This window comes from Abramis brama (genome assembly GCF_963993115.1).
Source record: "Abramis brama genome assembly, chromosome: 25".
NCBI lineage: Eukaryota > Metazoa > Chordata > Actinopteri > Cypriniformes > Leuciscidae > Abramis > Abramis brama.
The window spans coordinates 8,068,812-8,196,495 of NC_139987.1; the positions used below are offsets into that span (position 1 = coordinate 8,068,812).

A 127,684-nucleotide genomic window follows, 5' to 3' on the forward strand; every position below is an offset into this window, starting at 1 on the left:
GCAAAGTTTTGTTTAGTGTCACACTGCAACTCTGAGCGGTTTCTTGTTTCTTGGTTTTGGATTTCTTGCCTGTTACTTGGATTACTCTCTTGCCTCTGACCCCTGCCTGTCTTGTTTTGGTTTTGTTTGTTTGGACTGTCTACCTGTGTTTTGACCTATTGCATGTACTTTGGATTACACCTTTGGATTACCCCTTAAATAAAGGTTGCGTTTGGATCTAACTTTCATGTCTCTGAGCAGTTCATAACAGAAGATGTAGTCTGTGTGAACATGAGAGTCTGGTGTGGAGTGCCCTCTGGTGGCTCTCAAGGGCACTCCAGCTGGTGACCGTTACACCAAGCTTCTGCCCAAGCTATTTAACTGAACTACTGACCAAGATCCAGTTGCTAACCATGGCCTATGCTTCTGTATAGCTCCATATATTTTATGTAGCAGGGTGTTTTTTTTTTTGCTTTTTTTTTCTCTCCATTTATTTCTGCACACATAATATATAAAAAGGTAATTTACTTGTTTTGCCCTTCTGACATTCTAACCCTGCCCATTAGTTGATTTTCTCTTGATGTGTGTTTACATAAAAGTGCAATAATTCTGATGCTGATGCAATAATTCTGATGCTGCACATTGGTGGTGGTTGAGGGTATTCCTCCCTTTCATGTAAAGTGCTTTGAGTCCCTAGAAAAGCGCTATATAAATGTAACAAATTATAATTAATAATTATTCTGGATCACCGTTATACTACAGCAAGTAGAGCTTATCACGCTGAGCCACAAACTGCATTAGGACAGTCTGATCAGGTCATGGTCCATTTGATCCCTGCATACAGACAGAAATTAAAACTCCAAACTGCTTGTGAAGACATCAAAGCAGTGGACCAGAGAGGCTGTTGAGGAACTTCAGGCATGCTTGGACTGTACTGACTGGGATGTATTCAGAACTGCTACCAACAATCTGGATGAATACATAGAGGCTTTAATCACCCTGCTTTAGAGAAGATGAGTATCCTTAACTGAACAGAGCTGCTCACACTTACATGTTCAGTTAAACTAAAAAGAGAAAAAGATATGATTGTTAGGAAATCAGTTACAATTTTTAAAAAAGTAAAAAAATAATTTATAAACATTTTAAGAAAGAAATAATTTACCTGTTGAGAGTATGTTGACAATCTGTGTAGTTGTAGCTGAGCTCCAGAACATCAGTAATGAGGTGACTGACAGTTACATATTCGCGGTAGGCTACACGCATGCTACCTGCACGCAGGTCTTTGTTGAAATAAACAAGAAAACTGGAAAGTTTGTCCGAATAAGAAAAATACTTCCGAGCAGACTATTGATTTAACTTGTTGTTCGTATGCGCCCGGTGCGGTCTGCTTATGTCCAAAGAAAGCGGCAGAGCGCTGAGAAGCGGAGCTAAGAACACAGACTCAATTGCCACAGATATGGAAAACAAAGAACTTACACACGAACCTACGGCAGAGCACTGGGAGTGGTGAAAGCGGAGTTCAGATCTGTTCATGAGAAGGTTGCTATTCTACGGAGAAAGCAGCAACTACGAGAGCAACAGGAGTTCAGCAGAGTGTATATACGCTCGGCGAAGTCTCATACTGAGAGACTGATCGAAACAAACTTTAAGACGCTTCTCAAGGAAATCCCGGGGGGATCAGAGTTCTATGTCGCTGGAAATGGACGTTTACGGATGAATGAACAGCCGCGAGTAGACGGACATGGGAAACAACGCCACACGGATACCCCGTGAAATGCTGCTCATTCCTCTTCAGATTCTTTAACTCTGGCACATTGGAACATTAACGGTTGGACTGACCTGAACAGAGGTTTGCGATCTACAATTCTAACAGCACTTGCACCTGATCTGATTGCTCTAAATGAAACGCATTTAATGGGAGATTTAGTAATACATTTAGAGGGTTATGTATGGTTTGGGCAGAATAGGATGACACATATTAAAGCACCAAGAGGCTCGGGTGGAGTAGGCATATTTGTTAAATCATGTCTTTTTAGAGAATAGAAATAGTTGACAAAACAGTTGATGGGATTATAGGGATCTGTTTTACGCACAGATATTCAGATTATGGTTTTGCTGTGTACTCATGTTATTTACCCCCCGAGACATCTTTTTGGGGCAGGGATGCATCCACTTTTTTTTGCTCATTTATCAAGTCAGATGTATTTATTTTCAAATTTGGATGCAATTTATGTTGTTGGTGACTTCAATAGTCGAATTGGTGACAAGTTGGACTATGTGAAAGAGGTGGACAATATCCCTATGCGTATTGCAATTGACGACTATGTGAATCGTCATGGCGAGGCCTTTTTGGAATTTCTAGTAGACGCTAAAATGTGTGTTTTAAATGGCCGGGTAAGCCCCCTTAGTGACAACTTTACTTCTATTTCAACCAAAGGGAAGGCGGTTGTAGACTATATAGTTATACCCTTTGATTGTCTTGAAACCTGTCTTGATTTTAAAGTTATATCTCCATCCCAACTCATCTCAGACTGTCATTGTTACGACTTGATCAGTAGCTACGTTTACATGGACACAATCGGAATGAAATCAATCCGATTGATGAATCCGAACAAGGTGTTTACATGAATGATAAATAAAGTAATCGGGTTGATGTGCGCGTTTATATGTCACAAGTTTCAAATCGGATCTGATGTTTTGACATGCGCACACTGCACGAATATACAGACTTTCCCGCTTTCGCGCATACATATTCTCATCTATTGGTTCTTTATTTGTTTTAAACAGCAGACATAATATTAATTTGTCTCTGGTCATAATTTAGAGCATATTAACCGTTTTGCCGTGCTGCTTATTGATCACGCAGTAAAAATGCCCCTCCCCGCGGCCAAAACCAGTTGTCTGTGGATCCAAAACAAGCACTGTTGGGACGTTGTCCTGCTTCACTTCACAGACGCGCGAGTGAAATTAGGATTTTAGAATGATGGGAAACTTATTAATATGACACTTTATTCAACAGGAAGAACAGCTCGTTCCGCGCGTCATACGTCATTACGCTAGTTAACGTCATCGCACATGCGCAGTCCTTTCAGTTTCGGTTTTCAATCCGATCAAGTGTTTACATGTTCTCTCGATCGGATTACAAAAGGGATAAAGCACCCCTTTCAATCCGATCGAAATTTCATTCGGATCGAGCTCAATCGGATCGATTACGGTGTTTACATGAAGGTTTTTTAGTCCGATTGAGCTGTCAATCCGATTATAAGTGTCCATGTAAACGCAGCTACTGACAGGTGTCATGTTCCAGACCATTCATTATTATTACTTGAATTAAGTGTACGGCAACAAACTGGTTTTAACATAGAGGAGATCAATCAGAAGGCTTATAAAAGGTCTACCTGCAAGTTAGGTAGGCATGATCCAAAGCGACCCTCAGAGAAATTAATTAAAGGTATAATGGAACTAGTTGACAAATTGCAAGTAGCACAAAACAAACAAGATGTCATAGATAATTGGTATAGTAGGGTATGTAATTTGTTGTATGATGAATTAGGAGGAGTAGAAATAAGACCAAAGTCATCTCACAAAATTCACAGGTTAAATAAACCTTTCTGGAATGAAGAGCTTAAAAATTTGTGGAAGTTAATGCGTAAAGCAGAACATATTTATCTGAAATGTAAAGGTGGAAAAGAACTAAAACAACAATGCAGAGCTGAATTTAAATTAAGACAAAATCAGTTTGACAAAAGGTTAAGATATTTTAAAAGACAGTATAATAAGGGTTGTATTTTACAACTAGAGGATATGCATGCTTCCAACCCGCAACGATTTTGGGATCAGATTAGAAAACTCGGGCCCAAAAGATATAATAAAATACCATTTGAAATATATGACAATAAGGGTCAAATAGCTTCAGATGTCTCACAGGTATTGCAGGAATGGGAAAAGTGTTTTTCAGATTTGTTTTCGGGTAACCAAGAAATGAAGCCTAGCGCAAATTCTGCCAGGAAGACTCAATCATGCTCGTCACTTATTACCTTCTCATCTATCCAATCATATCTTAATAGCCCAGTATAAAAGGGTGGTACTCAGGGTTCGAATTATGATTTCATCTTTGTGGGGGTCTCTTTAAAAAAAAAAAAAAAAAAGTAGCCTATGAGCAGGCGCGGTAGCTTAATAATGTCATATAAAAATATAAAAATTTGTAAATATAATACAAATTTAATAAAAAAGTGTTGGTAACACAATTCAATTTAAATAGTACATTTGGTTTAATTTGTCGTGTAATGAGGTCTATGCTGTTAGTTGTGAGAATTTTCACGTGAGTAAATAGATAGATCCGACAGATTCGACCGTGTACTTAAGTGGTCCAGTGGTAGAACATTTGCTAAACGCGTCAGAGGTTCTGGGTTCGAATTCGCACTCATATAAGTTTTTTTTTTTTTTTTTCATCAAATCCGATTATGTTTATAAGTGGTTCTATATCAGGCAGAGACACGTTTGTGTGCATTTTGTTTTGTAATTTTACTGGAACGAATAGAGAGTCTCCACAACGGATTGAAGCGCGCCCGAGTGAAGACTGTGTGCGAGCCACAAACAAACACAGTTCGAAACCGCATACTTCCCTACTATTTAGTATGGGAAAAAGAGTAGGCGAGCGAAAAAGTATGTACGAATCCAAAAGAGTAGGCGAGAATTACCTGGGTGACGTACTAATTATCGCGAGATTCGGACTTAAGTGCATTCGAATATGCCTAATTTCCTACTATATAGTAGGCGAAAACAGTACGTGAAGGAAGCAGTAGGCTACGTTCGAAACGTCAGTATTCATAAAAGAGTAGGCGAGAAGTTCCCGGGTGGCTTACGGTGTGTTCACACTGGGCGTCAGCGTCAACGCTTCCCATTGACTTTGAATGGGTGACATCAAGCGTTGCCGAAAAGAATTGTGGATCCGTCGGCGGCGCTTCACTGGCGTTGCTCGCGGCAGAAGTTGAGAATTTTTCAACTTCTGCCGCGAGCAACGCCAGTGAAGCGCCGCAGACGGAAGCGTCAGCCAATCAGGATCGCTCTATGCAAATACAGTAGCCAGGCGGCAGCCAATCACGTTCATCCTGTTCAATGAAGCTTGTTGTTGAGTTCCTGTCTAATTTCATTGGCTGACGCTGCTATGACCATGGCGTCAGTGCCAAACTTCAGCCACGCCTTCCGTCAAGCGTTGACGCTGACGCCCCGTGTGAACACACCGTTACTGCTTTCGGCCAGATTTTCGAGTGCTCAACCGATGGATACTCTTCTATCCCAGGAGGCCACGCGAGAGGATACGTCATTATTAAACATCGCAGAGATCAGCGACGCGGGTGCTTTCAAATGTGAGTAAACACGGTTCCTTTTGTTAAAATTGCATGTGTTGAACTACTGTAGAGTAAACTGTTGAATTGTTGAAGGTGTAAAGACGTTACACAGTAAAGTATAGTTGTGATTTTGCTGTAAAAACACGTTTTATTATGTATAACGTTAGTTAACAGGGGAGCTCCAGTAAGGACACGTAAGTTACGTCTCTAAAGTGGATTTACATAAACCATACATCTTAAAGACGCTTATTTTAAATGTCTATTTACATCTGACAGGAAAATCTTGAAATATCACAACATGAAATAGACATCTGAGTGATGAATGTGTGCTATTATGTAGAACAAATCTATAAAGTAACTAAACATAAGTTATCTATCTTATTTGTCTATTAGTAGTTGATAAATTGAAGAACATTTATGTTGGATAAAAAGTTAAAACAACCTCAACATGTAAATGTAGTGTTTAGTTCATAAATCACAGAGGTAATGTGAATCTTGTCTGGATGTTACAGGGACAGATGAATGTGTGTTTATCCGGTGGAGAGTGGCTTATGAAGCTGAATTCTGCCATCAAAGGCTTTGAGTGACACTACAGAAATGAATAACAACAACTATTTAAATATTAAGTTTATTTTAATTATTGTAATTATTGTGATTTCAAACAGAGCTATTATATCACTTTTCTGATTCTTGATTTCTGTGCATTTGCTGCAGATTTTTTGTAGTGGAGCAGGACCTACAAGGAAAGATGATGGCGGCATTTGTGAAAAAAAGTGTTTTTGTCTTTAAATAATACTGAAATCAAATGACATTAAAGCTATAGGTGTATTTTTGTAGGATCTGAAATCGTGAGCTTAGAATGATAAGGTTCTATCTCCGTTTAGGGTAGTTCTGAGATATTGAGCATCAAAGTTTTTACATCCCAGCTGGCAAAACTGTTATGTAGTATAACCTACTATTATAGCTCAACAAGACCATCACCCTACAGGTACTTTGAGGATAGAATATCAAAATCCTGGCACATTTGGAAATGGGATTTTTTAAGATGGCCCAAATGGAGATAGAACCTTATAATTCTGAGAGCTCTGATTCTGTTTGGAATTATAAGGTTCTATTTCCACTTTTACAAATAAAACCCCACATTTCAAAGAATAAATGTATATAACCATTGATTTTAATCAATTTATATATTTATAATACAAGCACACAGCTTGTAGTATATAATTTAATATATAATAGTATAGTATACATCAAAGCCAAGCAAGTTTGTAAGAAAAAATTTTATTTTTATTTTCAAAGAACATGGACATGGATGCTAGCCTGGTTCTACCAGACTCTCGTACATTTCATTTGTACAGAGAGTCTGGCCTCTCTCCATTGAGAAACGTTTACTTCCTTGTAGGCGGGTTCTCTGTTAATTTTTGTATTTATTGTCAACACATTGCAGCAGCTAGCAGACCTAGAGGGTGCTGTCTATCGCGCTCATTGGCTGCCCTGCGGCAACTGCAGCAGCTTATCACTGAGCCCAGTGTGACGTCACGCCACGCCTTCATCGACTGAAGCGAAATCAGCTCGTGGCGCTAGCAAGGCAGGTTACGCAATACTCGTTCCCTCTTCTAGAGAGAACCGAGGTTACATTAGGTAACCGAGTACGTTCTCTTACGAGAGATTCTCTCGTATTGCGTAAGTTGCTTACGCTACGGGAACCCCTTGTCAACGTCGTGCGTGCCAAGCATCCACTACGTGAGTCCCAGGGGAAGCCCAGGGAACACAGATAAGTGGGAATCAGGCGTCCAGCAACGCGGGCCGGCGCATGTACATAAGCACACCGTAGGGGGATACAGAGCGGCGCTGCCGGTCTATATTAAAGAATATCAACCCTTATAGTGCAGCTCAACCAGGAGAGCTAAAGTCACGTGAGAGTAGCCTGCACACGAACAATCTGGGCAGAACATACACACCGCTTAGACTGACAAAAGTTTAGCCTGCAAGGCGGGAACTTCCAGGTTATAAAACCTAACAAATGTAGAGGGGGAGGCCCAGCCCGCGCCATACAAATGTCATGAATAGAAATCCCACTGGACCAAGCCCACGATGAGGCCATGCCTCTAGTGGAATGAGCCCTGATGCCCAGAGGGCACTGCAGGGGTTTAGACGCATAAGCTGCTGCAATAGCGTCCACTATCCATCTTGACAGGCTATGTTTCGAGGCGGTGAGACCCTTGGCCCCACCAAACGAAACAAAGAGCTGCTCCGAGCGCCTGAAGGCGGCAGAGCGAGTAATGTAAACTTTCAGCGCCCTGACAGGGCAGAGGAGGTTATTATAATACATAACCATGTCTCGGTTTGAGGATGACTTTAGAGTCATTTGGTCCAAACTCGAGACACACGGCGCTAACAGACAGCACGAGTAGATCCCCCACACGTTTGACTGATGACAGGGCTATCAGAAAAACGGTTTTGAGCGAAATGTATTTTAGATCCACGGAATCCATGGGATTCATCCTCCTGGCTCCTCTAAGGAAGCGGATGATGAGCTCGTCCCTTCCTATTGACTGGCCGTGCGTCGACTCTGTGAACGCTGCAATAGCCGCAAAATACACTTTGAGCGTGGAGGGGGACCTGCCCTCGTCCAACAGCTCTTGAAGGAAGCTTTGCTGAGACCCTACAAATTTGTGGGTCTAGATTTTTGTCAGCGCACCATGAGGAGAACACAGACCATTTAGACACGTATAGCCTTCTCGTAGAAGGTGCTCTGGACTGCATGATCGTGTTCACAACCCCTTCTGGCAAGGCAACGGGTATCCATTGATTATCAATGCATGCAGAGACCAGCGCTCTGGATGGGGATGCCAAATTGAGCTGCCGACTTGAGAGAGAAAATCTCTCCTCACCGGAATCGGCCATGGGGCCACGTGTGAGAGCCGCATCAGCCCTGGGAACCCGTTTTGGTTCTCCCATCGTGGGGCTATGAGGAGCACTGAGTGGCACGCTTCCCTGATTCTCTTGATTACCTGTGGTAACAGCGAGATCGGAGGGAAAGCATACAGTGGGAGGCTGGGCCAGGTTTGGGCCAGCGTGTCCTTGTTCTTTGAAAAGAACCTTGGGCAATGAGCGTTGTCTTTTGACGCAAAAAGGTCGACTTCCGCTTTGCCGAAAAGGCGCCACAGTAACTGGACTGTCTATGGATGCAGGGACCATTCTCCCGCGGGAACGTTGTCCCTGGACAGTCTGTCTGGATCGTCGTTCAGGTGGCCCGGCACATGCGTGGCTCTCAGCGAGCGTAACGAGTGCTGAGCCCAAACGAGGAGGCGTTTCTATTAGATCGCAGAGATTCCTGGATCTGACACCGCCCTGGCGGGTCGCGTAGGACACCACAGACATGTTGTCCGTACGGACTAGAACGTGGTGGCCCCGTATGTGTGGGAGGAAGCGCTTCAGCGTGTTCTTGACCGCTATCATCTCCAGACAGTTTATATGAAAGCGTTTCTCCTGGTCTGACCACAGGCTAAAGACCAATCTGCCCTCGAAAAGAGCGCCCCAACCTAAGTTGGAGGCATCCGTCGAGATAACCTTTTGGTACGAGACAGCTCCCATCGCCACTCCCCGCTGGTACCAGTTGGCCGCTAACCAGGGCTCCAGGGCTAAAACACAGCTCTGAGTCACTCTGATTCGCATTCCGCCAGAAGCCCAGGCTCAGTGAGGCACTCAAGCGTTCGGCCAGCGTTGCAGCGGGTGCAAACGCAGTAAGCCCAGCTGAAGCACTACTGCAATTGACGCCATACAGCCCAGCATTCTCTGAAATGTTTTCAGAGGAGCGATGCTGCCCTTCTGGAAAGACGCGGCCAGGTGTCGAACACAGCGCGCGTGCTGTGTCGACAAGCGGGCCGTCATAGCCCCAGAGTCCAGCTCTATTCCCAGAAAAGAGACTGGCTGACGGGGCAGTAGTGAGCTCTTGGTCTAGTTGACCGTAAGACCCAGGCTTTCCAGATGGCTGAGAAGCACTGTTCTGTGAGATATAAGTTCTATCTCTGACTGTGCCAGAATCAGCCAATCGTCCAGATAGTTCAAAATCCGCATACCCCGATTTCACAGGGGAGCGAGAGCCACGTCCATGCACTTTGTAAATGTACGGGGTGCTAAAGACAGGCTGAACGGAAGGACGGTGTATTGATATACCTGACCGTCGAAGGCGAATCTCAAGAATGGCCTGTGACGGGGTACTATTTGAATCTGAAAGTACGTGTCTTTCAGATTGAGAGAAATAAACCAGTCCCTCGGGCGAATTTGCGCGAGTATCTGTCTGGTTGTGAGCATTTTGAATGGTCTTCTCATGAGAGCTTTGTTCAAATATCTCAGATCTAAGATAGGTCTTAGAGCTCCGTCCTTCTTCGGCACGAGGAAGTAACGGCTGTAAAAGCCTAACTTGCTCAGAGAAGGAGATACCGGTTCTAAGGCCCCTTTGCACAGCAGTTTCGCTATTTCTGCGCAGCTTAGGTGTGCTACTTCCATATTCACTCTCGTCTCGGTCCATGCTCGAAAGCGCGGGGGACGGCGAGCAAACTGCAGCGAATAGCCCTGTTTTACTGTGCTCAGCACCCATTCTGACACTGGAATAGCTTCCCATGCTTCTGCATGTACAGCTAAGGGCAGAATGGCCTCCGGGTTTCGATCGCCGCACTTCGTGGGGTCGAGAACCTGAATCAGAGGCATGGGCGCGGAGCGCGCGCTCTCGGTGCTTGAATACAGCGGCTCGCTGACAGCGATGGCTGGTCGTTTTACACGCAATGTCCCGGTTGCTTTGGACGGGGAGCATTTTGTGGGAAAACCGGGGGTAAAGTGTTTGTCAGTAAGTGTGAGCGCTCGTGAGCGGGCACAGGACTTACATTCATAACATGACCGGTAAGAGGTAACTTTGGCCGTGTAACAGAGCGGGCAGTGAGTAGGTGTGGACACAGGTTCGTGGGCACATTTCCTACATTTAACACTCGAGCGGCATTTGCCAGCTTTATGAGAGTGTGCTCTGTGAGAGACATGGGGGTTATCGTGCTTGTGTGTAGGGGTGAACACTGAGACGTGGGCACATTTTCTACACTTAACCCTCTGGGGTCTGAGCTGTTTTCTGGCCCTGGAGGTGTTCTGACATGCTCTGACATTTGTGCTTATTTCTGTTACTTGTGACATTTTCATGGCTAAAGTATGATTACACTGTATTTAGCACAAACTCTGCTACAATAATACAGTATATCAGCAGCATGTATGTAAAAGTTTGTAGTTTTGAGATAATGACATTTATGCGTGGTTTGTGAAAATACAAAAAAAATTGTCACTGAAATAAGGCCATGAAACCCATACTGATTATTTCTTCACAAGACATTTTGAAAATTGTATTACGTAGCCTAGAATATTTGCTCCAAAACTATGTGAAAATCACCCTGACTGCTCATTCAGATAAGACAATATATTGATTTAAAATTTGTAAGATGTGTTTTCTGTAAGAAAGCTTTATGCGAAGAGGCGTGATCACATCATTAATATGTATGGCTTTCACACCTGAGAAAGACAAAGACCCTCCCCTAATGGCCCTATTAGGAGCTAGCAGGCCCTATCATTCTGAGCAACCTTGCAAAAAGAATGAGGAGAATTAAAAAAGAATGGCTTTTAGATTGTTTAGATTTATTTACAACACAACATAATCCAAAGATACGCAACAAATTACAAAAAAGCACATTATTCAAAACAATGATCCAAAGACAGAAACCTTTGTGCCATTTGAAACCAATTGTACATACCTTTCATTTCCAAGGTGTTTGATTTTCACTTTACCATGTTCATGTACAGAGACTCATGTGAATGTTGAAGTCAGCAGGGTCAGGCATCTGGTCCCTGTAAAAAAAACAAAAAAAAACAAAAAAAACCTGTGAACATACTGATATCAAGAGAAACTATAGCGCTGCACAATTTTGGGAATAGATTTTAGATTTTTCTGGTTAAAATTGATTTTTAAAATTCACAGAATACACACACAAATGTTTCCAACTATGTATAATGATGCTGCATAAAATAATAATAACAATAGCCTATAGCAGCCTATAAATCTTCCAAAAGATTTCAGTAACAACTACATTAGAGAAAAATATATTGATTATAATATGTTACTTCAAATGTTTCCATTCGTTGGGATGATATGAAAAGATTAGAGTAAAAACATGAAGCCTTTGTTTGGTGCGTTTTGCTTTTCAAACCCACAGCGCGCTCCAAAATATGATACATTCAAACGCAGAGCGTGCTCCAAAATATGATACATTCAAAAGGAGAGTGATGTCATCTTCAAAATCGATGGACTGCATAAGATAAGATATTATGGTAAACATAATGTTTCATATTTTGGAGCGTGCTCTCCGTTTGAATGTATCATATTTGAAACATTATGTTTACCATAATATCTTATCTTATGCAGTCCATCGATTTCGAAGATGACGTCACTTCTAGGATGCGTTGTTGGAGTGTTGAGTGCTGTCGGCGGTGCCATTGAAGGTGGCTATAAAGCCCAATCCGGGAGCCACATGTCCTGCCGCAGTCGGGGCATGTGAGTGCTGAATCTGAGGATGGGTATAGTTGTGGCTGGGCACGTTGGTGTCTGCGCTGACGTAGCACAGTTCTGTGTTGGGTACGCTGTGATTCGATCAGTTGGGCCCCCAGACCACATGCAGAGCTCCATGCCTGGCGGTCAGCAGCTGTTGTTTCCAGGACTCCAGGGTTGATGCTGCAGCTTTTCAGGGTCGAGGTGGTCCTTGTAGCAACGCTTCTGACCCCCAGGTCTCCTGTTGGCTGCGTATATCTGCCCATAGAGGACCTGCCGGGGTAGGCGGTGGGAGGGCATGCGGATAACGTGTCCAACCCATCGCAGTTGCCGCCTAGCAAGGGTTGCCTCCATGCTGCTGGAGTTGGTGCGCTGTAGGATGTCCGCGTGGGGGATTTTGCGGTAGGGAGTCCAAGCTTCTGCACTGAACAGCAGGGTGGAAACGCAGACTGCCTGGTAGACGGCCGCTTTGGTGAAGGTACGGAGATCTTTATTAACAAAGACTCGAGATCGAAGTCTACCAAAGGCAGAGGAGGCGAGGTTTATGCGTGCCTGGATCTCGTTGTCTATGAGGCAGGTGGGTGTTAGGATACTTCCAAGGTAACATAAGTGCTGAACAACCTTTACTGGTGTGCAATGGATGTAGAATTCAGGAGGTGTAGGGATGGGGGCCTTGGTCTGTGCAATGATCTCAGTCTTTTTGATGTTGACTTGTAGGCCACAAGCTTGGTAGGCTGCGCATACAACATCCAGTGTGTGCTGCAGTGCGGTAGGGCTATGGGCTAGGAGGGCACAGTCATCAGCGTATTGCAGTTCATGAATTGTGGTGGTGGTGGTCTTGGTGATGGCTTGCAGGCGGCGAAGGTTAAAGACCATAATATACATATCTACGTTTGAGCAGATATCCACAAACACAGTATTTAACAGTAAACACGGGTCTAAATATTATAATATTGACCTTATATCTAGCAACAGTTCAACTGCAATGTGAAGTTTATGCAACAATAACATAAACTAATTAAGAATTCTTACCTTACATCTTTCTTGTCTTCAAATCGCGTTCTTCTTCTTCTGAGTTAAATCCAATGTAAGCTCACGGTGTGTCTTCCCAACTCGACGAAAAGCAGAGGCTTGTGAAGTTTTTTGGTGCTTTGTTTTTGAGGTAACGAGCGCGTTTGCGTTCCATGTGGACGATTTGCATGTGAATCTCTTTTGCGCGCGTGGGCTTGGTCGAATTAAAAATAATGAGCAAGCGTTTGAGAAGCTGGACATCTTGTTGGTTTTATACAAATTACTTAAACAGAGAATATTTGTTTTCAGTTTGAATCCGATCATTTAAAAGTACACACTTAAATGTTTATAAAGATATATGGCTCATAAATGTGTGACAAGTATCCGCTGAGTTTTGTTTCAGTTTATAGACGTGCTCAAGAAAAAAAAGTTCACCGCGACGGAGAGGCAGAAAGCACACCCTGTTTATTTACTTTATTTTACAAAAGCACAATGTTTTGGTTTGATTGTAAGTGGACACATACAAAAGTAGAAATATCACAGATTCTTTTTTCATATTTCTTTTTTCTGTATGACCATAAATGATGGAGTAATTTAAGTTTATTGTGCTACTATGTGAAGAAAATCCAGCAAAACGCGGGGGCGCGTTTGCCGACCTCAGAGGGTTAAAACGCCAATGTCGTGAGGGTTAAAACGCCAATGTCCTCTTTCTTAAGAGGACTGACAAAGCGGGACATTTCGGCGGTGGTCCGGCCGCGGCGGGACTCAACCGTCACTTCGCATGCTCAGGCTTCAATGCGATCCCCGCGGGGGAGGCGGCCTGTGGCGGCTGGACGAGCGCGATCTAAGGCGGCCGCCCTGTTGTCGCTGTGTAGACGGAGGCTGGGCTGGACACTGGTTAGAGCTTTGCGCAGGAGGCTGATCTCGAGAGCGGCCTGCAGCTAAGCTAGAGCATCGAGGAAGGAAGAGGTTCATGGCCTGCGTGGTCTTTTGTACCTCCGAAAAACGGTCAACAATCCCGTTTACCGCTGGGCTGAAGAGACCAGTGGGGGAGAGCGGTGCATTGAGAAATGTGGCGCGCTCAGATTCCCTCATGTCGGCAAGCGTCAACCAGAGTTGCCTCTCTGTGATGGTGAGCGAAGACATGCACCTTCCAATAGCCTGAGCCGCGGATTTAATAGTGCGGAGGGAGAGATCCGTCGAGCTTCGTAAAGCTCCAGAGAGCTTCGGAGAGCTCCGGCAGGAAGGGTGCAGACCTGGATGGGGGCGCTTTGCGGTGGCGTTGCAGAAAGCAGCTGTTGAGTCTGTTAGGCGCGGGCTCCTTAGGCGGGGTCCACTCAAGGCCAAGCTGGTCGACGGCCTTAGAAAGGAGGCGCATTAGTTAAATAAGCAAATATTTAATTACTACAATAGTTTCTCATTAGAAATTACACCAAAAGTGGAAAACATTTGTCAAAAATGTACATTTACACACAAACTGACCACTGACCACTAACCACAACTTTCAGATGTCATCTTTATTTTTTTTAGCTAAACTGTCACAGTATGGAAAGTACAGGATTGTGGGATATCAGCGAAGGATATATCTATGCTCCCTTCAAAAATCAATCAGATAAAGGTATCTCAGGAGACGGGAAGTGAAGCTAATATTGGATTCAGACGTGTCTTGATGCCTTCCTACCTTAAATTGTCCTTAGTATGGGCATGTGAGAGACCATACACATATGGGCAAAAGTTTGACCTGGTAACGGACCATAAGCCACTTGAAACTATCAATGGGCTGTGGTCAAAACCATGTGCTCACATCGAAAGGTGGGTGTTAAGACTACAACCATATGATTTTTGTGAAGTCCACATCCCCGGCAAGCAAAACATAGCTCAGGGGAGGCTCCATTTACAGCTATTTAAAGTCCCTTTGAAGGTAGGAAAAACATTGTTAAAATAGTCCATGTGACTACAATGGTTCAGCCTTAATTTTATGAAGCGAGTTCACGAGAGCACCACGAGAGCATGCGAGTGGAAATCCGGGATCCTCTGTTGTACATCAAGATACATGTGTCGTTTCATCGTCTGAATTATCCAAACTTTCAAGATGTGGCATGACAATATCACAATCGATGCAGCACACTCTCTCCTGTTCAGTAGGCATCGCTTGGCACTGATGATCTGAGCGTGCCTCTGCTTGTAAACACAGCCCTGTGTTTCCGGGTCATATGTCAGAACGCCAGCTCCAGCGTCATCACCACACACGCATGTGTCGTGGTGCTCTCGTGAATGCGTGTCGGAGACTGATACGGAGACTTGATACTCAAGTCTACAACAGTTGATAAAATCATTGACTGTTTGAAGGAAATTTTCAGCTGCCATGGCCGTGCACCCTCAGATCAGTTTATGTCTACACTATTCCAACAATTCTGTTAGACAAATGGTATTCAGCATGTAAAGACTACACCAAGTGGGCACAGGCAAATGGCTAGGTGGAGAGGCAGAATGTGTCTATACTGAAATGCATTTGGGTTGTTAGGCGGAAGGCCTAGACTGGAAAAAGGAGCTCCGCATATATGTGGCCACCAATAGAGTTTTTGACCACAACACTACTGGGAAGAGTCCTGTGGAATTTACCCAGGGCCCAAGCTCAACTGCTGCTCTAGGCAAATCACAATCATGCCGCCCCCACCCCACACTCACCATTAGGTACAATCTTTAAGATGCGAACGAATGAAGATTTTGTTTATTTATAAAATTACACTAAAATAAAAATGTGCAAGCATGAAACATTAATTCAAATGTGCAAGCATGAAACATTAATTCAGTGCAAAGTGAAAGAAAAAAAAACGCAAGTAGCCTAGCTATAGTTGCAAATAGCCTACAAAGTCTGTATTTAAATAGATAGTGTAGGTCCTACAAAATATAAACTAAATGCACACGACTTAGCTTAAACAAACACATAGGCTACACACAACAAAAACATTCGGCCTATGTGAACGAGTCATGAGATAAAGGAGGATCTGCACGCTGCTCAATACAGCCAGAGGAATAATCAGAAAACCACAGATTTTATTTATCTTAGCCTATTGTTTTTGCTACAGCACATATTTATTAAGATTAATCTCCACTCTGTAGACAATATAATGGTGTCCAACTATTGGGCTCAAATCAGGACTCGTTTAAAATTATCATCAAAGCAGTGTTAATTTTGACTTCAATCCATTCCACAGCTGACGTTCTTGGTTTGCTTCTTATTTATTAAATCCAGGCAATTGGGTGATAACACATTGATTAAAATTAAGATATTTTATTTTTACAAAACTAAGTTCACTTTAAAGGAAGGCTTTGTACAGAATTTAATTAAGTCGCCGAAAATCATGTCTGACCCACACAAACTGCTCTGAGACACAAAGGTTGAGGATTCAAATGCAGTATTTATTGAACATGGCAATCCAAAAACATAATCCAAAGTACAGGCAAGGTCAAACACAGGCAGGCAGTCGATACAATCAAACACAACAAGGCAGGGAACACGGGCAAAAGAGTAATCCAGAAAACAGGCAAGGTCAAACACAGGCAGGCAGGCAGTCCATACAAACAGACACAACAAGGCAGGGAACACGGGCAAAAGACTAATCTGAGTAATTCTTGAGTAAACAGGCAAGAAATCCAAAACCAAGAGACATGAAACCAGGGAGAATGCTTGGAATTGCAGTGTAACACTAAACAAGACTTCGCAGGGAATGAATGTGAAAACCAGGCTATTATAGTGTGAGTTAAACAAGGTAATCAGACACAGGGGAATGTAATCATGGCTGATTAGTCTGGGTAAAGGATTATGGGGAATGGAGTCTGTGAGGGAATGACAATAGTCTGATGTGGAGTGCCCTCCTTGGTGGCTCTCAAGGGCACTCCAGCTGGTGACCGTTACATAGCCCCCCCCTCCTAAGGAGTGGCCCATCTTGTGGGAAGACTCTGGAAAGGCAGCCATGACGGGACGAGACTCTGGAACGGCGGCAGTCATCTTGGGACGAGACTCTGGAACGGCGGCGGCCATCTTGAGACGAGACCCTGGAATGGAGGCGGCCATCTTAGGACGAGACTCTGGAATGGAGGCGGCCATCTTAGGACGAGACTCTGGAATGGAGGCAGCCATCTTAGGACGAGACCCTGGAATGGAGGCAGCCATCTTAGGACGAGACTCTGGAATGAAGGCGGCCATATTTGCTGAACGGTCACAGGTTGGAGTTGATGTGTGTGCACACACACACAAAATAGCTGTGGCCATGATGATCAGCGCTGTATCATCCGGAGCTCGTGGGTGAAAACGTAAAAATATTTGATCAGATGTGCCTTTCGTTTAGACGGCGACGGCATTTTTGGGGCTTAAAAAAAAAAGGGCACAAAAAAGTGAAACCACCCTCCAGAGTGGAAATCTTAAAAACGCTCCACCGTCGTGTTCCCGTCTAAAGGGTAAAAACACAAAAGTCTGCTAGACAGTGAAGGTTGTACGCAGTCACCATATGCATGCAGATCCCCCCCCCCCATAATGCTCGTCTAAACGCAGAATAAAAAGTGATAACGCAACGCCACTTTTGCGTTTTCTCTTCAGATCGTTTCAGTGTAAACATATAGCCTCAGGCACGGCGGCCATCTTGTTCGAGAACTCTGTAAGGGCGGCCTCGACGGGAAAAAGCTCAGGCTCAGCAGACATGACGTGAAGAAGCTCGGGTTTGGCAGGCATGACGTGAATAAGCTCAGGCTCTGCAGGCATGACGTGACGAGGCTCTGGGCTGGCGGCAGGCATGACGTAAAGAAGCTCAGGCTCGGCAGACATGACGTGAAGAAGCTCAAGCTTTGCAGGCATGATGTAAAGAAGCTCAGGCTCGGCAGACATGACGTGAAGAAGCTCAAGCTTTGCAGGCATGACGTGAAGAAGCTCAGGCTCGGCAGGCATGACGTGAAGAAGCTCAGGCTCTGCAGGCATGACGTGAAGAAGCTCAAGCTCTGCAGGCATGAAGTGAAGAAGCTCAGGCTCGGCAGGCATGACGTGAAGAAGCTCAGGCTCTGCAGGCATGACGTGAAGAAGCTCAAGCTCTGCAGGCATGACGTGAAGAAGCTCAGGATCGACAGGCATGACGTGAAGAAGCTCAGGCTCGGCAGGCATGACGTGAAGAAGCTCAGGCTGGGCAGGCATGACGTGAAGAAGCTCAGGCTCGGCAGGCATGACGTGAAGAAGCTCAGGCTCTGCAGACATGACGTGAAGAAGCTCAGGCTCTGCAGGCATGAAGTGAAGAAGCTCAGGCTCGGCAGGCATGACGTGACGAGGCTCTGGGCTGGTGCATTCTCATCCTAGGGCGTCATTATACTGACGCTTTTGAGATTTCGTCTACACTCAACGCACATGGCACCTTTTAGCGTCAATATGAGACGCACAGAGATTTGTTCGGTTATGGGTAGGTTTAGGTCTGGGGTAGGATTAGGGTTAGACCGCTAGGAGGCGCCTTCTGGCCCATATCTATCTGCGTCTCATATTGACGCTAAAGGGTGCCATGTGCGTTGGATGTAGACGAAATGTCAAAAGCGTCAGTATATGACGCCTTGGGATGAGAACGGGCTGGGCAGGCATGACGTGAAGACTCAGACTTGGCAGGTATTTTCACTGGACATGGTCGTGAACTTGGTGGGCTAAGCTCCACAGCCACCGGAGCTTGGTGCATACTCCCCCTCCCAAAAAATGTCTAAGGTTAAGGTCCTCCTCAAACTCCCCGACAGTGAAGGACCGTTACACCATGTTTCCTGACATATTGAGCATCTTATGATCGGGCAAAATACTCAGATGGATGTGGGAGATCAGGTTCTGAGGAGACAAGAAAAGACAGACAAACTGACAACCACATTCAACCAAGTTCCATACACTGTTGGAATGCATAATAAAAGGAACACGACATTTGTGATTAAATTCTTCAGTGAGAATGTAAATGACAGTCCAGTTGAACGGCAATACAAAGCAGAGACAGAACCAGTTAAATAAGTAACAGAGAAAACTGGGCAAATAATTTCGGACAAAATACCTATCCAGAGTAAAACACTAGGTGGTTTGGTGGCTCCATAAATGAGACCACAGAGACAAATCAGACTGCCTGAGAGATTTAAAGACTTTATTATTGAGTGATCCTGTTAAGGAAATAGTATGCACTGAGATGTTTACATTTAAACTCTTTCAATATAGTCTAAAAAGCAGGAGGTTGTTTGAGAGAATGTCCATTGCTGAAATTGACTTTGAAGCAGATAAAATATAAGCTAGTTTTATTTTGTTTTGCATTTTTGTCACTGTATATAATTCCTATACTTCCAATGAATATTTCGGTTACACTTTATTTCGATAGTCCACTTCAGACATTCTGCTCACTTTAAGTTCTCATTAGAGTAAGTAAAGCTTTATTTATATAGCACCTTTTAAAAACGTGCTTAAAAATAAAATCACATAATATAAATAAGATGACAACAGTGAAATAAATCAAGGAAAGACCCTAGTGAAAAAAATGTGTTTTAAGATTTTACAGGCAGCCAGTGAAGGGCTCTGAGTTATGTGATTTCAAATTTTACAGTGAGTTAACATTCGTGCAGCTGCATTCTGAACTCTTTGTAAGTGTTTAATAGAGTTGTTTGGTAAACCTTGTGGGAAGACTCTGGAAAGGCAGCCATGACGGGACGAGACTCTGGAATGGAGGCGGCCATCTTAGGACGAGACTCTGGAATGGAGGCGGCCATCTTAGGACGAGACTCTGGAATGGAGGCGGCCATCTTAGGACGAGACTCTGGAATGGAGGCAGACATCTTAGGACGAGACTCTGGAATGGAGGCAGCCATCTTAGGACGAGACCCTGGAATGGAGGCAGCCATCTTAGGATGAGACTCTGGAATGAAGGCGGCCATATTTGCTGAACGGTCACAGGTTGGAGTTGATGTGTGTGCACACACACACAAAATAGCTGTGGCCATGATGATCAGCGCTGTATCATCCGGAGCTCGTGGGTGAAAACGTAAAAATATTTGATCAGATGTGCCTTTCGTTTAGACGGCGACGGCATTTTTGGGGCTTAAAAAAAAAAGGGCACAAAAAAGTGAAACCACCCTCCAGAGTGGAAATCTTAAAAACGCTCCACCGTCGTGTTCCCGTCTAAAGGGTAAAAACACAAAAGTCTGCTAGACAGTGAAGGTTGTACGCAGTCACCATATGCATGCAGATTCCCCCCCCCCCATAATGCTCGTCTAAACGCAGAATAAAAAGTGATAACGCAACGCCACTTTTGCGTTTTCTCTTCAGATCGTTTCAGTGTAAACATATAGCCTCAGGCACGGCGGCCATCTTGTTCGAGAACTCTGTAAGGGCGGCCTCGACGGGAAAAAGCTCAGGCTCAGCAGACATGACGTGAAGAAGCTCGGGTTTGGCAGGCATGACGTGAATAAGCTCAGGCTCTGCAGGCATGACGTGACGAGGCTCTGGGCTGGCGGCAGGCATGACGTAAAGAAGCTCAGGCTCGGCAGACATGACGTGAAGAAGCTCAAGCTTTGCAGGCATGATGTAAAGAAGCTCAGGCTCGGCAGACATGATGTGAAGAAGCTCAAGCTTTGCAGGCATGACGTGAAGAAGCTTAGGCTCGGCAGGCATGACGTGAAGAAGCTCAGGCTCGGCAGGCATGACGTGAAGAAGCTCAGGCTCTGCAGACATGACGTGAAGAAGCTCAGGTTCTGCAGGCATGAAGTGAAGAAGCTCAGGCTCGGCAGGCATGACGTGACGAGGCTCTGGGCTGGTGCATTCTCATCCTAGGGCGTCATTATACTGACGCTTTTGAGATTTCGTCTACACTCAACGCACATGGCACCTTTTAGCGTCAATATGAGACGCACAGAGATTTGTTCGGTTATGGGTAGGTTTAGGTCTGGGGTAGGATTAGGGTTAGACCGCTAGGAGGCGCCTTCTGGCCCATATCTATCTGCGTCTCATATTGACGCTAAAGGGTGCCATGTGCGTTGGATGTAGACGAAATGTCAAAAGCGTCAGTATATGACGCCTTGGGATGAGAACGGGCTGGGCAGGCATGACGTGAAGACTCAGACTTGGCAGGTATTTTCACTGGACATGGTCGTGAACTTGGTGGGCTAAGCTCCACAGCCACCGGAGCTTGGTGCATACTGCCCCTCCCAAAAAATGTCTAAATGTCTGTTACACCATGTTTCCTGACATATTGAGCATCTTATGATCGGGCAAAATACTCAGATGGATGTGGGAGATCAGGTTCTGAGGAGACAAGAAAAGACAGACAAACTGACAACCACATTCAACCAAGTTCCATACACTGTTGGAATGCATAATAAAAGGAACACGACATTTGTGATTAAATTCTTCAGTGAGAATGTAAATGACAGTCCAGTTGAACGGCAATACAAAGCAGAGACAGAACCAGTTAAATAAGTAACAGAGAAAACTGGGCAAATAATTTCAGACAAAATACATATCCAGAGTAAAACACTAGGTGGTGTGGTGGCTCCATAAATGAGACCACAGAGACAAATCAGACTGCCTGAGAGATTTAAAGACTTTATTATTGAGTGATCCTGTTGAGGAAATAGTATGCACTGAGATGTTTACATTTAAACTCTTTCAATATAGTCTAAAAAGCAGGAGGTTGTTTGAGAGAATGTCCATTGCTGAAATTGACTTTGAAGCAGATAAAATATAAGCTAGTTTTATTTTGTTTTGCATTTTTGTCACTGTATATAATTCCTATACTTCCAATGAATATTTCGGTTACACTTTATTTCGATAGTCCACTTCAGACATTCTGCTCACTTTAAGTTCTCATTAGAGTAAGTAAAGCTTTATTTATATAGCACCTTTTAAAAACGTGCTTAAAAATAAAATCACATAATATAAATAAGATGACAACAGTGAAATAAATCAAGGAAAGACCCTAGTGAAAAAAATGTGTTTTAAGATTTTACAGGCAGCCAGTGAAGGGCTCTGAGTTATGTGATTTCAAATTTTACAGTGAGTTAACATTCGTGCAGCTGCATTCTGAACTCTTTGTAAGTGTTTAATAGAGTTGTTTGGTAAACCAGCAAAAATACTATTGCAGTAGTCAAATCTAGACGTAACAAATGCATGATCAAGTTTTTCACTGTCTGAAGGGAAAGAATGTCACATACTTTGGAGATGTCTCTGAGGTGATAATATGCTGTTTTAGTAACATTGCTAATATGTTTTTTTTAAAACTGAGGTCACTGTCAAACATGATTCCTAAGTTCTTGGCCTGATTACTGGCTTTTAGTGATAGAGAGTCTATATGTGGAGCAATAGATGTTCTCTGTGCAACATTACCGATAACAAGTACCTCTGTCTTATCTTTGTTTAGATGTTGAAAGTTTTGTGATATCCACAATTATATGCTCTCTATACAGTACTGTAGGCTGGAAATTCAATTGTGGGCATCTTGAGCAAGTCAAAGATAGAGTTGAGTGTCTGAAATGAAATATTGTACTGATTTATTACACCAGCAAAAGGAAGCATGTATAGGTTAAATAATAGTGGACCCAAACTTGAGCCTTGAGGAAGAACACAAGAAATGATGTAATGCCTGGAGTTGGAGATGCCCATTGTGACAAAGTATTCCCTGTTGCTTAAGTAGGATCTGAACCAGTCTAACATAGCACCTGTGAGAGGATAGAGAAATGGCAGGGCTCGAAATTAACTTTTTTACTTGTTCTAATTTCAAAAAGTTAGGAGCACCCACCAAAAAGTTAAGGAGCACCACAACTGCTGATATATGTGTATATATATATATATATATATATATATATATATATATATATATATATATATATATATATATATATACACACAGATGGAGTAGGCGGTGTTAAATTTCACGATAAGCTCTGCCAATTGAGCGGAACAGCCTGCAGCATCCTGAAGATTAAAAGCTTCAAAACCTAATTTTCTTGTGCTTTTCAGCTCTCATGCTTAAAATGTGCGGATTCAGTTGCAAACACAGTGTTACCTGCAACCTCTGTGACAGACTTTACAGCTGCTCGATTACGGCAAAAATCATTAACACGTTTGTTTTGGTCAATTTTTAAATCACAATTATTTAACACGATTATTGGTGGGTGATATGATCAAAATCTTATTTCATGATTTCGAATGTCAGTGAAATTTTACAATTATCATGTTATTATACTTCAGCAAAAACTAATACTAGGTTAATTAATGCAAGTAAAAAGTCCTCAAAACAGTAAAGTAAACAGTCAGCAATAAAAAAAGAACAAAGAAACTAATTACAAACAAAACCGACAAAAATACAAAAATTAATTGAACAGTGCTTTAGGTTTTTCAGGAAGAACTTACAGTGGTATTCTACGGTGGCCGAGAGAGCTCAACGCGCTGCAACTGAAGAAAACACATGCAAATAGAAAAACACCTGCAAATTAAGAAAACATTTTCATCAGTTTCACAACACATGTGTGCTCCAAATACTCACAACACAACCAAATACAGAAACGCGCTGCAAAAGTTCACAACACAACCAAATACAGAAACGCGCTGCAAAAGTTCACAACACAAACAAATACAGAAACGCGCTGCAAATAGAACAGAACACAACAGAAATGTTTCTGGGGAACCCAATAAGTGACGGACCCGGCTAGGACGTGCTTACAGCTGTCTACTTTTATTATTATTATTATTATTTTTTTGCAAAACATACAGAGATGACACGTTTATGACATACAACTTTGTATACAATATACAAAATGTATTTACAATATGTTCAATGTCATAAGAATACTAAAAAGAACAATGAGCTGAAGACTAAAATAAATATAGAGAAAAAGAACATGAGGGAAAGACATTAATCTATACATCAGTTACATTGTACACATTTTGTCATGTTATGTTAAAATAAGTTTCATAAGAAATGTTAGAATGCAGCTATAGGTCCAAATATGAGACGGCAAGTTTTAAAGTTGAGACACTCACACACAGATATAACGCATATTTTAAAAACTTTGTTGTATAAAATGTATATTTATTTGCAACAGTTATGTTAACTATATTTCCGGTAAGAACAGCTATTCAGCTGATGGACACGCGCTGCGTTGTCACGGGAACATCCCAGGTGAAAATAATGAGGAAATTACGTTGTCTTTCGTTGCTCCCTTCATCAACATAATGGCACACAAGTGCCCCGCTCCCTCCAAAGTGCCCAGTTCAAGGGCTCTGCCGTCTGCCCTTTTAAGAGAGTAGGGCATAGGTAAAGCTCACGAGCAATAAGCACGTCCCAGCCGTCCGTCCGTCACTTATTGGGTTCCCCGGAAACATTTCCGTTGTGTTCTGTCCTATTTGCAGCGCGTTTCTGTATTTGTTTGTGTTGTGAACTTTTGCAGCGCGTTTCTGTATTTGGTTGTGTTGTGAGTATTTGGAGCACACATGTGTTGTGAAACTGATGAAGATGTTTTCTTAATTTGCGGGTGTTTTTTCTATTTGCATGTGTTTTCTTCAGTTGTAGCGCGTTGAGCTCTCTCGGCCACCGTAGTATTCAGATAAATAATAGCAACATTGAATAAAGTTTACAGTTGAATCAAATGTAAAATAACACTGCTGTATACATGGAATATAGACTAATCATTATTAAAACTTCAAAATGTACTCATTCAAGAGCAGTGAGTGAATTTTCTCAGTCTTTTGTTGTTTGATTAACAATCTAACAAATTTATTAGGCTGCTTTCATTTTAAGAGCTGCACGGATCCAATATACTGTTACACACGTATTTCACAACTGTTTACGAGGATACTTACCAAAACGGTATTTCGACATATTCTCTTTCATGGCTTGATGCACTTTTAATTACATTGTTTACTATCAAGCACGTTCCGCAGTTTAGCAACAGTAGACTGCATTTTACAACACTCACTTATTCGGCTGGATGTTAAGTTTGGCTTAGGGAGGAACGAAAGCGTACTGCTGTGAAGGAAAGGAAGGTGCGCTGGATGGAATATGGCAGCGGCACAATAATCGGTTTACGTTAATTTATCTTTTTTTCAGAATTGTTGGAATCATTCACAACATGATCACCATCACTAACTCTAGGAGTTACTTTATCTGTAACACTTGCCATCTTACAAAATAAATATCTGTGTTATTTTCATCTCGGTACAGCTCTTTACATTTTTTGCACTAGTTAGCTCCCTGTCACTTGAGGGAGCGCTGTGAAAGGGAGTGACGGCTAATATTAATCAATCTAAAATCTGCATTAAAGTTAAGAAAGTAAAGATGAAGTTTAATTGGTTGTGATAGAACGGTGGACCAGTCACTAGCTGTGTCCCAATTCAGGGGGTGCATCCTTCGAAGGCAGATTGCGTCTTCAAATGTGGCCTAATACATCCTTCTTACCCAGCAGGTCAAACAGGTCAAAACAGGTCGATCCTTCACAGCCTAGCCTACCCTAATTCATTGCACGCTTTTGACGAGTGTTTTTTTTATTCACTTAAATATGTAAGTGTTGTTTAATTTACTCAAATAGCTACTGAAACCAGTGTTAAAAGCCAGGGGTCTTTCTTTCCTAAAAATGTGAACTTAACCCTGTGTTACCACTGCGCAGCTTCATTCATTAGGTGGTCTGAGGCCAACATCGTTCTAATATTTCGTTTTGTGTTAGGGAGCAAGGAGCAGACAGCTGAATTTATTAAAGGGGAACTTAGCAACTCTAGCCATTTCTTTGCTGATATTCACTTTTGTTGTCAACAACCTATTTGTAATATTTCCACTAGGCTCTCTTGTATATTATAACAATTAGCCCTCATCCTATACAAAGCCCACAACAAGACAAGTAGATAAGGCAATAGTCTTTCCCTATCAGTCACATTTGACGAATTGGGATCTCGTCTGAGAAGTGTACAACGAACCATGAAAAAGCTCCTCAGAGAGTGTTGGTGTGACGGCGCGTCAGCGGTGGTTGCTACTAAAAGAGCTTTTCTCTGCATTAATGCAGTTCATCTAAAAGAACATTGTTCATGCTGCAGGCTTATCGAAACAGTCTTGCATGCTTTGCAAGTGTACGTTTCCCCCAGTGAGCCTAGTCACACAGACACTGTGCAAGGTCAGGGAGGCTGAGGTGCAGGTGCCTTGTGCTTTTTAGTTGTGCCATACCGGCCCTACCAGACCTGGTTCCCAGAACTGATACACCCTGTAGCACCCGCGTCCAGACCACTGGAATCTCTGGACGGGACGCAGAGGATTTGAGTGCTCTACCCCCAGCAGTGGTAGACACTATAACTTCATCGAGAGCGCGCTTGCGCTCTGAAGTGGAACCTGTTGGTTGAGTGGTATTGACAGGAAGTGCCTAATCGAATCGGTGCTCTCCTTCCTGCAAGAAGGGTTGGAGCGAAGGCTGTCTCCCTCCACCCTGAAAGTGTATGTTGTTGCTAGCGCCCCACATCATGGTGCAGTAGATGGCAAGTCTGTGGGAAAGCACAACCTGATCATCAGGTTTCTTGCACTTGTGTGTGGACCACACGCAGAGCTTCAGGACCTCAGACCAGCTCTTTGTCTGCTATATAGGCCAGCAGAAGGGAAAAGCTGTCTCTAAGGAGAGGTTGGCCCACTGGATAGTGAATGCCATAGTCTTGGCGTATCAGGCTCAGGACCAGCAAGGACAGAGCCTGTGTCCTCCCATGTACTGGCTATAAGTAACTAGTATGTTGGGGGACCCCCTCGGTGTTTCGCTTGCAGCGCCACTCCCCTCTTAGGATGGGATATGTTCGCTAATGGTGTCTGATGCTAGGTCTAGCACTCGTGTGTGTGACCAGAAGGTCAGCCCCTGTGCTAGACTAGGTGCCCATGTGTTGTGATTCCCCTACGGGTGATCCCACATGTGTATTCTTCCACAGTACGGCTTCCCTGTCAGCGAGCCTGTGTCTTTCCTTATTTACCGCTTTGTGGGGTGGGGGGTGGGGAATGCAAATTTTGCATGCTAATGTCCATTGGCTCATTTAGTTTACACTCGAAGGTGATTGGGTTCTCAGGCAAGATGCCAATTCGTCAGTTCAGTTCTGATGTAACGTCTCCATTCTCTCCTTCAGGGAACTGGGGTTACATTAGTAACCTAGATATTCACTTTCTTTTTGTTTTTTAGTGCTGTCATGCAATCTGTCAGTGAATGTTTTAACCAAATTTGAGTATCCAGAAAAGATTATTTCTGGAGTATTTTGTATCAATATCTTCTTATGATTGCACCCCTGTCTTAATATTTTTTTATTAGTGTTTCCTTTTTCTCTTGTTTTAGAACAATTCTATAAAAAATGGGCATGCTGGTGAACATGATGCTGGTCTTTGCAGGTAAAAAAAAATGGGGCAACTTAAAAAAAAACACAAAGTATGCAAATTAATAGACACATTTTGTAATAGTCTGAATATGAGTATTTTAAAACCTAATATAATCAAATAACAAGTACCGGTACGTTTTAATTTTTGGAATCAGATTACGTAATCCAGATTACATGCAATCAGTTACTACCCAGCTCTGAATACTTCTAATCTTTTAACATGCAAAACCATTCTATGACTGCAGAGTTAAACTCTCCAGCGGCCCTCGAGGACTGACATTGCCTATCCCTATCCCTGATCTACAAGACCATATTTTTAGTGTTTCTATTATATAGTGTTCATATTTTTTAAAACAATATCTAATATCTAAATCAAAATCTAATATCAACTTGCAAAAAGTAATATTTCATAAGTACAAATTTGTCTCTAATATGAAGTGAGCTTTTTACAGAGTAAATGTATTCGTTACATTTCACCACTGGTTATTTGGAAAATGAAACTAACAACATTTATTGTCAATATTAACAAATTGTTGCTAACTAGAGCTGCATCCCAGGAGTTGTTCAATGGGACAGTCTGTTCTTACCAACTGTGATAGCTGATGTTGATGAGCGGCAGTAATGTTTGAACTGGACTTTTTAAAGTTATATTCAGCTGCCTAAAATCAAAACAGGGTCGAAAACCTTTCTAAAAAATTTCACTTTTATGTGCATAATAAAGAGAAAACCTTCATTACATCGAATGGTAACATACTGGATAAGTCAACATTTGAATTTTTACTGTATTTTTTCATTTGTATCAGTAGAGACATAAGATTATTCAAGTTAATTGAAACTCAATGCTTACATTTAAAAGTGTAATCTTCCAGTTTCTCTAAAATAAAACTGTTGTCACCGGCGCAAAATGAAAGGCTACGAAGGTTCCATCTATCCTTCATTTCAGGGGAAACGAAGGCCACATTTGTAGGCTGCATTTGAAGGAGCCTTGGAATTTGGACAGCCTTCGTTGTGCTGTGAGGAGACAATCGGCTATACCGCTCCCTATTTAACAAATCTCAGTCTGTCCTTTGAAGGACGCGGCCTTCCAAGGATGCAGCCCCTGAATTAGGACACAACTACTGTATCAGCTTTAATTATAACGTTTTGTAGAAAAATGAAAACCACAACAATTATGTGTATTCGCACAAATGCTCCCAAATATATTTTGAGGTCTCACAGATTAAATTTCAGGAGCATATGCGACCAAAATGGGTCATATGTGACCAAAATGCGACCAAAACGTGACATGAGCTCCATGAAGGTTGTGGCAGAATCAACAATGAGATAACGCTTATTGACAGTTTTCTTATCACTCATAGTTTTGGAACATTCTGAAATCTCAAAAAAAGACGCAATAATGGTCAGATATGGCAACATCTACAATATCTGGGTGGCTGACAGTTAAGCCACATGATTAAGACATACGTATTCAAAGTCAGTTAAAATCATAGAAAGCAGTTCTCCAAGATCATCAACAAAGCCTTTTTTATAGGAGGATGATAGAGAACTAATAAAATAACAGAATGTTCACTCTTCAGATGCACTGCAAGGTATTGAAATGATTCAAAATCCACCAGAAAAATATGCTGACAGCATATAAGAACAGGCATATAAGAACAAGAACAGGTGTTTTTTAGGGGTATTTCTTTCTGCGTTACAAATATTATTGAATTATCAGAGAAATAAAAGGATAATAGTTTCCAGTTCGCATATAAATACTGTCTATGATGTCTACGATCAAAATAGGACAAACAGTTTACTTGACAAAAATGATTTTACCAATTACATTGTTTCGGTGACTATCATTCATTCAAGAGATTCGTTCAAAAATACTGATTCATCCAGTCATGAAACAAGAGTCACTGAATCATTCAAACATAGTTAATTCAAATCAGTTAAACACTTTTAAATAGACTGCAGCATTTAATATTTTGTCAGAACCTCCAATAAATTACAATTTTGTTTAGTTGGCATTCAGAATCGTGGGAGAATTGAATTTTACTGAGAGGGTTAGGAAGGTGAGATTTAAGATTAAAATTAAGTAAAAGTTAAGATTGTTATGGCTGTCTTTTTTGTCAATTCAGTTGTTTAATTTCTATAGGTTTTGTATCATTCTAAAAGCGCTTTATTCGACAGATAGTCATAAAGTTGCCAATTGTAAATATTGCATACAACAGTGCAACAATAATAAAACAGTGTGTTGGCATAATTTTTTGATACTAAAGTACTTTTAAAAGCAAGTACTTCTGTACTTTTACTAAAGTAAAAATCTGTCTTTATAACTTTCACTTGTAATGGAGTCATATTTGACCAGTGGTATCTGTACTTTCACTCAAGTAATAAAAGTTGTGTACTTTGTCTACCTCTGCTTTTTAGACCAAACATATTATACAAGGTCAACCCCACCCTTTCTCTAAGCTTTAGACTTCTCTCTGTTCCTTAGTAAAAGTTTGTCTCAAAAACTTTGTGAATAGGTTTTAAGATGAAACTATTACCTCAAAACTTTTACTGCTATTTAGGAGAACTCTTAGCTGTAAAATAAAGTATTTTGTGAATACAGCCCCTGTATGACTGTCTTTCTTCTGCTGAACACAAACGAAGATATTTTGAAGAACATTGGGAACCAAACAACATATGATCCTATTAAACTGCATTGGACAAAAAACACTGAGGCATCTGTCAAAATATCTTCTTTTATGTTCCACAGAAGAAAGGCATACAGGTTTGGAATGACATGAGGGTAAGTAAATAATGACAGAACTTCCCTTTTTAGGGTGAACTATCCCTCTAAATATTTTGTGTTAGTATTAAGAAGCTAAGTACAGAAATCTTTAACTTCCTGTAATGTAGAGCAATGAAGAGTAAATATGTCTCAGACTCAAATAAATATATAATAAATCAAACTCCACCTATGGTACATGCCCTTCAGTGAAAAAGGAAGAAGGAAGTAAACCAGTTGCCCCGCCTACGACTCCCTCACTGATGCTTAGCAGAGTGAGGATGAGGGACGGTATAAAGCACGGCTGCTCCATCCAGTCAGTCCAACACACTCTAAGCCTTGAGTCCGGAACCAGAGAGCCTGAGACCTGTAACCAGGTGAGAAATGCAAATATTCTCTTTAAATTACTTATCAGTTTAATTGGAATAATAATAATAAAAAAGTACTCTATGTAAAACAACACTATTATGCTGATTGCAAATGCAAAGAACACTTCTTATTCTAGACAGATTTTTTAAATGAATTGTTAGTATTATTATTTTTTTCTTAAAATGTAAAATACGTGAAATTTTAAAACAATACATTTTGTTTAAAAATAGCAAATGTCTACATAGTATAAAAATAGCATTTTTTATAGAAAAAATAGTTTAAAATAGTTTTTAATAAGTTATTCAAGTATTTTATGTTTATTTAAGTTAATTTATCATATATATTTCTCTTAAATGTAGAGGAATTTATCTTAAAAAATTGTTGAAATACACAAAACAGTGCAATTTTCATAAACATAATATCTATTTATGTTCACTCTCTAATTGTCGCAATTTGTGTTTCAGAGATGAATCTTCCCAATTTTCTTTTTGTGGTGGGGTGCTGTTGTGCCCTTTCAATGGGTGGTAAGTTTACCAATCATGCCATCAAAAATCAAACAGCTGATGACAAAACACATGTGTTAAAATGTTATTGGTGCATGAAATTCAGTCTTGTGCTCTTTAGTCATTTAAGCTATACCTGGTTTGACAACAGTCTTCTGGAATGTCAATTTCATATTGAAGTAAAACATATATATGAAGTAAGGGATATATAAAACATATATATATATATATATATACATTACAGGCCAAAAGTTTGGAAACATTACTATTTTTAATGTTTTTGAAAGAAGTTTCTTCAGCTCATCAAGCCTGCATTTATTTGATCAAAAATACAGAAAAAAAATGTAATATTGTGATATATTATTACAATTTAAAATAATTGGTTTTCAATTTATTATACTTTAAATTATCATTTATTTCTGTGATGCAAAGCTGAATTTTCAGGATCATTACTCCAGTCTTCAGTGTCACGTGACATCCAGTCTATCACATGATCCTTTAGAAATCATTCTAATATTCTGATTTATTATGAGTGTTGGAAACAGTTCTGCTGCCTAATATATTTGATGAATAAAATGTTAAATAGAACTGCATTTATTCAAAATAAAAATAAAAATAATATAATAATATATCTTCTTTACTATCACTTTTTATCAATTTAACACATCCTTGCTGAATAAAAGTATTGATTTATTTCAAAAAAAGAAAGACATTTTTCAAACATTTGCTTCTTTTTTATTATTATTATTATTATTATTATTATTCTACTTTTTATTCATCAAAGTATCCTAAAAAAGTATCACAGGTTATGAAAAAATATTAAGCAGCAGAACTGTTTCCAACTTTGATAATGAATCATCATATTAGAATGATTTCTAAAGGATCATGTGATAGACTGGAGTAATGATTCTGAAAATTCAGCTTTGCATCACAGAAATAAATGCTAATTTAAAGTATAATAAACTGAAAACCAATTATTTTAAATTGTAATAATATATTACAATATTACATTTTTTTTCTGTGTTTTTGATCAAATAAATGCAGGCTTGATGAGCAGAAGAAACTTCTTTTAAAAACATTAAAAATAGTAATGTTTCCAAACTTTTGGCCTGTACTGTATATATATATATATATATATATATATATATGTACTATATATCCCTTACTGCACGTTGCTGTCATGTTCATGATCTGTTTCTGTTCATTAAATTCCCTATTTATCAGCCTACTGGAGTTCTCATTAATCTCCTTGGTTTCTGAGTGAGGCCAGCAGGGGGTGCACACCCTGTGGTCTGCATGGGTCCTCCTAATGCCCCAGTATAGTGACAAGGACACTGTACTGTAACAAGCACCATCCTTCAGATGAGATGTTAAACCGAAGTATTGACTCTTATCAATCATGGCCTCCTAATAATCCCCATCAACTGAATTGTCTCTATAATGGTGCGTTCACACCAGACGCGAATAGCGAATGATTTAGATTTTATTAGTGCTTTTTGTGCATTTACGCGTTTGAATCGAATTCGCGTCTGCCGCCCGAGTTGAAAAATCTGAACTTCTGCATCAATTCGCACCGCGTTAACCAATCAGGAGCCTGCTTGCTGCTGTCACGTGGTGAAGTGACAGTTTATAATGTTATTTTATGTTTGGCCTCAATAAATTATTTTGTAATATGACTAAAATGCACAACAAAGCAAATCTTTCACATAAAAACTCGCTATTGCTCGTTATTGCATAAAAACTATGCTATTTATTCCATATCTATTCTAGATTATAAACATTATTAATCTAATGTAAAGACAACAATTAGTGTATAAAAACTAATAAAAAAAAAACACAGGACAGGTTTCACTTTTGGAGGCTGGCTCCATTTATTATCAAAACAAAAATAAATGACTGATTAGGTGGGTGCAGGCGAGGGTGAATCTCGCGCCAGGCTGCGCGGGCTCGTCAGGCAGCGACCACTCGAGGCCGAGGCCTTATACGGCCTACGCTGTCCTCGTTAGCATCCTCACCGTTAGGTCCACCAAACCTAGCTCCTGGAGCAAATTGTGAAACTCCTGAAACCCTCCAGAGGGTCTGGTGGACCTGAGTACAGCGACGATGTCCCCTATGCAGCTGTTTCTGCTCTCCAGAGCATATACGAGCGGTGACTCTCTCGATTAATGCTAATGCTAATGCTCGATAAACATCTAAAAAAGATGGCCGCCAATGGGTTTCGAAACTTTCGCCTCCGGATTTCGCCTCTGACGCGTGTAAATTTCGCTTCAAACTTTTTTTTTTTTTTTATTAACACAAAGTGATCAAGCATATAACTAGAAGCGGCAGGCGCGAATTTGACGCGCTATTTGCATCCGTTGTGAACACACAGTTACTCTCTCTCCTCTCCATCTATGGACAATGTGTGTTGAGCACACTGGCACCGTTGTTATGTGGCTGCTGTCCCATCATCCAAGTGGATGCTGCACACTGGTGGTGGTTGAGGAGAGACCCCTGACATGATTGTAAAGTGCTTTGGGTGTACAGTAGTACAAAGCGCTACATAAATGCCTCATTCACTCATTCATTCATTCATTGATAAGCTATTCTGTTCAGCTGTGAACCTGATCTCCTTTGTTTGCCTCACGAATTTACTCCTGTCATTGTGCGATTCATTTATCACAGCAACATTGTTACAGAAGAACGAACCAAAACAGTGTTTATTTTTGTGGCATTTTCTTTTGTTTGTTTTCTCTCCATCACCATGTACTTTCCCGCTGTCCAGTTATTGTGCCTGGAGCAGAAGGACCGCTCCCTGGGTCTCGACTGCTCACTTTGTGTGTTCTACTTCTCCAGTCTCAGAAAGCGGCCCCGGGCATGCCTCTCAGGGAGTGGTCCTCATGAGGATTTTGCCTTATTCGTGGAGTGGGTGCCAGTAAACAACACCTCACCACTCACCATCTGCCCTGCGGAGGATGACATCGCCACTGCCCCCACTCCAGTACTGCCAGAGACCAGCCATCCTTCATCTACAAGCGATTTGACAGAGTGCGGCTCAGTGTGAAGGTAGTGCTAGTGGAGCTTGAGGACTGGTAGGAAAACCCCGCCCACAACCCCACAGCTGTGGAGGAGATGTTTATGGCCTCTGCTACATTTTTAGAGGAACTTAAGGACGTTTTTGAGGACTTAATGGACCTTTTGGAGAACTTATTCCCAGTCCCCCAGTATCTCCAGTATTCAATGTCTTTCCAGCACCCCTGTCTCTCCAGAATACCTGCCCAGCCTCCCTCTCCCACCTCCTCAAACAGCCTGTTCCTCAGCCCTGCCTCCACTAGTGTCCTTCAGCCCTTCTGCTTCTCCCTCTTACAGTATCTGCCAAGTGTCACCAAGCCTAGAGGATCCCCTGGTTTTGGTTCCACCCTGACTCCTCCCTCCCTCGACTCCATCTGAAACCATCGGCCATACGGCTCCACCGGACTCCCTCATCCAGCAGGCTCCACCTTGGTTAGATATCGTCCTGCCTGCACCTTTGTCTGGTTTTGCCCCCTCCCACGGCTCTGCCATCGTCCTCGGTCCCACAGGCTCTGCCTCTGTTCTCTGGTTAGCCAGCTCCACCTCGGACGCTCAGTGACATGGCTCCACCTCGCCCTCTCCAGTGCCATTGGTCTTGCATAGGCTCATCCGCTCATTGGCTCCACCAGTGTCTCCATCTTCGGTGACTGCATCTTCGTCGGTCGTCCCCAGGTTGTCCCCAGATTCCATCAAGTCATCTCCACCATGCCTTCTCCTGTCTTCGACTCCACTCTGGGGTGTCCCCTCCATCCTGGCTGTTAGCTATTCTGTTCAGCTGTGAACCTGATTATACTCTTTTGTTTGCCTCATGCATTTATACACTGAGTTTATGTCTGTTCTTTTGTCTGTTCTCGTTCTACCAGTAGCTGTGTACCCTTATTCTTCTGAGTTTTCCTGCGTGTTATATTAAAGCTTGTTGTAATTGTATTGTCAAGGTGTGATTCATTTATTACATCAACATTGTTACAATTGCTCCATTTTGTAGAAAATAAACAAAGAATTGTTTTAATACCAGGTGTAAATATCTATAGACTAAGTGAAGTAAATCCATCTACCCTACAAAATAAATAAATAAATGACAGGTTTCACTAAAATTAGTCATTATTAGCCTTTCTAGGGCCATATCATCATGAAATACCCTTTTCTTTTTTAGCAGAACAAAAGAGTCCCGGGAGACGTTTCATTCTGGATTCAATTGAGGAAGCAAAGCAAATAGTAGATGCTGCTTACAAGTATTCTCGTGATGAGTGAGTAAAGTTTTAAGAATATTGCTCAATATTCCTGTGCCATCCTCAGTCATTGATCTATTTTATTTTTTATAAATCTCCCCTCTTCCAGGAGTTTAGCAAGGGTGCGTGGAGATGCCATCAAGCCTTCCGACAAGCTACGTCTGCTGAAACAGCCAGCTCGAAAGACACGAGAGGCTGTGAGAGCCGCAGACTACATGGGGCAAACGCTCAGACTGATCAGTGAGAAAGCCCATCATATACACAAGAGGGCCATCAATGATACAGGTATGAGAACAAAAAACTTTGCCAAACTAGCAAAGCTCAGAAAAGATCCATCACTGACTGATGTTTCTTGTTTTAAACTATCGTTATGTGTTTTCCCCTAGATCTGCTCACTCAAGACGAGCTTAACACGATTACACGTCTGACAGGCTGTACTGCACAAGCCCGGCCCCCTTCTTGTAGGACCACACCCCACATAAACAAGTATCGAACTATCAGCAATGTCTGCAACAACAGGTCTGTCTTGCCCTCCTTATTCAGAGTAGTCTAATTCAAAGACTCAGTGTTTGTCTTGCTAAGCAACTAAATTTATCATTCCCAGGAATAACCCACTTCTTGGTGCATCCAACACCCCTTTTGCCAGCTGGTTGCCGGCTGTCTATGAGGATGACATCTCCCAGGCCAAAGGGTGGGATCCCAACAAATTGTTTAATGGTGCAGCACTGCCCATGGTATGAGGGAGATGATTATGAATAGTTCATTGAAGTCTACTTGACAATCAACTAGGCCATCAATAAGTTAACAATGTCTGAATTCTGTCTACCTTATTGATTTCAGGCCAGACTGGTTTCTAATCGAATTGTAAGCACTGCAGATGCTGACGTAGAGAGTGATCTTAACTTTACCTCCATGCTTTCCGCTTTTGGGCAATGGATTGACCACGATCTGACTTTTGCGCCCACCTCACCAAGCATTAGGTCCTTTAGCAGTGGCCTCAACTGTGACGAGAGCTGTGAGCGCTCTGAACCCTGCTTCCCAATTCCAGTCAGTCAAAGATTGTCCTTCTGTCAAAGATTGTCCCAGTCTGGTTGTTGTATAATAGCTATAATTCATGCTATACTTATTGTCAAAACACAGGCTCCTCCAGGAGATCAACGCCTGCTTCCTGACTCCTGTCTCTCTTTCTTCCGTTCATCACCGGTCTGTGGTTCTGGGAAAACCGCCATGATCTTTGGTAGGGTCCCTAAAGTTCGGGAACAGATCAATGCTCGTACAGCTTTCCTAGATGCTGGACAGGTTTACGGGAATGAGGATGGGCTAGCAAAGGAACTGCGAGACCTGACTAATGATGGTGGTCTTCTACGTGTCAATGATCAATTCCAGGACAATGGACGAGAGCACCTGCCCTTCACCAGTTTTCAAAGTAATGTCTGTGCCAACCGTGGGAAAACCCTCAATGACACCACCCTAACAGAGGTGCCTTGCTTCATTGCAGGTCAGTAACTTTTACATTTTTAGAAAATCTTATGCCTTCATATCCAATTATCAGCCATAGTCGTTATTGGTAAATCCAGCATTTAAAATGTATGTCATTTGCACAACTGCTAATATGTTGCAAATGCTAATAAACTCTTGATGCGTGTAGGGGATGTTCGTATTGATGAGAACATTGATCTTACCTCATTACACGCACTTTTCTTGAGAGAGCACAATAGATTGGCTCGTGCCCTCCATGTGCTCAATCCTACCTGGAGTAGTGAAACCCTCTATCAAGAGGCAAGAAAAATTGTGGGTGCCTACAACCAGGTAAAGACACTCAATGAAAAGTGTGTTAATACAAGCACACGCAGTTAAATGCAGAGTACAACATATATTTATGATCAACCTCTCCTTTCTCTTTTAGATCTTGGTGATTAAGGAATATGTGCCGATAATTGTGGGCCCTAAGGCTAACAATAAACACCTTGGACAATATCCAGGTTACAATGAAAATGTGGACCCTACCATTTCAAATGTCTTTGCCACTGCAGCTTTCCGTTTTGGCCACCTGGCCATCCAACCCATCATATTTCGTCTTGATGAAAATTACCAGAACCATCCAGAATTTCCAGGCATTCCCCTCTTCGAGGCCTTCTTCTCGCCGTGGAGGGTGATATTCGAGGGTGTGTTTGTGAGGCTTGTTACAGCATACCTACAGAGACCTAAATCTGTCTTCTTTCCATCTTTATTTCTGCTTTGCTTTTTGCTTAGGGGGCATCGATCCTCTGCTGCGTGGATTGATTGGTCGGCCAGCAAAACTGAATACGCAGGGCCACATGATGGTGAATGCTCTTAGAGAGAGATTGTTTGCATTTACAGTCAACATTGCTTTTGACTTGGCTGCCCTTGATATCCAAAGAGGCCGTGACCATGGATTACCAGGTAAATATTCTGGACTCATACTCAACATGCACACCAAGTCTACGAACCCTTTAATCTGAACCATGTGAAGCCAACTCAGCTTCATGGTGCATTACCACTGCATGTGCTTTTGAGAGAAGACTTACCGGTAACCATCTGTTGTTCCTCATAAGGCTATAATGCATGGCGTCGGTTCTGTGGACTGTCGGCACCTCAGAATGAGCAAGAATTGGCTGTGGTGATGAACAACACTGAATTGGCTCGCAGGATGATTGAGCTTTATCACACCCCTGAGAACATTGACATTTGGTTGGGAGGTGTTGCTGAGCCTTTTGTTCCTGGTGGTCGTGTTGGTTCTCTTTTTGCCTGCCTTATCTCTAGACAGTTCCAGCACATTCGCGAGGGTGACAGGTAAAGATTTCAGTGTATTTAGTCTAGTGGTGTCCAATCCCTCTCCCAGAAGGCCACTATCCTCCTCCAACCCTTATTAAAAACACCTGAACCCACTAATCAAGGTCTTCAGAAAACTTCCAGGTAAATGCACTGTGGCAGGTTGGAGCTAAACTCTGCAGGACACTGGCCCTCCAGGAGCAAGATTGGACATCCCTGATTTAATCTATGAGACAAAAGTATGTGTTTGAGTGGTGTTAACGTCAGGTGTCACGGCTTGTTCAGGTTTTGGTGGGAGAACAAAGGAGTGTTTACCACCAAACAAAAAACATCACTGGCCTCTGTGTCGCTGGCCCGCATCATCTGTGACAACACAGGAATCAGCAGAGTTCCCAGAGATCCTTTCCGCTTCACCAGTTCAGCCAATTTCGTTAACTGTGAGGAAATCCCCGCCTTGGACCTCAACCCTTGGATTGAAACTGGTAAGGCACTTAGTGCTATGTGGTCATACATAAATTGTCTTCCTCTGACTGCATATTTCTGCCTAAGCTTCTTACTACCTTTTCTATGTGCTTGCAGAGTACCTAATTTATGGTAGTATAGTTTATGGTAGTATAGGAACATACCAGTTATTGTAGAAATTGTGTAATCTGTTTGCATTGTCACCACGGTTTGCTTCACCTGTGATTTGGTATTTGACCTTGCAGGTGACAGTTGCATCAACATTTCAGACATTGGAAATTAGGTTAGACAAGTGTTTGTTTTCTCTTAATTGCAAGAACAAAGAACGAATGTTGATGTTGTGCACATGGCAATTAATTCACTGCAAAACCTCTAGACTGGACACAGCTTGAGTAATTTCTTATTTGCTGTACACTGGACTGGTGCAGTGACATAAATTAATACATTTGGATGTCACAACTGTCAAGCAATGTTTTATGACTGCACATGTACTGCACCAAAACTTTGTAAGCTGTTTAATCCTTCTTTCTACCTTTTGTATGCTTTAAAGAATGTTGCTTGGGTTATGGTCCTCTTTTGCATTTTTAACAGATTTATTCTACTTTAGTGCAAACAGTTAGGCTTATAGTACCAGAGATGGGAAGTAACAAAACACAAATGCTTTGTTAGTGTACTTAAGTAGATTTTTCTGAAATCAGTACTTTTTCTTTCTTTCATTACATTACATTTTTTACACAAATATTTGTACTTTCTCCTTACATTGTCAAACCAGGCTTGTTACTTTAGTTTTAATCTCTATTTGGTGGCATCTCTAATAAATCATGAATTGGTTAGTCTTGACTGGCAAATGCTATGATTTGGCTCCACACCAACGGCAAAAGGTTTCTTTTGATCAGAGTAATCAATGCAAGAGACTCGGGAATTTAGAAGCAAAACTACTGATCTGTTCAAGACTTCAAGTGCAGTTCAGTTTCATCTGTTAATATGCTACTATGGTTTTGTCTTTCGTTTGCTTAGTTAAGCATTAAACTGCTAACAACTGTTAGCAGTAGCACACTATTACTATCATCATGCAAAAAAATAGTGGTTTCAGAATTTGTTATTGGTGTCTAGGATGGCCTGGATGAGTGTGATTTCCCAACCTGAAACTTCTTCTTGAGTGAAGGATGTGTGTACTTTTCTAATCTCTGTATAGTACAAACATATAACATCTATGCATTAACCCTCAGAAACAGAGACCTTGCAAGGATCTCCGGGACCCAGAGGACCTCCAGGAGAACCTGGTAAGCAGGTCATAGATCAAACTATCTAAATCAAAATATTTCTTCAACAAAGCCACCAACCTTGCTCATTGTTTTCATTTTTAAGCCAGATAACTGAACAAACCAACAGAGCCAAGATTTAAACTAACGCAAATAAAAAAGTTATTCAATATGTTATCAGTATCACTTAAATATTTTTTTATTGTTTTCTCTAATATTTAATTTTCCCAGGTGCACAAGGTGTAGCAGGCCCACCTGGACCTCCAGGACCCCCAGGACCCCCCATGAACACTACAGGACAAAATTCTGCCTTCTTTGCTTTTGTTGGCACCACCCTTCCTGCCTCTGCTAAAGTGCTTGTGTTCAGTCGGGTCCTTTACAATGGACAGAACCATTATAACAAAAAATCAGGGCTGTTCTTCAGCCAGATTCCTGGTGTATATGAATTCCAGTTCTCATGCATAGGATCTCAGACTTTGGGCACAGTGACCTTAAAGAGAAATAATGTTGTACAGTTAACTGCTGAAACAATCAACCTTAATATGCGAGCATTAGCTGAAGGGAAGGTGATACTGAACCTACAGATAGGAGACCGTGTGTGGATAGAGGCTTCTCGGGGTGCTAATGTTATAGGCAGTTCCAGCTATTTTTCTGGCCATATTCTCTTCCCTGTTTGAGACTATTACTTTTAATGCATTACTATTTTCCTTTTATGTAGTTGTTGTTTTTATTTATTATAAATGCAGTTGCGTACAAATGCACATATCCTACGGATAAGAATAACCCCCCAAAAAAAGCCTATAAAACGCAAACTGCTACTTTTCCATTGTCTTTTAAAACACTGATTTCTTTCTTACTGTGATTTCTAAAGTAGTTGTTTCTGTTGTTTTTTATTAATAAGATGACTATGACTATGTTAGCTATGCAAAATGAAGGGTTCAGTTATACTTAAATGTTGGAATTTTCAATTGTTTAAAAGCAAAACGATTCATAATTTAGGTACATTGATGTAACCGCTAATGCACCGCATGATGATAAATGTTATTTTTCTTGTCAGGTTGCAACAAAAATATGTAGTCCATTCTGTGACAGTTGTGCATGCTTTTAGCAAAGTGAAAAAAAAAAAAAAAAAAAAGTAATAAAAATCGTATTAATTAATTATTGGGCTCGTTCTACTTTCTAAATTGTGAGTGTGAATACACAACCAAAAGGGAAAATATTAGGCACGTGCACAGATAGACTTCAAGTGGTGCTCAAACACAGGCCCTTTTGGCCTCTGATTAGATAAGTGCGCTTTTTGCAAGACTTTTTTGTTTGTTTTTGTTTTAATTTGGCCCATGGCACCAATTCACATATAAGCATGTGCCCAACAACACAGCGAGGTAACCATCATGTTTGTCCTAAACTTCGGCATTGTCATCACTAAATTAAACCACTATCAAAACATCTCAATACAGCCAGCTTAACTTACGCAATAGCCATCTATTAAGCAATAACAAGCACGCTAGTCTGGTGTTGACAAAATAACATTGTGCAAGGTCGGAAATGCCACCAAAATTAATAAAATGCCCCCAAAATTGAGATATGAATTGCCCTTGAATGAGTTCTTGTATATAGTGTTTATAACATAATACAGTTAAGCAATTGGCTATTACATGAGCAAGAGTGCTATTTTCTCAAATATCAGCACAATTACAAATGTGATATTCATTTTATACAACAGTTATACAAAGTAATAAGTTGATTATATGAATTGACTGTTTTTAAACATGTAAGACTAGTCCCAGAAAGGGCTCTATGCTCACTGCGAAAACAAAGGACCTTTCTGGAAATAAACATGTTCAATCATAATCAATCACCTCAGTATTGTCTTAATTTACATTTCTTTCCCCTTCACCCCCTCTTCCCCCATCTCTTCTCTCCACATGCTGAAAGCATCTGAAATTTACCCAAAAATCTATATGGTTTAAAGGTGGGGTAAGCGATATTTCAAAAACGGACATTTTTGATATTTGAAATCTACTCAAACAAACACACCCCTCTCTTCATTGCTCTGCCTCCAAAACTCACACTCCAATCCTACCGCCCTCCTCCAATGCGGCCTCAAACCTCGATTCGCCCGCATGCGAGGCGAATGCACAAAGAATGAGCTAAACACAGTATTCACATGAATGAATGACAAGCACAAACAAAAGGGTAACACTTTATTTTAGTGTCCTTGTTACATGTACTTACCATAGTTATAACAGTAAATTATGCATAATTCCATGCAACTAACCCTCAACCAAATCCTTATCCTACCATAACCCTATAGTAAGTATAGTAAGTAACTATAGTACTTACTATAGTAAGTATGTATAGTAGTAAGTATAGTAAGTATAGTATAGTATAGTATAGTAACCCTATAGTAAGTTGTTTAATATTACTCAGTATAATTAAATATAAATATAATTACACTGTAACAATGACACCTTAAAATAGTGTAACCAAAAAAAATAATGTACAGTACACAATAGTTACAAACAAGAGTTAATTTGTTAGTTGCCAACAGCACAGCAGCTCCAGACAAATAATGACACTCAAACCCAGTGTTACTCACGTGTGGACATGAATCAAAGCAACCTCCGCATCTGTTTTACGGCCTTCCCGCTTAGGTCTCTCCAGCACCAAAGCTTTTCTAAGATTAACACGGGTCCTAAAGCTCTTGCCCAGTCATAACCATTAATTTTCCAGTGATTTCTTCTGAGTTGTTCTCTTACACAGTGTTTATGAGTAGTTAACTACAAGTAGCGATGCTACTAACTTAACCACATTTTTCAGTAGCTTGGCAGTAGCGCGAGCAAAAGCTACATTGCGTTTTGTCGAGTCTGCGATGCACTGAAGCAGCATAGCTTCTTCTTCAAGGGGGTAATGTTTCAGAAAAAACTGAAGCTTCCCCGGGGGCCGCCATTGATTAGCAGACCATCACCTGCTGTTAGCATTCCATTGACTCCCATTCATTTTGATGTCACTTTGACAGCGAATAACTTTACATCTGAGGCATTTAAAGACTCCATTTGTCCATTATTTATTTCTAAAGAAACACGAACATGTATAAAAGGCTCCATTACTTTGTATCTTACGTTATGGCCCCGTAGAAGCAGTTTTTGTAAAAATAGGCCAACGAATGCGTCATAACCACGCGACTCTCTGTCGCACAGTAGAGAGATTACCGTATGGACAGGAGGAGAAGCTCGCGGGCAATCGGGGGGATGTAAAGGCAAAATGACAAAATAATTAATCAGAATACTTAGCAAAAGTTTCTCCTGCTCCTAGCTCATGGACACGTCCTACTCACACTCTCCGTCTCTGCAAGTTTCAGAAGGGAATGATTCAGATTTCTCTTGGCACAGCTACTAGAAGACAGACGGGTTGCTCACGTCACATCTACGTCGTCAAGCTCAGTTTGAGTCTGCGCAGTACGCTCAGCCATCAGGAAGTGAGTGCTTCTAATTGACTTCACTTTTCTCCGTTGAATCCAATAGGGTCGCTGTGTCCATTTCTTTTACTGTCTATGTTCTTCTTACTAGATTACAAACTTAATTTGTGCATTACCGCCACCTGTTGTTTAATCACACATCTTGCGGCTTACCCCGGATTTCCACCAACTGCGGAACGGCTGCAGATCGGCTCCACTGCGTGCCGGCTCCGTGCTTCGCCATCCTTCAATACTCACCAGGTCCGGATTTGTTGTGGAACGGCTGCGGCCATGACTGACAGCTGAAGTCACGAGGACCCACGAGATCTCATGAATTCACGTATGATCGCGCGATATAAGTGCTGAATTGCTGCGGAGCTCTCCGGCATCTGGCAAAAATAGAAGCTCTGCGTATCTGCTCCAGAGGGCTGCGGATCGCCGGAGTCGGAACGCAGCCGTTCAGCAGTTAGTGAAAATACACACATTGACTTTAATGGAAACCAATTGACTCCGCTGCCGTTCCGCAGCCGATCCGCAGCCGTTCCGCAGTTGGTGGAACCCGTAAAGGGTTACGGTTCACTGTTGACACAAGTGGGTTGATAATTCAAGTTCGACACACCCATCCTATATTATCCATAATGGAGCAAGACATGGCGGCAGGATCGGAGGATGGAGAAACAACTAATTATCCATGGCCTTATTTGTCCAAGTTCATGTCTCTCAAGAAAACAACAAGTAAAGGTTACACTTGTATGCAATCTTTGCAAACCAAAGTTTAAAACGCTGTCTACGTCGAATACCTCAAGCACAAATTTAAGGAGGCACATACATGTGAGTAATAGCCATTTTAAGAGTATTAATTATTCTGCTTTTTTGCTCTCTACATCAAACTATTTCTGATTTAATTACAATGACCCGTTATGGTCTGTCCGCCAGTTTGGTAATAAACATAAAAGACCACTAACTTTTGCGCCATCGTTTTGTTTGTCAATTAGTCAGTCGAACAGAAAATTAGATTGCGATGTAGTTTAAGCTAATTAGTGCGTTTATCACACAACAAAGGCTTTGATCTAATTAAATTGGTGTATAGATTTGTTGCGACCGGTTTCAGAGCGAAACTGTGCTCACACAAGCTGTGATTCACGTCCTTCTTTCACATACTGCAAGCTCCATCACTGTATGTGCTGTGAGTTTAATGTATATTTTTCAAATGCCAGTAATGCTGTTTAACGTTCACATAACTTCCAACATTTGTGTGGGCAGCCAGATAATTACAGCATTTCACTCGATTTATAATATAAAAGCGTTTTTAATGTCATAGGCCTTGTCCACATTAATATGTTTTCGTTTGAAAACACATCTTTTTCTCTCCGTTTTGGTCTTCCGTCCACACTGAGACGCCGTTTTTATTAATAAAAAAAAAAACTTTTTGAAAACGCTCTCCAAAGTGGATAAATTTGAAAACGCTGTTTCCGCGTTGAAGTGTCGACTGTGAAACTGGAGATATTTAAAAACGATGACGTAACTTTAGTCATGTGATGCATATTATACCAATAGATGTTCATGTTTATACCGGTATTGTGCCTGTTATGTGCTGTTCACATTCACACAGTTGCTAAAACTCTGTTACTTTGCAAACTCTTCATATCACAGTCCTGCAAACATGACAGAATATTCACTCACATTTGCTGTCCTGCGGTAAAACATGAGCAGTTTTAGTGTTTTAGACCAAACGTATAATGGTGAGTGAGTGTGACCTGGACGATCAGTGAATGATGAGATATTTAGCTAAATAAAATTATCCTGTCATAAGAATTGCACGATAACTTTGTTTTGTTTTTTCGTCTGTATCATTGAGCTCAGCTCAGTGAGCTTTTGTGAGGTTTTACGCATGCGCAAAAGGTGAATTAAGCGTTTTCAGGCATTTTTCATGCCTGTTTCTCATCCACACTGAAAACGCTAGTGTGGACGTTTTAAAACAAAAACCCAGTTTTCAAATGTATCCGGATTAATGTAGACGAGGCCATAGAAACTAAAAGGTCTCGTCACAGTTTTCTGCCAAAACAAAAGCTCAAGTGTTTCCAATCCTTTCAAGTGAAGAAATTAAGAGAAGTATTGTCATTTAACAACCTTAGTGTAAAGTGAAAATGTATATACTCTGCAACATTCCATTATGTTGTAGCGCAGTTGTATTAGTAGGCTTAGCCTATATATTTCTATATTTTAGTTGGATGTAGGCTATTTTGTTCTTGCAATGTCATATGTTGCAATTTTGCGCTTTGACTGACAGTCTGAGATATTTGAGCAGGGCTGCCAACTCTCACGCATTGAGCGTGAGACTCACGCAATTGACACTTTTCACACGCTCTCACGCCACACATCCATTTTCTCACGCACAGAAAAATTGCGGAGCAAAGAGGTACTTTTGATATTAAACTAATTCTCAGCTCTTAGATTCCGTCAATTTTATTACGAAATTCAGACAAAAATACGTTTGGCGCTTGTAAATGTGACGTGACAGATCGCTGAGCGCCTCAGTTCAAGTGCACGTGAACCGATCATCTGTTACTTTTTTATTTAAAGATGCAGTACAACTTACCGAAAGTATACATAATATCGACCAATTAGTGTTTTTCAACCATGGAAAGAGGTCAGTATAACAGCAGGAGAACAATTATGTCACATAACGTTACATTTACCTCAGGAAAGCCATTTAATGACCATAATATGTTAATTGAATAGAAGAAAATAGCTAGAGAGGAGATTTTGCTGAGCATTATATTACATTTTTAGTATATTTTTACTTATGTCATTAAATAATTGTTATTATAACAAAAACTGCATTATATTTAATTTAATTTGTTATTTTTAACCTTTAAAAATACCAGCAGATTGGGCCCTCTATGTTTACAGCATTAGGTGAGATTATTTTTTTAAATAAAATTTAAAATAAACATGTATCCAAATTAGTCAATATTGAATCAAAATCGGAATCAAATCACAAGAATGGAATTGAAATCTTGAAATTTTTGTCAAGCAATAATAAAAACTGTATCCTACCAGTCATTGTACAATGTAAACATTGTAACATGTTGTCACTAAACTGCATAAAATTCTATTTAGTTACCAAATGTTTTGACAATCACAATTACACTTATTGTGATGCAATATTTGTTTTTACATTTAATTCCGCACCGCGAAGACTCGTTGTGCGAGGACCTTTACTCTGAAATGATTAACTCTAGTAGATTATGTTGTATATCCATTGTTACCGCAAATCTGCATGCAGGGTTAAGATCTCAGATTAAATGGAGCATGGGGCACATCAGGTGGAATTCTAGATTTCTGACTAGTTGACTTAAGTTAAGTTGTTATGCAGTCACATTCACTATAGGGGGCTAGATAAAAATACTATTAAAATCATATAAGCTTTGGGGCGGCATTATTTTATATTGGTCTGAGCTGTTGACACGACAGATCTCGTCACAGTTGTTGTTGTTGGTGCGTCCTACGATGTGAATAGAGGCCGATCCTTGATGCACATGGCCGACCACAGGCGTCGCACACAAACTGGCTAGATGTTGTTCTAGATGTTAAGGCATTGTGCATTCTGCGTCTTCGTTTGTCTACTGCAGTAACAATGCGGCTGAGCTCAAAGGAGTGTATGGCAGTGTGGCACTGTGCTCGCCATGATGTCCTGTCTGCAACCATCTCTTCAAGGTCATTTGGGTCCATATTGCACAGTTTCAAATTGGCTTTGAGGCCGTCCTTGTAGTGTTTTAGTTGCCCTCCTTGAGAGCGCATGCCACTCTGGAGCTGTCCATAAAAAAACCTGCTTCGGTAGGCGTGAATCTGCCATACGTACAACATGTCCAGACCAGCGAAACTGCGCAGCAAGCAGAAAGGCCTCAATACCAGTGATGCCACAGGTCTGAAGTACCTCAGTATTTGGGGCCTTGTCCTGCCATTTAACATGTGCAATACGACGGAGACAGCGCATATGGAACTGATCAAGTTTGGTAATCTGCCGGCGATAAATGGTCCAGGACTCAGATTCATACAACAGCACTGTGAGGATGACTGCCTTATATACTGCCACCTTTGTGTCCAGTCGAATGCCGTGCTCATCCCATACTCTCTTGGACAGTCGACCGAAGGCAAAACTAGCTTTTGCGATGCGGGCACTGATGTCGGAGTCCGCTGTTGTATCAGCTGCAAGAATGCTACCGAGGTAGCAGAATTTGTCAACGGCCGCCAGCACTGTCTCACCTGCAGTGATTACCGGAGGATTGGAGTTTGACTTGTTCACCGCTTGAAGCATGACTTCTGTCTTCTTTAGACTGACAGTAAGCCCAAACCTAGAAGCTGCAGTTCTAAAACGATCGAATAGTGACTGAGCTTCGGTAAGGGTGTGCGCCATCAGTGCACAATCATCTGCATATAGGAGGTCACGCAGAATTGCTGAATGTGTCTTTGTATGAGCATGAAGCCTGCGTAGATTGAAGACACAGCCATCTGTACGGAAATGAAAGCGTAAGCGAAAGTTCTACTAGAAAGACTCTACTGTCACGTCATTAATTCAATTACACGCTACCAATCACAGCCTGGCATCAAATATAAAAGACTGTTCTTACCGTCCCATTTTGTTGCCTGCAGGTGTCGTAGAAAAGTTTTCCCCCATCCTCCCCACCACCACCAGAATGGCTCCCGTCCACTCGTCAGGGGGTAGGCTCCGCCCCTGCCTCTATCATCAGGCAGGACCTACAAGCTATCTTTCAGACCCGGACGGAGGACGGGGCCTACGCCAAAGAACTGAGACGGAGCTTGTCGTGCATCTATTTTTATTTTGTCTGTAAAACCTTTCATAAAATAAATTCTATTTCATTCGAGAATCCTCCTGAGTCTTTTTGGTAGAACTGGATTGGAATGCCCATGTCGCAGTTCTTAAAAGCCACGGACAGCATCATGGAAAAGAAGATGCTGAATAACAGTGGGGCAAGCACACAGCCTTGTTTGGTGCCAGTGGAGATGCCAAATGGGTCAGACAGTTTGCCATCATCCAGAACCTGACCAAGCATGCCATCATGAAATGAACGGACGATATTAATGAATTTCTCTGGACATCCAACCTTATGAAGAATGAGCCAAAGCCCGGTGCGGGAAACTGAGTCGAAGGCTTTCGTGAGGTCAATAAAGATCATATAAAGGTCAAGGTGTTGTTCTCGGCACTTCTCCTGGATCTGCCTAGCAGTAAACACCATGTCCATAGTACCGCGGCCTACACGAAATCCACACTGACTTTCCGGGATGATGTCACTGTCATGAATGTGTTGTTGGAGGCAGTTCAGCAGAATTCGTGCCAAAACTTTGCCTGCAATGGAGAGCAACGAGATGCCACAATGATTGTCACAGCAGGCTCTGTCTCCCTTGCACTTGTAGATGTGAACAATCAATGCATCTTTAAAATCTTGAGGCACAGCTTCCTCGCTCCATATTTTACAGAATAATGCATTGAGTGCGGCAAGAAGAGATAGTCCGCCTTCCTTCAGCACCTCACTTGGAATGCCATCAGAACCCGGGGCTTTACCAGGGGGCATCTGCTTAATGGCACGACGATTTCTTCGAGGGACGGGGAGTCGTCCAGATCTGAGGCCGTTGGCCGCTGCGCTATGTCACCAAGCACGGAGTCATCAAAAGCAGCTGGCTGGTTCAATACCAATTGAAAGTGGTCGACCCAGCGTCTGAGGATCTCAGCCTTGTCAGTAAGTAGGGTTCCGTCAATAGCACGTACAGGTGTAGAACCAGCTCTCAGGGGCCCATGGACTGTCTTAAGACCATGATTGAATGTCTTCATATCATGTCGGTCTGCAGCAGACTGAAGTTCTTCAGCTTTTGACTGCCACCATCTGTTCTTCATTTCACGCAGGCAGGTCTGTGCTGTATTTCTTGCTCGAGTATATGCTGACTTCTTTGCAGTGCTAGATTTATCATTGACCCATGCCAAGTGAGCTGTGTGCATTGTGTTCAACAGGGCTTGCGCTTCGACATCCTGATTGTCAAACCAGTCCTTATGTTTGGATGTGGTGAAGCCGAGGACTTCAGCAGCTGTGTTGTACGTGATATCCCTGATTTTGGACCATGTCTCCTCAGCATTAATGGCAGCTTGATTATCCAGTGTGCTGAGCCTGTCTGAAAGAGTCTGACAGAAGTTAATATGGCAAGAGTCAACACGAAGCTTAGAAACATCCAGTCGCTTTCGCCTTTTGGCTTTATGTTGACGAGATGGAGCTAGGTCCAGAGACATCACACTACGCAGCAGTCGGTGGTCAGACCAACAGCTTGTGCCTCGCATGGCTCGAGTTATATGGACCTCCCTGAGATGTTCCTGCCGGGTGATGATGTAATCCAACACGTGCCAGTGCTTTGATCGAGGATATTGCCACGTGGTCTTGTACTTGTTCGCCTGCTGATAGAAGGAGTTTGTGATCATGCTGCGCACATATCTCCAGCAGCAGCGTACTGTTAGTGTTCTCGTTTCCCACTGAGTGTTGCCCCAAGACTTTCGGCCATGCAATGACATCACGTCCCACACGCGCATTGAAATCTCCCATAAGGAAGAGCCAGTGCTTATGAGGCACTGAGCGTAAGGCAGTGTTAAGGTGTTCATAGAAAGACTCCTTCTGGTCATCACTGGCAGTCATTGTGGGTGCATAGGCACTAATCAAGACAGCACTATTGCCATTCTTAAGCATCAGCTGCAAGGTCATCAACCTTGGCGACAGGCCGCGAGGTTGCACTTCTAAGAGTGGTAGCAATAATGTCTTCACTGCAAATCCAACTCCAGCCTGCCTTGGCTGACCATCGGGCTGCCCAATACAGAAGAATGTATAGCCGCCGTTGACTTCTGTGAGTTTGGTTTCTCCAGAAATTCTCGTCTCACTGAGAGCAGCAATGTCGATTCTGTATCTCGCCAGTTCACGGGCAATGATTGCAGTTCTCCGTTCGTGACGATCGGCAGAGTCCAAAAGTGTGCGCACATTCCAAGAGGCTAGACGCAGTTTAGTCTTTATCTTTTGTACTTTTTGTCTACCGCAGAATTGGATACTCAGATGGTCGCGGTGAACCAGCAGAGTAAGTGGAACGAGCGATGTTTAGGGAACCTTTTCTATCCCCTTCTTCCGTGGAAGAGAGCAGCGCTGTCCTTGAAAAGGGCAGGATACGGATGGTGCTGTCATTCCAGGTCAGCATCAGACGGCCATCACACCCAGGCCGCCTACATGCAGGTTTGTGACTAAGTGCTCCCAGTGGTATCCTCCACCTGCACCCGTCGCCACTTGCCCATCGCCGCAGAACTTGACGTCTGTGACATACCATCACAATGAATGGACTATAGTGAGAAAAGCTTGTGTGACCGATCCCACTCTCTCTTCCAACAGTGACCGTTGCCAGCAAGCTCAGAATCTGAGACGTGCAGGCTGGTGACTGCTGGCGCAGCAAGCTGGCCGGAAGTGATCCCAGGATGGGAACTCTACCGCCCTCTAGAGTAGCTTGTGACTGCTCAGCTGCGGTGCTGTCTTCGCCAATGTCGTGACGTGCCGAGTTGTAGCCAGAAGACACCATGGCAGTCTTTGCCGGAGCCCACTTAGCCAGTCATTTTCAGGGTTCCTGCAAGGCCTTTCCACCACGCGTGACACCCTGGGTGATACTTCGGTGCGAGCACCTTCATCACTAATGGCATAGCCCGAGTAGGCAGTCCCCTACTTGACTGTTCACCCCCTCACCATGTTGAGGTGTGGGTCGGACTCAGAGGGGGATTATTATTTTATAGTACTAGCCAATAGCCATAACCTCAGGTTACTGTTTCAGCTTAATTGAAGTAGTTATATAGTTATATTATTAAAGGGATAGTTCACCCAAAAATGAAAATTCTGTCAATTAATTGCTCACCCTCATGTCGTTCCAAACCCGTAAGACCTTCGATCAACTTTCAGAACACAAATAAAGATATTTTTTGATGAAATTCGATGGCTCAGGGGGGGCTCCATTGGCAGTTTTTTTATGAACACTTTGAAGGCCCAGAAAGGTATGAAAGACATTGTTAAAATAGTCCATGTGGCTACAGTGGTTCCGTTTGACTACAGTGGTTCAACCTGCGACGAGAATACTTTTTGTGCACCAAAAAAACAAAAACAAAACGACTTTATTCAACAAATTCTTCTCTTCTGTGAGCACTGATGATGCAGGAGCTGGAGTTCTGACATGTTTACAAGCAGAGGAAGACGCACGCTCAACATAAAACAGTTCATAACTATGTCTACAGATTTCGACACAGAAGGTGAATTGCATTTTTTTTTTTTTTTTTTGCACAACCTTACTTATTCGAACCAGAATATACAGAGAACGAACTAAAAGAGATAGAAGAGGCTGCAACACAACTACAGCCACAAGCTTCTGAAAGATAGAGAACAATGGCGAGATGGTGGTGTAGATGTAATCAGTATCAAGCGATGCCTACTGAACAGGAGAGTGTGTGCTGCATGGATTGTGATATTGTCATGCCATTTCTTGAAAGTTTGCTGACGATGAGACGACACATGTATCTTGCTGTATAACAGAGGATCGCGGCTTTCCACACGCATACGTCGTGGTGCTCTTGAGAACGCGTGTCGGAGACTGATACGGAAGAGAAGAAATTGTTGAATAAAGTCTTCGGTTTTTTTTGGCACACAAAAAGTATTCTCGTTGTTTCATAAAATTAAGGTTGAACCACTGTAGTCGCATGGACTAATTTAACAATGTTTTTCCAACCTTTCTGGGCCTTTAAAGTGTTATTTAAATAGCTGTCAATGGAGCCCCTCCATCGGATTTCATAAAAAATATCTTAATTTGTGTTCCGAAGATAAAAAAATGAGGGTGAGTAATTAATGACAGATTTTTTCTTTTTGGGTGAACTATCCCTTTAACTTTAGGGGGCTAGATCAAAATACTATTGACACACTTATTTCTTAGTACTTGCCATAACTTCTGATTATTGTTTGAGCTTTAGTTAAATTGTTATATAGGCAAATGTTGGAGGCTAAGCAGAACTGCTATTTAAATAATGGCAAGCATGCTCAGCCTATTACATGGCATTAGCCATAACCTCTTATTAATGATCAGACTGGCGAGTTTGTTAAATAACTTTGCCACACTGAAAAGACATAACGCGCAGAAACCTTCACGGCACACGCTTATTGGAAACTGACGTTGGGCCGATTGCGTAGGCCTTACAGACATAACGTTGTCAATTTCTACAGTTTTTGCTCTATTTTGCCAAAATTATTTCCAAAAAGAGCAGAAATGTTATGTCACACAGCAACATACAACTGTGTTTCATTTTAGAATGATTCGCTGTTTGAACGAATCAGGTGAGTCAATGATTCAATGACACATTCATGAAGTCAGAGGGCTTTGCAGGCAGCGTAACAGTTTAATGATCTACAGTAAAATAGAGAGAGATTTGTTGATAACTAAGGGGATTAATTACTACTATAGTATTTTCTCACTAGAAATTACATCAAAATTGGAAAAAGTTGGTCAAAAACATACATTTACACAAAAACTGACCACCAAAACTTTCAGACGTCATGTTTATTTATTTTTTGCTCAGCTGTCACAGTATGGAAAGCACAGGACTGTGACATCAATGCTGCCTTCAAAAAATCGATATGAAAGTATCTCAGGAGACAAGAAGGGAAGCTAACATTGTTTCAGGCGTACTTTGATGCCTTGGAATGCATCCTCCGAAGGCAGCATTTTTTTAGTTTTCAGACGCAGCCGAAGTCTCGCATCTCCCAGACCTTCAGACTGACGGCAGAATGTCTGGACTCCATAGCAGCTTTCACTGGCCAAGGACCGGCCAGAGGCTGTCTGACTGACATGTAAACAACCAATCATAGTTCAATTTGTTCTGCATCGTGTTTAGGGGTGTGAAATTGTAAAGTCGATGTCCCTACAATAACAGACAGTGTAAAACTATTTGATGTATTTTAAAGTCTATGCTGCAAACTTTGCATACTTCACATACTTTTGAAAATCCAGCATTCAGCTGATCCTGATAAGCGCTCATTGTGACAGTTGTAAACACAACGGCTTGCTTCTTTGATAAGGGGGTCACCGTTAATAAACACAAAATCCTGTAGAATTCAACCAATCAGATGACGAATCTCCTGAAGTGTTTCCAATTTTTTGTGTGTCATATGCATGAGACGTTCAGCCAACGGTCTGTGGGTGTGCCTTTTTTTCACTTGAGCACTTGCCCCCAAATATGTCTGTGCATGGCCCTGTTTATTTTATTATTAATTATACCATGGTCTGGGTGAATACTCTATTCTGATTGGCTGCAGGGTGTCCATTAAAAAGTGATAATGTACACCTAGGACAGGCGTCCCGTCAATTTGCCTGATGACAGTTCTAAATGATTGCGCTGGCTCAAACTCACTGATCAACTGCTGCGGTCGGGTCGCTGTGGCCACGTTGCTTGGCAACGCCTGTATACGGGAGATATTAAATAGTGCGCTCGACTTAATAAATAAAAACCCTCACGATTTTTACTCTAAAACACATTAAAGTATTATTAATTGATTAAATATTTCTTTCTTTCGTAAGTGACCATGGTATAAGCGGGTTAATGCCCTTCGAGGTGTCCATTGTCAGGTATTAATGGACTCCGCTGCGCGTCGGACGGTTCACGCCTCGCCGCCGTCCATTAATACCTGATAATGGACACCTCGAAGGGCATTAACCCTTACATAATGTCTCCTGGGGTGCCCTTATAATGTTAGTATGGTTTTTACATCAAAAATTGTCATAATTTAGAAATAAAAGGCATAATTTCTAGCCTGATTTTAGCCTCTGATTTGAACGCTCTGTTTGAAGGGGCGTGTCTGTGTGAGACTTCAGTGTAAACGCCCACTGCTGTGATTGGCTGACATGTTCACAAATAGCTAGTATTACATGTGGAATTCTCTCTCTCTCGAAATCTTTTACTAGGCCTACGTTTTTATTATCACTGCTAACGAGATTTATGAATCGTGAAAAGGGTTGATTATAGTTATTTAGATGTATTCCCATCACATGAAAGGTTGCAGTGATGAGTATTGAGCAGATGACAGACAGTTGACAATTGATCACATGAATGAAGTGATGAGATCACATTGCAATGCAATTTCTGCACTCTAACAAAGCAAACATGATGTAAATACAGTTCAGTAAATATGTATTTATACAGTAAATACGATGTAAAGAGCTTTGTTGTGCAGTGTAACAGCTACAGCAATTTGGCAAGTGTCCAGATAAAATCAATTCGACCGTAAGTGGACTGCGAAGTGGACTTCTCAGGTTTTTTCGCCATCTTAAGTGAGATTACAATCCGAAGGGAGCGAACATGTTTAGTTCGGAGGGCACTGCGAACGGCATAGGGAATAAGGGAACATCTATACATCACTTCACAGGAAGTGGAGAGCGAAAGTCACCCAACTGTCATGCAGACCGCGTCACCACTCTGAACTAACCATAGAGCAGAGTCATTGGAAGAGATTTTAAACGGCTCTGAGTTTACGTATGCATTAGAGGATTCATAAATATTGTTATTACAAACTAGTACTTATGAATGGTTAGGGTGATGAATGTTACATTTCAATTAGTCAACTGAATGAATATGCAAACAAATTAAAAGTGTTGATTTTTAAAATTTTTAGTTTATTTACCTCTGGAATGTTTACTATGCAGCTGCAAGTGGGAAAGAAAGCTCACTAGATGAGACCTCTACAATTATTAAGACCATATTAAGAGCACATTTATACATAGTTAACCAAATCAAAATTTATTTTCATATTGAATGACAGTTAGCCTACTGTACAGCCTTAAAATACTTGTATAGTCAATTAAAGTAGTCTATGTAATAAAATAATAGACTAATTCAATGTTTTAATTATTATATTACATACAGTGTTATATAATCTGCGCGACCCAGTCGTTGTCTTTCTTTGATGATGCTGCAGGGCATTCAAATGAACATCTACCCCCGAGCAGTGCTCAGATGAGCAGTGTATGTGAAAATTCCATAGGGAACCTATTTAGCAGGCAAATGCTAATTCTCTTCCAGTTACTATAAGTTGAATAGATTTATGGACACTTTCCAACTTCTTGGTTTGGAAGTAAACTATAGCATAAACTCCCAGATGAGACCATAGCGAACTTCCCAGGTAATTGACCCTTCGCTAAGCCACGCCCGAAAACCGCCACAGGCCAATCGTGGCTTTGCAACCGTAACTAGGCGCGGGAGGTCTGGCAAGCTTTTGAGCGAGAGGGAAACATGCCGCGTTGTGCATATGGATTGTGCAAATCTGATACCCGGTATCCTAAAATTTTGGACGGGGTGGTGGATTTTGTTCCCTTCCCGAAACCTAAAACCCAAGGGGAGAAATGCCGGGCGTCATCTTCATTTATATAGCGCTTTTAACAATGTAGATTGTTCCAAAGCAGCTTTACATTGATAATAGGAAATTAAAAGTAAAGTGTTTTGGCTTTATAGCAGCTCTAGAATAAAGTTATTGTCCAGCTCGTGGATCAAGCAGTGTGATTAAAGGCAAGACGGAGGCTCACTGACATAATTTAACGGTAGCTACTTAAAAATATATTTCAGCATTTTGTTAATCGACGGCCAAACTAGTAACGTTACCCCAATCCGATCGCGACTCTCCCGGTGTTAGTTCTAGTAAAAGTAAAAGGTAGTTAGTAAAAGGAGGGAACATCAGGGGGCTTGCCGGAGATCTCCAAGGAAAAGTTTGGTATGCAAACTTAATCAGTTCATAACAGTAGTCACTAATGTGACCCACGACGTGTGAGCAGTAACGGTAGCCTGGCGCACTACAAATATAAGCGGGAGAATGTTATCATTGCAAAGTGGTCAGGCTAATGTCTTGTGTTTATTCCACGATACATATGGATAAGCTGTTTGATTTATAAATATTAGAATATTTTCACATTTCACTTACCCTGCTGTGCATGCACAAAGCTGTTCCTCAATTTGTGTGTTTCCCATTTGAATATTCAGCGTATAAGGCGGCTGCTGCTTGCGCTGAGACCTAACGTTATAGACTTTAGCTTAAATTTTGATGAAATTATTCTCTAATAGTTTGCATATTATGTCGTGGATATAGCCCTCAAATGCATACTGCAGTCTTGTTCTCTCAAATTTTCACCTGTCCGCTAAAAATGACTAATTATCTCCTTAGGAATGTCTGAAACCAGTGCATAGGCCTACATACTGTAATAGACGTGCCAGGCGCAAAAGCTTGACAGGCGTAGCAACAGTAACTAAGGAGGGCGGGGCTTAGCGAAGGGTCAATTAAGACCATAGACAGTAAAAGAAATGGACACAGCGACCCCATTGGATTCAACGGAGACAAAGTGAAGCCCATTAGAAACTCTTACTTCCTGGGGGTCCAGCGTACTGCGCAGACTCAAACTGAGCTTGACGACGTAGATGTGACGTGAGCAAACCGTCTGTCTTCTAGTAGCTGTGCCAAAGGAAATCTGAATCATTCCCTTCCGAAACTTGCAGAGACGGAGAGCGTGAGTAGGAGCTGTCCATGAGCGAGGAGCAGGAAAAACTTTTAGTAGGTGTTCTGATTAATTACTTTGTCATTTTGCCTCCAGGTCCTCCCGATTGCCCGCGAGCTTCTCCTCCTGTCCATATGGTAATTTCTTACTGTGCGACAGAGAGTCGCGTGGCTATGACGCAATTATTAGCCTACTTTTACAAAAACTGCTTCTACAGGGCCATAACATAAGCTACAAGGTAATGGAGCATTTTATACATTGTCGTGTTTCTTTAGAAATAAATAATGGACAAATGGAGTCTTTAAACGCCTCAGATGTGAAGTTACTCGCTGTCAAAGTGACGCCAAAATGAATGGGAGTCAATGGGATGCTAACTGCAGGTGGGGTTCCGTTAGCCAATGGCGGCGTCCGGGGGTACCTTCAAAATAATACAAATCCCTGCCCCCTTGATTAAGACATGGCATGAACACACTTATTCCGGACCGGTCCTGCGGAGGGCAGCATAGCAAAATACCTTTGCTTTGTTTAGGGAAGTAAAGTAACAAGTCTACAAACTAAATGATTATGTCCGAAATGACTTATGTAAACTGTGTTTTGGTTAAAGACTGTGTTTCCCTGACGATGAAGAAGAAAAGAAAGCGCGCCTCCGCCGTCACTGATCTGGTGTCTGCACGTGCAGGTCTCGTGTTTCCCGTCAAGCACTTTCAGCAAACATTCAGCGACGCAAAGCCCAGGCAGACAGTCGATGAGGAGGGCGCAGTGTTTTTCACCGGGGTGTTGGAGTTCCTTGTGGTCGAGGTCCTGGCTTTAGCTGGACAAGATGCTGTACTTCATCAATCAAATAAGATCACACTGCATCATCTCCCTGGACTGCAGGACAGAAGGAGATACGCAGAGTTGAATGGGACTCTAAAGAGGAGGAAGGAGTCGGTATAGCGACGTAGTTCGCTGTGCTTTTTTCTTAACTGACTGATGCACAAACATTTATTACATCTACAGCATTGTTTTCTCAAGCACACTGTTTAGTGTTCCTTGTGTGTTTTTAAGTTTTGCTTGACATGTCTCTCAAAGCTCTGCTTTACTGCGGTTATTGATATTTATGTTTTTGACTGCAGTCCTTTGCATTAAGGTTGTTTTACACGCGTATTTGTTGCAAATAAACATTTTTGTTGCAGTAGAACACACTTTCTGATATTGGCATCTTTTTAAAATTCAAACAAGATACTTAACTACACAGTTCAGATAAAATATACTTGTCATTGGATTGGTATGACTATTTTAGTGAATGGGTCAGCATAATATAACTAGCTAACAATGACTGGTATTTACAGACAAGGTTTAAGCTAGTCCCAGACAAAAATGCAATTGAGCTGTTTTAACTGAAAGCGACTTGCACTGACATATATTTTAATACATCAGTGCCATGTTTTGTCTAATTGAACTAAGGCTTAATCCTGGCTTAATTTAAGACCGGTCTGTGAAACCGGGCCTATAGGTTTAGGGTTTCATGGTATTTGTAAACAATAAGGATGACCTAAATGGTCCAGTTGCTTAAAAAAAAAAAATTGTATTGTCAAAATATGTATGAACTGTAATTTCTGTCATAATACTAGGCCTGTTCTGTGTTTCTGAAACACTCATGATCCCTAAAATGTTAGAAGACTAAACTGATTCGGAGGGAATAAATTCATTTGTTCGCATAAGTACAAAGAAAGGGGTTTAAGATATGTTCAAATATAAGATGTTTTCAAAAGTCAGTGATTTAAAAGTTGAACATGAACAAGATGCTATACGAACTGAAGTGCTACAGTTACAGATCTTTGCCAACAGGTGGAGCTAGTACCACATCCTGTAGTGAAAAGTGATTGTGACAGTGTCTGGAATAGCATGCAGTATTATGTATACTGTGAACACTGAGCAATTATTATGTTTTACATTTTTTGTTTAGAACACCCAAAGGAGTAATATTTTCTAGTGTGATGGAAAAGCTTTCTTGCATTATTTAAACACACTTCCTATAAATTATTTTTTTTTTTTTTTAATTAATTAAACATGCATCATGATGAGGACGAGGTCATCTGACAAAAGTACTTATTAACTTTTATAGTAATATAATATAATTATAATATTTTTATACCGCTAAAAGACAGTTCTTTTCAGCTGAATTTGGATATTTATATTGGCCCTGTATGTGTTCATTTTCAGGAGACTTAAATCCTTCAGATAATAGGCTACATTTTAATATTGCTTTGGAAAATATAATTGCTTTGTATGTTTTGTGAAAATAGGTTCCTATATGGCCTATATTATTTAGTTAATCCTATGTACTTTCACAATATATTTTTATTCCCATTGTCCATATTTGTATTATTAGCAGACTAAACACTATTTTCTTCTGCTGCTTTCAATCAAACAACTTACATTATCACCCTATTAAGAGGGGGGTGGAAAGACACAAACAAGGCCCGACTTCAAGAATTTCTGAGAAAATGTTTAGCCAAAAGTCTGGGATAACTTTGAATTCTTCTTTTGTCACCACCAATAATAACATTGTGGTTTACTCCTACTCATAAACAGCTGCTATTCAGTGGGATTTATAATGAGGGAATTCAAAAATGGCCGAAAGGGTATGACAGAAATGTTTAGAAAGGAGATGGGAAGATGTTCCCTATTCTAAAGGAGAGAGGGACTCCTCCCCTTATTCACTCTCAATGAATTCTCTCCCAATCCTGCCTACACGTGCCGAGTGCCACGTAGTCCAGTGTAAACCAGTTAAGGCTTTGCTCCTTGCTTCTGAGTAATGGAAACCTGCTGTTTTTGCGTGTTTTTTCAAACTGTGTCGAGTTACAACTTTATTTGGATAGTCTACAAATAGTATAGATGTGTTATATTAGATCATTTATGATTTAAGTTATTTAAAAAGGTTTTATTATAGGAATTGATGGGCAGTCTAATGTTAGATAAAAACATTTGATTCTTGTTTAATATTACATTAGGAATATATAGAGCAAGATCTTCCTCTGTAATGTAGGAACTCGATTAATGGGTTTATGGGTACGTTTACACGACAACGATGTACTAAATGTACTGATAAATGGAAAAGTTTTTCCCTTTCGTTTTTCGTGTACAGATAACAATGTTTTCGAAACGATCCTTTTTCACACGGATCTGCGAAAATGGCTCAAATCCGCTGTATTAATCATGCCAGGCCAGTAGATGGCGATGTCACCTTGTAAGGAAACACTGCGCGCCTATAGACTGAACATGTAATAGTCATGCGCATGCCGTCACCATTTTCACAAATTTACGTTTTTGTTGTTTACACGGATATGATAACGGTATTGTTTTTTTAATCTAGCTTTTACAAGGTTGCGTTTTCAGGCCCCCAAAACTCCGTTATCATGTAAATGAACGGCCAAAAAATGCATAAAATGTTTTCCGTTTGTAGTTGAAAACTGTGTCGTGACAACGACCCTTATGTCAGTTCAAACGTAGGCCTTTTGCAAACTAGCTGCTTCGAAGAGTTTTCCCCCTGTCAGGGGCCGTTTACTCGACACAGTTTTCAACTACAAACGGAAAACTTTTTCTGCGTTTTGGCCGTTCATTTACACCACAACAGCATTTTGGAGACCTAAAAACACTAACTTTTGAAAACGGGTTTTAAAGTGCATGTTTTTGAAAATTATACTTTTAACTTCCTGTGTAAACTACAAAAAAAAGCATGAATTTGTGAAAACGGTGCCGTCACGCACATGCGTATAACGTGTAGGCGCGTAGTGTTTCTTTACAAAATGACAACGCCATCAAACGTTTTTAGTCGTTTTCGCGGATCCGTGTGAACGGTGTTCGTTTTGACAATGTTGTTGTCTGTACATGAAAAATGCGAAGGAAAATCTTTTCTGTTTTTAGTACATCTTTGTCGTGTAAACATACCCATAGTAGCCTGTTTGGCTCCCGTTTGGCTATTTTTTGGAAACCATAAAAACATGTTCTATATTTTATTGTAGGCATTAAAAGTTCGTTCACATTAACCATCGCTCAGGGCGAAAATGTTTTCCGAGCAGATTTCGCTCGTATTCAAGTTGGTCACTCACACGAATGATCCGTGTTGACCAACAGAAAGTGACCTCTGTATGAGCGATGATTCATGTGCCGCTAAAGGCCTACTATTGATAATGGACCATTTTTTATCTGTGAAATTTCTCTAATGTGACCCACAGATATATGATTCACATTGCGTTTTACCTGTGACCACAACCTTTTGGCCGTCCCTGTGTTTTCACCAGACGCTTTTGACTGCATAGCCTATCAATTGAAGAGAAAGCAAGCAACGTGGACTGAGGAACTAGGTTAATTACTTTCATATGTGGTTCTACTGTCTGAGGAAAGCAGGAGCGACCGCTGCCAGAGGAAAGGGAAGCCCAGGCGCTGAACGTACCGGGTGATGTACGAAAAACAAAAAGTGACCCAGTACAGCTGGTTCTGCTCATGTGGCTCTGAGACGACGAGTACAAAGTGTTTTGTGTTTTCTTTCTCAAAAACATGGCAGCTGCACTGGAACGCAAGGCTTTATTAAAACGTTTAAATCTGGCCTTGTGGAACATGAGCAGATATTTAGAGCTTCATTCTTTGAATACCCCACTTCAGTCCTTGTGAAGAAAACCACTTTTATTTATCTCTTTGAATGCGCCAGCCGATCATGGAGGAGGACAGGAATTTAGTGTTTGTTTTATAATATGTGGCCATTTTAAAGTGTTATTGTCATGTAGCGTACTTTACATTCATTTTATTCTTGTCATAGCCTCTAGAACCAAATGCAGCGTTTTCAAACTGCTAAGACTCGCGTACCTCCAAGAAATTTTGGGCAGACGTCCACTTTTGTGCAAAATTAGCCTTGCTGGCACGTTTCAGCTTACGCAAGCGGTTCAGGGAGGTCATAACGTTCATATGTAAGGCCCATTTTTGAGTTCATGTGTGCGTGTCATCGATTTTCTCTAGATCATTATAATAAATCAAACGATTAACTGATACAGTTCTTAACACTCAACTGATTGATGGGTATTTTGATGACACAAGTGGAGAACATATTGCATGGCATGGCTTTAACACATAACATGCTGCAGACCATAAAACAGATTCCTGGATGCTGATTGGTCGATGCAGCTTTCCAGCTCACCAGTTCAATAAAATAAATAACTGTGCAGGTTAGTTTGCATGGAAAGATGTTTTATTTTTTTAGTTTGCTCAAAATAAAACTAAAAATATTTTTTTAATTAATGTTAATATTATTAATAAATTATACATTTTATATTATAATAAAATTGAACATTTTAATATTTAAAAAATATCTTAGATTAATTTAATGTAATTTTTGTTATGTGGTAATTATTTTACACAAGGCCAAACTATATTGTGATATAGTCACCACATTTCCTACCTTATTTCTTAAAGGTATGTTGAGATTTTCTTCATTTGCATTATTTTAACTTTATTTGAACTAAGTTGGGCATCTCCAAGTTGTCCTAAATACATTCACAGAACTGAGGATACAAAATATCATATAATCCTCTATTACTGCTTTAAGCAAATCTTTAGCATGTCTGTCAAGATATGTACCAGACTTTAAGTTAAAATGTGCCCTCTAGTGTCCGCATTATGGAAGTTGACTGCACTCGTGGATGATGAATATAGTCGCTCATCTACCAGAGCTTTCATTTACACTGACTCAGAGCGAAGGCCACAATGAAATATCATCTTTGTAATATACCACGTTCAACGAACCCTTAAATTTAAAGGATTTTCTCTGCTGGTCCACTGAAAAGAGAGGGAAAAAGACTTTGGGAAGCTCTGCAATGTTGGTCCTTGTGGTTGGTCACTGGGTATGAGTGGTTTAAGAGGCTAGACACAGAATTTCAAGACCATTGATTAAGTTCTTCTAACTTGCAATCATGCAAGCCATAGGATGCATTGCTCATGGGAAAGTATAAGGCAGTAGTTGGGTCAGATGTGAGCAGTTGAAGGAAAGAGTGGATCTATGTTGAGGTCTGGGTGGCCCAGGTGCGTTTATGATTGAATGTTATAAACACAGTGCATCATGTGACGAACGTAGAACAGTTTCCAACAAGACATGGAGCTCCTATTGTAACTATAAGCACATGTGATGTTTAAAGTAGCACCTCGTAAACCTGTGAAGGCCCCACACATGACTTTGGTTTCACTTTTCAGAGAAGTGCACAGAAAGTAAGGATTTCGTGAAAGTGATAGGAGGAAAGTAAAAAAACAGATTTTATTTTATGAGCAACAACTTCCCGAACAGACAACATAGTGTAATATGCTTTGCCTACTTTGCAGGCCATATTCTATGAGAACAATGACATGTGGAGACATTTGTGCCAAGAATTTTTGTGAGTAAAAGTGCCTCTTAAAGGTTCATCCAAAAGTCAGACTGAGAGGAATTTGTCTCAACACAACATGAAAACCAAATCTTTCCTCAAACATCTTTTGTTAAGGTTTTTTTTTTTTTTTTTTTCATCTGGACTGTATTCAAAAATATAAATAGTCAGAAATTAACGTAACTAAAAATTAAAATTAAAAAGTCTTTAAACATATTATGGTGTAAGTTTGGATTTATGTATTTATTTATTTATGTAGGCTATTTATTTATTTATAAAATAAATAAAGCAATATGACAACAAAACCTTAAATAAAGAGGGATAATTTAGACTGACATGACTGTATCAGGGTCATTCCATTTGTTTAAAAATATTTAGATTTTTGTTTAAATAAAAATGCGTTTTTAAGTCAAATGGAGTAACCATACTAATAATGCAGGCTAATAATGATTTTAACTTTGAAAAAAATATGTTGGAAAATAATGATGAATAGCTAGGCCTACATGTATTCAAGGAGCAAGTACCCTAAAGTATTGTTTTGTTTTTTAGAAAATGGTAGGCTATATCATTATTTGGTATAGGCTATAATAGGCCTGTACTTAAAAAAAAAGAAAAAAAAAAAAAAAAAACATGGCACATGTTTTTACATAGATTTTTACATAGGTTTCCTTTTTTATTATCGCGAACATCTTTTTCTTAAATTCATTTTATGTGAGCATAAGATTGGGAATGTACTACACCGAGGGAAATTGCAATAAATATTTTTCCACTGATGTAAGAAAAAAAATTCTTTGCATGTTTTCGCCTTATTTTTGAACATGTTGAATCTCACGTTTTGTAGCTTTCATAAGAACCGTTACCGGAGCTTGTATAACAAGAAACTTTAAAAATCAGCTCCTCCTCCCTCTTACACTTGCGCATCAGTTAGTCCAAATGCAGAGCAATAGGAGGTCGCACTGAGATCTCATCTTTCCGTTATGTAAGTCTCACTTTATTTAATTTAATTTATTATTTGTATTATTATTATTATTTTCCAACTAGCTTTATGAAAGCAACTTAGCCCAGTTTCTTGTTCCCCCAATTCAGTTACTGGAACATCGACAAGCAGAAGAACTGGAGAATCCAATTAAATAAAAATGAGTACGAGTTTAATTGACACCTTCATTTACGCCTTTGCGCATGTGTGTTTATTAAGTTGCATTGTACAAACGGGTCATTCTCAGCGTCAGGGCAACACTGGTGCGGCAGCTCTCAGACAAACCATACAATGGCAGCACAACGGCAAACTCTTTAGTATATTAAGTCAAGGCTCTGAGTATCAGCCACCGTTAAAACGAGACGGAAAGAAAGAGGAGACGGAAGCCAGGCCGATAGCCATCGTGCGCAATGATGATGCGGCTACGAGAACCGACGGCTCAGTTTCTTCATCTTCCCCTTCACGAGCCTCCCAGAGCCGCGGGTCCGCGCGTTTGCCGTCAGGTATCGGTGCGCGCGGTGGCGCCTCGAGCTGGTTATCAGGTGGCGATGGAGCGCGCGCCAGAGGATCGCACGGGCGCAGGAATCACACGGATCAGCTGCAAACATCGGTCAACGGCACCAACAGAACCGCGCGGGACGATGAAGTGATGGTCGGAGATGATCCTTACAACCCATACAAGTCTACTGATCCGGACAACCCGTATTATAACTATTATGACACGTACGAGAGACCCCGTCCTGAACAGCGTCCAGGATATGGCACAAGATACTTCCAGCACGGTAAGGACATCTATCTATCTATCTATCTATCTATCTATCTATCTATCTATCTATCTATCTATCTATCTATCTATCTATCTATCTATCTGTATGTCAGTCCATCTATCTATATCTGTGTCTATCTATCTATCGATCTGTCTGTTTGATAATTAAATTGCAGGCTCTGTAAAACAAAAAGTTGCTGCCTTAAATTTTTAAGTACAATCTACTGTTTAAGTCATCTCAACTTAAATTACTTTTAACTAACTTAAAAAAATGAGTTGAATATTGTATAACATAAACAAGTTGAAAATTGCTGAAATTTGATGAGTTAAGCAATGTAAACACATATGTTGTCATAACTAATTGATCATATAATTTTTTACAGTGTGATTATTGAGGATTCAAATCAGGTCGGAAACTTCATAATCTGTCCACCATCTACTGGCTAAAATGAAAACTCTATCACTGGAGCTATATTGAAAACTATAAAGTTAAAAAAGTGTTTAGAAGTCTTGGCAGGACTATCACTGGTGCTTGCTCAAAAAAAAAAAGTGTATGATGTCATCGGATGCACCTCCATTTCAATTGCATAATTACGCGTTTTTAATTCAGTTAAAACTGTCATTTTAAAATAATGACATCTTTGCAGCAAAAAAAAACAAAACAAAAAAACAGGCTATGGTGTTTGCTGGTCAGGGTGGTCTGGTTGCATTGGGTTAAGAGGGTTTTTGGGCATTTGTCAGGTGGCCATGCTGGTTTAAGCTGTTATTTTTATAGTTCTGTGCATTTTCTTGTATCTTTTAATAAAACATTTCAGTGTTTCATAGGTTTTCCTGATCTCGTGGGAGACCCATACTACATTCAAGCGTCCGCCTACGTGCAGAGGGTTCCAATGTACAATCTCAGATGCGCCGCTGAGGAAAACTGCTTGGCGAGGTATTATTACTGAAATAAAACAGAAGAACAGAAGAGAAGGAGAGTTAGTACACTCGCATTCCTCCGAGTGTAACAGATGAGTCATGAGAACCTATTTAAAACCCATGTGGTAGGAACATCCTATAACTCAAACCAGCTCTGTGAGAGGGAAAAAAAATTAAACGAAAGTCCTGCCACGATGGGAAGTGAGAAACTCTGCAAACAAACTTCACATAAAGCTGTTTGCATGGAAAAATGATCACATGCTTGACTGCGAAACACATTACCGGGTCACACAAGAACAGTCTAGTCCAGTAAAAGGAGTGTTTCTTTGGAGACGTGCATCTGTAGTTGTTCCATGTGCACTTGAAATGTGGCCACGGGGCCAAGAAACACATTCTGAAAGCTGTTAGGACAATATGAGAAACTCAAGGAATGTCTGATATTCTGTAACCGCTGGGCTGTTTTTGTTGAGCAGCTCTGCATACAGGTCCAGCGTGAGAGACTACGACACACGCATGTTGCTGAGGTTCCCGCAGCGAGTCAAGAACCAAGGTACCTCCGACTTTCTTCCCAGCAGACCGCGCTACACCTGGGAATGGCACAGCTGCCATCAGTAAGTCTGATTCTGACACCTCCAACCATTTGCAGCATTTTCTGCAGTTTTATCACTTGTGTCTTAAAGGAGTAGTTCACTTTAAAATGAAAATTACCCCATGATTTACTCACCCGCAAGACATTCTAGGTGTATATGACATTCTTCTTTCAGACGAATACAATCAGAGTTATATTAATAAATGTCTAGTTTTGAGCTTCAATCTGTTGGTTGCAATCCACTGCCATTATCAATCCTTTAACTACTGCCATTAACTACTCCTTTAAGTAATGCATCATTTATTTTAATATTACCATTTTAATATTACCCCATGATTTACTCACCCGCAAGCCATTCTAGGTGTATATGACATTCTTCTTTCAGACATACAATCATACAATCGGAGTTATATTAATAAATGTCTAGTTTTGAGCTTGGTTGCAATCCACTGCCATTATCACTCCTTCAGCTCCTGTCATTAACTACTCCTTTAAGTAATGCATCACAGACCACTATTAAGAACTCTAAAGGGAGAAGATATGATGCAGTGAACTGAATTCCTTAGGGAAAAGCAAGATTGTGAAGCTCATTTGCGGCTCTATCATGGTTTGAGTGTTTTATCTGAGGGATATCTCAATCTAGTGCTGGTGGTGCTGTTTTTACAAGGAAAAGGGTCTGTGTTCTTGTCAAAATGAAAACATTTAGCAGAGGCCCGGTATTGCTGCTTATACTTCGGTTGAGTCAGTAATAGCTCACTGCATAGTTTCATCATGAAGTAAGCCGTGTCTCACCACCAACTACGGCGTACATTTGGACAAGCTCCAGTGTATACAATGACTTTAGGTCTTGCGCATAAATGGGGCGTAAAGTCTGTGGGCTGATTTGCATTTATTTGACGTGTCATAATATGATCGTTTTCTGCTTTTCTTGCCTGTTATTTATTTATTTATTACTGTCTTCTTTACACTGGGGCTATTGAATCATCCAATATGACTATATTAAGTGTGTGTTTTTTTGGCTATGCTGCAGTTTTCCCGATCGATTTAAAGGAATCATTCACCAAAAAATTACCCATTTTGAATCTTTTACTCAGTCAAACCCTGTATACCAGTCTTTATTCTGTGAAACATAAAAAGAAAGATTTTGAAGAATGTACAGGTTGCTTTATTCCATACAATTACAATGAAGCGACTGGAGCTTTCAAGCTGCAAACATGATGCAAAACACCATAAATTAGTCTTGATACCATTTGTGTAGCAATGACTGATTTCTGAATTGATTGTTCTTTTGAGTTGGATCAATTCAATGAATCATTGATTCAGTTCACGAATCACTGTGTAATCCAGTTCACAAAAACAGTCTGAAAGATCTGTTCACAAATCTGAATTATTAATATGTTTTAATCCGACGCCAGCACTGCATTGTCACGAAGGTTTAAGCATTGCCAATTTAAATATTCAAGTGCAAGAAGACGCGAAAGGGAACACAATTTGTTACTCTCACATCCGAAACGGACATTCTCTCCCAGAAAGCCTCAGACAGCACGCGAATCCTGAATTGAGCTCTCTTTCCTTCTTGCTCTTGAACGGACAAAAAAATCCTGTCTTGGCAAGTATCCTAGTCGGTTATGTCTTAAGTGAACGTAAACAGTTGAGAAATAAAACGCATACGTTACACTATATTCGATCCTGGCATTAGCTCTTAAAGTGACAGTAGCCTAATAAACCTGCTGCTATCTGTGATTTTATTGTTAATCAAACAACAAAGGACAAAGAAAAAATCACTCACTGCTCTTGACTCAATAACTTTTGTCACTTTAATAAGGATTCATCTTTTTAATTTATACAGTAAAGATTATGCAGTGTTATTTTACATTTGATTAATCGTAATTTCTGTAGGCTACCCGAAAACTATTGTTAGACCTACCTGAAAAGCACTGTTTATTTCACTTGTATATTTGTTCTGCTGTATTTATTTGTGCTATGGATTATTTGTTCTATTTAATTCTGTTTACTTGTCTTTAATAATGTTTTGAATTTATATTAGTTAGGCTAGTAGTTTTAGCTGTGGTAGCCTGTAATAGAGAATTGTGAATTTTGTCATAACCAAAATTTTGGTTTCATGGCCGGTAAAAAAACTATTTATGGGCGGTAAATTTTCTTAAGTCACTGGCAATTGGCAGGTATGGCAAAAAGTTAGTTTTAGGCCCTGCCTATAGGCCAACTATGCAAAATTGGAATGTCGCATAAAACATTTGCGAATAAAGCACCATTTCATCCCATGTGTTCAAGAGAACAAAATCGTTTCTTCCTGGGAAATTGGCGCAATATATCTGTAATAAAAATAGTTGCTGCAATCGAGGAAGCCACTTCTCTTTTTCCTACATAATAAATGACTTTCGCCTCAGAGAGCGAAGATGAAACGCAACAAATGCTGTTATGTTATTTTGTGTTCGAATGCCTGGTGTCTGGGAACGCAATCGTGTGATGTGCTTCTGGCAGGTCAATATACCAAAGCATTATTTTGATGACGGACTTTGGCTCAGAAAATTTGCATACAAATAGATGGATGGAAACATTAGCTAATGATCTGGTAGCAGTGATTCTCAAATTTCAGTGTGTTCCTCATACAAAGCTATTGAATGGCTTAAGAAGCTTTTATGGTGCTTTTGCAGCATTTTTGAAGTCCCCATTTATTGTAACTGCTTGGAAAAACGCATGAAAAACTGTCCTAAAATGATCTTTTTGAAAAGAAAAAAAAAAACATCATGAAAAAGTAAAAGTAAATCATGTGAACTGTCCTTTTAACAATTTCACTGGCTCCACTGAAACTATTTGAGGTGAACTAAGCATATTCTGGCGTGGTGTAAATTCTTGCTCACACATTGGCCATGAAGTCCATCTGGAAAGGCTCCACATGACATTCCTCTCTGACTGAAACTCTGATACATGTCCCAGTGTTAAGGAAATTCATCAATAGGATTAAAGCATTGAAAATGAATGGCAGGCATTCTTAGCCGATTAACTAGCCCACTTATCAATGCGATTCCCAGAGACAGGCAAAATTTGATATGCACCAGTTGAAAGTCATGCATGATGATAACCTGATATATTTTGCTGTCTCTATAGGCACTACCACAGCATGGACGAGTTCAGCCATTATGACCTGCTGGACGCCACTTCTCAGAGAAGAGTAGCAGAGGGACACAAGGCCAGTTTCTGTCTTGAGGACACGTCCTGTGACTACGGCTACTACCGACGATACGCCTGCACCTCCCACACTCAGGTCACGCTCATTTATTAAAGTCGGCATGAAACGAAAGTTGCGATAGTCTTTTCTTCCCTATTGTGACATATATTCAGTTTCTGGAACAAGAAAAAATGTGGGGCAGGACTTGATTTTGTCCACCTGGAATTGATTGGATGGTTGTGGTTTGCTATTGGTCGATCTCATGTGAGTGACAGGTTGCCCCGCCCTCACGCCAGTAAACACTTCATCAGAGAAGAAAAGAGATGAGCTGCAAGAGGGAGGGGAAGATATTTTGATTAAAGATTACGAGGCACATGAAAAGTAATGATGTGCATCAAGAATTGTCCATTTTGATATCATGGTAACTTTAAAGTCATTATTTATGTATATATTATATTTCTATGACTGAAGTGAAACCTCAAATGTGATGGATTTGGAGCACTCAGTTTTGGTAGCAACTCTATTAATTATAAAGATAGTTCTTCTCATGAAAAGCACAGCAGACTCAACTCATTTCCCCTCCCTCTTGCAGCGACATCTCTTCTCTTCTCTGAAGGTGGAGCAACCTGTCACTCACATGAGATCAACCAATAGCAAACCCAACCATCCAATCAATTCCCCATGGACGAAATCAAGTTCAGCCTAAATTTTTTCTTTTTTGAGAAGATGGATATACATCATAATAGAGAAGAAAAGACTATCGCAACTTCAGTTTCAGGTCGTTTTTCGATTCTTTAACCTTACTATAGCAGTACCATGGTCCAATGATGGCATGATATGGTAATACCATGGTACTTTGTGCTTATGAATAATATATCTTGGTTTTTCCATTATACTTCAAGGTACATCAAATAACGGTAGCACTTTTTTTTTTACAGTCCTGTTCCACATGTACATACTATGTACTTATTATAGTGATTACAATAACTGTATAATACACTATGCACTAACCCTGAACCTACCCTTAAACCTAACTGTAACCCATAGTTACCCTATATTACCCAGTATTTCTTAGGTAAGAACGCTGTAAGTACACGCAAGTGCACGTACTGTAAAATAAAGTGCAACCCAAATAACATACCTTTACCATTTTACATGTCTGTGTGCTGAAAGTATACTGTTGTTGTTGGTCCAGGGTCTGAGTCCAGGGTGTTACGACACTTACAATGCCGACATCGACTGCCAATGGATAGATATTACCGATGTGAAACCTGGAAACTACATCCTCAAGGTTTATGGCCTTAATCGAATTAAGAGTTATTGTATTCAAGAAATATCTTGTTCCTGAGTTCCAGCCTTTTTTTCCCTTTCTGGTTTAGGTTAGTGTAAATCCCAGTTACCAGGTGCCGGAGTCGGACTACAGTAACAATGTTGTGCGCTGTGATGTACGTTACACCGGAAACTACGCTTATGTTTCAGGATGTCATATTTCGCAGTGAGTATACCTTAAGTAATTCGAATGACTGGGGCAACTGCATCTAGTTAAATGTAACGTATTCATGTTTTTGGTTTATTTCAGGTATTAAGAATCTACAAAATAATCCCAAGGAATAGGAAATGGTAGTTTGATGATAAAAACCTGCGACAAAGTGAACAGATAAATGGACAGCGGTCACGGGCCACTTTCCTGTTTGTGAGAGCCAATAATCAGCAGGGCATTTTAGTGTTGACTATGCCATACAATATAAAAACCTGACGCATAAATACAGTTTTAAAGTGAATTGCATTATTAATTTTTTTGTTTTTGTTTTGTTGCTTTGAATTTATTAAGCAAAAACAATGTTTTTATAAGTGTCCAGGGTCATATTGTGCTGGATTCCTCCTAAAAACTGGATAAAATGTTGGTTATTTTTCCAGAATCCGCCACAGTTTGATACCACACATTCCCCAAATCATTACGCATCATTCTCTCAGATTGATCAAATATAAAAATGAAACCTTCAGATGTTGATCCACATTGTTGTTGTTTTTTACCTAAAATGTGCTTTTTTGTGTGCTAGAAGGATGCTTTAGTTGTGTATTCTAAGTAGATATTTATATACAGATACTCATATTACTGCAACACATTTTATATATGAAATGAAAATTACTTGAATAAACTTCACACTCAGCCTCATTAAGTGAATTTGTCTTATTTGTATTCTGACTTGGTATTCTCACATTATGATAATTAACAAACCACAGGTGGTTAAATTATGGCCTGGTTTCACAAACAGGGCTTAGATTAAGGCAGGATTAGGCCTTAGTTCAATTAGGACATTTAAGTAGCTTTTATAAACGTGCCTTAGAAAAAAAACATTAGTGTGCATCTTGAGACAAAACAATGGCACTGATGTATTTTAAATTATCTCAGTGTGCAAGGCGTTTTCAGTTAAAACAGCTCAAACATGCATTTTAGTCTTGGACTAGCTTAAGCCTCCTCAGAAACCGGGGTTTAGTGTGCTGTTGTGTTATTTTTGTAACATTATGGGATGTGTCTGAATACAGTTTTGTGTGATTTATTTATTTTTCTAAAAATGTATATATTTTGTCACGACCTGTCAGGCCTAGGAAGAGGAGATGGTGGATATAATCATAGCCATATAACTTTAATAATAAACCAAAAACAAATTATACAATCCAAAATGGCAGGAGTAGACAAACATAACAGCTTTGGCTTAAACACAAAGACAATACTGGACAGTGAGTAGAACTAAACTGAGGGCTTAAATACACAGGAGAAAACAAACTAAACAAGAAACAGGTGAACAAAGCAATCAATAACCATGCCAAACTAGGGCTGTGTTTAAAATAGCACCATATACCCTCATTCACTATTCCCTACATTGGTCCACTAATATAGTTCACTTGAAAGAGTGAATGAAAACGAGTGAGTGAATTCGGACACTGAGAGCGCCTGTGCTTGCTGTTTAATAATCATTTAAAACTTAGCAAACTGGCAGCTGCAGTAGTAATGAAAAGATTTATCTTGAACTCTGTCATGGGAACTATGTATAAACCTTAATTAAACAATTTAATAATCAATTAAAAAGGAATGTATACCTGTATGATATTACGCTGGAGCAGCGGTTTGGAAAATGGATGGATGGATGATTCAGCTGCGGGCGACATCTTCTGGTCGGATACGTGAAATTACCATTTTCACATTTCCGGATTTCTCAGAAGCGGAAGTCGTCATAGTTTGGTACAATTCTATAGCGGTGAATGAGAGAATACATTAAATATATTTTTTGTGTTCTCATTTGCTCAAATAGCAAAAGAAAAACTCCACAATAGTCTTTTCACAACTTTCAAAAAGAGGAAAAAAATAGAGAGAGAGATTGATAACGGCAGTCAGAAGAGAAAAAAGATGTTAACTTTTACCTTCACTCCCACAGAAGCTGTTTTAGAAACACCCTCACAGCAGCGTTAACTAGTAGTAAAAGGTAATATAATACAAAGTATAGTGTTATAAATGTTCATTGATTTTAAATATATATATATATTATTTATATATATATATACAGTATATATATATATATAAAAATCTTTGCAAGATTTACGCTGTTGATGACCGCAAAAATTTGTGAAAAACATCACAGTCTGTGAAAAGGGTCCATTCATTCGATGTGCAACTCTCACAGTGCATGATGGGTATTTTCTAGCCGTTGAGTGTACACCTTGTTTTATACAGTCTATGGTGCACTATGGCTGCATCCAAAATCTCATACTTCCCTACTAGGGGTGAAAAACAGTATGTGACAAAAGAAGTATGTCTGAATTCACGGTACTCATAAAAGAGTAGGCAAAAAGTACACGGATGACGTACTACTTCCGGCGATATTCTGAAGTGTGCATATGGACTCTTTAGGCTGGATCCCAAATGGCACACTTCATGTGGACTCACGGTCTCGTGGCCTTAAATTGTGCGCACTCGTCAAGTGTACGAGTCCGTCCCATTCGGCATTTCAGCGTTCAGACTTCGGCGAAGCCCGCACTTTCGTACCCTCCACACGAGTTACCTACCCAGGCATCATTGCGAACGGCCAATCAGATAAATGAGGAGAGGAGTTTTGTGGCTGTTGACTTTCGGTGGCATGATGTCATCAAGTCTGTCTCAAAATACACTCTCGCGTGGACTCGAGGCCAGCACTCCTTAGGTCTGCACTTACTGACGTCACCAAGTGTGAACTCGAAAGAGGTCCACAAGGCCGGAGTGTGCCATTTGGGATCCAGCCATTCTATGAGGCCACGGGAGAGGGTTTGTAAATGGAGGTGAAGCGACGCAACTGACGCTGGTAGGTCACAAGGTAATGACAAACTCCTCCCCTCATTTATCTGATTGGGCGTTCGCAACATCGCAACAATGATTCCTGGGTAGGTAACTCGTGTGGAGGGTGCGAAAGTGCGGGCTTCGCCGAAGTCCGCATCGAGGGCACAAAGGTGGCGGCTACGGCGCTCGCGAGCACACTTCTGAGCGCTGAAATGCAGAATGGGACACCCTACGGACTCATACACTTGGCGAGCACGCGCAATTTAAGGCCACGAGACCACATGAAGTGTGCCATTTGGGATCCAGCCAACATAGCAAATGTAGTACGTCCAAATTACATTTATTCTACACACATTCATACTATATAGAACATACTTATTTAGTATTCAAAATAAGTACCTACTCAAGAGAGTATCCGATTTCGGATTCAGCCCAGCGTACATCGGATTGAATGAGTGTACTTGATAACGTCCACTATGGTGGTTTCAGACACTACTTCAAATGGCTGTCCCTTCAAATAGTGCCCTATTCAAAGGTACAGGGCGCGATTTCGGATAAAGCCCATGACAAAACTAGGGCATAATCAGTAGCTAGGAAACAAAGAGCACAGGAAGCAGAAAAGCAGATAAACAGTCACAGAACAGAACGGAAACCTGAATACTTACATACATAATTAAGGTCCTTTTGATCATTTGTCTTACAGTAACTTTGGTAACCGAGCTGAATGGATGAAGTTGACCATTTTGATAGTCAAGTCATAATATGTTTAACTGAAACTACAAAATGAGATATAACCGGAACCCTCAAATGCATTTATTACAATACATAGGCTACATCTAACAGCTTACTCATTTAAGGTACAGATCCCAACTAGCTGCCTTATCCGACCTTTTTGCAGTTTCCGACTTGAAAACGCGCGCGCTCATCGCTGCAGTGTTATTTATTTTGATGTATTCTCTGTGAGGACGACAGGTGGCGGCATTACATCTGCAGACCGACCGCTGAACCTCCTGCATGCGATGGAGAAGAAGTGCGTGGAATATTTTCAATTCATGTCAGGCGTCCAGTGAGAACTCGACAATCAGTAAAATTACTCTGAAGGGCCCACCAAGGTCTCTCGCAATTACTTGATCTGGTGTGCCACATAATTGCTGATATATCTCGCTGGATCATGCATCCTTTAGAAGTGTCAATCCCGTCTTTTCGGTCGGAGGGCAGCAACATGGAGAGGGGCTACACGGTGAGTTCAACAGCGGCTACTTTCAAGACCAGCCAGCTGGCGTAAACACGCTTTCATTCCAATTTACGATAATAAACGTTACACTTGACCTCAGTGAATAATGAGAAATGTCGATTTAAGACGTAGACTCTTTGGCGCTGACTACTTGGAGCAGGTTTGGGCGCATTTGAACGCTCCAACCGCTCCTATGATGTCTGTAAATGATGTCTAGGTTGTGATAGCCTGTATTTAAAGTGAATTCATCCTGATATTTATGAGCCATTTCAGCTCACTCAACTAGACTGTATAATATTCGAAGGAAATTATAGAAAAGCACTTTGTCTCGCCAGGTTTTTAAGATCGAGGTGCTCATGTGTGGTCGACAGCACACTGTTGAGAAACGTTACAGTGAGTTTCACGCCCTGCATAAAATGGTAAGCACGCATAAAACTGCTAACAATAATCTTTATCACTCTGCAGTAAAATACGTAATGTATTTGGTGGTAAAAACTAAAAACGTGGATCCGAAGAAATTAATTGATGACAGAATTTAATTTTGACTCACTTGTAAGTTGCTTTGGATAAAAGCATCTGCTAAATGCATGAATGTAAGTGTAATTATTATTAATTTGTATGTATACTTTTAATAAATTCGTAACACTTTAATTAATTAACATTAGTTAATGTATCATGAACTTGAATTACCAGAGAACAAGTGTATATCTATGAATTAAAGTTTGCATGAAAATAAATAATTACGTTGGGGAAAACATGAATAAAAAATACACATTGAAGAAATCATAATATCAAAATTAAGTGAAATATTTTAATAAACTCTCATAAGGCTAAACAAATCTAGTAGTTTAGATATTGCGTATAAGTCTGGGGATGAAATTAGAGAATTGAATTCAAGGCACAAAGGAGAATTAGACTTTTTTGTTTGTTTGTGAATGAAACATTTTGCATGCAATATAAAGAAATTGACAAAATATTCAGGGTTTTCATGTTAAAAAAATAATATCTTTGATAACAAATGAGTGATTAGGCCTATCTTCTATAGGGCTAAAATGAAAGAGTTTAAATCAAACCAGAATTTATTTGTGATGTTACAATCAAAGAATAAATGGCCCGCAGTTTCTTCTAATACACAGCAGAATGAGCATGTCTCATCAACGTCAGAATATATTTAGAAATAGAATGAACAGGATCATTTTTATTTTTAATAAAAAAAATTGGCTTCCTCATCCTTATTAGATATCTCCTAAATTATAGCTATGCTGTAAAATGTTTGTTCATTGTTAATTCTTGAAATCAAATGCATTAACTAATATATTTTGACTCTTACTGCACACAATTGTCCCAGGGTGATTCCAAAGAGCCAATAATAATATACTATTATTATTATTATTATTATTAATAAATAACAGCATGTACATGTGAACAGTGTTGCTGAAATAGAAAACATCTGCAAGTTTTCAGCAGAATTTCTCAGATCAGCACTTCTTATTTACTGTATGTGGTCAGAAATAATGTTGAGTATGTATTGTGTGCTACTAGAGTACATCAAGACTGTATGATTGTGTACATTGAGGAAAGAGGATATTTGACATCGAGTGTCAGATGAAGTGGAATTTTACGCAATTTACAGTTTTGGCAAAATGCAGAAATTCCACTTGAAAAACATTCCTGCCCTGTGTGTAAACTCTAGAGACTCCTTCTGGACAGTGTCTAACATGATTTTTTTTCCTCCCTAACTACAATTTAATAGCTTAAAAAGAGCATTAAACCTCCAGAAATCCCTTCAAAGCATGTGAGGAACTGGGTGCCTAAGGTTCTTGAGCAGAGGAGACTGGGACTAGAGCTCTACCTCCAGGTATTGATCCGTTTGCTGAACAAATTAAATCACACAGTGACAAACAGCCCCTTTCCCATATTCTGGAATAACCATTTGATTTTGTGTGTGTAGACTATAATCATGGAAAATGAGGTTCTTCCAAAGATATTCTTGGATTTCCTCAATATCCGCCATTTCCCGTCACTGCCAAAAACGGAGAGTTGTGGGTAAGGCTTTATAGTGTGTAATTTTGTCTGAAGTAAAGGCCTTAGAAAGCAGACCTTTGGACAAACAAAGACTTTTCAGTATAGTCATTACAAAAAAGATCTTTGTACAATGTCTGTGTGTGTCTTTTTTCTGTTTAGATCATTTGAAACGGAATCGGAGGAATCAAGGTATGCAATATTTACATCTGAAAAAATCCAACCTTTCAGAGCCATTTTGATGTGTGACGTGCTGTTATAAAAGCGTTTTTGAGAAGTTATTGCGCTGGCTGGGAAATGACACAACCATGTGATAAATTTCGCTGTCTGCTTTGTTTTTAACACTGTCATCAGAAACTGAACTAGATTGTGAGTCATTATGTTCTCTCCCTCTCTCTCGATCTCTGACCTTTTCTCTACAAACACTGCAGTAAACTGACACATCAGCCAGCACTTCTCTTCCTGAGGGATCCCTATCTGCTGCCTGTCACCAACGGTACATGTCGATCCTTCAGCTTTCGTTTTTTAAGGGGCAGAAGAATGCATGTGCATTCATGTTTCCTTCTGCTCTTTGGGAGTGACAGATATAAATGATATTATTAAACATATAGCAAAAGATATTATAAATAAAGTATTAAGTATATAGTATTGATAAATATTAAATATGTTCATCAAGGCTGCATTTATATGATCAAAATACAGTAAAAACAGGATTATGAAATATTATTAAAATTTTTAATAATTGTTATCTATTATATTGTAAAATGTAACTTATTCCTGTGATCCTGTATTTTCAGCATCATTATTCCAGTCTTCAGTGTCACGTGATCCTTCAGAAATCAGTCTAATACAATGTTTTGATGCTAAAGAAACGTTTCATCAATGTTGAAAACAGTTGTGCTGCTTCATATATTTGTGGAAACCGTGATACATTTTTTCTGGATTATTTGAACAAAGTTCAGAAGAACCGCATTTAAAAAAAAATAGAAATCTTTTGTTACATAAACGTCTTTACTGTCGCTTCTGATCAATTTAATGCATCCTTGCTGACTAGAAGCATTCGTTTCAGTAGTGTATATATGCATGTAAACTTGAGCATTTATTTGTGAATCAGTCAGACAACTCCCGTCCTCACTGAACTGACTCAGATGACTCATTCGCTCACTTAACCACAGGATTATATCTGAACTGAGCTGAGACTTCAGTCAGTCTAATTACTGTTCATTTGTCACAGTGTAGTTAAAGTTTCAGAGTCTTGTTGCAATAAATAGTATTTTACTACTAGACATCCTGCAAAAAACAAAACAATCCTCTATTTAACACTGCATATGTATTATTTTACATAAACATTCAGTGAATGCTTTTCAATTGTTTTGCAGATACGTTTTCAAATATGGTTATCGAAGGTGTGTTACGTGGAATATTTTATCCAGACTTCCAGCCAAGGTAGATCTCAGCACTACGGACGGCGTCACATCAAGTTCACGGATAAAAAGGGATTCATATTACCAACACTAAACCACGCAACACCAGTTTAACAGACTCACTCATTACAGCCTTGAAGAGTGTGGTTTGGTTTCAACACTCCATTGTTTGTTTTTGTGTTCTGCAAATGCAGGAATTGATATTTAGTTTTAGTGAACATTCATATCGACTGCCGAATCAAGGTTTTATTTAATATGAGAAGTACCTCTGCAAGTATTTGCACATCTCTCCTCGTGTCATATATGAGGTCAGATGGATTTTCTCATCCACTGACTGCATGTTTCTCTAGATGAGGTGACTTATCAAATAAGGAAGTTGTTGAAAGAGCCTTTAACCTTTTCATTTGTTACTGAATTGTATGGACGTTATTTACTTTGGTTGGTTTTGATGTGGCAATTTTCGATTAACAGCCTTGGCTTATAATTAGCAAAAAGGGAAGTAATGGGTGGACCAAGCCAGTGTATGTATAGATGTGTTGGACTTGACCGATTGGTGTGACATCAAAGTACCACGAAAGCATACAGAGACGTCTTCTCTCTAATCGCGGTGTTTTGATGTCAGCGGTCTGCACAGCGCTGTTGAACACACCTAATATCTTATATCATGTTACTGCCCAAAACTGTGAAAAAGAGTTGTTAAGACAAAAACTTAAGTTACCTTGCAAGTTAGCTTTGCTAACCTGGAGCCAAGTAAATCCTTTTCAGTGGGTTAACCTCTTTGTAAATGCAGTTTAGTCTGGACCAATGGTAGTCTAATATTTTTTGGAACTTCACTGTGTAAAAAGAACGCATGTGAACTAAAGCTTTAAAAGCTTACACACTACTGACGGAAGTAGTATTGGTGATGTCCATTCGGTTTGAGTGGTTATATGAGTCATAGCTGTTTAAATGTTATAAAGATGACAACAATAAGAATGGATTTATGTACCATTTCAAGCAGTTTTACAGAACTTAAGTGTTTGTTTTCATTTAGATGTCTTAATTCTGTGTGTGGACGATGTGCCATTCCATTATGTGTGTATTTGTTGACATTTTGGATTGTCTCTTGCACTTTAACAAGGGTGAAAAGATCAGTTGTAACTGAATATCATTTTAAAACTGATAGCAATAAAACAGAACACATTTATTCATTAACTAAATACTTTGTCACCATTCAAGCATGTTATAATGACACACTGGGGTAGTATTGTACTTTTTTTATTAAAAGACTGACACATACAGACAAATTTCTTGCATTCTCAATCCCACAATCCCAGTGTGCATATAAAGAAGGTTGAGTTCAAGTTATTTTAGGCCACACAGGCGTTTAATAACAGCATTTAGCATAATGAAACTTATGCATCAAAGACAATTCAGTGCCTGTCCATGTTTGGCACTTTTTATAGCCAAGATTTGTCCAATTAAAAGATGACCTGAAAATCGTTTCGAAATGCATTTGATGTAACATGCATAAATCCGGTGATGAGACGAAACATAGCAGGATCCCTTAAGCACAAATGAGTGAATTGTAAGATAAAAGCTTTTATTTGGTTTAAAGGATAAAAAAAACTGCACTTCAAACATTCTCACAAAAGGCCAAGTTTCATTTAGATTTATTTTAATACTGAAAAAGTTATAGTAAATTAATAGCTTTTAAACTTGCAAGTTTTTTCTGACTACTCTCTCTCTCTCTCTCTCTCTCTCTCTCTCTCTCTCTCTCTCTCTCTCAAAAAAAAAAAGAGTAAATCTTAGTGTCATCATTACTTACATTTCAGTAACCAGTAAAAGGGAATGAAAAAATAGTTAATCTAAAGGTTTTAAATTCTGTCCATCATTGTTCCAAACTTGTATGACATCCATGGGACACAAAAATATTTTTTTAAAGAATGTTCCAGCTGCTTTTCTCTCTCTCCATATAATGAAAGTTGAATAAAGAAATACATTGTTAAACTCCCAAAAAACTGAAAAATGTACTGTAAAATAGTCTTTTACCACTTGTGCGCTACAGTACATTCCAGGTCTTTTGAAGCCATATGACAGGACCATGTTAAGAACAGGACAACATTTCAGGACTTATTCACAAAACTTAAAATCTAGCATAGTTATACAGGTCTAGAATGACATGAGGGTGTGTAAAAGATTAACATTTTTGGGCTTAAGTGTATGATAAAAAAAACTGTAAACAATAACCTGATTTTTTTTTTTTTTCACAATCGTGGAATGTTCCAATAATACTGACCTACTAAAGCATTTGTTGATTTTCTGCAGCTCAGTAACAGTCTGTTTTCTCACAGCTCTCCGTGGCCCACCTCGTCTTTAAGACGCTCATCCTGATTGGTCTCGCTCTCAGGCTCCTTCAGGTTGGCGTAGGCCACCTCTCTCGTCAGTTGCTCTAGCGGTGGCAAACCTACAGCCAGGTTACGCAAAGCGATGGCTGTCATCAGGAGCCTTAAGAGATGAACCAAAATAATTAATTTGTACTGCCGCAAGACATTTAACATCTCCCTTTAATACCCCTACATACCCTCGTCTAATCGAGTAGTATTTCTTTGACGCAAATCTCTGGAACCTCTCGACCACAGAGGCTTCCCGACGCCTTTTCACCTCCTGCATGCGCTTCTGTCGTTTGAGGAAGATTCGTACTACAGGGTCGATCACGCTGTTGTCCGAATCCTGGTCGTCGAGACCAGTGATGAGCGGCTGCATCTCAGGAGGCAAAGGCTCGGTTTCTACAAACAGCAACAAGTTGTTAAGTGTGCTTCTTCAGCGTAGCTACGCTAAAAAAATTAAATGGCTTCTTTCAGCCCCTTTGATGTTTAAAGATGTTATACTACAGGGAACTTTTGATCTAGACCAGTGTTGCTATTGTTACAATTCTTATATTTATTATAAAATATGATTTATCTGTGCACAAAAAAGTGGGCATTCTGTGAGACAAATTGCATTAGGGTCAAAACACTGAATGCCCACGTAATCTTTAATCAAAGTAGCTTTAACATCTCTTCTCTGATGATGTGTTTACTGGCGCTAAGGCGGGACAGCCTGTCACTCACATGAGATCGTCCAATAGCAAACCACAACCAGCCAATCAATTCCCGATGGACAAAATAAGGTCCGCTGGCCCTGCCTACATTTTTTCTTGTTCGTGAAGCCGTTTCACTTGGATATGTGACACAATAGGGAAGTTTCATGCTGTCTTTAACTAAACTATTGAAAAATTGTAATAAAAAAAAATATTAGATGGAAAAACGAAAATTAGAAACGTTGCCTTGGCAACTGACTGAAATAAGTTGAAGTACTAAAATGACAAACTAAAAAAAACTAATAAAAATGCTAAACCTAAATTACATTAAAACCTGAAAATATAAAAATAAAGGTAATTCACAATATTATATACGTATATAAATAAAACTATAGACTAAAAAAACACTGAAGTCTATTTACAAAACGAAAGCTCTTCATATTGTAAATAAAGATGTTCTTGGTTTTGTTTCTATTTGTTTTGTGGCTTGCTTTTTTTTCTTCTTTTTTTTACACTGAATTAATTTGAATTCACATTGTTTGTGTGAACACAGTGTGCAATGTTGAATTGGAAAATAAATTTGTACAAATCAAAGTAAATGTTAAAGAGAATAATTCAACTATTTGATCATGTGAAAATGATTGGTAAACAACAAAGAATTCATGTAATCTGAAGGAATTTGTAGTAGTTTTGAAATCAAAGTTTTCCCATGTAACCGAAAAGTGACTTACCTGTTCCATTACGCACTTTCTCCTGAAGTTCAGAAAGCTTGGTGAAGTTCTTCTGAAGCTCCGCCTCAGTAGTATTTACATAAATGTACATGTAACAGGATGGCCCTTCTGACACAGTGTACACCTTATGGTACGCGCCAGCTGGAATCTTAATACACAATAATGAAATGTATCAACGTAGATACAAACATGAATAATAGTAAGAGTTTAAAATGTTACACTGGAACAAATCAGAGTTTCATAATAGAGGATAGGAGAATTGTACCTGCATCTTTTCTCCTGGTTGTAAACTGTAGTTCTTCTTTTCGTCCACTATTTCAACCTTCACTAGACCCTCCAGGACCTGAACACTGGTGTTCCCAAGATCCTCACTCACAAAGTTTTCAAGAAAAAGGCCTGTGGATGTCACATTAATAACAACTGAGCACCTGTGTGTGCAAATTAACCAAAAGTATTCCAGTAATAATAATAAAAAATAAGTTAGGAGATGCATACCTGGGAAGTCAGCAATGAATACCACCTCAGTCTGGTTGTCCAAAGACCCCTCAATCTCCTCAAATTTGGTTCTCCATGGTGATAAGTCAACGAGAAGTGGCATGAGCCATGGATTGGGGCGGAATGGCGACCAATCGGCTTTTACGATGTCAATGCGTGGGTCAAAAATCCTATTGGATAGAAGCAGAACCATATTGAAATAAAGGCTTATTAACTTTGATGTCAGAGCATTGGACTATCATTTTGTCTTTATGAATCAAAGAACATCTAGCAGTGTAAATTGAACACACAATAAACACGACTCAACCTCTGTTGGAAACGGTCATTGATGGACACCCAAATGTCAAAGTAGATCTCTGGGTCTGAGATATTGAAGCGTGGAAGATTTTCACTGAGGCAAGTCGCGTACTGCTTTAACATGTCTCCATGGTCTTTCCATCTCCGGCTCTGAGTGAAAACCTGCACCATATTGGAATGACATGAGAAGATAAGCATATAAAAGCATAACAATGTAGTGGTGCAATTTAAATGACTCCAGTTGTTAAAATAAGGAATATCGTGGGCTAAAAACAAGTCAAGCTCTATTGATGGTATCTGTAACATGTTGTCGTTAATCACAGGAAATTAATTTAGAATCACTTTTCCTTCCATATACTTGCATTACATTGAAATTATTGCTAATAGAGCTTAATCTGTTTAACCTGGAACATTCCTGTAAAATAGTTTTGACTCACTCCAGGGTTCAGATATCCAACCTCGCCTGTTACGCCATCTCTGTAGGTGATCTTGACATGCTGATGTGAGCGAGAGTGAACCATCATGTCCCATGAGTAGCCATACAGTCCATTTGTCCAGTTATTATAGCCCTGTATGGCCCAGAGATTAAATGTTTAACATTTGACAAAATCTTATATTTTTTCTATATATTTATAATTCTTATACAGGGCTTGACATTAAAACACGCCAAATGCAGGTGGATTTCAGCAGTGGCGTGAAAACACACTCACTCCTACTCCTATTACTGTATATACATGTAATATATATTTTTTTAATTGTAGTCTTTTAAAAAGGCATCTGAAATATTAAACTGAGTATAATGTATTGTTGTCAAAAATATAATTTTTTTATACATATTGATACTGAAATATCTGAAATGCTTTTTTTCCACAGAATATACTACACCAGTTGCTTTTTTTGCTCTCACACCCAAAGTGCGCTCACATAAAGCCGCCTCTTAGTACTAAATTGAGTTATTTTTCGCTGCGTATTGCGATTAAACAGTCAAATACACACAAAATAATGTCAAAATGCCGGTCTTTACAAGTATTCACTTAAACAGTTAGTTATGTTTTAAGAGAATGTAAACAGTAGAGAAAGAAATGCATGTGAAACAGTATAATGGATCCGTGCATTAGGTCTTAAAGTGGCAGCAGTGAAATTATGCTGATAATAGGGGTGTCATGAGATCTCCCGAGACTAAAATGTGACGAGATTTCTCGTCGAGTGAAAAGCTTTCTCGCTGTTTTTATAAAAATAAAAACCATTGTAAACTACTGTTTACGGCTGCTCTGCTCATCAAACATGAGTTGCACAGTTCACTGATCGCATGATGATGGCGGAGGATTCGTTGCACAACAGAGCCTAAGCGTCTGATAAATGTCTTATCTTGTAGAAGGTGCGATCGCAAATTTTAAAGTGAAAGTAAAACGTGAGCTCCCTGATGATGCGCGCAAATTAGGCTGCATACATACAATAGTCTGTCTCCCAATATCAAATCTATCTCTGGACTGTGTAGTTGTGGCTCTGGTCTCTGTTTGCACTTTGAATACAGAGAGAGTAGCCCACTGTAACGTCTGAAGAACGACAGACAAGGGAGCCTCCGTTTCTGAACTTTTAATCGGAATGCAAGAACAACTGCAACGCTCGTTTCTCTCTACCCGGCCTATTTCCGAACTTACAGCCGTAACCCTATAACTGCCGGTGCAAAATAAAACAGCAATTTTACAACAATTATAAAGAGTCTGTGCGCTACAGTACTTTGATTATGGCTGCACTTGCACTTGTTTGCACTTTATAAGACTAAGAAAATATATATATATTTTTGTGATTTATACTGTTTTTATTTCTATGTTCAATTTGTGGAAAGGAGTTCAATTAGCAGGTCACAACAGCCTCAATCAGTTCAAAGTTCTGGAAGCTCATAATTCATGTACAGTAAGGTCTGACAAGACTCATGTGAAATCATACAGGAGAAAAGCCAGTCAGTTGAGTTTGTGGCAAAACCTTTTACAGTGCTTGTATATTGTTGTCTTTCAATGCATTTTATAATTCATACTCATAAAGTAGAACTGAAATGACATTCATTACAAAATTATTAGTCAAAACAATTTCAAAATGCACCTGCAGACTATTTTTTCAGTCATGCATTTTGTCATTAAGGATTTCTATAAAATATTGTGCAAAAATCTCATCTCGTCTCGTTCTCATGAACCCAATCTCGTGTCTTGTCTCGTGAGATAAGCGTCTCGTCACACCCCTAGCTGATAATATTAAAAATATCTACAGTGAGGAAAATAAGTATTTGAACACCCTGCTATTTTGCAAGTTCTCCCACTTGGAAATCATGGAGGGGTCTGAAATTGTCATCGTAGGTGCATGTCCACTGTGAGAGACATAATCTAAAAAAAAAAAATCCAGAAATCACAATATATGATTTTTTAACTATTTATTTGTATGATACAGCTGCAAATAAGTATTTGAACACCTGTCTATCAGCTAGAATTCTGACCCTCAAAGACCTGTTAGTCTGCCTTTAAAATGTCCACCTCCACTCCATTTATTATCCTAAATTAGATGCACCTGTTTGAGGTCGTTAGCTGCATAAAGACACCTGTCCACACCATACAATCAGTAAGAATCCAACTACTAACATGGCCAAGACCAAAGAGCTGTCCAAAGACACTAGAGACAAAATTGTAAACCTCCACAAGGCTGGAAAGGGCTACGGGGAAATTGCTAAGCAGCTTGGTGAAAAAAGGTCCACTGTTGGAGCAATCATTAGAAAATGGAAGAAGCTAAACATGACTGTCAATCTCCCTCGGACTGGGGCTCCATGCAAGATCTCACCTCGTGGGGTCTCAATGATCCTAAGAAAGGTGAGAAATCAGCCCAGAACTACACGGGATGAGCTGGTCAATGACCTGAAAAGAGCTGGGACCACCGTTTCCAAGGTTACTGTTGGTAATACACTAAGACGTCATGGTTTGAAATCATGCATGGCACGGAAGGTTCCCCTGCTTAAACCAGCACATGTCAAGGCCCGTCTTAAGTTTGCCAATGACCATTTGGATGATCCAGAGGAGTCATGGGAGAAAGTAGTAAAGTAGTAAATTCCACTAAACGTGTTTGGAGGAAGAAGAATGATGAGTACCATCCCAAGAACACCATCCCTACTGTGAAGCATGGGGGTGGTAGCATCATGCTTTGGGGGTGTTTTTCTGCACATGGGACAGGGCGACTGCACTGTATTAAGGAGAGGATGACCGGGGCCATGTATTGCGAGATTTTGGGGAACAACCTCCTTCCCTCAGTTAGAGCATTGAAGATGGGTCGAGGCTGGGTCTTCCAACATGACAATGACCCGAAGCACACAGCCAGGATAACCAAGGAGTGGCTCTGTAAGAAGCATATCAAGGTTCTGGCGTGGCCTAGCCAGTCTCCAGACCTAAACCCAATAGAGAATCTTTGGAGGGAGCTCAAACTCCGTGTTTCTCAGCGACAGCCCAGAAACCTGACTGATCTAGAGAAGATCTGTGTGGAGGAGTGGGCCAAAATCCCTCCTGCAGTGTGTGCAAACCAAGCGTGCCGCACAAGCCCTGAAAAGTGAAGCCAAAACGTCTTGATCGCCCCCCAGTGACTGGTCCTAGTATAGATCATAAGCCCCGCCTCCCCATGTTATTCAACAGGACGTGAGACCAACTAAACAATTCAATTACACTTCAAATATCTTTTTTCCAAAGGTGGTTTATTTAATTTGCTGTCGTTTTTATCACGCTGATGTAAGTTCAAGTGTCTGTTTCAAAAATAAGTTGGTTTTTAGTTAGTTACGTGATGCGGTGTTGTAACGTCATGATTGACAGCTGTGATTGACAGGTTCTCGAGCGAAGTAGTCACTGAAGCACCAACGGACATTTTTTTCAGGATCTTCGGAGGACTGAGGAGATTGTATTTACTTTATTTTAACAAGCCTCTTGTCGTACTGCAATCAATTTTTTAAAAAGTGTGCAGAATCCACTCTCCCTGAGTGCATTCTGCGAGAGTGAGGGCGGAGTGTTGATTTCGCGGCTTTACTTCCTGCTCACTACTGCGCAGGTCTGGTCCCGAGATCGCTACTGCGCAGACTCAAGTTCCAATATGTCAGCGCCATATCGCGACTCTGGCGGCTTCAGTTCTCATCAATGGAAGAGAGCGAAGGGGCGTCGTCCATCTTTTTTTACAGTCTATGGTGCAAACCTGGTGAAAAACTACAAGAAACGTTTGACCTCTGTAATTGCAAACAAAGGCTACTGTACCAAATATTAACATTGATTTTCTCAGGTGTTCAAATACTTATTTGCAGCTGTATCATACAAATAAATAGTTAGAAAATCATACATTGTGATTTCTGGATTTTTTTTTTTAGATTATGTCTCTCACAGTGGACATGCACCTACGATGACAATTTCAGACCCCTCCATGATTTCTAAGTGGGAGAACTTAAAATAGCAAAATAGCAGGGTGTTCAAATACTTATTTTCCTCACTGTATATGGCAGTTTTTTCCCCATGGTATCGATGTCAAAATTGTGGCCATTGAAAATGTTTAGTGGCTAGTAACTTTGGAAGAACACTAGCCACAGTGGCTGGTTAGCAAAAAAGTGAATGTCAAGCCTTTTTCTTGTATAATAATAATAATAAAAATTTAAATAGAAAGTTAAATTATTGGTGTTTTAATCCATTCGCTTTCCATAATGCTTTTGCGTTAGGTCAGTAGGCGGAGAGTAGGCGTCTTTTGTGGCTGTTCGTACACATTCGACCACATGAGGGTTTACACTACGAAAGCAATACGGTCTAATGTGTTTTCGACTACCTCTGGAAGTGGTCAAAAGTGGACGAGCTCAAAATGTTTTAGACCACCTATATTTAGCGTCGCCCACTTGTGAACCCATCGACCAAAACGCATCTTAATACCAGGTGTAAACAGGGCCTTTGAAGTGAAGCGTGAGCAAGGCATGTGATTCCTCTTCCAAAGGTTTGTGCAGATATTTGCTTTTGTTCACTATCTCTGTTTACATTGATTGTGAAAGCGCAATGAACCTTCTAGATCAAACTGCATCTGAACAACATAGCGCAGTTTAAAATCACCTGCGTGATGAAGTGCGAGTATGGCAAGAAGAGCTGCTCTGTGATGTAAAGGATGGTGAAGAAGGCTCTAAACTTGTGCTTGAAGCTCGGTGTGGTGGGTCTGGGAGCCGAGTGGGTCTCATCTTGTTCTCTAGGCTCACTTGGTGGATTTGGGTACACGCAGGAGGAGCTGGGACTCGGTGCAGGAGAGATGAGGGGCAGTACAGGCCAGAGGAACTCTGGGAAACGGCCAAAAAAGCGTCTAGGCCAGTCAGGGTAGCAAAAGAGAGGGCTTGTGGCCAACATGGTGTAAGCAAACATTCCTGAGGATAAAAATAAAGATCATAAAGTTTTCAAAATCTCATATCTTTTTTAGTAAACTAGTCCTTTAGCGTCATTTTACCTATGCTAAAGAGCTGGGAATTCATGCAGTGGAAATAGCTGACAAAGAAGATGGCGACAGGACGTGTGGCATCGAAGAAAAGCAGATAGCCAGCTGTGAGGTCCAAGATCAGACCCCCGCCATGGACCACCATCAGACTGACCAATTCAACAGGCAAGATCATTCTGAAACAGAGTGAGGGAGAGGGGAACAAAAAGACAAAATTAGGTCATCATCATGAATTTTGTGCTAATGATTAACTGTCATACAAATAATTGCGATTGTCAATTGAATGACATCAGAACCCGGAAGACTAATTCGCCGCTGGTTCCTTAGTGATTTTCCCATTGGGTTTTATAATGGGGTTTTTCAATTTATGAGTAAAATAAAGCCTGTGGTAAACATAACTTGAAAACGCGAATTTTGAAGCAGTCATGACTATTTTTGATAAGAACGTTTAGAGTCTGAATGTGTGCAGTGTATCAAGTTATGTTTACCACAGGCTTTATTTTACTCATAAATTGAAAATAGGGCTGCACAATATATCGAAATTATCGAAATATCGCATGTATATATTGCGATATGCATATCGCAACAGCTTGCAATAACTGGGATCATGAACAAAAGACAAAGAGAAAATCACTCACTGCTCTTAGCTGAATAACTTTAGTAGCTTTAATAAGAATCAGTATATATTTAATTCATACAGTGAAAACTAAGCAGTGTTTTATTTTTTACATTTGATTATTCAGTTTCTGTTGTTAAATTATCGTATTGCATATCGAATATCGCATTTTTCTTCAATATCGTGCAGCCCTAATTGAAAAACTTCATTATAAAAACCCATGTGAAAATCTCGAAGGTACCAGCGGCGAATTAGTCTTCCGGGTTCTGACGTCATCCCTGCACCAGTCTATAAATGCTTAAATTTCTCTTCTTTGAATGTCAAAATGTCACTGAAATTTAATCTGACGATTTATCAATAATCGTGACAGGCCTAGACAAAATATGGCTACGTTCAGACTGCAGGCAAAATTTGCCTAAATCCGATTTTTTCCGCTCATGTGTGACTTCGATGTGTAAATGCTGACTTCAGTAACCTCTGTGTTTACGTTTTGTTATTGTTCTTTTGCGCATAAAGGGTCAGTTCGGGACTGCGATCAGTTCAACCTCGAATCTGATATTGGACACATTTAAAAAAAAAAAAAAGTGAACAGCCAAACAAAAAATCAGATCTGAGCAATAAATCAGAATTGAGCACGAAGGCTTGCAGTGTGAACATAGCCATGATACTGATCCTTTACAACAATGTGTCATGCTAAGGCGGATGTAATTGGAGGCTAATATACTCACTTGAAAGGGTCAAATAACCAATGGTGTGCCAAGTATTTCATTGAGTACCCTTCTACCCAATCAGCATCTAGTTTCTTGACCCCAGCGATGAAGTACACTATGAAAATCTGTCAAAGGCAATGCACATTTACTATCTCATCATAACTTTGTCTATGCCGATAATGTCCTACAACACAGGGATGATATTTCAGGCCAAATCTAGATACATCAGCTGACCTGAGTTCTCAGCAAAGTGTAGTTCCACAGCGGTACATGGGCGTTCCTCTTCCTGGGGTTTCGGAGTCCATCTAATGACCTGCATTAAAACAATGTTTTGCTTGTTTTATGTTAAAATAAATTACTCTATGGTTAATGTTTTGTTGTGTAATGCATATTTTTAAGTGTGATCTAAGTGTCCAAAAGTTTTTGGGGCCACTGTACAGGAAGTGTAAGCTTACCAGTATCTGTTGGCGTTCATGAGTGTGAGCTGGAAGCCGATGAGTCCGTACAGATAAGAGTGATTGTTCCAGGTCGTTTTGTCCAGGAAGAAAACGTACCAGTAAGTAGATATAAACATCAGACAGGAAAAGCGATAAAAAAGGCCGAGCATGATACCAACAGCGCCTGCAAAACACACAAGTGGATGATCAGTCTTGTGTCTTCTTAAAGAAGTGCTGTGTTCACATCTGTCAAAATGACACAATGGGTTCTGGTAATAAAAATATCATTACATTTCTCCATTCTGGCTGATACCAATACGTCGAAAATTATTTTCAGCAATGGCTGATAACTGATAAATGGCCAATAATTTTGTCTAAATAAATTAAAAGAAAATACTAATGTTGAATGCTACAACAGAATTTAGGCATCAAAACATTACAATGTACAGTATGAAACATAGATATTAATTTCAAAGATTATATTCAACAGTGTTATTAAACTATTTCGAGTTATTTAATTAGTTTTTCATTATGTTTTTTAAAGATTAACTTTCAGTGTGTTAAATGACAGAAAAAGTCATCTAAATGTAAAAATAGAGACATGCACAAACAAATATCGAATGACAGAAATAAATGTAAAACTCTCTTAATATCGGCCAAGAACCAGTATATTGTGAATTCCTACAATTTTTTTTATATTTAATAATTAATATATCTTAATAATAATAATAATAATAATATGAATACTATATCAATTTAAATAATAAATATAATATATATTTTTTACAATTTATATATTTATAATGACATAAAAAGGAATCTAAATGTAAAAATAGAGATGTACAAACAAATATTGAGTGACAGAAATAAATTTAAAAACTCTCTTAATACTGGCCAATAACCAGTATAGTGAATCCCTACATTAAATATTTTATAATTCATATATTTGAATAATAATAACTGTATACATTTTAACAATATAAATATAATGAATATATTTAATATTTATAAAACTTGTTTTTTAATTATAATTAATATAAGTCCATATTTTTATATTGTATCATTGTTTTTTTAATAATTTAAGACTCAAAGCAATACATCTCATAGCAGGTTGGTTTGTCACTTTACTAAAGAATTTATAGAAATGCCTATGGAGAAAATGAAAGGTGAAAAAAATGGTTCCAGAAGCAAGGCCACTAGAAAAGTAGGCAGTCACCGTTGCATTTCATAAAGAGTTTTTCGAGGAACTCACCAAGGAGCATAACAAAATACACAAAGAACATCCAGTCCATGGGAAGAGGCTTCAGGAAGTTGAAGAGGGGGAAGCGGCACACCGGTGCCCCGTCTAAATACTTATAGTCCAGATGACTCAGGCCTCGCTCCTGGGTGATGTCCAGCGCCATCAGCATACCTGAGGAAACACAGCACACATCAACACCTGCACCACAGTTTGAAATGATGGATGCTGTAAAATCACATATTTCATGCACAAATGAAGACTTACCGAATAAGAAACGGAAAATGCCCAATGAGGCCGGGTCAGTGGGGCGATTGAGGAGACACACCAGCCGATGCCATGATGACACGTCTTCTTTCTCAAAGCCAAAGAGACGCTTCATGGTGCTGGTCTGCTCTGACGGGGACGAAGTTGCCTGTTCCTTCTCCTCACTGCTCTTTTTCTTCGCTTTGGAGGGTTCAACGTATCGAGCACCTGCTAAAGTGACAAAGGGAATCTCAATGATATCTCTGTTGTTTCTCCTAATCAGCAATGATATTAAACAGAGAGTGAATGGAGATTTAGCATTTTTATTCAGCCAGTATCTCAGAGAAAAATAAAAACATTATTATACTGATGCACATCACACCTACAGTTTCAGAAGAGTTCTCAAAAACGTCTCAAAGTTGCCATTTTACCAAAGTTTTCAATGACAAGTCAGATATGCCAGTACGATTTCTGTATGAACTCAAATATGTTGATTTTAAATTAAACAACCTAAGAGATATGCTGTCCAAATACATTTTTCAGCTTTGTACACAAATGTTTATATTAACATGTGTGTCTATCAGTCTAATAGAAAGAATTTTAGGAGAAACATCCAAGACAAAGTTAACTGAATAAATCTAAACTGAGAACTCATAAGCTATAAATAAGCAACCTCTGAGGAATACATTTTCTCATTAGTACACTTCATAGTATACTAAGTTACAAAACAGTACTTACATTGTACTCAACCTAGAAAGATAAATTATATCTACATTTTCACTTTTAATGCACTTAATCAGACGATACGTACACCTTATATAATGAGATGTATACTAAAGCCAATGTTATGCAAAGTTATCTGATATAGTATTATATCAATCTCTTTAGGCCACTTTTACTGTAGTAATACAGTATTTACCTGCTGTCGCGTCACTCGCCCCTGGCTCCATGTTGCAGGTTGTGAAACCAGTCTGCACTGAACGTTACAAAAGGTCTGTCAGTCTTAAACCGCCCGAAATTCTTTCACACCCGATACATGGGTAGACTTCCACACACCAGGGTGAGGTACGTGTCAGACAGACACACAGCACTCTGAAAGCTTGCTGTCCGTAGAAAGGTAGGCGACTGCGTAGATATCTCGACGCTCATTGGCTGGTTCCGTCCTAAGTCCCGCCCATCAAAGGGGGAAGTGGAAACGAGGTCTAGTGGTCGAAACCTCTCAGTGGTTGTGGTGTGTTGGTGGGATTTTCATTTTTTACATTTCTAAAAACATATCTCAGCTGAATACCAATCATTCTTGTTTTTAAGTAAACTGGGAAGTAATGTCCCTGCATATGTCTTAAAATATAGAAAAACCTCACTGTTTTAAAGTTTACGTAAAGTTTAATTAGTTAAGATTCGTTAACTAAAGTAGTTAACATGAACAAAGAATGAAAAATACTTACATTTTCAATTTCAACATTTACTAATATTTTTTTTGAATAAAATAAAATAAAATAAATAGAATAAAATAAAATAGTTAATGAAATGTTAAGTAACGAGCAAAAACGTTACTGTATTTTTAACAAACATTAACAAAGATAAATAAATGTTGTAAAAATATATTGCTTATAGTTTGTTCATGCTAGTTTATACATTAACTAATAATGTTAACAAATGAGACATTGTGAAGTGTAAAGTGCACTGTACAAATTATATGATTAATAAGTTATGACAACATATGTTTTTACATTGCTTTAACTCATCAAAATAAGTTAAGCAATTTTCTGCTTTTTAAAACAATTTTAAAAATTAATTTTAATGTAATTTAAATTGAAATGACTTAAACATCCACGTTGATTTTACTTAAAAATGTATGGCAGCAACTTTGTTTTTTACAGCGATTGTTTATTGCACAGTGTATTATGTGTAAAGCGTTTCAAATAATTTAATCGATTTATATAAATAATTAATTCAAAATATTTATCGTTTTATGGTTATTGCACATTTATAATACAAGGCAGAGAGACAACTAACCACTGAGATGAACGCTAAATAATAAAACTTAGATAAACAAAATGTCAACACAACATATAAGTACACTAAACAAGACTGCAGTAAAATAATATAGTTTTTATGACATAGAAGAATATAAACAGTCTGTCTTTTTTATTTTCTTAAAAAATAAATAACGTTTTCATAACAAAAAATAGTGTTGTTTTTCAGTGTGCGGAAAGTGTCGCAGCGTCTCCGCGACAGCAGGGGCAGCAGCGCCCGATGACCAGCACACACAGCCGTGACGTGGAGGAGAGACACATACCTCTGTCTGTTATTTAGCAGTCTGCTGTTGTTTCAAACTGCTGCATAATTCATTATACATTAAACAGCCGATTTTGATGCTGTAACAGCCATAATATGCGTTCATAACACGCCTAATAATGCATTTGCGCAGCGCTTGAGGAGCAGATTCCAGGGTGTGTCCAGTGTTTTGAGAGGCAGAAGCGTGTGGTGAGTGTTTACAAGAGGCCAGATTTATGGTTCTTAACATACACACGACTTTAATACACAGCTTATGGAAAAATAATAAGTTCTTGATGTTGAAATAATTATTCTGATAGCATAACGTCACTGTTTCTGTACTAAACCAAGACTGGAGCTTCACAGGACCTAAATGAAACCACTGCAAAATGAAATTTAGGCAAAATAACTTTAGATATTGCAAGCTAAGTAAATTAAGCAGTGGAAAGTGATCTCACTCTCCACCTGTCACCTGACTTCATGCCCTGACATCCATACAGTGCTTAAATTGAATTATGTTTGGGCTTTCTGCAAGTGGTACCAAGTTAAAATGCATTGGTTGTACAGTTGTCATGCCAGGTCAGTGGTGTTGTGAAGCAGTTTAGTTACATGACTAAATGAGTAGTGTGTGTCTGTAGGCTGAATAATCATGGGTTCACTCGGGAGCCGCTTCCAGTCGTCGGCCCGGGGCCCGGAGGAGGCCCTGGAGAGGCAGTGCGCTGGAAACAGACACAGCTGTGAGTGCAGGAAGAGGAAACGCAGCTCCCGCTGTGAGTGTGACAGCGAGCCGGAGGAAGAGGACAGCCAGCTGGACACGCCACGCAGGTCAGAATACACACACCGCTGCCGCTCAAAAGATTGGGGTCGGTCGATATAAGAAGTTTTTGTTTTTGAAAGAAGTCTCTTATTCTCACAATCCTGCATTTATTTGATCAAACATACAGTGAAATATTGTTACAATTTAAAATAACTGTTTTCTGTTTGTATATATTTAAAAATATCATATGATTGCAAAGCTGAATTTTCAGCATCATTACTCCAGCTTCAGTAGCTATGTACCAGTAAAATTTATGAAAATTTGGGACCAAAAATTATTCAGACACTTTGACCTGGCCATGTTTTCTTTATTTGCTAATGCAACCTTTTTACACCACAGACTGAACAACATTAAGCATTACTTGTAAATTGGTTTACCTAAATTGGTATTATCTAATTGTCTAAATACTTAAATACTAATTTAAATACTTAAATTTAACAGCTGACCGCTATTCAACATAATTAATGTGTGAGGCAGTCTAACAGAAGCATGGCCAAAACCAGTGAAATATCAACTGATTTAATAACTTGGAGTTCTTGTCATATTTTATTACCATTTTCTAAACTATAGCGAATAAACTGTGATAATGTGAGAAATGTTGAAGGTGTCAGAATAAATTTTAGTTTGACTGTATTTGAAATATAAATGTCTTAAAGGAGAACTCCGGTCAATTTTAACATTGAGCTCATTTTTTTGTAAATTTGGAGTGCTGTCAGTACAGAGAACAACGACAAAAATCGGTGTTGCCTACTCCGTGTTATCCTCTTTTTAAAATTTGCACCCTGTTGACTTCAATGGGGCAAGTTTTAAACCTGCTTTTAGCCTCTTAACATCCTTGATGTGTCATTACAAGTGCACAGCCAATGTGAGTGATTCCTTCAGAGTGAACACGGTGAATCTGACTACAGTAGATGTGAAAGATATGAATAAAAATGAAGTTAATTCAGCCAGCACACATACCTGTATTTATTTCCTGTTTTCGGTTGAAGTCCACAGTAGTTGATTGTCGAGTTCACGCGCGTGATCATAGGTAACTAACTAACTGCGTGAACTCGACAATCGACTACTATGGACTTCGACCGAAAACAGGATGTAAATACAGGTATGTGCGCTGGCTGAATTAACTTCATTTTTATTCATATCTTTCACATCTACTGTAGTCAGATTCACCGTGTTCACTCTGAAGGAATCACTCACATTGGCTGTGCACTTGTAATGACACATCAAGGATGTTAAGAGGCTAAAAGCAGGTTTAAAACTTGCCCCATTGAAGTCAACAGGGTGCAAATTTTAAAAAGAGGATAACACGGTGTAGGCAACACCGATTTTTGTCGTTGTTCTCTGTATTGACAGCACTCCAAATTTACAAAAAAATGAGCTCAATGTTAAAATTGACCGGAGTTCTCCTTTAACTGTCACTTTTGATCAATTTAATGCATCCTTGCTGAGTAAAAGTATTCATTTCTTTCTTTTAAAGAAATATAAATGTAACAGGTGATACCTGCATTGTCACATTAATTAGTGTTGTTTGATTGTATTTAATAGATGTCTAATTTTTTTTTTTTTTTCTGCGGACAGGAAGAAGTTGAAAAGCACCTCTAAGTACATTTACCAGACGCTATTCCTGAATGGAGAAAACAGTGACATCCAGATCCGTGCCCTGGGGCAGGAGTGGAACCTGCATAAAATATACCTGTGTCAGGTTGGTCCAGCTGTTCACTTCTCCTAATAACAGACTACTCATTTAGCTTTTGATTTAAATGTTTTTTTCCCCCTTTCATTTTCCTGTTTGGAAACAGTCTGGCTATTTCTCCAGCATGTTCAGTGGATCCTGGAAGGAGTCTAACATGATGGTTATTGAGCTTGAGATCCCAGACCAAAATATTGACACTGAGGGTGAGGATTTTACACCGCCTTGATGCAATGAACACATTTAAGTTGTTGTGTTTGTATTGTGGACCCCAAACATTCATATCCTGACCTTGTTTTCTTCTCCATCTGTAGCCCTGCAAGTGGTTTTCGGGTCACTCTACAGGGATGACGTATTGATCAAACCAAGTCGGGTTGTTAATATTCTCGCTGCTGCTTGTATGCTTCAATTGGTAAGTATGTCTAGGGTTAAAAACAGCGTCTGATCCGTAAAGATATGCGATTTCTCTGTCGCGTGCCCAATCTTACATTTTTGATCATGTGCACACATTTTTATTTATTGCAAACTTTTGCTTTCCAAAAATGTGGTTGTGATTTCTTCTAATCAACTTGTTACCTACGTAAAGTTATCTAATCCACTAGAATTACTTTTGATAGTCATAGTGACATATCCGTATGAATGGGTTTTGCCATCTATGCTGTAATTTTTCAGCGAAAGTTTTAATGAATGTATGGCTGTCTTAGAGTTTCACTTTGATTTTAATAACTATAATGTCTATGTGTTATTGAGCTACTGTTCAAAGGTTTGGGTTTAGTATGTAAAAAAGAAAAAAATAATTAGTAATTTTATTCAGCAAGGATTCCTTAAATTGATCAAAAGTGATAGTCAAGACATTTAAAGGGATGGTTCGGAGTAATTTCAACCCAGGGTCCTTTGCACCATGACCTCGAGCCAAACACACCCCCTCCATCCCCCCCACACACACACACACCACCAGAAGCTTTTTTTCCCAAATCACGGAAGTGACCTCGACGCCCGGGTTAGCGTTAACATGAGCCATCAGGCAAGTGTTATTTAGATAAACTCCTGATGTACTTACAAACTTTCCAATGCCTTGTTTTATGAGTACAGAACCTATTTGTACTAATGTAGAAGTTTGGTCCCATTCTGGGCATTATTAGTGGCGTAATTTACGAGATACAACCTTGGATCCATTAGCGCCTGCACTAAGCCATTCGGCTGATTTCTCTAAATAAGCTCTAACTTTAATAATGTTCGACCAAAGGAATAAAAGCTTCTGGGGGGGATGGGGTGTATGGCTCGAGGTCATTGTGCAAAGGACCCTGGGTTGAAATTACTCTGAACCATCCCTTTAAAATGTTACAAAAGATTTCCACAAAACTATTTAGGCACAACTGTTTTAAACATTGATAATAATAATAATCATCTGATTTCTGAAGGATCATGTGACAGTGAAAACTGGAGTAATGATGCTGAAAATTCATCTTTATATCACAGGAATAAATTAAATTTCATAATATATTACAAACAAAAAACTTATTTTAAATTGTAATAATAATTTTCGGTATTACCGTTTTAGTGTGTTTTTATCAAATACTTGCAGCCTTGGTGAGAACGAGACTTCTGTTAAAACAGACCCCAATTTTTATTTATTTTTTCATTTGTAAAGAGCTTATCTGAAAAATGTATAATAGTTTATATTTATAATATAATTATTGTGTTTTTAACAAGTGCAAACGTTGACAAGGCAATACAAATCTGAACTACTGGAATGTCAATACAAGCAGAAAAAATCCTCACTGCTGCAGAAAGCGACAAATGCACAGCCAATCAGAATCACTCTCCTAGAAACACCTTAGCAACCAGATAGCAACACCCCTATAGCCACCAACTACACTTTTTAATCACTGGTGCAGGTTGTCTTTCTAGTGTCATCCTTAATGATATGCTTTTTGTCTTTCCCAGGATGGATTGATCCAGCAGTGTGGAGAGACCATGAAGGAGAACGTGAATGTGAAGACCGTGTGCAGCTATTATAACTCAGCCACCATGTACGGCTTGGACTCCGTCATGAAGAAGTCAGTAGTCTGGTTTGATTCCCTTCATTATTCTCCACCACTCTTGTGACATAATGAGCATGTTGCATGTGCACTGCAGGTGTTTAGAGTGGCTCCTCAATAACCTCATGACGCATCAGAACGTGGACCTCATGAAGGAGCTCGGGTACAGTCTTACTTTATGCATCTGAAGGTTTCGTTTTTTATAAATGTTTGGTCTCATTTAGTATGTGTGTGTAGGGTGAAAATTATGGAACAACTTATTCAGTCTTCCGATCTGTTCGTAATGCAAGTGGAGATGGATGTCTACACAGCACTGAAAAAGGTAGGTGATGTGGCACATGATCCACGTGTCTTATGCCCCCTGGTGGTTTAAACATGCTTCAGGAAGTAGATGGAAATTTAATACATTTAAATATATTTTTGATGATTGTGAGAAAATAATAACAAAAGAACAACAATATATGGAGAAAAAAAGAATACACTTTATACTGTTACTGATATTTCTAAACATAATGTTTAGTGGATTTAAACAACTTGTGCTATCTTAATATTTCATACATTAATTATAGAACATTTTGGTTTAAAATATGATGCAACACGTGTGTGTGTGTGTATATATCTATATTATATATAATTCATCAAAGGGACCTGTTGTTGTTGTTTTTTACTTGACTGTTTTCTACATTGATGATAATAATAATAAATGTTTCTGGAGCATATTAGAATGATGCTGAGAATTCAAGTTTGCATCACAGGAATAAATTACATTTTAAAATAAATTTAAATAGAAAACAGTTTTTTTTTTTTTATTGTAATAATATTTCACAATATTGCTGTTTTTACTGTATTAATGCAGCCTTGGTGAGCATAAGAGACTTTTTTCAAAAACATAAAACATTTTTAATGTTTCCAAACTTTTAAAGAATGAATGTCAGGCTTTATAGGGTTAAGTCTGTGTTTTTAGCGGTGCACTGCAATTACATCACATCTTATTATTATTTTTTAACTCTGTTTTTCAGTGGATGTTCTTGCAGCTTAATCCATCCTGGGATGGTCCTATCAAACAGCTTCTGCTCGATGCAGATGCCTGGCTTTGTAAAAGAAGAAGTGGTACGTTCCACGCATACAAATGCTTGAACACATTTCTATAATCTTCCTCTAACTGCCACACTCGTACACAGAGGTTGGAGAGCAGGAGCCCTTTCTGAGCTCAGATGACGGGATGCCCTTCGTGCCCGTTTTCCGACTCATCCGCCTGCAGTACATCATCAATGACCTGGCCTCCGCCCGCATGCTGGAACGGGACAACATCCTACCGCCCGGTGACTCTCCTCTTGACTTCCAGAACTTGCATGAATCCAGTCAGATTAAATATTTTTGAGAAAGCTTTTGCTATTTTTCTGTGCAGTATGCATCATCTTGTCCTGAAACGGTCCATTGTTATCCGAGGTGGATATTAGTGGGGCATATATATATTAACCCGACTTCCTCTTGTGTGTTTATCAGAGTGGCTGAGCACCGTGTACAAACAGCAGTGGTTCGCCATGCTGAGGACAGAACATGATAATGATAACGGGTGAGAGAACGTCCAACACCTGCACTGCTACACATTAAACATGTGGTTTGAATTGCAAATGAGTGAATGTGATGGTTACAGACCACAAGAGGCCAATAAAGAGGAGTTTGAGCTGAACAGCATGCGCTGTGGACGAAAACTGACCAAAGATGGAGATGTGAGTTGAACTCTTGCTATACAGTATATTGCATATTTTTGTTTTGATTAACATGTATGTATTTTTGTTGTCTCTGCAGTACTGTTGGCGATGGACGGGGTTCAATTATGGTTTTGACCTGCTGGTGACTTACACAAATCGCTTCATAATCTTTAAGAGAAACACCCTCAGTCAGCCATGTGGGGGCGCTGTCAGCTTACAGCCACGACGCCACCTTGCGTACCGGTGAGCTGTTACACATCTGCTTATTTTTCTCATATTATATTACATTGCGTTACATTATGAAGGAATGAGTATTATAATATAGCAATTTATCTTATACATCTTCCTACAGACGGTCTAAACTACAAATAATAATAATGTTTGCTTGTACAATGTGTATATGTTTGTACATGCTGTACATATATGGACATTGTTTCTTAGTAATAAAATTGTCTATTTATCTAGAAAACATTTATAGAAAATAATTAATGTTATTAAAAATGAATATATGTATATGCTTTGAATAATTTATAAATTCATTAACTTATTGAATGATTTAAATTACTTTAGAATTAATTAATTATTTTGTAACTAATATATTTAATAATAAATTGTATATTAAATAATAGCAAAAAATATTAAATGTATTTTTAAATCAGTTTTTAATATGGTACTAAGCAAGGTGGAAAACATTATTTTATTTTATTTTTCAAATTAATATTATATAATTAATAATTTCAGTTACTTTATAATTCATTCTTTTTGAAAATTATTTAAAGTTAATATTTAAATAAATAATACATTTTTTAAAATATCAAATATATTTTTACTTTAGTATTTAACGATTATTATTTATTTATTTTTCAGATTGCGCCTTGCTTCCTTTGATAGCAGTGGAAAAGTGGTTTGCAGCCGGTCAACCGGCTACCAGCTTGTGACCCTTGAAAAAGACCAGGTATTCTGTCATCATAACCTCAAATATAAAATCATTTTGTTTCCAGTTCCTTGACTTGACCGAAGTACTTCTTTGTGTCGCATTGACAGGAATATGTGGTGATGAACCTGGACAGCCGGCTCTTGTCTTTCCCTCTGTATGTGTGCTGTAACTTCCTCTACACTTCTCCGTCCAGTGAGAGGAGAGGCGACACACCGGAGCCAGAGAGCAGCAGCGCACGCTGTGTGTCGTGACCCAACACCGCCTCTAATCGAGCCTCTTTTTATTATTTATGTTCTGTTAACCTCATGTATATTATTTCATTCATTTTATTTGTATCCTTAATTTGTAAATAGTCAGGTGCCTTTTAAATAATTTACTATATATCAGTATCAGAGCTAAGAGTGAGTGCTCTTTGATTCTGTTTGTAAATTATTTGTTGGAAGTTGTCTTATATTTAAACATTTCTCATTGTTATTGTTAGGCTGGTTGTTAATTGGTCAGGCATTCCCACATTTTTTTTCTTTACAAAAAAAAAAAAAAGGACTGAATATTGTTTTTTTACTGTTCCAGTCGTTTGAAATTGGTGCTAACATGATAGAAGTTGTTGTTTTAGTCAATGCATGCTGATGTAGGATCAGTGATGGTTGAACAGGCATGTGTTGGTTTACCAGCAGGGCATTTCAAGTGACTTCCACAAGTGTCCAATGAAAATTTATACACAGTGTTTTTGGTGAAATGTAAATATTGTTGGACCAAAGGATCATATGATAGAAATTCTTATGAGATGTACATTAAAACAGCACTGACAGAAGGAATTGTTCACTTTTTTTATCCAGTATGAAAAACATCTCATTCTCACTTCAGTGCAGTAATAAAACTGGCCTAGAACATTTTCAATCATTTTAATTATTATAGACTTAATTTAGAAGTTAATACTATGAAGATGTGTATTTGTATATACGTGTATATATAAATCTTATAGCTATATATGTGGAAAAAAAATACATATATATATATAGACGCATTTATTTTTATAAATATATAGTAAATATTTTATGTATATGTTTTAATTATAATAAAATATTTGTTAACATTTATTAGAATTAAAAGTATAATTAAAAATAAAAACTTATTTTATATAACATATATATAAATAAAATTATATATGTGTGTGTGAATAATACACCTTATTTTCATTATAATTAAAAATTCAATTCAAGTGTTATATTTATTAATATACATATACATTTTATATACACACATATATATACAACAATATATGCTATATATATATATATATATAATAACATACTATATTATATATATATATATTAATTATGCATGTTATATAAAACATAATGCCTTGAATTTAATTATAATAAACATTTACTACAAATATTTTTTATTATAATAAAAATAACTTAACAATACAAAAAAACGTCTTAATGGTTCTAAAAATAGAATTCATTTTCTTTCATCAAAATGTTTTTTTCTGTTTCCCCGGGACACATTCAACAGACAGCAAGTTGATTTGTCACATTTATTGCCTGTACAAAAGCCACAAACAATACAGACACAGTAATCAACACACGCCACTCGCCAATACGCTGACAGCAAAGAGCAACCTTCTCGAAAAGCACATCTTCACAGTAAACCGATGAGTTTCGGCCATAATCTGCTCTTCACTGAGGTATTGAGTTCAAGCTGTCCTTCAGTCTGCGGGTCACACTGGGCAGCAGGTTCAGGTGCTCGTCCACACAGCTGCTCACACAGCTGTCCATCAGCGCCCGCACGGCAGGCTCCTTCGCCCCGGAGTCAAACAGGTCCTTGGCTTTATCGTTACAGTGCATCGTACACCTCGAGAGACGATCCTGTGGGTGAATCAAGAGTTCTTCCACATCACGCTCTTCCAGCTGGAAGATTAAGAGTAAATGATGATCTCACAGAACGACTGACCTGAAACTGCTCGAGCTCACTAGTGACCAGTCCTTGAGCTTTAGCCAGCGGCGTGTGGCAGCGCTCGATACACTGGTGCACCTGGTTCATGGACTCACCGGGACGCTCACAACACTCGGCACTGCAGTGGAACATGCGGCCCTGAGAGCACATTTCAGTGTTAGCAGACGTTTACTTGCTCAACATCTGACTAATAAGTGGCACAATCTAGTTCTTTTCTCTTTACCTCTTTCTTTTTGTGAACCTTTTCTTTGGTTTGTATAAGCCGTTTATGTAATCAATTACTTTGAGGTGTCCTTGTCATATTGATTCTCATTGTAATAAATGTATCACTTTACTCAAACTAGATTGGTTTGTGTGCGAGATGTTTTCCAGTACGCGTTCAATATTTTAATGTTACACGCCTTATTCCCTCAGTCTAGACTAAAAGGGTTTGTAACAATATTCCATAAAAATGTAAATTAATTATAATTACTAACATTATATATATTTTGTATAATCCATTGTATATAAATAATATATTAATATTAATTCATTTTACATGTATATAATTGTATGTAATTGACTATTAAAAAGTTTTAACAACTTTTTTAGTTAAAAAGTTTGGGGTCGTTGTGAAAGAGTCGCTCATTTTTGAAAGAAGTCTCTTATGCTCACCAAGGCTGCACTTATTTAATCAAAAATACATAATACAACTGTAATATTGTGAAATATTATTTCAATTTAAAATAACTGTTTTCTATTTGATTTAAATTTTAATGTATTCCTTTAATTAATGTATTAGCATTTAATGTATTAGCTTTAATTTCTTAATAATAATAGTACTACTAATAATAAAAACATCTTACTGACCCCAAACTTTTAATGTGTGAATATATGTTTTTTTTTTTAAAAACAATGAATCATTAAACTAATCAAAAGTGACAGTAAAGACATTTATATGTCTTTGAATTATTTGAATTATTTGTATTTCAAATAAATGCTATGCTTTTGTACTTTCATCATGGATTCCCTAAAATTATTAAGCAAAAATTGTTTTCAACATTGATAATTATAATAAATGTTTCTTGAGCATCAAATCATCATATTATAATTATTTCTAAAGGATCATGTGACAAGTATCTAATGATACTGAAAATGGCTGCTTACAGTAAAATATAATAAAATAGAAAAGTTATTTTAAATTGTAATCATTTTAACAATATTGTTGAACATTGAATGAATCATTCCTATTCATATCATTTAAATAAAAAACTGAAATGAATGTTGAGCCACAAAGAGCAACAGTGTTCTCATTATCATATCATCTTGTCCCTCAGATCAGTTACTTCTGAAGAATCTGAAGGTCATCCTCCTCCTCATCATCCTCATCCTCACCTGCATCTTCCGGATGTGATCTCTCTCGAGACTCTGAACCATGTCCTCCACTGCCTTCTGCACGCGAGCCTGCTGAGCCTCTGCCATTCCTGATCTCACATCCACTGCTTCAGTTCTTCTTTAACCAGCGACTCTATAAAGCCATGAATCACAACGAACACGTTTTACTAACAACTCCTGGAAACCACTACTGAAACCTTACAAATGCAACTGTTTGAACTGACACCAAAATGCTTCAATAATACTACAGTAAGGTCACCTCCTGCCACACCAAAGCATGCTGCCACTATATTCACGCCACTTCCGCCATGGAGTGCTTCCTATTTCCGGTTCCGAACTTCTTCTTTCAAAGGACGAATCTGCGGCTTCTGGATTTCACGCACTTTATTATTTTAACTTCTCAAAGCGAGATTTACAGAGGTGAGATGTATGGTGTTTTGACAGCTGCGTAAACTTGGACGTGACATGCATGACAATGTCGGCGTGAAAGTCTTAAGTAGTTTAACTTCTTTAACTAATTTGTTTTGAATCGATTAGACTTAACTGCACTTTGTCCTCTCTGTCTACAGCAGTTTTTATCAATGCTATCGATTAAATATTTACATTTTTATTACAGCTTACATTATTAGCAGACTGTCGAAACTGTAAATTGGGTTTATCCATGCTTGTGTTCAAGAGCAGACGGAGCTCAACGCGACTGAACTGAACGCAAGAGTCTCGATTCGTTTTCACAGGTGAAAATAGTCTTAAAAGCGCGTGTCAATCATAGACTGTAAAAAAAAAAAAAAAAAAATTGTTAAGTGATTCCTTAAAAATGGACGAAATGAAAAGAACAAGTAATGGAAATATTTTTCTGTTTCTCATTACCAGTGTTGGGGGTAACGTATTAAAAGTAACGCGAGGTACGTAATCAGATTACTTTTTCAATTTACTAGTAAAACATTACTTTAAAAATTACGTTACAAATTATCTAAGTTACTTTTTCAAACAAGTAACGCAAGATAATTTGTTTTCATATATTTATTGACTGACAGCTTTCCTGTCCCCATGTTGAGAGAAAACTGGAGTTGTGCAGAGGCGTTGTGTGCGCTGAGTGAACATGATGGTTAATAGTGCTAGACTAAATGTAAATCTCACTGGCACAAAAACAGATTCAGTATTCCTCAAAATTAATAAAAACAGACATACTAATACAAATAAGCAAAAATTGCTTCAGTTAGACATCACATTTGGTAATTTTTTTAGTTATAAGTAGTTACTTCGCAACCGTTAAAGTACATTCTATATATATAGTATGAGTGTGTGTGTGGTATGATTGTGTGCAGTAATCTGGACTACATTTTCCATGTTGTCATTATCATGTGACCTACCAGCGTCAGTTGGGTCGCTTCAATGCCATTCACAAATCCTCTCTCATGGCCTAATGGGATAGTAAAGTGTCCATCTTATGCACACTTCAGAATTCAGAGAACTTTGAATTCAGACATACTACTTTTTTCACATACTGTTTTTCACCTACTATATAGTACGTAATGGAAGTATTCAATTTCGTATACAATTTGCACAAATGTGTTGCATTTGACATCCCTGCAAATTCATGAAAATTCCTTCATAGAATATTTTTCTCTAACATATTTTATCAACCAGATAATAAAATGCAAATCTGGAAGCAAGCTACATGATTTGTTTTGTAAAGCAAAATCTGACTTTTTCTATTAGATGATATAAAACACTGCTGTCAGTGAAGACATTTCGAACATCCACCTTCTTCCAAAGTACATTTCCTAAATGAAAAAGTTTATGATCTCATGTAAATGCCTTGTTTACCTGTGCCATTTCTTTTTCAGATGTTATTATTTGTGAAGCACTAAATCCCTAGAATGGCTCTGAGACACCTGTCGATAAAGGCTTTCCTCTTCATCGGGCTTTGTCAAGTAGGACGCAGGGGTTTTGCCTCTGCTCCTGAAGTCAGAGAGCCACCCAAGAAAATCGGTATGGTCAAATTCACATCATTCATTTATTTTAGTAGGTGTGAGACTTTTTAACCCTTTAAAGACCTACAGTGAAATAATAGTCAGAAAACTCAAATTTTAAATGGAACAGTTTATTGAACCTTTAGCCTAAATCTAAAAACAAAAAGTTTGCATGTGTGTTTTAGATTTCGTATAATATTTGATTTTGATTTTACACCAAGCTTTTATGGCTCATATAGGATGATATAGTGAGAAATATTGAGGTCACACTTGAGGAGGAGAAAAACACCTGTTTTATTCAGAAGTCCAAACTGAGCATATGTTATTTATATGGTCAAAATGTATATAGCTTGTAAAACCAGTATAGCAGACTACTTGCATAAAATGCACATAAATATCAGTTTTCACTCTATATATCTAATAATAACATGTCTTAGTAAGATAATATTTACATAATTAAATTATTTTGTGGGCAAAAACATATAATGCAATGCAATACAATGATGATTGAGAGATATATTAATAGACGTTCTTCTAAAGCCTGATGTATCATATTTGATTCTCACATTTTTCTAAGAAAATACGTATGGATAATTAAATAAACCTGCTTCAGTCCAGTAAGTGTTCATCTTGAAATATTAATAGCAATATAAAATTATTCTTTTTACTTGATAATTTTTTTGAAAGATTTCACAGCAAAAAGACAATTACATTAAAAGGCCTTTTACTTGCTAAAACATTTGAATTCTGAATAGTGCATGTAAATGAAAATGCATGTAGTAAATTGTGTACAACAGGTTTTTCAGCAAAGTTTTTCTCATGTTGTTAATTAATAGGCTTTTAGAAATTCATGTATCAGATATGAGACCGTAGACTTTATAGGGTTAATGGGAGTGTTTGGTGGGATCTGATGGATTAAGAGTCCATTTCTTCTTCAGCAATAATTGGGGCTGGTATTGGAGGCACGGCAGCAGCGTTTTTCTTAAGACAAGAGTTTGGGCCGGGAGTGAAGATCGAAGTGTTTGAGGCGGGGACTGTCGGAGGGCGTCTGGCCACTGAGAACATTGGAGGATACGAGTATGAGACGGGGGGATCCATTATTCACCCCCTTAACCTGCACATGAAGTACTTTCTGGACAGACTCGGTCAGTGTCCACTTCCCTCTCAAGATCTTTCTGTTTAAAGAAATCTTATGATGTCCTTCTACGAAACAACTGGATATTTTCAGTTTAATCGGGGAAACTAAAGTGTGTCACTTCAGGGCTTTTCACACTTGAAATAGTTTACCCTGGGAAAATTAGAGAATTTTATATTCTAAAATGTACATCAACTAATTAATACATTTTCAAATGAGAGATAAATCTTGCATTTTAACAAATTATTTTTCTTATAAACCATGTCAATATCTATGAAAAAAACCTAGACTTAGATTGTAGTGACAAGATGTCGTTTCACACTGTACATTCCTAAACCCTGGGTTAATGTCCTTATTTGCATATTTGCACTGCCAGTGTCACTGATTGGACGAGCACAGCATCGGTTTATATAAAATCTAATTGTATACATTGCTATCAAGTATTAAGAATCAAAACCTTCTTTACACCAACATATGAGGCATGTGATTGGCTGTCTGTTGCTAAGCATCTAGCTGTAATATTCTAACACCAGATCATTTCACACGTTTGGCACCGCATTAGAGAGTTAACAGTGCAAAAGCGATGCTAACCCTGCTCCGGACCAGGGTTTCATAACCCCGGGTAAAAAACGCTAACTCTCCTTAACCTGGGGTTAAAAGCAGGGTTTAGAGCAACGACAACCCGGGTTAAGTGTGAAAAGCCCTATCTTATGTCATTTTCTTTGATCAGGTTTGTCACCTCGTGCTGATGTATCTTCTAAACTGGCGATATTTGACGGGAAGGAGCTGACCTTCGAAGAGAGCGACTGGTTCATCGTGAATTTCATACGCATGCTTTGGAGATATGGATTCCACTTCATTCGGATGAATATGTGGGTGGAGGGCATAATGGACAAGTTTATGAGGTTTGTCTGTCGTGCCGCCTTAATTCATCTAGTGAGGAATAGAATGATTATGACCAGTAAGTTCTTAAGTTCCTTTCATTGTCCCCTTCTGTCCTCTGTGTAGGATATATCAGTACCAGCAGTTTGGCTACTCGTTCTCCAGCGTGGAGAAGCTGCTGCATGCTATGGGTGGAGACGGTTTCCTCACTCTGGTCAATCAGACGCTGGAGGAGGCCATGCTGGCCGAGGGCTTCTCTCAGGTCTTTCTCAATGACATGGTAGCACCCATCACACGAGTCAACTACGGCCAAAGTGTCCGAATCAGTGGATTTGCAGGTATGTTTATACTATAAAGTATGTTTGTGACCTTTCAGCATTAATAACAAGTGGGCATATAACACTATTTTTTTTTGTGTAAATGGAATCTATTGCTATTTAAACAGTGTAAATAGCCGCTGCATTAACATATTTATAATACTCTGAATGTTTGATGTTTGTGCCAAATCAAAATCATCTGGTGCAACCAGTGTGCAAACATGCAGGGAAATCATATGACTGTTTGTCAAGGTCAGTTTGTCTCTTAAAATATCAGATAATTTGACCTTTTTATGACAAGGCAAAGTTAGTTCAGGTTGAAGAATGTCATGTGGTGCGACTCTGCAAAAACTTAATGAGATTTACAAATTTATGATTCATTATATTTCTAATAAAAATATACTTTTTACATTGAAAAATGTATTTAAAACTTTTCTGAAAATAATGATTAAGGTGTGTACACTCAAGTATTCGCAGTGTAAGGAAAATATGTTATTATTCGGTTACACCACATGACATTTTTAGTCATTATATTTATCCCTTTTCAGTTGTTTTATTTTTATATAAAGTTTTTCAAAATGATATGAAACCAACATACATTTAAAAATGTAAAAACCAAAGCATACATTTAAATAAAAAAACTGTCAAATAGATTTTTTTGTTTTTTTCAAATGCCATAGAGACCATGTGCTGTAATTATGTAACAGCAGAGTTTGCATTTTTAGTTTTGTACCACAAATTTGTTGTTGCGTTTGGTCAACACTTCATATCTGTGTAATCTGATGTATAATATTGTTGTCTAATGTGTAATCTGGTCCTACAGCAAAAGCATTTTGGAAACACTGATTTAATGCATACAGAAGTGTGTGAATATGGCGTATTCCTTTTGTAGGCGCTGTCGCACTAGCAGGAGCCGAGTCAGGTTTGTGGGCAGTGGATGGAGGGAATAAGTTGGTTTGTTCCGGGCTTTTGTACCACAGCAAAGCCGAGCTTGTTCCAGCTCGTGTGACTGGCATCTCCATAAAGATGAGACCATCCAAAATTGGTACAGTCCACTATGAACATTATAGTAAATCTTTTTATATAGTATGTACACTACCGTTTGGGGTCAGTACGATTTTCTTTCAAAGAAATTAACACATTTATTTAGCAAGGATATATTAAACTGACCTAAAGTGACAGTAAAGACATTAATAATGTTTCAAAATGACAGTAAAGACATTAATAACGTTTCAAAATATTCTATTTCAGATAAATGCTGTTCTTTTGAACTTTGTATTTATTTATTTATGTATTTATTTATTTATAAAAATTTACGCATACGCAATTGTTTTCAATATTGATAATAATAAATGTTTATTGAGCATCAAATCAGAATATTACAATGATTTCTAAAGAATCATGTGACATTGCATCACATGAATAAATTAAATTTTAAAACACATTGTAATATTTCACAGTATTAATGCTACTGTATTTTTGATCAAATAAATTCAGCATTGTTGAGCATAAGAGACAAAAAAATTGTTAAAATCTTTTGAATGGTAATGTGTCTCTACAGTCTGATCATATTTACCAATTTTTTTATTAATTTTTTTTGCCTTTCAGGTTCAGTCACAAATTTCTATGAGGTGAACTACGTTGGTGAGTCTGGTGCCGCCCACTCCATGTACGACATAGTTGTAGTCGCCACACCTCTCCACCAGGGCATGTCTGACATCATCTTCTCAGGCTTTTCTCCACCCATTCCATCCCACTTCCCCGGCCGTTACCACCAAACGGTGGCTACGCTGGTCCACGGCCTGCTCAATGTGTCCTTCCTGGGCACCACAGACAAGCCGGAAGACTTCTTCGTATCTGATGTCCTCACGCTGGATAACAAAGCCGTCGACATCCTGAGCCTGAGCTCTCTGAGCCCGGTGAAGATTCCCAAGGGCTACAGCCCAAGCCCTGCCAGCCAAAGCAAAGTTTGGAAGATCTTCTCGTCCCAGCCTCTTTCTCAGCAGCATCTGCAGCAAATCTTCCTGTCCTGGGACTCTGTGTCGGAGAAGCGTTGGCTCGCGTACCCCTCCTACAACCCGCCGCACCGCAGGACGCCTCCCTTCATCCTCCACGAGCGCCTCTACTACCTCAACGCCGTGGAGTGGGCGGCCAGTGCCATGGAGATGAGCGCCATTTCGGGCCGTAATCTGGCCCTGCTCGCCCACCACCGCTGGTTCCAGCAGACGGGCAAAATCGACCAGGAGGATCTGCACACCCGACTCAGAGGTGAACTTTGACAGAAGAGCAGGGCGCTTCATAAGCAATAAACTCTCTCATGGAGATGAGAGATTGGATTTTGTGCTGTTTATTTGAAAATGATTTTTTTTTTCTTGGTGAATCTCATAAAGAAATATCTGCTTTATATTTCGCCCCCAAAATAAGAAATTATATTTCACCCATTTTTAGTAACTTTATTTTCAGTACAATTAAGCACTTTCACCCCACAATTCTCATTACCGTAATGTGGAAGAATCTTATCATTACATAAGTTCAATTCAGTATAGTAAATACTTGATCTGTACTACAAATATACTTTACATGATATTATATACATACAATTTATATATTATTATAAACTATAATTATAATTAATAGATTTTTATATATATATCTGATCAAATTTGTCAGTTGTTTTGCGATTCATTAATGATTTCGTTAGCAGTGGCCTGGCGTTTAAGGTAGCATCACTTAACTTCACTGCAAAAAAAATTTGCAATTAATAGTTATTCTAGTATTTTTACTGGTATCTTTATTATTATAGATTTCTGAACAATAGATTTATACAATTTCACTTTGTACAGAACACTTAAGGGTAAATCAGCATGTTTCACAGACTACAAAGCCATAGAGACTACAAAATAATTATTTGGCAGAGTCTGTCTACATTCGTCCTTGTGGGGGAATCTCTGTAGGGTTGTATTGTAAAATATTTTCTTCTCAATTAAGCACTTTTTTTCCCATTAGCAAGTTTTTTTTGATCATTAAAAATTAAACACTATACTACTAATATGATGATAATTACAATACAATACTTTCCCCTTGTTTTGTGTTCTAGACGGGTTTCACGAGATTCACTCTTGTGTCCTTCAGGTACATTTTAAGAAGAGCCACCCAGGATGCACTGTGAAATTTCACCGTAATAGTGAGCGTTTATAAGATTGTGGGTATATTGCCCACTTAACTCTTTTAACAACATCATCTTGTGATGAGAAACTGTACAGTATGTAGAAGCACTAGGATTAGCACTATAGGTGGCTCTTTATTTTAAACGAAATGGAACAAAGTAATAATATAGACTGATTGATAATACTGCTACTAGTGTGTGTGAGTGGTCAGGGTCGCTATCATGTGCTAAGTTTGCACTGATATGTTAAAACTACCATGTTAGATCACTCGTCCACTCCTTTAACTTGTAATTTACAATCTCAATGACCTATAACTCTGATGAATGTGCACAGGAAACTATTGAATTCTTATTTTGTTCTTCCTGCAAATTTGCATTTAATATATTGTTAATTATTCTTGATGCCTTAAAGTGTCTTCGGTTTCACACACACAAAAAAAAAAAAAAAAAAAACTTGAATTACAGTTTAAATTCAAAAGAGTCGATGTGTGACTTGATTTTATTTCCACAGACCAAAGTGAAGTTTTTTTTCAAATTATGGTGGTATTTGTTTTACTGCTGTCAATTTATGGTGATTTAATTAAAAATAATTGCATTACATTTGTTGAATTTTAATAATGATCAGAGAATAATGGATCAAAACCTTTTTAAGTATTTTTTCCCTTGTTGCACAGACATTAACAGTCCTGGCAAACTAGCAAGTATTGAGACTTGGACTTGATATGAGTTTCTAACTTTGTGTTTTTCATGAAAATGAGCCTTTCTTATTTTGTAAGTTTATTTTGTAAGCTTATTTTGCCTTCCCTTTGTAAATGATGCCTTCCTGCAAGAACACACTCATTTCAGTCTCTTTACATATTTGGGATTTTTTTTTATAACAAATGGATGATTGTTCAAACTTGTCAAAATAGGATTGACACTGATGGGACTTAAGATGGAGAATTTTATATTGATTGAAGATCAAAACATGTTTACAATTGCAATAAAGGTTAATGTCTTTTAAAATGTGATTAAATGTATTATTTTGTGCAGTTTTAACAATTACATGATATACTTAAATGTTTGTGTTGTGGCCTCAAGACCAGTGAAATTAGTGAATATGACAAAGGTTTTAACTCAGCTTGCTTTCCATGGTTTTCTATCGAAAGTTCCCACCAGGGAATATAAATTTGAAAAAGTTAATCTAGAGTAAATTCTGTGGACCAAAATAAAAAAAAGTTAGAATTGTGAGTTTACATATCACAATTTTCAGGAAAAAGTAAAAATTACAAAATTATCTAGTCTTGATCACTATTTTTTATTTGTATTTTTTTTGCAAAATATAATAATACACGCACGATCCTCTACTTAAAACCATATAAAAGTAGCAATGAATTATAAACTACTTTTTTTGTTGCGTTTGCTGTAGTGCACTTCTAAATGCAGGACATATCATTACACTTGTCTTATGTAATATTTCTAGTGTGAAAGTGACTTCTGTGTGACCTGCGCTTCCAGAGGCGCCTGCAGGATTTTATCTCGGGGTTCGCCTCAGATCAGAACTGATATGAAGTGAGACCATTCCCATCACACCACCCTTCAAACACTCGCCACTTTCATCCATATAACGACCATGTAGCAACCACACGCAGGGGAAGCCCTAGTGAATTTAAAGTTTGTCCTCCCTAAAAGTGTACAGGCGCAACTGCATGCTTCTACAATTGACAACAGACAATGGACCTTTCTCGCCCATGAAATATTTCACAGAAATTTCGCTAATGTGGCGTACATTAACTCTCTCAAAATACATTGGTTTGGAAAAAGCTGTATCCAGCCATACAACATTTACCAATGTTCTGCAGTTCATCAATTCATTCATTTGCAATTAATTTGAATCTCATGAATATTACTACTTGTTTATTTTAAATTTTTTATTGAAAATATGAATAGCACAAACCTTTGAATAATCGTGAATGGCCTTTAATTTTACAAGAACTAGAAACAAAACATCCCAAACTTATAATAGACAGAAACAAAACAACACACACAATAAAATCTTTGTGTAGTTACTACAGAACACCATAGTGTTTCAGGTATTTTATCATCATAAGTACATTATCACATCAGTCCTCTACAAACAGAATCGGTATCAGTTTGTGTCTTTTGTCCCAGAATGAGACTCAAACCTATTTCTGTGCAGTTTCAGTTTCAGACACTGCATTTCCTTCCCAGGACTCGGGGGTCGCGATGTCTGCTGGGCTCGGAGCTTGTGTCTTTGATAAATTCCCATAAATCGCCATGGCCTGAAGACGGTAGAGAACAATGAGGAATACATGCAAACTAAAAATTATTCTAATTATTAGGATATTTTATGCGCCATAAATACACTAGCGGTCAAAAGATTTTAAAAAGAATTCAGATTTAAATGTTTTTAAAAGTCATCTATTACTGTTATGGCAGTAATATTTTCAAATTTAATTATAATTTAAAATAATTAATAACAGGAACTTAGAATGATTTCTGAAGGGTCATGTGACACTGCAGACTGGAGTAATGATGCTGAAAATTCAGCTTTGATCACAGGAATAAATTACATTTTAAAGGTGCACTGTGTAATTTTTAGAGGCATCTAGTGGTGAGGTTGCGAATTGCAACCAGCAGAGGTTACGGTTGCCGACAGGAAAAGATGTCGTCGTCTGAGACAGCAGAGAGTAGCCAGTTAAGCAATGAGGTTTCTTTACAAAGATAAATTAAGAAATTATGTTTACTTCATTATTCAGTAAAACGATGTTATTGCGAATATTATTGTTACTAGTTCATCATTGTGTCAGTGTTTTATTCGCTGACTTTAGCTAGCTTCTTTGCACAAAGAACAGTGATGAAACGCATTTGTCCGTTTAGAGCTACAGTAGAAACATGTCGGTGCATTTCAATGTAAGGGGACCTTACAGGATGTATGTATAGAAATGGCTCATTCAAAGGTAATAAAAACATAACGGTTCATTAAGTAAGGTCTTTATACACCACTGAAAACATTGTTAGGTATATGATATTGCATTTCTGTCAACAGATCGTGCTAAATATTACACAATGCACCTTTAGAATATATCAAAGTTATTTGAAATTGAAAATAATATTTCACAATATTACTGCTTTTGTTGTATTTTTGATCAAATAAATGCAGCCTTGGTGAACAAAAGAGACTTGAATCATAATTATTCCTAACTTTAGCCGGGTACAGAATGAAGTCATACCTGAGTGACCATACTGCTGATGTCTCCTGTGTTCGAGGGCAGTAAGATGGTGTTGGACTCCTTGGCCAGGTTGGAGAAAGCAGAGACGTACTGTTCGGCCACACTTAAAGATGCCGCAGCATTCCCATTCTGTACAGTTATGAGACATCAACAAGATGCCTTTATAATGTTAAACAGTCTGAACTCACCATATTTGTCTCAGGTGTAATACTCTATCAGTCAGACTGAAGAATTGATTTCCTCTCTACTGAGAAACAGTGTCATGTTTATAAGTGTTGACCTGAGCTCTTCAAAAGAGGATGAGATGTACCTGCAGGGTGAGCGCCTCGGACAGCAGCCGGATGGCTTTGGCCTTCGCCTCCGCTTTAGCCAAAACAGCGTTCGCTTCTCCTGCACAGGGGAAAAAGAGCAGTAATACGTCAGTGAGGATTATGAATATTCAATCATTAAAAATGAAGAAAAATGTGTTATATTTCTTCATAATAATATAAATAAAAACAATAAAATATTTAACAACAACAATTTACTTAAATTTGTTTGCTATTATCTGTTATTATAACAGTAATTTGTATTATTATAAATATTGTTATTGTTCAATGTAAAAACTGGCATCCAGTGTTATATATCATAATTGATACTATTATAGTTACTTATGTGTAACTTATATTAGTATATTATAATATATATATATATATATTATAATATATATATATATATATATTATATATATATATATATATATATATATATATATATATATTATAATATTACTATAAAATTTTAAATGTGATTTTATTTCTATTTCTATTTTTATTTTATATATATATATATATATATATATATATATATATATATATATATATATATATATATATATATATATATATTATATATGAAAAGAACTGTTTATAGACATTTAAATATGTGTACACACACAGTACAGGTCAAAAGTTTGGAAACATTACTATTTTTAATGTTTTTGAAAGAAGTTTCTTCTGCTCATCAAGCCTGCATTTATTTGATCAAAAATACAGAAAAAAAATGTTTAATATCGTGATATATTATTACAATTTAAAATAATTGGTTTTCAATTTATTATACTTTAAATTATCATTTATTTCTGTGATGCAAAGCTGAATTTTCAGGATCATTACTCCAGTCTATCACATGATCCTTTAGAAATCATTCTAATATGATGATTCATTATCAAAGTTGGAAACAGTTCTGCTGCTTAATATTTTTTCATAACCTATGATACTTTTTTAGGATACTTTGATGAATAAAAAGTAAAAAAATAAAAAAAAGAAGCAACATTTTTTAAAAATAGAAATCTTTTGTAACAACAATATACACTACTGGTCAGTAATTTGGGGTCAGTCAATTTTTTCCTTTCTTTTTTTGAAATAAATCAATACTTTTATTCAGCAAGGATGTGTTAAATTGATACAAAGTGATAGTAAAGAAGATTTATATTATTAGAAAATATTTTTTTATTTTGAATAAATGCTGTTCTTTTTAACCTTTTATTCATCAAATATATTAGGCAGCAGAACTGTTTCCAACACTCATAATAAATCAGAATATTAGAATGATTTCTAAAGGATCATGTGATAGACTGGATGTCACATGTGACACTGAAGACTGGAGTAATGATGCTGAAAATTCAGCTTTGCATCACAGGAATAAATTATTTTTTAAAGTATATTCAAATAGAAAACTATTATTTTAAGTTCAATATTACAGTTAAGGTTTATTTTTATTTCAAGTAATGAAACAGTTTTTTATGGTTTAGTTTACGATAATAACCCTGGTGGTATCAGCCAAAAAAGAAATTCAGTTCAGAGGTGAGGCAAGTTATACCATGAATTGTTCACAATAAGATCATTTTGGTTTAATTTTGATTTCAGATTTGACAACAACATTTTATTCAACTGCTAAGATTATTACAAACTAAAGTAAAAAGCCCACCAGCAGCTTTGTTAATCTGTTCGGCCTTCTGTCCCTCAGACGCCAGAATCTGAGACTGTTTGCGACCCTCCGCCACGTTGATGGCCGCCTCTCTGTGTCCCTCTGACTCCAGAACAGTCGCTCTCTTTTTCCTCTCGGCCTCAACCTGAACGACATTCATATCATATCATATCACATCAGTCATATGATTGAGAGGTGCTCCTTTTAGTCCTTTAGATCTATGAGATCAAGTTGAAGAGTAAATCATCATACCTGCATTTGCATAGACTCTTTTACCCGTGGAGGAACGTGAATGTCTTTGATCTCGTATCGAAGACATCGAATCCCCCATTCATCTGATGCCTGGTTTATCGAGTGGACAATATTGGAATTCAGGGACTCTCTTTCCTGCCAAAGAACGAAATGATCCTTAAGCACGCAAATGAATAGTATATCCAATATTGTAAGTCACTGACAGATTGCCTGGCATTCATACCCTAAACACTTTGTCCAGGGTCAGTTTTCCCAACTCTGATCTCATGGTGGTCTGTGCCAGCTGGGTGACGGCATATTCTGGGTCCTCCACGCCATAACTGGCCTTCAGACGAGAACAACAGCACATTATGAGAGGAAAGCCTAAAGAAACACTGGAATAAAGCAGCAAAGTACTTACCTTAAACGGATCAAGTATCCTGAGGTATAAAACTCCATCTATCTGCAAGGTCACATTGTCTAAAAGCAAAACATCATATTAAGTTCATCTCAATAATCCATAAAAGTGGGAGAGAAAAAGATCAGAATGCCTGTGATTTACCAAGGGAAACTGCCGACTGCTCCGGCACATCTATCACGATCTCTTTGAGGCTTTGAACATATCTAACTTTGTCCAAGACTGGAATTAAGAAGTTTAGACCCTGCGGGGAAATCAAATATTTGAAATGGAAGTGATTCATATATATTGAAGCTATTCGTGGAGAAGAGATGAGAACTCACTGGTTCCAGGATCCGGTGGAAACGGCCCATCCGCTCCACTACCCAAGCCTCCTGCTGGGGAACGAACAGGACCACGGTGTTCATGGGAAGGCTGGAGGCCCATCGCTGCTGAGCTCGAGTCCTCCACAACACAGGCACTGTTTGACGCGAATGCTGTTCACAGAAGAGAGACAGAACGCAACCAGATGTAGTATATGAAAAAGCAAATTACACAGCAAATATATATATATAAAATGTATTTTTGCATAAACTCAAAAATACAATAATTAAATAAATACACAAACACACACATACACAATACTGGTCAAAAGTTTGGAAACATTACTATTTTTAATGTTTTTGAAAATTCTCTGTAATGCTAAAAGATTTATATTTTTGAAAAATATTAAGCAGCACAACTGTTTCCAACATTGATAATTAGTCAGCATCTATAGAATGATTTCTGAAGGATCATGTGACACTGAAGACTGGAGTAATGATGCTGAAAATTCAGCTTGGATCACAGGAATACATTACATTTTCAAGTATATTAAAATAGAAAACCATTATTTTAAATTGTAATAATATTTCACAATATTACAGGGTTTTTTTTGCTGTATTTTTGATCAAATAAATGCAGGCTTTTGATGAGCATGGAGAAAATAGAAATACTAAAAAATAGTAATGTTTCCAAACATTTGACCGGTACTATATATAACCTTTTTTATATTTGCATAATAAGATAAGTAAATAAAAAAAGAAATTATATACATCAGTGTTGTCAAATCGATTAATCACATCTATCACAAGTTTGAATTTATATAATATAATACTGTGTATGAATATTATTATATATTTATATATTATGTATCAATGTTTTATGAATAATTGAATACGTCATACACACACACACACACATATGAATATAATAATATATACACACACACACATACATATATATATATATATATATATATATATATATATATATATATATATATATATATATATATATATATATATATATTCAAACACAAACTTTTATTTTAGATGCGAGTAATCGATCTGACAAAAAGAATATTATATATATATATATATAATAAACAAGGATATATATATAATTAAATCAATTTATTTAAAAAAATATATGAAATAAAAACTTTGAGCACTGTGTAGTGTAGTAAATGTTGTACAACCATTAAAATATATAATAGATCAGTGAGTACAACTCTGTACTACTTGTACTGTTTTGTGTGTGTGTGTGTGTGTGTTGTCGATGAAGATAAATTCCGCTGTATCTCTGCAATGGCAAATAAAGTCATTCTGACATCTGCCAGACCGTTTTGTTTAATTCAGAAGTTATTAAACATATCTGACACCAGCCATCATTCATATGAGGCTTGAAGTTGAAGTACACAGTAATGTGGGATATAACACGCCTGATGAAACAAGCAGCTGATGTAACAATCATCACGTCTTCAAAGAAATTCATAATACTTATGTTAAATATTTAGAATATTATCTCGGAAAAAAAACGTGCGAACGAACTCGTTTATATCGATTTAATTTCGAAATGAACTTCAAGACAGAATTCAGCTGAAGTGTCAAGCAGTGACGGGACAGTCCTACAGAACAGCAGTGCACGTGTGTGTTACCTTTAAAAGGCCGCTCCCTGCCCGACACACCACCGTCCTCAGCATTTTCACCCTGTGTGAAAACAGATGTTGAAGATGTCTATAACAAATGAATGAACTCCCGAGCTTACACTACAAACGTGACCCTCTAACAGCTGCGGAAATCAAAGTTACAACATCACGGGCGTGCGTCAATTACAAACATCCGGGTCTGCGAGGGAAACAAATGCTTTTAATATATGGTTCCGAGAATACGTCCGTAATGTCTGAAGCTGAACGTTGAGTGTGAAATATTACAAATAAATTATAACGTTTAACTGTACACACCAGTATGTTTATGAATGTTTCAAGGGATGTTTCTTCTTCTTCTTCTTCTTCTTCTTATTGTTGTTGTTGTTTTATATGTATTTGTACTTTAAAATTCAGCCACTAGTCGGCAGTCATATTTTCAATTCAGCTTTCAGATGATGCTGTAAAGCAAACTTTTACACATGGCTATATAACTTTTCTGGGGTGCAATGTGGCTTAATGCCTTCTTGGTTAAAAGGTCCCTTGGATGTAATTTTTTTTCTACATTACAACATACATGACTATACTAAACTACTGTACTGCATCAACTAATTTTGCATAATTTGGGAGAAATTATAATTTGTTGTGATGCATTTGCAATGTGGGCTCATATCAACAGCTCCAGTCCAGTGTTTTTATTGTTAACCAAAACTAAAACGTTAGTAAGTGTTTTCGTAAATTAAATCAAGTTGAAATAAAATGAAATATAGGCCCGGTTTCACAGACAGGGCTTAGATTAAGCCAGGATTAGGCATTAGTTCAGTTAGGACATTTAAGTAACTTTTATAAACATGCCTTAGAAAAAAAACATTAGTGTGCATCCTGAGACAAAACAACGGCACTGATGTATTTTAAGATATCTCAGTGCAAGTTTCTTTCAGCTAAAACAGCTCAAACAGTCTGGGACCAGTTTAAGCCTTGTCTGTGAAACCGGTGCTTTAAGACTTAATAAAAAAATGAAACAAAAAAAAAATTAACGAAAATTAGAAATGTTTAAAAATTAGAAAAATAGAAATATTACTAAAACTGAAAAAATATATTAAAGCTAATTAAAAATATGAAATAAATTACAAAAGCACATAACATGACTAAAACTTAAACTATAATTAAGATGAAAAGTATAACTATACAAATGAAAATAAAATCTAATTCAAAATATAAATAATTGATATTATTGTAATCCTATAACACTGCTCCAGTCACAATGGAGATTTGTAGATTTAAAATGTAAAGTTATTTTTCTAATAACAGAATGATGCATACATTAAGTTACAATTGTGTTACAAAACAACAACAACAACAATAAAAATACCTTTTTTACATTGGTCATATTTGACCAAAGGATCACACGAGGGTTTCACAGTAGGAGAGTAAATATCAGAAATATCCATATTAGTTGACTTTTGACTGTCATCCTGTTTTACGTCCATACGTCCACCTGATGGACTGATGAAAGGAAATATGACAATGTTCATTTCATTTCAGCAGTCAAATAGTCCATCATTACAGTCCATACATTTATAAATTTTTTGTTATTGAATAAACATTAGCATTATTCATGCACTTTTGTTCAAACGCAAACATTGAACAATAGGTTTATTATAGTTAACTAAAACTAAAACCATTACTAGAAATAAAACAATGTTAACTGAAATAAAGTAGTAAAATAAAAAAACATATTTTATTTCAGCTACTTGCCAAGGCATTTTTCTCATTTTAATTTAGTTTAACGTCCTACTAACAAAAAAATAAAAAAATAAAAAACTATGAAGACTGTTTTCTATTTAAAAAAAAAAAAAAAAACGAATAAAATGACAAAAAACAACAAAATTACTAAAAATGTAACTAAATAAAAATGAAACCGGAATATATATATATATATATATATATATATATATATATATATATATATATATATATATATATAAATTAAAATATTCAAATAAACTAATGGTATCTCAGTGATGCAAAACTGACACTGGAACATAATACAATTATGTATGCAAAAATAAAAAAATAAGAAACAAGAGAAAAGAGGGAAAATGCAACTTTAAAAAGAAAGAAAGAAAGAAAGAAAGAAAGAAAGAAAGAAAGAAAGAAAGAAAGAAAGAAAGAAAGAAAGAAAGAAAGAAAGAAAGAAAGAAAGAAAGAAAGAAAGAAAGAAAGAAATGGCAGTGGGGTAATAATATAAATATAAAAATCTGATATAAATCAGACATATATCAAATGAATACTTTGTAGAGCTCACACACAGAGTCTCTTCTCTCTATGTACTTAGAAAGTAAAACTTTCTAAAGAAAACTTCTGTCGGGTTTTTATTAGCAAAGCTGCATTTAAGAATGTGAAGCCAACATTTTCCCATAAAAGTGAGACAGGTCTTGAGCACTGAATAATTCTCACTCCACAATATAACTGATTAAGTAGAATGGCAGAAATATTTCTCCAAGTTTTGCAGGCCAGCGTCACACCTGTTCCTCCACTCGGTGCAGCCACAAGCCACACCCATCAGCTCATCCATTGGTCAACAGTCCGGCAAACCCCGCCCTCTGAATCAGGGGCATCTCGGCGATTCTGACGCCATTTAAATCCCTGCAAGCCCCGCCTCTTATCCTGTGAGTTTCTACACATTCAATTTGGTCATGGCGATGGGACATTTGAGTCAGTACGCGTCACCTGTAGGATAGTGCCGAGTTACTCCGTCGAGCATCCGTGCTTCGTCTAACTCACCCTCAGAAGTGCGCTCATGACGAGGAAACAACTTGTGACATCACCTGAAATGTCACCGGACAGCTGAGAACTTCGATTACACTGCCAGGATTTAACCAGGAGGAAAAACTTCGGGTGCCATGTCTCTCCTCTGCGTGAGAGGTGAGAGCTGTTTTCCATGTGTTTTCCAACTGTCCTGTGTTCATGTGTTTGCACCTGTCATCAGCTCAGCAGGGGTTGTGTGTCTGTAAAAGTTCAGAGGCGCGAGCGTTTTTGGAAACTATTAACTTCTTATTATTTCCTTTCTCTGTTTTCATGGAATGATATACATTTCATATAAATAAAGTGATGGTGTCAAGTTCCAACAGATCTGTGATATTACAGAATTTGAGGTTTGCTGTAGGTGTGAAGATGAAGCTTGAGGGAAGCAGCTGTTTGTCGTCATGATGTAATACAGCTCTGCAGCCGAAACAAGAAACATACATTTCTAAAACTATTGGAAGGTATTAAAACGAACTAACATTTCCCAATGTTATATAAACTTCTTTTTTTTACCTATTTGGTGTAACTTACTAACAAATATAAACAGTGTGGGAAATAAAGAATAAATTTAATTTATTGCAAAAAAGATGTAGCTGATACTTGCATATAATATGATAGGATATCTGTATTATTTTACGCAAAATTAGATTGTGTATGGTAATATTTTTATATAGCATGATATTTATTTTTATATATTTTTATATTAACATATGTATATTTATATTTCAGTAACAATTTAAGTATTAATATAAGTAAATAATAATACATTAAATACTAATTAAAAATTGTTTCACAGTGAATTAAATGAAATATACTAAATGAAACGTATCAAATTAAAATAATAAATAACATGCATGTTATAATTTGTGTAAAATACAGAAATAGACTGAAAATGTATAATTTATATTATTTTGTGATTTAATTGAGTTATTAATTGAAGACCATACAATTCAGAATTTACATGTTAATATTTTACATGTTATTGTTTGTATTTGTATAAAATATAGAGTCAAATGTATACATGTATTAATGTATACATCTTAATGTTTTGTTTGTTTTTTTAATACTATCTGTGTACTATTTTAAATGCTATATTTAGTGATTTAATTGAGCTATTTTTTGAAGACCATTTTAATTATTGTCAGTATGCAGTATTTTGTATATGATGCTCACTCATCAGGCCCTCTTGAAGGAAAGCAGATCAAAAACATTGTGTGTCATCTGCTTTCATACTCTTTCAGAGATGCACATTCTCCTTTTATCTTTGGTCACCGGCCAGTTGCAGATCAACATCTCCATAATTTCCTCTCTTTCTTTTCTGCGCTCAATGGCAATGCTTGCATTGCTGTTTGCTGTCTTTGGTGAAAGTGTCTCTGCTTAATGTCCACACAATATAGCTTGAAGGCCGAGTGGGGTGTGGGATGGGATCTGTACACTGATTGCTCATCCACATCTATGAGGTTCAGACTAATGTGATTTAAACAGTGATCGGGCTGTTCGGCAAAAGAAGACACAAATAAAAGAAGCAAATACATTTTATAGTGGGACCAATCATTGTGATACTCTTTTCTTCCCAGTATATAGTGGTGCAGGGATGACATCAGAACCCAGAAGTCTAATTCACCGCTGGTTCCTTCGAGATTTTCCTATGGGGTTTTATAATGGGGGTTTTCGATTTATGTGTAAAATAAAGCCTGTGGTAAACATTATACTTAGACGTTTTGTTCTACAAAGAAATTACACACAGCCATAGCGAAAATGCAAATTTTGAAGCAGTTATGTTTATTTTTGAAACATTAAAAACGTACAAAGTAACTTGATAGGGCAGTGTACGTTGTAGTGCAAAACATCAAAGTATCATCAAGTTATGTTTACCACAGGCTTTATTTTACTCATTAATTGAAAAACTCTATTATAAAAACCCATGGGAAAAGCTTGAAGTAACGAGCAGCGAATTATAGTCTTCTGAGTTCTGACATCATCCCTGCACCACTTTATTGTGACGGATATCCAAATGAAACTTCTTCCCAAACAAGACAAAATGTAGGGCTGGACTTGATTTTGTCCATCAGGAATTGGTTGGATGGTTGTGGTTTGCTATTGGTCAATCTCAAGGGAGGCTCACACTATATGACTTTTGGCTGGATTTGCTACGGATCGCGGTCAAATTGGTGCTCGTTGCGGTCAAGTATGAGCAGGTCAGTGATATTTTCAAACCTGCTTGATAGTAGGGCTGTGCAGTATAATAAATAAATAAATAAATAAATAAATAAATATACACTCACCTAAAGGATTATTAGGAACACCTGTTCAATTTCTCATTAATGCAATTATCTAATCAACCAATCACATGGCAGTTGCTTCAATGCATTTAGGGGTGTGGTCCTGGTCAAGACAATCTCCTGAACTCCAAACTGAATGTCAGAATGGGAAAGAAAGGTGATTTAAGCAATTTTGAGCGTGGCATGGTTGTTGGTGCCAGACGGGCCGGTCTGAGTATTTCACAATCTGCTCAGTTACTGGGATTTTCACGCACAACCATTTCTAGGGTTTACAAAGAATCCTGTGAAAAGGGAAAAACATCCCGTATGCGGCAGTCCTGTGGGCAAAAATGCCTTGTTGATGGTAGAGGTCAGAGGAGAATGGGCCGACTGATTCAAGCTGATAGAAGAGCAACTTTGACTGAAATAACCACTCGTTACAACCGAGGTATGCAGCAAAGCATTTGTGAAGCCACAACACGCACAACCTTGAGGCGGATGGGCTACAACAGCAGAAGACCCCACCGGGTACCACTCATCTCCACTACAAATAGGAAAAAGAGGCTACAATTTGCACGAGCTCACCAAAATTGGACAGTTGAAGACTGGAAAAATGTTGCCTGGTCTGATGAGTCTCGATTTCTTTTGAGACATTCAGATGGTAGAGTCAGAATTTGGCGTAAACAGAATGAGAACATGGATCCATCATGCCTTGTTACCACTGTGCAGGCTGGTGGTGGTGGTGTAATGGTGTCAGGGATGTTTTCTTGGCACACTTTAGGCCCCTTAGTGCCAATTGGGCATCGTTTAAATGCCACGGCCTACCTGAGCATTGTTTCTGACCATGTCCATCCCTTTATGACCACCATGTACCCATCCTCTGATGGCTACTTCCAGCAGGATAATGCACCATGTCACAAAGCTTGAATCATTTCAAATTGGTTTCTTGAACATGACAATGAGTTCACTGTACTAAAATGGCCCCCACAGTCACCAGATCTCAACCCAATAGAGCATCTTTGGGATGTGGTGGAACGGGAGCTTCGTGCCCTGGATGTGCATCCCACAAATCTCCATCAGCTGCAAGATGCTATCCTATCAATATGGGCCAACATTTCTAAAGAATGCTTTCAGCACCTTGTTGAATCAATGCCACGTAGAATTAAGGCAGTTCTGAAAGCGAAAGGGGGTCAAAAACAGTATTAGTATGGTGTTCCTAATAATCCTTTAGGTGAGTGTGTGTGTATGTATATATATATAAAATATATATAATGCGCGTGTGTGTATTTATATATACAAAATAATTATACACAGTACACACACACATTTTATGTAAACACAAACTTTTATTTTGGATGCGATTAATCGTGATTTATCGTTGCACAGTCCTACTTGATAGTGCGTGAAATGCAATGACAAGGTGGAACTAATCCAGCCAATCACTGTGCAGATGGTATAAACGGAAAAATCTTGTAATCACTTCTCGCGTGACAGTTCCGCTGTTGGTCGGGACTGCCTCTTTACCATGTCTTGTAGTTTGTGCACCTTGTCAGCGTTGTGTTGTGTAGTATATGCGCGTTGCTATGACAAGACAACGACATATGACAAGAAACCTAGTTGTGTAGTGTGAGCTCCACAGCAATTCAGCTAACAGTCCTGTAGATTGACAAGTTGCCCCGCCCTCGCGCCAGTAAACGCATCATCAGAGAAGAGAAGAGGGATCCATCCGAATTCGCATACTTTCTTCAGAGTAGGTACTTATTTTGAATAAGTAATTACTTTGGCCGCTAAAAAAGTATGTTTTTTATGATACACTGTGTTGTATGAATGTAATCTGGATGTATATCACCATGTTGTTATTATCATGTGACCTACCAGCGTCAGTTTACTGCCGTTCACAAATCCTCTCCCGTGGCCTCATGGGATAGTAAAGTGTCCATCGTATGCACACTTCAGGGTACTTTTTGCCTACTCTTTTATTTTTATTTTTATTTTTTTATGAGTAATGTGAATTCAGACACAATTTTTTGGTCACATACTGTTTTTCGCTTACTATATAGTAGGGAAGTATGTGATTGTGGATGCAGCCGAGATGTTGCTGCAAGAGGGAGGTGAAGTTAGTTTGATTAAAGATTATGAAGCACTTTAATAAAAATAAAAAAAGATTTGCATGAATATATAATTTATAATAGCCTACATACAGCAATATTTCATAAAAAAGAACTGTCCATTTGGATTTCATGGTGACTTTAAAGGAATAGTGTGGTTTTTGATTTGGTTTAGGTGCTACCACAGGATTTATTTGCAGCAGACATTCCTAAAACAGAAAGAATCAGTGGAGGCGAGTAGATTCGCGCATATACAAACACTTGCATGAGAAACGCGCGTGTTCAGGATCTCCAAACAAGTCAATTATTCAGAGAGACAAAGGAAATGTTTGTGCAGGAACCAGACTGTGATTAAATTCCTTAGCGTGTCTCACAAGAGCTTTTTAAGGTATAAAATGTCACAACTCTTTTCTCAATAGACTTCCGCTATCCTCAGATTTCACAAATTACAACTTTTACTCGCACGAAAGTTCGGCTTTGTTGGTGGATCACCAGTTTGAAATTCTTCTGCAT

The 127,684-nt window shown here is 38.7% G+C and overlaps 9 protein-coding genes across 12 annotated transcripts in view; 6 read left to right on the top strand and 3 right to left on the bottom strand.

Annotated features, from left to right (window-relative positions):
• Window positions 1-30,299: 30,299 nt before the first annotated feature.
• Window positions 30,300-38,746, top strand: LOC311076570 (eosinophil peroxidase-like; the record flags this gene model as incomplete). Its single annotated transcript, XM_084104909.1, has 14 exons — window positions 30,300-30,433; window positions 30,890-30,949; window positions 35,133-35,226; window positions 35,318-35,493; window positions 35,595-35,727; window positions 35,813-35,942; window positions 36,049-36,255; window positions 36,349-36,706; window positions 36,857-37,017; window positions 37,115-37,373; window positions 37,462-37,632; window positions 37,785-38,022; window positions 38,287-38,483; window positions 38,709-38,746. Exons 2-14 carry the CDS (start codon window positions 30,892-30,894, stop codon window positions 38,744-38,746), a joined length of 2,220 nt encoding a protein of 739 aa, XP_083961035.1. The 5' UTR covers window positions 30,300-30,433; window positions 30,890-30,891.
• A 25,344-nt stretch (window positions 38,747-64,090) lies between these two features.
• Window positions 64,091-72,970, top strand: loxa (lysyl oxidase a). Its single transcript, XM_084105230.1, has 8 exons — window positions 64,091-64,158; window positions 64,266-64,937; window positions 65,747-65,855; window positions 66,313-66,450; window positions 69,558-69,714; window positions 70,814-70,909; window positions 70,998-71,113; window positions 71,198-72,970. The coding sequence occupies exons 2-8, from the start codon at window positions 64,316-64,318 to the stop codon at window positions 71,202-71,204; spliced, it is 1,245 nt and encodes a 414-aa protein (XP_083961356.1). The 5' UTR covers window positions 64,091-64,158; window positions 64,266-64,315; the 3' UTR covers window positions 71,205-72,970.
• A 1,943-nt stretch (window positions 72,971-74,913) lies between these two features.
• On the top strand, window positions 74,914-80,365 carry snx24 (sorting nexin 24). Its single transcript, XM_084104136.1, has 7 exons — window positions 74,914-75,170; window positions 75,500-75,583; window positions 76,918-77,022; window positions 77,116-77,210; window positions 77,349-77,378; window positions 77,618-77,682; window positions 78,566-80,365. Exons 1-7 carry the CDS (start codon window positions 75,102-75,104, stop codon window positions 78,634-78,636), a joined length of 519 nt encoding a protein of 172 aa, XP_083960262.1. The 5' UTR covers window positions 74,914-75,101; the 3' UTR covers window positions 78,637-80,365.
• On the bottom strand, window positions 79,852-93,069 carry ggcx (gamma-glutamyl carboxylase). Of its 2 annotated transcripts, none has more exons than XM_084104134.1 (15): window positions 92,835-93,069; window positions 91,937-92,146; window positions 91,685-91,843; window positions 90,451-90,616; window positions 90,230-90,308; window positions 90,014-90,120; window positions 88,682-88,845; window positions 88,300-88,601; window positions 83,632-83,763; window positions 83,205-83,356; window positions 82,898-83,067; window positions 82,668-82,798; window positions 82,403-82,550; window positions 81,174-81,378; window positions 79,852-81,097 (listed from the first exon to the last, which is right to left on the bottom strand). In XM_084104134.1, the coding sequence occupies exons 1-15, from the start codon at window positions 92,863-92,865 to the stop codon at window positions 80,938-80,940; spliced, it is 2,316 nt and encodes a 771-aa protein (XP_083960260.1). In that variant the 5' UTR covers window positions 92,866-93,069; the 3' UTR covers window positions 79,852-80,937. The 2 variants fall into 2 exon arrangements, with proteins under 2 accessions (XP_083960260.1, XP_083960261.1); XM_084104135.1 differs by having other exon boundaries at window positions 91,937-92,143; window positions 92,835-93,015.
• Window positions 93,070-94,170: 1,101 nt separating this feature from the next.
• On the top strand, window positions 94,171-102,204 carry gmcl1 (germ cell-less, spermatogenesis associated). Its single transcript, XM_084104346.1, has 15 exons — window positions 94,171-94,402; window positions 94,831-95,017; window positions 96,588-96,711; window positions 96,809-96,905; window positions 97,014-97,111; window positions 98,647-98,759; window positions 98,839-98,904; window positions 98,979-99,063; window positions 99,761-99,851; window positions 99,923-100,063; window positions 100,248-100,317; window positions 100,399-100,474; window positions 100,554-100,699; window positions 101,324-101,411; window positions 101,501-102,204. The coding sequence occupies exons 2-15, from the start codon at window positions 94,842-94,844 to the stop codon at window positions 101,642-101,644; spliced, it is 1,515 nt and encodes a 504-aa protein (XP_083960472.1). The 5' UTR covers window positions 94,171-94,402; window positions 94,831-94,841; the 3' UTR covers window positions 101,645-102,204.
• A 715-nt stretch (window positions 102,205-102,919) lies between these two features.
• Window positions 102,920-105,560, bottom strand: fam136a (family with sequence similarity 136 member A). 2 transcript variants are annotated; one of them, XM_084104405.1, is made up of 4 exons: window positions 104,986-105,560; window positions 104,727-104,859; window positions 103,350-103,490; window positions 102,920-103,264 (listed from the first exon to the last, which is right to left on the bottom strand). In XM_084104405.1, the coding sequence occupies exons 2-4, from the start codon at window positions 104,811-104,813 to the stop codon at window positions 103,076-103,078; spliced, it is 417 nt and encodes a 138-aa protein (XP_083960531.1). In that variant the 5' UTR covers window positions 104,814-104,859; window positions 104,986-105,560; the 3' UTR covers window positions 102,920-103,075. The 2 variants fall into 2 exon arrangements, with proteins under 2 accessions (XP_083960531.1, XP_083960532.1); XM_084104406.1 differs by having other exon boundaries at window positions 104,951-105,038.
• On the top strand, window positions 105,037-111,453 carry pcyox1 (prenylcysteine oxidase 1). Its single transcript, XM_084104403.1, has 7 exons — window positions 105,037-105,146; window positions 106,574-106,718; window positions 107,638-107,844; window positions 108,565-108,739; window positions 108,843-109,054; window positions 109,926-110,078; window positions 110,642-111,453. Exons 2-7 carry the CDS (start codon window positions 106,607-106,609, stop codon window positions 111,310-111,312), a joined length of 1,530 nt encoding a protein of 509 aa, XP_083960529.1. The 5' UTR covers window positions 105,037-105,146; window positions 106,574-106,606; the 3' UTR covers window positions 111,313-111,453.
• Window positions 111,454-114,091: 2,638 nt separating this feature from the next.
• Window positions 114,092-120,198, bottom strand: stoml2 (stomatin (EPB72)-like 2). Its single transcript, XM_084104404.1, has 10 exons — window positions 120,007-120,198; window positions 118,373-118,525; window positions 118,194-118,293; window positions 118,053-118,111; window positions 117,876-117,977; window positions 117,653-117,787; window positions 117,401-117,545; window positions 115,743-115,822; window positions 115,433-115,561; window positions 114,092-114,481 (listed from the first exon to the last, which is right to left on the bottom strand). The coding sequence occupies exons 1-10, from the start codon at window positions 120,049-120,051 to the stop codon at window positions 114,365-114,367; spliced, it is 1,065 nt and encodes a 354-aa protein (XP_083960530.1). The 5' UTR covers window positions 120,052-120,198; the 3' UTR covers window positions 114,092-114,364.
• A 2,548-nt stretch (window positions 120,199-122,746) lies between these two features.
• The window catches only part of unc13bb (unc-13 homolog Bb (C. elegans)), a 101,075-nt gene continuing 96,137 nt past the window's right edge, over window positions 122,747-127,684 (top strand). For both annotated transcript variants that reach the window (XM_084104137.1, XM_084104138.1), the window contains exon 1: window positions 122,747-122,922. In XM_084104137.1, coding sequence (XP_083960263.1) covers window positions 122,901-122,922 — 22 coding nt within the window. In that variant the 5' untranslated portion in view covers window positions 122,747-122,900. The remainder of the gene's footprint in view (window positions 122,923-127,684) is intronic.

Coding starts and splice junctions, on each gene's coding strand:
- pcyox1 (XM_084104403.1), top strand. CDS start 106,607: ATGGCTCTGAGACACCTGTCGATAAAGGCTTTCCTCTTCATCGGGCTT. Junction 109,055..109,925: donor CCGAATCAGTGGATTTGCAG/GTATGTTTATAC, acceptor TTCCTTTTGTAG/GCGCTGTCGCACTAGCAGGA. Junction 110,079..110,641: donor GATGAGACCATCCAAAATTG/GTACAGTCCACT, acceptor TTTGCCTTTCAG/GTTCAGTCACAAATTTCTAT.
- gmcl1 (XM_084104346.1), top strand. CDS start 94,842: ATGGGTTCACTCGGGAGCCGCTTCCAGTCGTCGGCCCGGGGCCCGGAG. Junction 95,018..96,587: donor CAGCTGGACACGCCACGCAG/GTCAGAATACAC, acceptor TTCTGCGGACAG/GAAGAAGTTGAAAAGCACCT. Junction 99,852..99,922: donor GCTTTGTAAAAGAAGAAGTG/GTACGTTCCACG, acceptor ACTCGTACACAG/AGGTTGGAGAGCAGGAGCCC.
- stoml2 (XM_084104404.1), bottom strand. CDS start 120,051: ATGCTGAGGACGGTGGTGTGTCGGGCAGGGAGCGGCCTTTTAAAG. Junction 118,526..120,006: donor CAGGGAGCGGCCTTTTAAAG/GTAACACACACG, acceptor TTCTGTGAACAG/CATTCGCGTCAAACAGTGCC. Junction 117,546..117,652: donor AAGAGTCTATGCAAATGCAG/GTATGATGATTT, acceptor AATGTCGTTCAG/GTTGAGGCCGAGAGGAAAAA.
- loxa (XM_084105230.1), top strand. CDS start 64,316: ATGAGTACGAGTTTAATTGACACCTTCATTTACGCCTTTGCGCATGTG. Junction 66,451..69,557: donor GAATGGCACAGCTGCCATCA/GTAAGTCTGATT, acceptor CTGTCTCTATAG/GCACTACCACAGCATGGACG. Junction 70,910..70,997: donor CTGGAAACTACATCCTCAAG/GTTTATGGCCTT, acceptor TTTCTGGTTTAG/GTTAGTGTAAATCCCAGTTA.
- snx24 (XM_084104136.1), top strand. CDS start 75,102: ATGCATCCTTTAGAAGTGTCAATCCCGTCTTTTCGGTCGGAGGGCAGC. Junction 75,171..75,499: donor ACATGGAGAGGGGCTACACG/GTGAGTTCAACA, acceptor TTGTCTCGCCAG/GTTTTTAAGATCGAGGTGCT. Junction 77,683..78,565: donor TCTGCTGCCTGTCACCAACG/GTACATGTCGAT, acceptor ATTGTTTTGCAG/ATACGTTTTCAAATATGGTT.
- fam136a (XM_084104405.1), bottom strand. CDS start 104,813: ATGGCAGAGGCTCAGCAGGCTCGCGTGCAGAAGGCAGTGGAGGACATG. Junction 103,491..104,726: donor ATCACATCCGGAAGATGCAG/GTGAGGATGAGG, acceptor ATGTGCTCTCAG/GGCCGCATGTTCCACTGCAG. Junction 103,265..103,349: donor GTGAGCTCGAGCAGTTTCAG/GTCAGTCGTTCT, acceptor ATTCACCCACAG/GATCGTCTCTCGAGGTGTAC.
- ggcx (XM_084104134.1), bottom strand. CDS start 92,865: ATGGAGCCAGGGGCGAGTGACGCGACAGCAG. Junction 92,147..92,834: donor GGCGAGTGACGCGACAGCAG/GTAAATACTGTA, acceptor TTGTCACTTTAG/CAGGTGCTCGATACGTTGAA. Junction 81,379..82,402: donor GAAAGTGCGTAATGGAACAG/GTAAGTCACTTT, acceptor TGCTGTTTGTAG/AAACCGAGCCTTTGCCTCCT.